General features: G+C 42.1%; 5 protein-coding genes and 1 pseudogene across 6 annotated transcripts; 5 read left to right on the top strand and 1 right to left on the bottom strand.

Moving 5' to 3' along the window:
* LOC129867862 (acidic fibroblast growth factor intracellular-binding protein B-like) overlaps positions 1-3,642 on the top strand; it is a 9,522-nt pseudogene extending 5,880 nt beyond the window's left edge.
* A 9,437-nt stretch (positions 3,643-13,079) lies between these two features.
* On the top strand, positions 13,080-18,502 carry LOC129868885 (neuronal PAS domain-containing protein 4A-like). The gene is made up of 8 exons (XM_055943208.1): positions 13,080-13,772; positions 14,223-14,374; positions 14,498-14,606; positions 14,707-14,998; positions 15,096-15,205; positions 15,639-15,774; positions 15,923-17,523; positions 17,727-18,502. The coding sequence occupies exons 1-8, from the start codon at positions 13,598-13,600 to the stop codon at positions 17,753-17,755; spliced, it is 2,604 nt and encodes an 867-aa protein (XP_055799183.1). The 5' UTR covers positions 13,080-13,597; the 3' UTR covers positions 17,756-18,502.
* Positions 18,503-20,581: 2,079 nt separating this feature from the next.
* On the top strand, positions 20,582-21,999 carry LOC129868884 (28S ribosomal protein S12, mitochondrial-like). The gene is made up of 3 exons (XM_055943206.1): positions 20,582-20,741; positions 20,856-20,906; positions 21,556-21,999. The coding sequence occupies exons 2-3, from the start codon at positions 20,858-20,860 to the stop codon at positions 21,939-21,941; spliced, it is 435 nt and encodes a 144-aa protein (XP_055799181.1). The 5' UTR covers positions 20,582-20,741; positions 20,856-20,857; the 3' UTR covers positions 21,942-21,999.
* Positions 22,000-22,458: 459 nt separating this feature from the next.
* Positions 22,459-38,076, top strand: LOC129868883 (chromosome-associated kinesin KIF4-like). Of its 2 annotated transcripts, none has more exons than XM_055943205.1 (30): positions 22,459-22,740; positions 23,172-23,295; positions 23,913-24,027; positions 24,157-24,347; positions 24,591-24,689; positions 26,731-26,897; positions 27,115-27,209; positions 27,745-27,864; positions 28,495-28,670; positions 28,781-28,842; positions 30,783-30,915; positions 31,064-31,122; positions 31,222-31,327; positions 31,946-32,068; positions 32,301-32,474; positions 32,648-32,751; positions 32,988-33,132; positions 33,305-33,415; positions 33,525-33,608; positions 33,754-33,867; positions 34,121-34,276; positions 34,446-34,543; positions 35,243-35,372; positions 35,535-35,819; positions 36,032-36,109; positions 36,326-36,424; positions 36,577-36,747; positions 36,865-36,990; positions 37,106-37,225; positions 37,484-38,076. In XM_055943205.1, exons 2-30 carry the CDS (start codon positions 23,173-23,175, stop codon positions 37,643-37,645), a joined length of 3,726 nt encoding a protein of 1,241 aa, XP_055799180.1. In that variant the 5' UTR covers positions 22,459-22,740; position 23,172; the 3' UTR covers positions 37,646-38,076. The 2 variants fall into 2 exon arrangements, with proteins under 2 accessions (XP_055799180.1, XP_055799179.1); XM_055943204.1 differs by having other exon boundaries at positions 37,103-37,225.
* Positions 38,077-43,400: 5,324 nt separating this feature from the next.
* LOC129868880 (nuclear protein AMMECR1-like) lies at positions 43,401-77,602 on the top strand. The gene is made up of 6 exons (XM_055943202.1): positions 43,401-45,372; positions 58,042-58,152; positions 71,185-71,299; positions 72,183-72,273; positions 72,400-72,496; positions 72,803-77,602. The coding sequence occupies exons 1-6, from the start codon at positions 44,927-44,929 to the stop codon at positions 72,915-72,917; spliced, it is 975 nt and encodes a 324-aa protein (XP_055799177.1). The 5' UTR covers positions 43,401-44,926; the 3' UTR covers positions 72,918-77,602.
* A 935-nt stretch (positions 77,603-78,537) lies between these two features.
* Positions 78,538-127,488, bottom strand: LOC129868881 (transmembrane protein 164-like). Its single transcript, XM_055943203.1, has 6 exons — positions 126,300-127,488; positions 103,523-103,572; positions 100,990-101,056; positions 88,362-88,440; positions 84,694-84,794; positions 78,538-81,820 (listed from the first exon to the last, which is right to left on the bottom strand). Exons 1-6 carry the CDS (start codon positions 126,735-126,737, stop codon positions 81,617-81,619), a joined length of 939 nt encoding a protein of 312 aa, XP_055799178.1. The 5' UTR covers positions 126,738-127,488; the 3' UTR covers positions 78,538-81,616.
* Between the last annotated feature and the right edge of the window lie 6,308 nt (positions 127,489-133,796).

Raw genomic sequence — 133,796 nt, 5'->3', positions numbered from 1 at the left:
AAGAGCGTCTGCTAAATGACTTAAATGTAAATAAGAATGCCAGGTGTTCTTCTCTGAACCAAAATTGCTTCCATAGAAAACCCTTGGGTTCCATATAAGGTTATATATGGACAAATTTCGGTTCTATATAGAATCTTAAGGAGCTTCATATATGAAGCAAGCACAGAACCCTTTTTGGTTTCATCCAGAACCTTTTTTTCTGAACTCTGCTGTCTTTTTTGTTCCTCATCAGCTTATAAGATGTGTACGTGGGAAACCAACTATTATGGATATGGATGTCTAGCAGCTTTGGTTGGACCGTCAAATTATTTAGGTTACATCCTATTGTCTCTCTCCCATCGCTGCCTTGCTAACCCTCACAGTGAGTGAGGCAGTTAAGGTGCAGATGGATGAGGGCCACCTCTGCCTTGCTTACCCTCACAGTGAGTGAGGCAGTTAAGGTGCAGATGGATGAGGGCCATCTCTGCCTTGCTTACCCTCACAGTGAGCGATGCAGTTAAGGTGCAGATGAATGAGGGCCATCTCTGCCTTGCTCACCCTCACAGTGAGCGATGCAGTTAAGGTGCAGATGAATGAGGGCCATCTCTGCCTTGCTTACCCTCACAGTGAGCGATGCAGTTAAGGTGCAGATGAATGAGTGCCATCTCTGCCATGCTTACCCTCACAGTGAGTGATGCAGTTAAGGTGCAGATGAATGAGGGCCATCTCTGCCTTGCTTACCCTCACAGTGAGTGATGCAGTTAAGGTGCGGATGGATGAGGGGACATTACTGGAGTGTGAAGTGAATGCTGAAGTTCTGACTAGCGTTACCATGGACCAGTTCAGAACCTTCCAGATGTGTGAAAGTCTCTTACATTTCCACACCAAACTGGGCTACTCTTCCAGATCCCTGCCCAGCACCAGAGAATACTAATTGAAAGGTGTATGTTCAATTCCATAAATCTTTATTGTTCCCGAAACCAAGAACAATGTGTGTGCAAACATAGAAATAGACAAAGGAACAAATACTGTGTGTGTTGGTGATGGAGGAGAGTTAACCAGTGTGTTTTCTGCAGGCACCATGAGTTTGACAATGTGTTTGCTAGGGAAGAATTTCTCTAAAAGTACCTGGACGACATCAGCTGTAAAACAGGGATCACACTGAAGAGCTGCAGGAGACCGGTGAGACTAACACAAACATCACCCTGAGAAGGGGCTGCATTAATATAGTGTGACTCCTGGCTGTATTAACACACAACTCCCAGCTTGAGAAGAACCTGTCATTGAAGAGCAGCTTAAATGCAGAAGAACAGGCCAGGACATCAGCTGGACAGCACTGCTCTGTAATTGAATTATCTGTCCAGTTTAAGCACTGTCATGGAGAGCGATTTGCCTGCCAGCCATGGGGCTTTTAGAGTGATGTCATGATTAGAAATGCTAAAGTAATTGGATATAGAGCATACCAACACGAAGCACATCTCTCTCTCTCCAGTTTGACAATTTCAACCGGGTGTTCAAAGTGGTGGAGGAGCTCAAGGGCACCCTAATGGAGAACATACAGCGGGACTTCTTGCTATCCAACACTGGCAAGGTGGATACAAGAATAGAGTGAAGGACAGAGGGAGGAATAATGAAGGACAAACAGGAAGAGTGTAGTGAAAGAGATCTGTCAACCATAAGTCTAGTATATATATTCACAGGGAATTGCATACCTGTGTATTCCCAGGTAAATGTTATTGTAACTTTGTTTATTGGCTATTTGACTATATGGCTTATAGAATGATGGATAATAAAATGATAATTGCCTGTGTTAGTTTCCTTAGGTTCAGGCCCTTTGGCATACTGTGCATCCCTCTCACTTGTCTCTATATACCTCCAGGGACTATGCTTCCATTGTGTTTGCAAACAGCCGTTTTGAGTCAGGGAAAAAGGAAGCTGCAGTACCTCTCCTTCCAGGACTTCGCCTTCTGTGAAGACCAGCTCATCAGTTACTGGACAATAGGAGCAGTGGGTAAGATGTGTCTCTGTTGATGTGACCAGTCATTGATGGCACCAAAGCAGGCACAATGCTGCTCAATTTAGTAGACAATGCAAAGAAGGCAGTCCCATGAAACATTGTTGGTATAGTATAAATCATTATTTGAACCCAAAACTTTTGTCACAAACAATGCAGCACATTTTCGGCTTTCTGGCACCAGATCCCATTAGTTTTCTTTCTCTCTCTCTCTCCAAAGATAGCTTGATGGAGGATATGGATGTTGACCTAGAGAAATAGTTTCTGCATGACCTGAAAGATCTAAAGATTCTGGTTAATGACAAAGACATAGACCAACATAAAAGGTTAGATGGGTGAACCATGTGTATGAAAGTGCTTGTGTGGGTTTATAGAAATGTTTCAGCCATTGATGTCTTTTCTGGTCTCCCTCTTGACTCTCTTCTCTCGTGTCTCTTAGCCTGGTGTGTGCTTCTCTGATGGGAAAAAGCAAAGTCTACAAGTTGGAGGCTAACTTCAAAGTGAGCAACTGATAAGTGCTTCACAGATTAAGATATGTACATATCAGAGTTGGAGTTGTTTTTAAGCAGAGGTTAAATACTATATTCAATAGTTAATTTCAACTCAAGTGTCTAAAAAATAATACATTAATAAGTTAAAGTTAAAGTTGAACTGAGACTTTACCAGTGTTGGGGAGTAGTGAACTACATGTAGTTCAACTACATGTAGTTCAACTAGTCATTAAACTACATTTTGCACTAACTTGGTGTAGTTTAATTAAATTCAAATCTAGGTAGTGTTTTCAGTCGTTTGTTTTTGCCATGTAGTGGTGTAGCTAACTACTGGAACTACACTTTCGTTGCAAAAATAAAATATGGCTGAAGTAGGCAAGAATTAGCTTTCTCTTTTGGCATCAGACCTGCGTAGTTCTCATCTGAAATGTATTTTTTGTGTTTTAATAGTTAATAGTTACACATTATATCTGACTACAGTGTGATCTGTTCTTACAATTTGTATTCTATGGCATTTCAGATTTATATGATTATTTTTCATGAACTAGTTTGGACAAACTACTTTTTCAAAGTAACTTTAGTTAACAAAATTATATTTTTCTTAAGGGTAGCTTTAGTGTAGCTTAACTGAAGCAAGGTTATTTAAGGACTGGGTTTGATTGAATCCAGGTATGTCCTTTCCCCGGAGTGCAGTGTTGGTTCTTAATGATATTGTTGCTGCCTAGCTGAGTGATGGATGTGGAATTTGGGCTGAAGACCCGGAATTTGAATCCCAGAGAGAGGAGTAGACAGAGGACATGGCAAAACAAGAGGGTGAAGAATGGTAGGGCTCAGAGCTGGGCAGCAGGCATGTGGTTTGGGGGGTAAGAATGGACTGTCCCTCCCATTTCCTTTCTCTATCCCAGCCCCCTTTTTTCCACAAACACTTTGTTTCATATATACACTTTCACACTGCTTTTCACACACACTTTTACACTACCACAAGCGCTGCTGCTCTTCCCCAGTGTGGCTGTAGGACAGAGACTATACTATAGCCCTGCATCTTGAGGAAGATTTTCTGTGAGCATCAACTGTGAAAGGGTGTCAAGGACGTGCAACATTATACAAGTGCACAGAACTGTGGACTAGAGGAAGAGTGCTCAGTGAGTGTGATTTAAAAAACAAATGTATTTACCTCATATTTTAGTCTTATTTGATTTTTAAACGTATTGTATGTATGTATGAATGTAGAATATAAAAACAAATGTGAAATACATGAAGTAGAAAGACAGTATTATAGGTAGTAACATATCATGCTGTTGTAGTATGTCATCTTCTGCCATTTTATTTTGGGCTTTGAGGAAAATAATTCCACTGTGTAATTTCTGCAAAAGTTTGGTTGGATTAATTGATCAATTGCTACATATAAACTCGTCTTAACCACTAAAATCCTCCTGAAAGATGAGGCATGTCTGTTTATTTTATCTGTCCGGCTTTAGGACCAAGAATGGCCACAAGAGGTTTACATTTCCACATTTGATTTTAATATTATCCACAAGTCTGTTTTACATTATTGCACAATGATGAGACCTAAGGAATCCAGTTATGCATAGCTTCAAGTGGTGTCTGTATACCTGCACCTGTGCCCTCCTCTGAGGCCTTTGAGGTCATATCTGTGGCACCATTAGACTGGGGTAGTGTGGAATTTTGGAAAGGAGTTCACAGCCCTCTTGGAGCCAGCCTCATTGCTTTAATCTCTCAGAGAATGGTGATGTAGTTATTTGCCAATATCTGTAAGTTTCTCTCTGGATATATTTGTTCCGTCTCATTATACTGAAAACAGAGGACTTCATGCTATGTGGCAAGTTATAAAATACACATTCAAACCATTATAATGGTGTGACAAATTTGATTTGATACGCTTATTTGGCCAGCACATACTGTACAGAAATCACGCATGAGACCATGTGGCAGTCGACTCTCTTCCAGTGTGACCATTAGTTTAACCGATTAAAAAGCATGGGCCTAAATCTATCTATTTTACATAATGCAGTTCTGTTCAGGTCATCTCATGGGAGAAGTGCAACACGGTAAGCAATTCACGCACTGTCTGAATTGGGATACATGCACATAGGACAAGTATTACTGTATGTGCTATTTATCAAGTCACATTTTATTGGTCACACACACGTGATTAGCAGATGTTATTGCGGGTGTATTCCATTTATTCCTGATTAATATTTGACCATGCTTGTCACTTATGAACATTTTGAACATCTTGGCCATGTTCTGTTATAATCTCCACCCGGCACAGCCAGAAGAGGACTGGCCACCCCTCATAGCCTGGTTTCTTCCTAGGTTTTGGCCTTTCTAGGGAGTTTTTCCTATCCACCGTGCTTCTACACCTGCATTGCTTGCTGTTTGGGGTTTTAGGCTGGGTTTCTGTACAGCACTTTGAGATATTAGCTGATGTACGAAGGGCTATATAAAATAAACTTGATTAAAATAAAATAAACTTGATTGTGTAGCGAAGTGCTTGTGCTTCTAGCTCCGACAGTGCAGTAATATCTAACAAATTACACAACATATACCCAGTACACACACATCTAAGTAGGAATAAATTAAGACTATATCCATATATGGACGAGCAATGTCAGAGCTGAACGGACTAAGATAGAGTAGAACAGTATAGAATACAGTATGTACATATGAGATGAGTAATGCCAGATATGTAAACATGATTAAAATGACTAGTGTTCCATTCCTTAAAGTGGCCAGGGATTTCTAGTCTATGCCTATAGGCAGCAGCCTCTAATGTGCTAGTGATGGCTGTTTAACAGCCTGATGGCCTTGAGATAGAAGCTGTTTTTCAGCCTCTCGGGCCCAGCTTTGATGCACCTATACTGACCTCGCCTACTGGATGATAGCGGGGTGAACAGGCAGTGGCTCGGGTGGTTGATGTCCTTGATGATCTTTTTGGCCTTCCTGTGACATCAGGTGCTGTAGGTGTCCTGGAGGGTGGGTAGTTTGCCCCTGGTAATGCGTTGGGCAGACCACACCACCCACTGGAGAGCCTTGCGGTTGAAGGCGGTAAAGTTTCCGTACCAGGCGGTGATACAGCCCGACAGGATGCTTTAAATTGTGCATCTGTAAAAGTTTGTGAGGGTTTTAGGTGACAAGCCAAATTTCTTTAGCCTCCTGAGGTTGAAGAGGCTCTGTTGCGCCGCCTTCACCACAATGTCTGTGTGGGTGGTCCATTTCAGTTTGTCAGTGATGTGTATGCCAAGGAACTTGAAGCTTTCCACCTTCTCCGCTGTGGTCCCATCGATGTAGGTAGGGGGGGTGCACCTTCTGCTGTTTCCTGAAGTTCACGATCATCTCCTTTGTTTTGTTGACGTTGCGTGAAAGGTTGTTTTCCAGGCACCACACTCCCATAGCCCTCACCTCCTCCCTGTAGGCTGTCTCATCGTTGGTAATCAAGCCTACTACTGTTGTCGTTTGCAAACTTGATGATTGAGTTGGAGGTGTGCTTGACCATGCAGTCATGGGTGAACAGGGAGTACGGGAGGGGGCTGAGCACGCACCTTTGTGGGGCCCCAGTGTTGAGGATCAGCAGAGTAGAGGTGATGTTTACTACCTTCACCACCTTGGGGCGGCCCGTCAGTAAGTCCAAGACCCAGTTGCACAGTGCAGGGTTCAGACCCAGGGCCTCAAGCTTACTGGTGAGCTTGGAGGGTACTATGGTGTTGAATGCTGAGCTATTGTCAATAAACAGCATTCTTACATAGCTGTTCCTCGTGTCCAGATGGGATAGGGCAGTGTGCAGAGTAATGGTGATTGCATCGTCTGTGGATCTATTGGGCGGTAAGCAAATTGAAGTGGGTCTAGGGTGGTAGGTAAAGTAGTGGTGATCTGCTCCTTGACTAGTCTCTCAAAGCACTTCATGATGACAGAGGTGAGTGTTACGGGGCGATAGTCATTAAGTTCAGTTACCTTCGCCTTTTTGGGTACAGGAACAATGGTGGCCATCTTGAAGCATGTGGGGACAGCAGACTGGGATAGGGAGAGATTGAATATGCCCGTAAACACACCAGCCAGCTGGTCTGCGCATGCTCTGAGGACGCTGCTAGGGATGCCGTCTGGGTCGGCAGCCTTAACTTCTCTCTCTCTTTCTGTCTCTCACAGGTTCTAGAATAGCACTCCGCTTCCTCTCTCCGTGTTGTTGGGGTTTGTCTGTACATTTATGTATGACTGACAGAGGGGTGTGTCCGCTACCTGTTCTCTGTTTGTTGGCTTGTGTCTGTAATAGTGAGTATGCAAGGAACATTTGTGTTATGTGTGTGAGTTTGTCTCCTCCACCGTACAAAGTCTCAATCACCTCCAGAAGGTGACGGCCTCACGGTAACGGCCTCTTGGTTGTTTTCACTACCCCTTCTGAAAGCCATCTCATGCCTCTCTCTCGATAACAATGCCCAGTCATTCCATATGTACCGGAGTCCCTCTTGTAATATTATGTGCATGCACTTTAGCATTGACACACTTTACTTCAGAGAAAGCATACAGTCAACACTGCAACCTCTCTCTCTCTCTCTCTCTATTAGGAGTGCACAGATGGTTATGAGTGGGCTGTTCAGAGTCAGCACTGTAAAGGTGGGTGGTTTATTTTTGTTGTAATGTTACAGCGAGGGGTGTGTATGAAAAAGTTCTGTCACTGTGCTTATGATCTCATGGTGTCACACTCCTGGCTTTTTCACCTATCTTCTGTCTCATTTATCTTTCGCATATCAATGAGTGTGAGACCAGAAGGCTGCCAGGGGGATATGAAGTGTTTTAACCACTATAGCGGCTACCTGTGTCTCCCACGCTCTGCCTCTGTCATCACCGCCCCTGAACCCTCCAGCCAGTCAGTGGCCACCCTGCCTGTGGAGTCCTACGAGGCCTTGCGATTGCATCATCTGTGGATCTGTTGGGGCGGTATGCAAATTGGAGTGGGTCCAGGGTGTCTGAGATGATGGTGTTGATGTGAGCTATGATCATCCTTTCAAAGCATTTCATGGCAACAGATGTGTACTACGGGCCGATAGTAATTTAGACAGGTTACCTTGGCGTTCTTGGGCACAGGTACTATGGTGGTCTGCTTGAAACATGTAGGTATTACAGACTGGGTCAGGGAGAGGTTGAAAATGTCAGTGAAGACACTTGTCAGCTGGTCAGCGCATGTTCTGAGTACATGCCCTAGTAGTCTGTCTGTCCCTGCAGCCTTGTGAATGTTAACCTGTTTAAAGGTATTACTCACATCAGCTACAGAGAGCATGATCACACAGTCATCTGGAACAGCTGGTGCTCTCACGCATGGTTCAGTGTTGCTTGCTTTGAAGCAAGTATAGATGGAATTTAGCTCGTCTAGAAAGCTTGTGTCACTGGGCAGCTCGCAGCTGGGTTTCCCTTTGTAATCCGTGATAGTTTGCAAGCCCTGCCACATCCGACGAGCATCAGAGACAGTATAGTAGTCATGTATTGATGGTTTGCCTGTTGGATAGTTCAACTGAGGGTGTAGCAGGATTTCTTATAAGCACGGGTTAGTGTCATGCTTCTTGAAAGTGGCAGCTCTAGCCTTTAGCTCAGTGTGGATGTTCCCTGTAATGCATGGCTTCTGGTTGGGATATGTACATACGGTCACTGTGGGGACGACGTCATCGATGCACTTATTATTGAAGCCGGGGAATGATGTGGTAAACTCCTCAATGCCATCGGATGAGTCCCGGAACATATTCCAGTCTGTACTAGCAAAACAGTCCTGTAGCTTAGCGTCTGCATCATCTGACCACTTCGGTATTGAGAGCGTCACTGTTACTGTTTGAGTTTTTGCATGTAAGCAGGAATGGGAGGATATGGTCAGATTTGCCAAATAGAGGGTGAGGGAGAACTTTGTATGTGTCTGTGTGTGCAGTAAATGCGATCTAGAGTTTTTCTCAGCTTCTAGTTGCACAGGTAACATGCCGGTAGAAATGTGAATATCTAGATTGTCTACATGTTTGCATGTTACACAAAAATACCTATCTAAGCCTTACATCTAGTACTGCCTACTACAGTAGTAGGGGAACAAATATGACTGGTTTTGAAGACAGAATGCTGAGTTTAAATGATTCAGTCCTGCACATACATACACTACTACTACACCTCCCACTATCCTTTTCACAGGAAACGAACAACATCAGTGCGATGATGGTCCAGGCCCGTGCTGTGACCGGCCCCGAAGAGTACAACCTGGAGCTGGTGTCTGTCAACCCCCTCATGATCTATCAGACCAGCTCTGCCCTACGACTGTCTGCCTTTGTAGGATCATCTGAGGAGACAGATGGAGCAAAGAGAAGGAAATGGAAATAGAGAGTTGGAGACAGATGTGAGATGAGAATAACTGTTAAGAACATGAGACAGGAACATTACATGTTACTACTATAAATGTATCTTAAAGCAATCTGCCCGGGGCAAAGCATGTTGTAAAACTATTCTTCCATAATTCTGTGAGTCATCACAAACACACATGCTCATGCACATGCATGCAGACCAGTGGTGGCTGGTGACGCTTTAAATCGGAGGACGGGCTCATTTGTAATGGCTGGAATGGAATAAATGGAACATATCAAACACGTTTAATACTGATCGATTTATTCCGTGCCAGATATTACTATAAGTTGTCCTCCCTTCACCAGCCTCCTCTGACACACGCACGCATGGTACACTGGCACACACTGGAATCTAGCCTCTGCAGTGTGCATCATATTTTCAATAGTTTCTTGCTGCACAAAAGACTAGCCAAGAGGGTCCATTATCTTGTTACCAAGGCAACTGATAAAAACATCCATTCAAAGCTACCATTTCAACCCATGTCATACTGTATGTTATTTTTCTCTCCATCAGGGTCGTTCTCTTGCTCTCCTCTCATCCTAACTGTTCTCCAGATAGTTCACTCTTAACTGTAAAGAATTAATATTGCGTGTTCCTATTCTGTAGTTTTTTTTTTTTTTTTTTACAACTTATGGTTGTTTTGTCATGTTACTAAAATGAAAAGAGATGAAACCAACATTTGGATGAATGATGTTCCTTTTAGTTGCCGTTCCTCTTCCACCTCCCTGCTCATGCACACGCTTAACCTTTCTCTTACCTCCTCTTCTGCTTAATTAAGGCCCAATAATAGGTTCTCTTGCTGACCATCTTTTTTCTCTCTTTCATTCACTCTGTCACGTTTGCTTATTTCCTTTTCAGTACAAACACAGATAAATGCACTCTTTCAAAACAAGGGACACTGCTAATTACACTACAGTATGTGCAGTTACAATAGATTAGCATCTTACTTTAAATTGCCAAATGACCCTACAGGTTTAAACGTCACCCTAGCTACATATTTAAACATATTTTAAATGAATAGCCTACAGCCTAACTTAAAAGTGGCTAACAATTGGTTTAGTCAACAAAGTCTCCTTGTTATTTCAACTTTCTTTATCGATGTAATTATGTTGCATCGATGTGGCTAGTTGGTTGAATTTGCGTGAGGTCATCAACATGCACAGTCTTTGTCTCATTTTAACCCAGATGTCAACCAAAAATCAACAATCGGGTTCAAATGAGCAATTCAGTCACAAATCAACCAAATGGTTGATCTGACGTCTTGGTGAGTCATGTAGCTGTGTAAGGGTTCAAATGAATCTAAAAGTGGTTGACATTATAGCCCTGACTTATGTGAATCATCTGCTGTAGAATTGACTCTTACCTAAGACATGAATCACAGTCATCTGTAACCTACAAAATTCTTTGGAGAAATGTATGTTATTGTCGTGTCATCATATTCATGTTCAAAAGGTTGACATTATGTAAATGTTCCACCTTAGAATTGACCCTTACCTAAGACATAATTCACAGTTCTCATCTGTTACCTAAATAATTATTCTGACAAATGTATGTTATTCTCCTAATGATCAGGTTCTTTTTCACACAAACTGTTTTTTTCCCCAGCTTTGCCCCACACACACATGGCCATTGGACTGAAATAGCAGTATGTTGCCACATAAATGTACATTTAGCAGACAGCCTTATCCAGAGTGACAAGGGTTAAGTGCCTTGCTCAAAAATAGATTTTTCACCTAGTCGGCTTTGGGACCTTTGGGTTACTGGCCCAGCGCTCTTAAATGCTAGGCTACCTGCCACCCACATAGTGGCAGAAACATAGAAAGCTGAATCTGATTCCCTTGAGTAAAAAAAGGAATAGTTTGAGTATTTCAGAAGAAATCCTGGTTCACTCTAACCTTACATAAGAATGAGCAGCAAAAATGGTGTTTTCATGTTTCAAGTTTCATTAGTTGTGTGTGTATAGGATACATATGGTATCCATCGTCCAGCGAAAATGGTTACTTGCAGGTTCTTTCTCGACAATGCAACAACAATAAGAAATGATAAAAGATAAGAATATGAGAATGCGCATGTGAGATAATGTGTGAGTATGTTTTGGTATGTTTGTACCAGAGTGTTGGGCATTCCTTTGTGGCATCGCCAGTGTAGGAGCTGAGAGCCAGGGAGTCCAGGCACAGACGGTATGTAGGTGGCCAGGAGAAGCAGATGGGTGTGGGTGGTGGGTAGTACAGGGGGTCATGTTGTCAGGGCACACCTGGGATTTGTAGGATTTCATCACAGGGTGTCATGCCATGGGTGACAGGGGTCACACAGCAGACTCAGTCTGAGGTAGAGGGAGAGTCTGAATGTACATTAAGATTTAGTCTGAACGTGAATTAGCCTACCAGAAAGCACTTAAAAGGTTTAATTAATCTTGTTGACTCTGAACAATGACTAATTTGTATATGGAGCATAATAATAACATATTTACAAGAAATGGCTAAATCCTCACAACATATTCCAGTGATATACTGTAGCTTCACCGCCATTGTCTTTTATTAACATCTGCCGACGTGAAATGGTTTCTAGGCTTGTTTATTCCTGTGAATAAATATATTTTTTATATTCCCTGTCCAGAGAGGAGGAAATTGAGCTGGGTCAGGTGGAGAGTAATTTTCTCTCCACCCCTCATGAGTCCCTACTCATCATCATTCCATTAAGAGAAGGGCTTTGACATAACTTAACAAATGCATGAAAGCAGATATGAATAATCTTTCTATTCACATGTAAAAAGTGTAGGACAGTGTGTATGAGTGAAAAACTGATTGTATGTTTATTTTCCTTTAGCTTGTACATAAAACATGTAATATCATTAGATAAAATGTAATCACATTATTACTAGAGCCAAATGTGCCATCTTTACCTTACAAAACTCTACAGAGGAGTTTTATATCATTTCTCTATACTGGAAAGATCATACTGTGCTCATCCTAAACTGAACTTATGATGAAGAGATGACAGTGGTCCGTGTAATCATATCGCTCTACATTAATTTGCATTCGATTTTCAAAAATCGAATTTGACATCTCTGACAACATATTTGCTTGTATCTGTAATCCGCCTCTAAATAATAAAGTGTGGTTATCACCTACCGGCTTAAATGGTGTCTTTGAGAATAATTCCTTTCCTTACATCTCTATTTGTGGACCAATGTGGTTACTAAGTAACCACAGTGTTGTTGCCATGGGCACATAGATGGAGACAAGCAAGTGACAAGTACCTTGTGCTTGATGAATGAATTAATACAGAAAGAGATGGAAATAAATGCTGAGTTAAAGAAATAAAAACTTGCCAATACATCTACAGATGCTATAACATGTGGAAATGTCTCTATATACAAAATAGCAAAAATAGCAATTCAAGAGTTGGGTGAATCAAAGCCCCTCAGTGAATAATAGCTGTGCCATAACTCAACACCATTGTGATTTCAACAGATGGCCACACCACCCATGATAAAAACATCAACATCCACAGGGAGCTCAGGATGTCAAACAGTGGTTCCTTCTGTGTCCCATGGGCCCGGACCAAACGGAAGCCAAGAAAATCTCTATCTGACGTTATCTGATTATTCATGTTTTTATCATTTCAGGAGAATCCAGTTGGTCAGTACATGACTCAACACAGTACAGTACACTTTGGTGTTGAGTCAGCTGTATTGTACATCAGTAAAGAAAAAGTGTGTGTGGCTGTAGTCTTATTGGTGGTTGTAGTTAAACAGTATACTACATTTCTAAATAGAGCATACTGTTTGACTTCAACACCTGATATATATTATCTTCACTCTAACGTACTGTAACTCCAACTCGATTAACAAATATCATCTTGACCCTTTGCAATTTAGCTGTAATTTGGGCTGACCTCAACCTCAGTATGAAAAGTGAGGGAGCTAAAAACCGAGTATCATTACAATCAAAACGTTCTATTCAAATCCATTTTCTAAAAATAAACTGAACAACCAAGGCAAGAATAAAGCAAGGAACATGTACAAGGCTGAATTCTCACCAGAGAGAGAAGGGAGGAGTGTGTAGGCGTTTGCTTAGTTCACCTGGAAACAACATTGTGCTTTTGTCAACACTCCCTCACTCACTCTCTCAGTCTCTAACTTTCACTCACTCACTCACTCACTCACTCACTCACTCACTCACTCACTCACGGTACACATACAGTGCACGCATGCTGTTAGGTTAAGTACCTGCAGAAAAACATGCTGAAACATACGGATGGATGTTTTCTATGACACTTGATAGAGCAAGAGAGAGAGAGAGAGAGCGAGAGAGAGAGACAGAGAGCATGCAGTCCTCGATGCTAATCAACCCCTCCCCATCTCCTTTCAAATTATATTCATACTTATGGTTGCTCAACCACCTCTCCACCCCACCATCAGCCTATATAAAGAATATCCTCGCTCATGGACTTTATTATCACGACACAACTAGTCAACATAGACAGTAACCCTAACAGCCGTCTGCCCCCGGGGAGAGCAACCGGATAATAAAAACGGACAGAGACTAATTACAATTAATTGACAATGCAAACGCAGCTTTTAAACTAGTCATTGTCATTTTAACAATTCAATTGTCAAGTTCTAACGTTCTAATGAAGATGAAGTGAAGAGGCAGAACAACATCCCGTCTCTACAAACCTTCCAAACTCTGAACAGACACCTGTTTCAGACAGGCACGCGACAATGTATCGGTCCACAAAAGGAGCATCGAAGGCTCGGAGGGACCAAATCAACGCAGAGATTCGGAACCTACAGGAACTGTTGCCCATCTCCGATACTGACAAAGCTCGACTCTCCTACCTACACATCATGTCACTTGCCTGCATGTACACCAGAAAGTCTGTATTCTTCGTTCAAGGTGGGTTCAACCTTTTTGTTCTTTGAAATATGTTCACATTAAGTGTGATTAGGCTAATAGGGAAAGCTTGCTTTTGCTCTTGTGGTTTTTGTCACCAGGTGCACTTCAGTTTAACGTGCATGGTCGACAACTACTGCCGCATATAATGCACTGTAATTCAGAAGTTGATCTATTAATCTATTATTTGGCTATAGTTCCATTTTTTACATAATGGCCTTACAAGTCTTTTGCTGTCCGAAGTGTTGAAAATGTTTGGCGCTGTCCGTGGTAGTCTTGAGGCTGGGAGTAAAGAGTGCGTGTGACTCCAACCAGTTTGAAGCATAATATTTTAGCATGAACACGATCCCAAGTGAATAAAATGCAAATAGTAGAATGTCTTATGTGCTTCTTTGTGTTAGTGACGATATTCACAACTAACGTTAGACCTCTTCTTTTCGCTGCCAAAACCAGACGCTCTTCAAGACGAAACCATGGACTTCATGTCTTTTCACGAGCTCTCGGGGCTGATGCACGAATTGTCAAGTTTCATGGTACTCCTAACAAGCGACGGAAAACTTCTGTATCTATCAGACAACGTCGCAGACCACCTCGGGCATTGTATGGTGAGTAGCCTAAGCTACAAACTGGTGGCTGTTGTTACTTTGACATACCATACACTGAAAGTATTTCTACATAGGCCTATGAAAGTCCCATTCAGTATCACTCAACTTGTTTTTCTCATTCAGGTGGACCTGGTTGCCCAGAGTGACAGTGTGTATGATATCATCAATCCTATGGACCACTACGTCATGAGGAGCAACATTGCAGGTCTACCAATGACCACTACTGATACAGGTAGACATACCATCATTACTCAAATGTTTACCCATTCTTATAATTACAACAGATTACATCAATCTACATCAATTTACATCTCTATTTTATCCTCCTCTAGACAGGTTATTTCGATGTCGCTTCAATACTACAAAGTTCATCCGGCGGCAAGGTGCAGGGAACAAGTTGATGCTGGTCAGAGCTCGCTGTCTCACCCCACCTTGCCCTGTCTCTAATTACTGGACCTCCAACCCAGTATGGGTGTGTTTCTGTACCCCTCTGAAGATAAAAACGTCTAACCTCACAATCGCCAAGAGTGGCCCCCTCACCCCACCCCCTGAGCACGCCTTCCTGCTTGCTTGTTTCCACTCTCAACACAACAGGGACATGAGGCTTTGGGACGCGCAGGACAGGTAAGAATTAGCCTGGTTCATTCTAACACTTTGAATTGTGTATGGGCATGAGAACATGGGGTATGTTATCAACTCTGTCATCCCCCTTTCCCTCCAGTGTGAGTGTGTACCTGGGCTATGATGTGGAATCTCTACGCACTCGCTCCTGGTACAGCCTGATTCATCCCAGGGACCTCTCCCATGCCTCTGAACAGCACCATATCCTATGTGAGTGCACCCACAATAACACAACTACCCAACCAGACTACAGCACCACAGCCACTTAACATACACTCCAACACAACCAGTATTACAAACCACAGGAGGTTGGTGGCACCTTCATTGGGGAGGACGGGCTCGTGGTAATGGCTGGAGCGGAATCAGTGGAGTGGTGTTCTCTGGCCAAGATGCCAGGACAGAACAATCAATCATTCAAACAGCATCATCAAGAGAACCAGCTTCCATGTTGTAGTTGGTTGTATCAGCTATAAAAAATAGAGTTGAACACTATATTTAACATCGTGTTTGATGCCATTCCGTTCGCTCCGTTCCAGACATTATCATGAGCCGTCCTCCACTCAGCAGCCTCCACTGGTACAAACACATGAGGAAGACAGACCAGTAAACAGATGTGAACATGGGAATGTTTCTGTCTCTGCAGTAAATGAAGGAGGGGAGCGGCAGGTGGAGATGGTATTGCAGGTGGAAACAGCAGACCACTCCTGGGTCTGGCTCTATATGGTCCTCCAGCTGAACAATGGAGAACACCCCATCAGCTGCCACAACTACATCATCAGGTACCACAGCTACACTTGTCATATGCCATTTGTGTAATCTCCAACCTTTAACAATAGATGCAATACAATATATACTATCCAATATATACTTTACAATATATACTATACAATATCTGATTGTCTCGTTTCCTCTTTCTCTCTCTCTCAGTGAGTCAGAGGCGTGGTCAATACGCCAGCAGCTGTGTTTGGAGCAGAACCAGTTCCCTGGGTATTTGGGTTCTGCTCAGAGCCTGTCTAGTCCAGACCAGGTCTTCAGCAGCAGTGGCCTGTCTGCACATTCTTTAGACTTCAGCACTGCCACGTCTGGTGTGAGCGCTTGTGAGGAGCCCATGCAGCCAGTTGGTTATGGTCCTCGGTCCAGCCTGTCATCTCTGGATGAGGAGAACTTCCCCCAGACACATGGAGAACAACACCAGTGGAAACCAAAGTCCAGCCATTTTTCTGTTGGGCCAACCACTGTGTACCCTCCTGTCTCACTGACTGACCCTGAGTCTGATATTCTGTCTCAGAGAATAACCTCTCAATCTCTAACCAATATTTCAGACCCTCTCCCCTCCTCCCTCACCGAGCCCCTTGCCCCTCTTACTATGCCCCACCCTCAACAGATGGGGGAGTTTGCATGCACTCCCCCGTATACCCCTAATCTTGAAAGTGGCAGTTTTCCTTTTGGGGAGCAACTGCAACTCAGTTTAGTTCACATCAATGCAGCTGTGTCATGCCCAATGGCCCATGAAATGATTACCTCAGCACTCAGAGCACCAGCCTTCTCCCAGGCCTTCTCCTCTGATCATCCTGAGCTGTTTTTCCCAGGAGAGCCTCATAGAAAGCTACCCCCCACCACTGATAGTTTTGGGGGAGATGAATGCTCCATCATGAGCCTGCCACAGATTATGGGGCCTTTGTATGTGGATGTTTCCCACAGGCCCTACCGTGGCCCACCGAATGAGCTCCTACTTACCCCAGAGGCATCACCCACACACCTGCCCTGCTCCTTCCTCTCCATAGACAGAGAGCAGGAGAGGGAGAATGAAGAAATTTCTCTCTTGGCTAGATATATTAGCTCTTTAGCTGAGGGATTTTGCTGTGACCCGCTTCTACCCGGAGTGACCCCATCCACCTTGACTTCACCCAACGTTCAGGCCACATCCCAGAGTTCCTCTCCTCCTTGTGGAGATGAGTGCCAGCCCTGGAGGGGGCTAGACCCGCCCCTTAGCCGAGAGGATATCTCTCTGTATGAGGAGAGCATGTTACTTGAGAGCCTAATTGAGGAGCTCTCATCGTTCCCTTTGTCCCGCTCTTCATGCTCCTCTTCTCCCTCTTCCTCCTCTTTTAACTCCTCCCCCCCTTGCTCGCCACTCACTCCAGTGGGCAGGTATAACCCCAGCCTCATCGAGGGTGAATCTTCAATCGGTGTAAACCATTTCTGTAGCATGCAGTCAACGCAGTGTAACTGCATGGCAGTGGGTGGAGCTATGATGGTCATCAGGGTGATGGATATGGAGGTGTCAGAGGAGCCTCCATCGTCACTACCATCATCAGCCATCGTTCTCACAGCCTTCCAGGAGGGTGCCTCTGCCTTGGTCCATCCGGCCCCCACCATTGGTTTGCCCGATGCCCAGTCCTTTTTGGAGGAACTGGGTAACATGGGACCTCTGTTTGATGCAGATGCCTCTTTCACCCCGTATTGGGGTAACAACCTGAGTTGTATCAACTCCCACTCAACCATGCATTCACAAAGTTTTCACCAAGGTAAGGTGCCATTTTTGTCATGCTCATGTGTTAATATAAGATAGCAGGCTATATTACTGGCACATACATTTGTTTTCATTGTCTCATCAGATATTTCAATGTTACAGTATAAGATGCATGAGACTACTAAGAATTCAGTGTGAATAATACTGGTTGCTGAACTATATTAACTAACGCTTCTCTGTTGTTTTCTTTCATTTCAGATGGAAGCCTGCGTGACCCTGCGTTTTAAAATAAGTCCGTGACTTACTTCATTCAGTATGGCATATTGTCATATTTTAAGATGCAGCTTTTCCTGTAAAAGCTGAATGTGCAAAATGTATTAAAAAAATATTCAGAAAGGTGAAAATGTAAATTCTCCTATCCATATTTCGGATACTTAAAATCCACTATTGTATAATACTGTTTTCTGATGATTCAGTTGAACATGCATTACTTTGAATTGATTTTATTGCTAAGTAACCTCATAAGAGGTAATTTAAAGTGCCATATTAAAATTCACTCATAGTGAGGAAGAAGGCTTTTTTGAGCACACAAAATCACATGGCACAAATGTATCATACCACAACAATTTTGTTTGGTTTTATCTATAAAGATGCAGTGCTTGTTTATACACTGATCTACATGTTGGTTGACTAGGGTCTTATTTTGTTGAAAGAATGCGTTTAAGTTTGAATATCATGATGGGTTGTCTTTCAGCATATGTGCTCTTCGCATACTGTGTTTGACTGATCTATATATATATATTTTTTATATGACTAAAAGTGGAGTGAAAAGTGTGTATTACCAGTGTACCGATAATATATGCTGTACATTCATATATTATATCACTTCCTGATGTATTTATTTTATCAGAAAATGTACATCTAGTACATTAGCTAGTATATTTAATATATAAGTGATGGACATTATGTGTTGTTTATAGTTGCCAATGTATTTGGATACCAATCAAAAGCAAATTAAAATCTATATTTATTAAGTCTTTGTGTCTTACTGAGGAATTAGACACTGTATTTCTGTAAATAACCCATCTGCCAGACTTTCCTCTATTCGCCATTCTCTGGTCTCTATTGTGTGATGAGAGTCAGGGACACTTCTGACGTACATTGTGACGCCTGTCACACAATCTTGACTATGGGGAACAATCAGCATCCCATACTGTGCAACAGGCTTGAATGGGCCTGCATTTACACACACACACACACACACACACACACACACACACACACACACACACACACACACACACACACACACACACACACACACACACAGACACACACAGACACAGACACACACAGACACACACAGACACACACAGACAGACAGAAATCAGTGTGCTACCTAAAACAGCCACATCATATTTAGCTTACGTTGATTGGACTAAATCCTTTTTGATATCTTTTAGTTGTCACTGTATTAAACTAAGCAGAGGTGATTAAATGTTGACGTTTAAATGTTGCTGGAATAGTGGAGGCAGCTCCTGTTTTCTTTGCTACTTGCGGTAACTCTCTGAGGTTCTAAATCAATAGTTTTTTAGTAGTCTGAAAATGTTGTAAACATTAACTTGCTTGACCATGCTGTAGGTCATATAACTGTTTATTACATGCAATGTTTTGTGGGCTTCACCGGACAGATGTTGCTCTCCGGTTTTGTGATGAAACAAAGCTGTGGTTGAATCTATTCTGCCACCATGTCTTCTTATTGTCTCAGCCTTAGGCCTATATATCACGGTGTCAAGGCATATGAACTAACAGGTTATAGAGCAAAATACAATTATCACAACACACACACTGACCAAAAGTACGTGGACACCTTCTTTTTTTTATTTTTATTTTTTTACCTTTATTTAACTAGGCAAGTCAGTTAAGAACAAATTCTTATTTTCAATGACGGCCTAGGAACAGTGGGTTAACTGCCAGTTCAGGGGCAGAACGACAGATTTGTACCTTGTCAGCTCGGGGATTTGAACTTGCAACCTTCCGGTTACTAGTCCAACGCTCTAACCACTAGGCTACCCTGCCGCCCCATTCCAAAATCATGGGCATTAACATGGAGAAGGTGCCCCCTTTCCTGTTATAACAACGTCCACTCTTCTGGGGAGGCAGATGCACCCTTTAATATATTAACTAGAATGATATTAAATTACCCTCATTCTCAAATACCGTCCACCCTCCTGGCCCTTTGCACCCACTGGGTCTTGTAGCGCTGCTGAGTTCTATGAAAGAGGTTCATACTTCTAATGCTCTCTCATTCTATCCTTCCTGCCCTCCCATCCTTGTGAAAATTGAAGAGGGACGAAAATAGACTGAACCTAAATGAGAGAAAAACAGGAGAGCGATAAAAGGATAGGAAGACATACAAGGAGGACGGACTTGCATTTTTTTCCCTCCCTCGCCCTCACTTGTTATCTCTCTACCTCTCCCTTCCCTCCCACTCATCCATTCAAGCCATTCGCTTTTTCCTTTCATCTTCCCTCTTTCACACATCTGTGTTCTCTTGTTCATTCAGTCGTACCTCTTTCATGGAAACCATCTCCTTATGAGTAATTTACATCATACTCATCTATCCCCCTGTTCTCTTCTCTCTCGCTTTGCATCCGCTTGCTACTTCATCTGCTCTACACAGAACCACATACATACACATTCACACACAAACAACGCCGCCCCTCTCTTTCTGGTAGATGGATGTGAAGAAATGATATCCACCTGGCAAAAAAACGTTTACAATAGGCTACCTGTGGTGGTTCTCAACTGTTAGATTATTTTCTTCCTGTCAATTATAAACATGGGCAAAGAATTATATCAAATATAAGGAACTAGTGAGATGCATGATCTATCATCTTTGGTTTACCTTCCAGCTGCAGCACACCCCTATTTCAGGGATTCTAAAATATAGAATACCTTGGGGCTTGTTTAGAAAATGTTCGACATCAGATCCAAAATCATAGTCTTATCCTCTGGCCAACTCATGTGCATGGTGTTTTTTTTCTTCTTCGAGTAACCAGCCAGTAGGTGACAGTAGTGCTCTTACAAAAATCTGTAACGGAAGCCGTCGCACTCAATACGGAAGAAAATGTTTAAAAAAAAAAATACTTCTTGCGGTCATACGCGTGAGAGCAGTTACGATTTCTTATTTTCCCTATTATAATTATATATATATATTTTAAAGACACACGTCGGTGGTTTGACCTTGGACAGGAACAGAAAAATCAATAAGTACGATTTGAAAATACTGTAGAGCATGGCTTTGGACTAAAGGGTAGGGTTAGCTGCAAGGTTAACAATGTGACAGACAGGTTCCCCTAAATCCTATATTTGCCTCTTTTGCAGGGATGGCGTCATTGGGGAGTCTGAGACCAATGTTGACATCACTTCTGCAAGGTAACTTCATCATGCCTGCCTATTTTGCACACGCACTGAAAAATGTAGGCACGCACGACTAGGTTAGTTTGGATAAAAGCGTCAGTTTAATGGCACATAATACAATGTCATATTACACACGTTTGTTTTACTATCGTGGGGACCAGACGACTGATTCCCATTCAAAGTCATATTTCCTTAACCTCAAACTCTAAACCCTAAAAAAAAAAAAATTCTTGTGGGGACTGGTGAAATGCCCACACTTGTTTGAATCTGTCTTGTTTCACTATCCTTGTGAGGACTTCTGGTCCCCACAAGGATAGTAAAACCAAAAACACACGCAAACACGAGGCTTGATATCCATGCTCTTGACTTCAGACCTGCAGAGGTAGGGAATCTTACCTTGTGAGGGCCAGTGTGTGGAAGCACAGCTGATTAGACTAAAAAGTATTTGATTGAAGACCAGATTATAAGCTTCTAAATTGAATGGTACTGCTTTTGCTGCATCAAAATTATGCACACTCACTGCTCCTTTGCAAAGAAGATTGACTATCCCTACTTCAGAATATCCTCAGCATCTTGTTTAGGCATACATGAGCTGTTATGTTTACAGTTTACTCTCAACATTAGAAGTTGGAGCAGATCTCTTACTCACTCTGTGTCCTATTAGTGTCTCAGTCTGTCTCCCAATGGTCCGGACCTGTCCTCTCCAGAACTATGGCTACTCTGAATCAGATGCATCGCCGGGGAAAGCCGTCCCCCCCTCCCCCGAGTGTCAGCGCCATGTTCGGCCGCCCCCAGCTGAAGGCAGTGATCCTGAAGACAATGATCCGGAAACCCAAGAAGCCAAACTCGGCCAACCGTAAATGTGCCAGAGTCCGCCTGAGTAACGGCAAGGAGGCAGTGGTCTTCATCCCTGGGGAGGGACACAACCTTCAAGAGCACAATGTAGTGCTGGTGCAGGGGGGCAGGACACAGGACCTGCCAGGAGTCAAGCTGACTGTGGTCAGGGGAAAATATGACTGCGCTCATGTTGTGAAGAAGAAAAATAACTGAGAGGGATAGGGAATGTTTTTTGTTGTATATTTGTAATAAATGTCTTAGTTCAAAGTTGGCTTAGACCCAGTGATTGATCTCTTGTGATTTATCCCATGTGTCAGTAATTCCCTTTTCACTTTTGCCTAATTAAATAAATATTAAATTGCAGACTTCAGCAATAGACCCCTATGCTATATCCAGAGACGAGCACATTGAGCAAATCTCTTTTGAACCTTTATTTAACTAGGCAAGTCTGTTAAGAACAAATTCTTATTTACAATGATAGCCTACCCCCTGGCCAAACCATCCCCTAACCCGGACGATGCTGGGCCGATTGTGTGCCGTCCTGTTACAGGATATGAAATACAATTCTAATATTTTTTTATATCTTGACATTACTGCATTATATATGAAATAAATACCTGTAATTTTAACAGTTTAGATTTATAGCATATGTAAGACTTTTATTTTGAAACATGAAACAGGCACATGACAACAGCACTCGCGACGCAAACGCGTGTTTGTGGAGGCGGAGCTGAATATTTGAAAGTGGCGGGCAAGACGAGACGATCTATGACAAACACCGACTGAAGTTCCTTTGACGAAAAAAAACGTTGAGTCAACTACATTTATTACGACAACTGATGCGTGGTTACATGCGGTTCTTATTCTATCCTCTGAAAAAATATCTAGTTTTAAGAAACATTTAACTAACGTTAGTGGTGACTAGTTACCAAGCTAGAGGCAAACTCATTTTAGCGAACGTTTGCTAGTTCATTGCAGGGGTGAAGACCAACGTCTCGCCAGCCCAAAAAAGGTAAGTGACCGTCCATAGAACGTGTTTGGCATGGTAGTGTAGTGGTATGATCAATGATGGTTCACCTATGGCTAACTAGTTAGGTAACCAAATACAAGTTAGCTAGCTACGTGCTGGCTAGAATCCACCGTCCGTACTATCAGCAAAAATGGTGGTGGATAAATTAAAGAGTTCACTCACGCCGTTTACCATTGAACACAACTAGTAAGTTCCGGTCTACTTAACGGGGTGGGTCGGTCTACCAGCAAGGGCGTGTCTATTTCCTGTTTTGTTTGATATCAGGTGTTTTTCAATTAATTACAATGAGGCAAAAGTAGCTTTCAGAAAATACAATTTTCCGATCTGCACCCTTTCAAGATGTCCTTGTTTTTGATATTGGCCACACTGTCCGTCACATAATCCTTTTATGCGTCTATCACCTGATTTCGCAGCATGGCAAAAGAGGATGATAAGTCCATCCCCGTGCGGGTTGCCCTGCGGTGTCGACCTTTGGTTACTAAAGAAATCAACGAGGGTTGCCAGACCTGTCTCACCTTCGTGCCAGGGGATCCACAGGTCAACAATCGATTCTACAAGACATAACACATCACTTGGCATCGCTTCGTCCCGCAACGAGACATTGTTTACAGATTGCTTGTTGCGGAGCTTCCGTAGCCTGGCTTCATTAATCAACCAAACCTGAACTATTTGGTTTTTACCAAAATAATGTTTCCCGTTGATACATTTCCAATATCTCTAGGAACAATACCTACGATTCGTCTTGTTGAATGTGTCCTTCACTGTCGAATAAGTGCTTAAAACACGTTTTTATCCAGGGTCTTCCATTTTCAGCCTGTAGAGATTATACACGGTAGTTGACTCTCGCGTGACTTCAATGGCAGCCCACAGGCGGTCAATGGCACACCCTGGATAAAAACATGTTTTAAACACTTATTTGATAACAAAAGACACATACAACCTGAACAAAGTAAGTATTGTTCCTACATATTTGGATATACTTCTGTTTACGGGAAACGTATTTTGGTGAAACCAACTAGTTTAGGTGTGGTTGATCGAGGACGCCAGGCTATGGAAGCTTCTGCAACTAGCCATCTGCAACACTTAGCCTGATGTTTTATGGATTCAATTCCATAAGAACAATTGTAGTTTATTATAGTTCTTCTCTCTTGCAGGTGATTGTTGGCATTGAAAAGGCGTTCACGTACGATTATGTTTTTGATCCTACAACTGAACAAGAGGAAGTCTTCAACAGTGCTGTTTCACCGTTGTTGTGTGGTCTTTTCAAAGGTACAGGGGGAATTTTTTTTAAACTTTCACACAGGATTGCCTATAGAACCAGTACTGGTTCTATGGGTATGGGCAAAATGGAATGGAATCAATAAGCTGAATGTATAATGTTTCTACTCTTCTTTTCAGGCTATCATGCTACTGTGCTTGCGTATGGACAGACGGGTTCAGGGAAGACCTTTTCTATGGGAGGAACTTATACGTCGGCCCAAGAGAATGAGCCCACCGTCGGAGTCATCCCCAGGGTGGTCAGAATGATCTTTCAGGAAAGGGAGAAGCATACAGATTGTGAATTCTCTCTGGCAGTGTCTTACCTGGAGGTGTGTGGGAACCTCTGTGCAGTTTTCATCATGATTGTCACAACACAATGCATGTTTGTACTGTGATAATGGACAAACCATTCATTGTTACCGGTACATTCTTCTTCTCAGAAACTCAAAACAGGGAGTCATGATGCTTAAAAAGACAGGATTCGGATTATTGATGAAATACATTTCTTTGTGTCTGGAGGTATCCTGGGCATGTTTTTCTGTAACATTTTGTCTTAATTTTGTGTGCCATAGATATACAATGAAGACATCCTGGACTTGCTCTGTCCATCGGTATCCAAAGATAAACCATCAACCATCAACATTCGGGAGGATCCCAAGGAAGGCATAAAGGTGTGTGTCTTTTACAGTTGAAAATGTTGCTAAATATGTTTGAAACAAGTCAAGTGTACTTGTTTAAAAGGACTGTTTGGGGGAATGTACTAGAGGTCGACCGATTATGATTTTAACGGCGATACCGATTATTAGAGGACCAAAAAAAGCCGATACTGATTAATCGGCCAAATAGAAAAAAATATTTACATTTCTTAAAACATATTTGTAATAATTACAACAATACTGAATGAACACTTTTTTATTTTATTTTAACTTAATACATAAATAAAAATCTATTTGGTCTCAAATAAATAATGAAACATGTTCAATTTGGTTTAAATAATGCATAAACACAGTGTTGGAGAAGAAAGTAAAAGTGCAATATGTGCCATGTAAAAAAGCTAAAGTTTAAGTTTCTTGACCATGAATGCCTGATTCGCGCAGTCTCCATTGAACAGTTGATGTTGAGATGTGTCTGTTAAACTCTCTGAAGCATTTATTTGGGCTGCAATCTGAGGTTCCGTTAACTCTGAACTTATCCTCTGCAGCAGAGGTAACTCTGGATCTTCCTTTCCTGTAGCGGTCCTCATGAGAGCCAGTTTCATCATAGCTCTTGATGGTTTTGCGACTGCACTTGAAGAAACTTTCAAAGTTCTTAATTTTACAAATTGACTGACCTTCATGTCTTAGGGCTAGGCGTCCCGCTTGCAACTTCTGGTGAAACTGGAGGGTGATAAATTCAAATAAATAATCATAAAAAAGTATGGATAAACATTTAGGTACATATAAGTGTCTTATATCGGTTTAAAGCTTAAATTCTTGTTAATCTAACTGCACTGTCCGGTTTACAGTGTGTGATTGTTTGAATACGGCGCCCCACGTCTAAATATTTTCCCACCCGCACAGGTTTCATAAATTCACAAATAGCGATTTAAATATTCACTTACTTTTTGAAAATCTTCCTCTGATTTGTCATCCAAAGGGTCCCAGCTATAACATGTAGTGTTGTTTTGTTAGATAAAATCCTTCTTTATATCCCAAGAAGTCAGTTTAGTTGGCGCCATCGATTTGAGTAATCCACTCCTTCTATCATCAGAGAAAGGAATCTGAAAATATACTCCTAAACTTTGTTTTAACAAGTCAAAATACGTTTCTATTCACTCCTCAGATACCATAATATTTCCTGTCTTCATGGCGCGGGCAAACACAAATTTCCCTTTACTAAAACTGATATTTCTTATTTGTTTTTGAAGTTACAAGCCTGAAACCTTGAACATAGACTGCTGACACCCTGTGGAAGCCATAGGAATTGCATCCAGGGAGCTAATTTTCAATATGACCGTATACATGCCATTTTAAGAGGATTGTCTCTCTCAAAAAAAAATCAGGTTTGGTTTTTCTTTGGATTTTCTCCTACCATATCTATTGTGTTATATTCTCCTACATTATTTTAACATTTCTATAAACTTCAAAGTGTTTTATTTCAAATGGTACCAATTATTTGCATATCCTGTCTTCAGGGCCTGAGCAACAGGCAGTTTTACTTTGGGCACGTCATTCAGGCGGAAATTGAGAAAAACGGGTTAAATGATGGGCTGTAATTTCTCTTTGCTTATTTGAGCTGTTCTTACCATAATATGGATTGGTCTTTTACCAAATAGGGCTATCTTCTGTATACCCCCTCACCCTACCTTGTCACAACACAACTGATTGACTCAAACGCATTAAGAAGGAAAGAAATTCCACAATTTAACTTAACAAGGCACGCCTGTTAATTGAAATGCATTCCAGGTGACTACCTCATGAAGCTGGTTGAGAGAATCCCAAAAGTGTGCAAATCTGTCATCAAAGGCAAAGGGTGGCTACTTTGAAGGATCTCAAATATATTTTGATTTCACACTGGCTTACTACATGATCCCATAGGTGTTATAATCATAGTTTTGACGTCTTCACTATTTTTCTACAATGTAGAAAATAGTACAAATAAAAATCCTCGAATGAGTAGGTGTGTCCAATCTTTTGGCTGTACTGTATGTTTAACCCATTCTCCCTATCTTAGATCGTGGGCCTGACTGAGAGGGAGGTGTTCTCTGCCAATGAGATGGTGGGCTGCTTGGAGCTGGGGAACTCAGCCCGTACTGTGGGCTCCACTGCCATGAATGCTGCCTCGTCTCGCTCCCATGCCATCTTCACCATCACCCTGGAGCAGCGCAGAGGGGCAGACAAGTCAGTCTTCTCTCTAGCTTTCTCCCATAGATCTCTCACTTTCTAATTTTCATCCCAAGGAAACGTTGCAGTTCATGAATGTATCCGACACGCAAAGTGCTGCATTAACATTTTTTATATGCAAATCTCTGTTGATATAGTTAATTCAACTAATTTGTTTGTTGTAAGTTGATTTGTCCTCATTTCTTCCATTCTGTTTCTAAATGTGTGTTTGTAGATCTGACAATGTGGTGTCAAAGCTACACCTGGTGGATCTGGCTGGCTCTGAGAGACAAAAGAAAACCAAAGCTGAGGGCGATCGTCTGAAGGAAGGTGAGTCAGCTACCAGAAGCTAACACTTTGGAAAACAGTAGTAAGCTGTGTGCTTTGAAGCCAATTAATGCTTGATTGGAAAATGTGGTCGGAGGCTTCATATGGAGGGTGTGACGCAATTGCGGAGCCTCCGGAGGCATGCAGAGACCAAATCAAGCTCTACTGCATCGCCGTGGGCCTCAAATTTTGTAACAATGTGGATGGCTCCGTATAGCTCCACATTGACATGATTGGTTGACAGTAGGTGGGGGGTGGTACATCCTGTATAAATACAAGCTCACTTCCTTAACAACTTCCTTCACAATCTCTGCTCCACTAAGCGCAAGAAGTATGAAAGCGGAGGCTGCATCACAGTAAATGCTGTACGGCCATTTCAGACATCGGATTAACCATGCTATGCCATTTCAGTATTGTTACGGCCCATTATTAGCACAATCTACATGTTTTAAATGACAGTCCCAGTTCTAATTCATTGTGTGGGTAGTTTGGTATCAGAACCTTATTTGACTCTCTGCTGTCTTCCTGTCTGCTCCAGGCATCAGCATCAACCGAGGCCTGCTCTCCCTGGGCAACGTGATCAGCGCCCTGGGTGACGAGAGCAAGAAAGGCACCTTTGTCCCCTACAGAGACTCCAAACTAACCCGCCTGCTGCAGGGTGAGAGCTCGATGGGATGGATGGGTTCAGGGGGATGTGGTAGTTGAGCAGTCTAAATCCGGGCATTGCCGCCCATGTATCTTCCTGGGTCTATTGGTATCAATTCAGGATTTGCTTTAAAGCACAATGAACATAAAAAAGATGTGGTAGTCGGATGACTGAGAACAGTCGAGATGCATACGTTGTATACCCTAAGGCAGGCAACTAGATTCAGCCACAGGCTGATTTTTGTTGGAGCGGATGTTCGGGGGGCCGGAAAATAATTTGTACAATGCAAATTGACCCAAAAGGGGATTGTGTTTTCTAATACAATCATTTATACCTTGATTACATTAAGACACGATCACATGTTTTTTTGTTGTTGTTGTTGTGGGAATACTTGGGAACATATTGTCTAAATTAAACAAAATTTTGCTGAATTCCTGGTGATTTTAGTCAACAACAAAAAAATACCCAAAACTAAAACTCACTTGCTGGACTCCTGTTGCCGACTCCTGCCCTAAGGCATTCAACGCAACACAAAGACGTATTCATCAAAAACCTGAATGTTTCTTAGATTTAGAGACTTAATAGCTGTACTCTATGTTTAAAAGTGGGCATTAAAGAATCAATTCCTGCTTTCTCCAACAGATTCTTTGGGAGGTAACAGCCACACCTTGATGATAGCGTGTGTCAGCCCTGCAGACTCCAACATTGAGGAGACCATCAACACGTTGCGTTATGCTGACAGAGCTCGCAAGATAAAAAACAAGCCTGTGGTCAACGTGGACCCTCGAGCTGCTGAAATGAAACGTCTGAAGCAGCAGGTAGGTAGTGACCACTGACCACCGTACTAAGTGACCCTACAATTCGACCCTATATTTACATGATTCAAGTGTCCATTGTTTTGATGGAATATTTCGTCTTTTGGACACAGGTCCAGGAGCTACAGGTGATGCTTCTGCATGCACGTGGGGGTGTGGCACCAGTGCTTTCTGGGTAATTACTACTAAATCATTTCCCCAACTGACATACAGTTGAAGTCGGTAGTTTACATACACTTAGGTTGGAGTCATTAAAACTTGTTTTTAAACCACTCCACAAATGTCTTGTTAACAAACTATAGTTTTGGCAAGTCGGTTAGGACATCTACATTGTGCATGACACAAGTCATTTTTCCAACAATTGTTTACAGACAGATTATTTCACTTATTATTCACTGTATCATAATTCCAGTGGGTCAGAAGTTTACGTACACTAAGTTGACTGCGCCTTTAAACAGCTTGGAAAATTCCAGAAAATGATGTCATGGCTTTAGAAGCTTCTGATAGGCTAATTGACATAATTTGAGTCAATTGTAGGTGTACCTGTGGATGTATTTCAAGGCCTACCTTCAAACTCAGTGCCTCTTTGCTTGACATCATGGGAAAATCAAAATAAATCAGCAAAGACCTCAGAAAAAAGATTGTAGACCTCCACAAGTCTGGTTCATCCTTGGGAGCAATTTCCAAACGCCTGAAGGTACCACGTTCATCTGTACAAACAATAGTATGCAAGTATAAACACCATGGGACCACGCAGCCGTCATACCGCTCAGAAAGGAGACGCGTTCTGTCTCTTCGAGATGAAAGTACTTTGGTGCGAAAAGTGTAAATCAATCCCAGAACAACAGCAATGGACCTTGTGGAGATGCTGGAGGCAACAGGTACAAAAGTATATATATCCATAGTAAAATGAGTCCGATATCGACATAACCTGAAAGGCCGCTCTGGAAGGAAGAAGCCACTGCTCCAAAACCGCCATTAAAAAGCCAGACTATGGTTTGCAACTGCACATGGGGACAAAGATTGTGCTTTTTGTAGAAATGTCCTCTGGTCTGATGAAACAAAAATGGAACTGTTTGGCCATAATGACCATCATTATGTTTGGAGGATAAAGGGGGAGGCTTGCAAGCCAAAGAACATCCCAAACGTGAAGCACGGGGGTGGCAGCATCATGTTGTGGGGGTGCTTTGCTGCCAGAGGGACTGATGCACTTCACAAAATAGATGGCTTCATGAGGAAGGAAAATAATGTGGATATATTTAAGCAACATCTCAAGACATCAGTCAGGAAGTTAAAGCTTGGTCGCAAATGGGTCTTCCAAATGGACAATGACCCCAAGCATACTTCCAAAGTTGTGGCAAAAAGGACAACAAAGTCAAGGTATTGGAGTGGCCATCACAAAGCCCTGACCTCAATCCTATAGAAAATTTGTGGGCAGAACTGAAAAGCGTGTGCAAGCAAGGAGGCTGACAAACCTGACTCGGTTACACTAGCTCTGTCAGGAGGAATGGGCCAAATTTCACCCAACTTATTGTTTGACCCAAGTTAAACAATTTAAAGGCAATGCTACCAAATACTAATTGAGTGTATGTAAACTTCTGACCCACTGGGAAAGTGATGAAATACATGAAAGCTGAAATAAATCATTCTCTACTATTATTCTGACCTTTCACATTCTTAAAATAAAAGTGATGATCCTAACTGACCTAAAACAAGGAATTTCTACTTGGATTAAATGTCAGGAATCGTGAAACTGATTTTAAATGTATTTGGCTAAGGTGTATGTAAACTTCCGACTTCAACTGTATGTCCTTAGTCCTCTATCAATCTATTCAGCCAAAGAGTCTTTAAACCTTTGATGACTGGCAGAATGAACATCCACGGGTCCTTGCTATCTGGGATCCTTGGGATATATCTACCCCATTTTGATAGTGAATTTTAAAACGGTTAAGGTTAGATGAGGGGTATGGTTAAGTTTAGGGTAAGGATGTCTCAGATAGCACTAACTGAACTTCAATTCTGGGAGCTTAAACAAGGTAATTTCCTTGTTAGAGAAATATAAAAATACTACCAAAAAGTATCTCACTGACTCCTTCCATCCCTTCTCTGAAAAAGGACTGAGCCAGCAGAGAATGTGTCCAAGATCCTGGAGAGGACCCGTGCCCTGCAGGTTGAGAACAACAAACTGAGCCGTGCGCTGAGTGAGGCAGCAGGCCAGACTGCCCTGATGTTTGAGAGGATCATCATGGTAAGGACCTGCACTGGTCTTGGACTAGGTCTGTCTTGTCACAGGCCATACCAACATCACACAGCAACGCTGATTGACCGTTTAGAAAATTTGGAGATATTACCATGATCGTCATATGTGCCATACTTTTTTGTCACTCCACACACAGACAGAGCAAGCAAATGAAAAACTGCAACACAAACTGCAGGAGTTGAAACAGCATGCAGCGTAAGTCTGAACTCTTATGTGTTACGCCCATTGTCTTCATTGTCCTTATGTCATTGGCACCAGAATTATCTGTGTTAAAACTTAATGCTTTTCTTTTAGGTGTAAAGTGGACCTGCAGAGGGTGATGGAGACTCTGGAGGACCAGGAGCTGAAGGAGAATGTGGAAGTGATCCAGAATCTGCAGAATGTCATCCTGCAGCTCCAGGTACTGCTAGACGAGGGAGCTCTAATAAACCACAAGGCTGGATCTACTGCTGCATGACTGACTGCATTCAGTCCCTTTTTATGTTTAGCGAGCAAAGCACATCAGACAATTGTCTGCATTCCATTGTAGCTAAGCTGTTGCTGTTCAATGCCATTACTTTATACACTATGAAAGTGACGCAGAATTTTCCTGGAAGTGGCCTGGTAGATAAAAAAAAAAGTCGGCTTTTTGAATAGTCTTCAATAGGCAAAGATGTTGCGCAATGGTCTTCAGTGCTAAAATGTCGTAAAAGGCATCTGGCAGAAGTAAATTCCCCACAAACATTAATATTATTTTACATTTCACAAATGTTTTGATTTTCTCGTCAAGCTCATTACAAATATCAGGAGACTGACCCCAGAAGTATGACATAGGGTAATGCCACTTTCACAGTGTATTGATCATGCTAATCATAAAGGTAATAGACACTTGATTTATTTTCACTTTAATTACACACATTGCATGTGTAACACCATTTGATGGCTGGATATTTTAGTTCCCTACACCATATTTCAGTTCATGAATAAGAAGCTGCTTTGTATCGTGTCTGGGTAATGAAGTCTGCTCTTGTTCCTCCAGGATGAGAGTGCTGGCCTTGCTGCCACCATTGAGGCGTTGGCTGCAGACTGTGGGGCTGAAGGAGATGACAGCCCTCATCTGTCTGGCAGCTGCAACGAAATCCCAACTGATGGTTCACCTTCTGTAAGTCTCTGGTCGTCTAATGCAGAACCCTGTTTGTGCTGCAGATGCGCTTCTGCAAGGCTGTTGTTTCCTGAAGACACCCAGACGTGTTTTTGGGGTCGTTGCATTTTCACTGAGTCTTTTGAATTGTTGGACATGGTGTTTGTGGGTTTTGTACAATGGGTATGTTGTACAACACTGGTGTGTTTTTGTTATCATACAAGCATACATCCTCTTCCCCCACCCTCCACAGGCTGCTACTGACAAAGACTCTACAGAGGGCTTCACTACCCAGCATGCCTTGCGCCAGGCCCAAATGTCCAAAGAGCTGATTGAGCTCAACAACGTTCTGGCTCTAAAGGAGGAGTTTGTCCGGAAGATGTGCCAGAACGACAGCCACCTGGAGCCTATGCAGACTGAACACCAGGTAGGGCTGGAGATGAGACTGGAGAGAAAATATGGGTTGGCTGTAAGAGGTTGAGAGGGCTGCAACAGGGGAGGCAGCACCAGCACAGCACTGATTCTTATCCACTGGGAATGTTTTTGATTGGCTGCTTCAAACTGAACTGATGGAGCTCCTCATTGACTGTTCTCCTTCAGGATAACATCAAGAGTCTGCAGACATCAGTGGGCTCTCTGCAGAAGGAGAAGGAGGACCTCATCCTGGTTCTCCACTCTGCCAAGAAGGACGTTAATCAGGCTAAGTAAGGCACCTGGCCTCATTGGGGGGGTTCAAACGATGATATTACAGCATCTTTATGTTCAGGCTGTACATTGAATTGATATGATAGTTATCTGTTGTGAGAGTCTCTTTCATAAGAGCCATGAGCTTGGTGTGTATTCACAACTGTATGTTTAGTATAAACATTCCTCTGCATTTACAATGGAGTCATCAGTAATTTCCCTGTCTCTATTCTCTCCCTCTCCATCTGTCCACCAGGCTGAGCGAGCAGCGTAGGAAGCGTCTGCAGGAGCTGGAGGGTCAGATCACAGACATGAAGAAGAAGCTCCAGGAGCAGTCCAAGCTCCTCAAGCTCAAAGAGTCCTCTGTCCGCAGCGTGGCCAAGCTCAACCATGAGATCCAGGTATGACCGGGTGCTTGCCAGTGGCTGACCTAATCAGCAGGATTTCAGGACAATAAGAAGTTTTCAGTCGACGGTCATCGCAATCTAAAAAAGTTGAATTCAGGCCTTGCGATGGCAATCCAAGACTGGGTTGTTGATGGCGTCCCTGTTTGTCTGCTCTCTTTCCCTGTAGGCTATGAAGAGTCAGCGTGTACAGCTGATGAGGCAGATGAAGGAGGACTCTGAGAAGTTCAGAGTGTGGAAGAATAAGAAGGACAAGGAGGTGCTTCAGCTCAAGGAAAAGGTGTGTGTTGTGTGTCCATAATCCATACATAAGATACACTGTTCACCATATTAATTTCCATGTGGTTAAGATTGATTGTTGTTAAAAAAAAATCTCGCCTCTTTCTCAGGACCGTAAACGTCAGTTTCAGATGGTGAAGCTTGAGAGTGACTTCCAGAAGCAGGCTAATGTCCTGCGCCGTAAAACTGAGGAGGTGAGGTCTGGGTCTTGTGCACCGTGCTTCTGTTTTCGTCTGCAGACCTAATCGACCAGGAAAAAGTGTTTTGTGTCAATTCTTCAATGGTTGTTAGCTGGAAGTGAGGAGAGATATTTCAAATTCTGCGGGTGTTCACCTTCAGGCTGCAGCAGCCAATAAGCGTCTGAAGGATGCCCTACAGAAGAGGAGTGAGGTGGCCGAGAAACGAAAGGACGTCCATTACAGAGGGCAGGAGGGAGCAGCCGGGAGAGTGAAGGTCTGGTCACCTTTGTTTGATTCTGTATGCGTCGGTGTACTCTGAGTTCTTTGATAAACTGTTTTGAGTGTGAGGTCCTGGTTTGCAAGAAAGGAAACGATTACCATAATGTGTTAAATTAATCTGCGTTGTGTGGTCTGAGTGGTTGTGTGGTTTCAATGAGTGTTGTTGCTGTGTATGCATGTATCAATGACCGAGTGAGTAATGTATGCTGTGACCTGAATTTGACGTACGTGCGTGTGTGTGAGAGCAGACCTGGCTCCTGAACGAAGTGGAGGTGCTGGTGAGCACAGGGGAGGCGCGGCGCCACCTGCAGGACCTGCTGGAGGACAGGAAGATCCTGGCAGAGGAGATCTCCCAGCTCAAACAGCAGATGGAGGCCGGGGAGCGGCCCGCTGCCAAAGTCAGGGTGAGTGAAGTTGCTCTCCTAAAGAGATCAATGAGAATCTAAACTTTTACTAAATGAGGATTCAGTGGAATTTCAACCGCTAGGCTACATGAAGAAATTATGCCTCTTTGTTTCTCTACAGAAGTTAAACTGTTGTTATTGTGTGTTCTCTCTCCCAACACTTTCACAGCGTCGGACCCTCATCATCTCCGAGCTGGAGAGTCAGGGAGAGCTGGAGGCATCTCTCAGTAAACAGGTGGACAACCTGGAGACAGAGATAAACCTCAGGTGAGTCTGTACCCATTACCTCCCACAGCTGAGGGATTCCTTCAGTTCCACTCACATTGACCTCCCCTTACTGCTAATGCATTTGTGTTTTTCATACAAAAGGGTACCCAGATCATTTGTCTTTTAGTTGCATTGCTAAGCATTTTTGTACTGTCATTGGGTATTCCCGACCCTTTTCTCCTTTGTTTGCCTGGAGAAATGTTGTCATAGTAAGGCATTGCTCCAAAGCTTTTCACACCTTCCAAAGCCTACGCCTTCCCATCTGTTCATTGTTAGTTCCTGTTGATAGGATATTGTGACTGCTGCCAGAAGCAAGTCTTTAAGAACTCGGTTCTTTTAATGAGGACAGAGGAGTAATGATATGTGATTGGCATAAAATGTGATCAAGTATTTACATTTGGTCAAGTGAATCACATCCATGTGCATTTATAGACACACATTCACATCAATCAAATGTATTTATAAAGCCCCTCTTACATCAGCTGATGTCACAAAGTGCTGTAGAGAAACCCAGCCTAAAACCCCAAACAGTAAGCAATGCAGATGTAGAAGCACGGTGGCTCGGGAAAAACTCCCTAGAAAGTCAGAAACCTAGAGAGGAACCAGCCTCTAAGGAGTGGCCAGTCCTCTTCTGGCTGTGCCGGGTGGAGATTATAACAGTACATGGCCACATGTGCTCTTCCATGGATTTCCACCTAGGAGTGCCCAGATAGCTGACCTACAACAGAAGGTTCTGGACGCAGACAACGAGGGGCGGTTGAAGCAACGCTGGGACAACATCACTACTATAGTGGAGGCCAAGTGTGCCCTCAAGGTCCTCATGTCAGAGGTGAGACACATTTGCATATCATTGAACTGCATGCTTTTTAGTCTCACAAATCAAATTGGAAATGTCTTGAAAAGCATGTTATTCTCTGCCTATTAGCCTATCTCGTAAGCTAATGTTTACTGACAAAATGCATGACCACCAAAAATGTTACCGCCTCCACAGTTGGTGTCTGCCAAAACGGCCAGTTCTAAGCTGGAGAGTGACCTGAATCAGGAGAAGGGCAACATGCTGGACCTGCAGAAGACTATGTATGATGAGAGGAAAGTGATGTCCACCATGGACATGGAGAACCAGCACCACCTGGTGGAGCTGGAGCAGATGCACCAGGAGAAGGTCCTGTACCTCCTGGGTCAGCTGCAGAGCAAAGAGAGACAGTCTGTGGAGGAAAAGCAGGAGGAGGAGACTTCCAAACGGGAGAGGGAGCTTCTGCAGCGCCTCAAGTTCCAGGTCTGTCACACTGTCCTCTCAGCTACTGTGCACACTGACATGTTATAGGAATGGTCATACAGTCAGTAAGGTCACATGCACTTGTTTCTACTATTAATCCTCATTGTCCATGTAGGTTGACTGCACTCAAAGTTCAGCTCATAGTGTTGAGGTTGAAGCCAAAACTGAATAAAGGTTCTAACCCCCTCCAAATATAATGCCCGTCTCTACAGGAGGATGAGATTGAAAAGATGCAGAAATTGAATGAGCAAAACCAAAGGCTGTTGGATGACAATGAACAATACAAACAGGTAAATACACAGCGGGGCATATACAAGGACAATATAACACTCAAAGCTATATACAAGAACAATGGTCTATAGTTACCATTATTATTATTCATTTAATTTGTAAATGGCTTTTCTCACACCCATTGCTCTAAAAGCACAGGTTATTACATTTTGAAACAATAAGGTCTACTATTTGTTGAAACTGTCCATATCAAGCAACGTTTGTTCTGTTCTCAGAAACTAACACTGCTCCAGCTGGCCAGTGGGAAAAAGATTAACGTCCTGCCAGCATCCACTCAGTCCCCAGACGACTCCTTTGAGTACATCCCGCCAAAGGTAAGCCACTGACATCCTTACCACTGTCTATTTCATATACAAATGTTAGAGGAAAGATTACCCCTATATGAGTCTAGGGGAAGCTGACACTGACCTAGGCCAGTGCTGGGCGGTTGCACCATCTCACTGGTGGTGTTCTTTACTTCCTGCAGCCTAAAGGTCACCGTTTCACTGCAGCCAAGGCTCCCCTGAATATGGCCATCGACATTGAGGAGCTGGAGTCTGTCTCCGAGTCAGAGGAGGAGGATGAGTGGTGCCCTGAGATGAATGAGAGAGGCCGTAACAGAAAGAACTCCAACATCAAGAAACCCAAGGCAACAGGGGTGAGAACTTAGTCTATATTAAATTATTTGGTGAGATGGGCAACACTGTCGTTTTAGAGATGGTCAGATCACTATTATCATGCATTTGCAGTGTTAAAAGTTTGCGTATTTGTTAAGTGTGCCTGTAAGGGTCGCTGTGGCAACAAGCTGTGCCGGTGCCGTAAGGGAAAGATGACATGTGGGGAGAACTGCCAATGTGACCATGAGAAGTGTCGTAACATCGGCAACCAGAGGTCCAGTACAGTAAGTTGAAAAATACTCGATGTTGTATTCTACATAGGCTCTCTACATTCAATAGAATGTTTCATTGTTGGTGCATATATTTTTCAGAATCATTTCCCTCTCTTCCTAAAAGCAGGACTCTAGCGAAGTCACAGATGATGGGTCCAAAGATTCAGTTTCTATTCTTCAAGACCCCACAGCCATTAGCTCTGGGGATACCACGTTCTTTAAACCACCCTGTGCCACTCCCACCAAGGTAGGCTTCACTATACCATCAACAATGGGCTCAATGGTTGTAACATCATACCCTTAACAGACTCATCACACTCTCTTCCAGAAGGGTACTGTTTAAGCGTCAAGGTGCCTTGGGTAGTGTTATGGTTGAGTTGGTAATGAATCTGGTGTGGTGATATTATTTTACACTGAGCTGCACCTAAAGTGGGTATTGGGTATTTCAGATCATGTCCTTATTTAGAGTGCTGAAAATAGATTTTTCCTTGCTTTATTCTTATAGCTTGTGAGGAAGACTTCTGTCTCTGCTGAGGAGGAGGATGAGGAAGAAGATGAGGATGAAGAGAGGAACACAGCCAGCTTCTTGAAGAAGAAGAAACGAGCCCTTACTAGCTTCCAGAACAGCTTTTTCTCTGGATGTACGCCCATCAGAGAAGAGTCTTGAGGTGGGCAAAGGATAATATAGTATAGACAAATCATGCAAGAACTTAGCCCCTGCTATAGGATAGTCCTTTCATCTGTTTTTGTCAGTGTTTTGTTTTTCTTTTTTTTTCAATGTCTTAAATGTCCACTCCTACATTCCTTGTAATAAAGTGTAGCAATTGATTCTAAATTAGACATCACTCTTTTGTCTGTTTGAATATGAGGTCACTGGAAAATTCACTTACTCTGAACTGACTAAAATGTATTAATTGTGAGGGCTGAAATGCACTAACAAGCTGATTTAATTCGATGTTGATCATACAAGGGAATTATTTTGTCACTTGAAATGTAAATGTTTAATAGGTTGTATGTAACGGATTTTCTATCAATAGAAATGTATCATGTTTTAATACTCATTTTTATTGTTATCCATAATAAATTAATAATTCATGATTATTTGTCCTATAGTTAATAAATCTCATTCTTTAATCAGTTGTCTAACAAAAGACCTCTGTCCAAGCCAATTATCACCCTTTCAGTATGAAGGATTCTGGATCAGCGTTGTCATTAGCGTTATCATTTGAAGACTATTGCAGTGTTTTCACTCGGCTCCCAACCTTTTTAATGCTACAGTCCGTAGTCAACATGACATCTACTCTGAACTGCTGCCATTTTAAGACTCAGTCAAAGCAATGTGGTTGTATAGAGGGGCAGCTATGGTCCAAATTCAAAATGGCGTCTGAGAGCACATTAAAACCAAATATCTTACGCTGAAATAGATAATGGCCCAGGGTGATTCAGATGATGGCAGTCTGGAAACATTTTAAAGCGACAACAAAAATAACTGCCCTGGTTATACACAGCCCAAATACTCTTACATTTTATTTGGCTGTATTTTGCATTGAGTTTCCTTCTGGTCATGCAATATTGCAGTGTGTTATCTGACTGTTTATGCCTACCTAGCCATATGTTCTATCTGATAGGTGACAGAAGGCAATTTATAGTGAGGTTTGTGTTGCATCTGTACATGGCTCTTGGTTGAGCGAATGAGGGGGAGGTGATTTTATTATGCAGTCAGTGTTTGTAGAAAATTCAAACGAGTTCTAAGTTCAGGTGTAATTACTTCCCTGACCTGAATATATGAATGCCGATGAGGCTGTGCAGCCAGTCAACCAATGGATTTATCTGGAGATGGCAGGAAGGCATTCCTCTACTGAAGGTTGCCAACAGTGCGAACTGCTGAGGCACATAATTTAGCATCAGACGGTGTCCTTAGAATACTATTGGTTGGTAGTGTCCTATCTGACTGTGCCAAGCATGCTTGAATTGTGATCTAAATATTTTTAGACGTGCTATTTTATCATGTTTTGTATACACATCAGTATTAATGGAGCTCAATTCAAATATGGAGGTAGTTGTCACCATGATCAGTCTGAATTGGTTGACAGGGTGCCTCTGAGGCTGCGTTTACACGGGCAGCCCAATTCTGATCTTTTTCCAATAATTGGTCTTTACACCAATCAGATCAGCTCTTTTGCCAATAATGGGGCAGCATGTGTAAATGCTGCCAGAGGTTGCCAGATATGGAAATGTTGTAGCCTACTTGTTGCTGCGTAAAACGCTTTAATTTAGTCAGGTGTGTGGGGGGGGGGGATTTGAATCTAATGACCCGACTGTCTGGGTCTCTATTGTTATTGAGGACCATGCCCCTCTGCCTTTGAAGAGATTAGATGTATGACTCATATCTGTGGAGGCATATGCCTAATGTAGGAAATTAGTTTCAAATTAAGAGTACCTGGAGGCCTGTTGCTCACATCTTCTAGACAGAATCTAGACAACTAACGTTTCTTGCTGCCTTGTCTTAACCTTTAATGTCAGAAATGTTCACCATTACAACCATATTTGAGGCTGTTACATAGATCACAAGTGCATATTGTAATGTTATTGGAAGTCATTTCTATGAACAACAGCTTACTTTATCCATACTTCTACAAGTGTGGATTAACTCTTTTTCGTATGACAAGTAATGCAGAACAAAATTGTTTACTGTCAGGTAATCCTCTTTCCAATTTGAGGACAATACATGAAATCTGAATGCTATCTGGCATGTTCACAATCTGGTGTTTATCAAACTACCTCTGTGCAGCTGTCCAACTGTTTAAAGATGCCTCAGGCAGGCACCAGAGAATCAACTGTACCTTCCTGGAATGTGGAGAATGCTGCCATTTCAACTGCACGCAAGAGACCGACAATGCCTACAGGAGAATACTTTTAACTGTTTAAATACCATAAAAAAAAAAAACCTATGTCTCCTGGGACAATCATTGTTTTTCGTGATGAAATGCATCACATTAAATCAATATCTGAGAGATGGACAATTTTGGCCACCCTCTAAATCAGTGGTATGGGTCACCAAATGAATTTATATATGGGGGAGATTTTGTTTTGAATGCAGCCTAGTACTGGTGCAATTCACCTATCTTCCACATAGGGAAGAAATTCTAGGTGTAGTACAGATTATTTTATGGGACAATATAAGGTGCCTTCGGAAAATATTCAGACCCCTTGACTTTTTCCATATTTTGTTACGTTACAGCCTTATTCTAAATTATTTATTTTTTTAATCCTCAAATCGATAATACTCCATAATGACAAAGCAAAAACAGGTTTTTAGAAAAGTTTGCAAATGTATTAAAAATAACAAACATACTATATCTACTTAAGTGTTCAGACCCTTTAACTCGAAATTGAGCTCAGGTGCATCCTGTTTCCATTGATCATCCTTGAGATGTTGCTACAACTTGATTGGAGTCCACCTGTGGTAAATTAAATTGACTGGACATGATTTGGAAAGGCACACACCTGCCTATATAAGGACCCACAGTTGACAGTGCATGTCAGCAAAAACCAAGCCTTAAGGTCGAAGGAATTGTCCGTAGAGCTCCGAGACAGGACTTTGGGGAAGGGTACCAAAAAATGTCTGCAGCATTGAAGGTCCTCAAGAACACAGTGGCCTCCATCATTCTTAAATGGAAGAAGTTTGGAACAACCAAAACTTCCTAGAGCTGGCCACCCATCCAAACTGAGCAATCGGGGGAGAAGGACCTTAGTCAGGTTAGTGACCAAGAACCCAATGGTTACTCTGACAGAGCTCCAGAGTTCCTCTTTGGAGATGGTTGTCCTTCTGGAAGGTTCTGCCATCTCTGCAGCACTTCACCAATCAGGCCTTTATGGTAGTGGCCAGACCGAAGCCACTCAGTAAAAGACACATGACAGCCCGCTTGGTGTTTGCCAAAGGGCACCTAAAGATTCTACCACCATGAGAAACAAGATTCTCTGGTCTGATGAAACCAAGATTGAACTATTTGGCCTGAATGCCAAGTGTCACATCTGGAGGAAACCTGGCACCATCTTTACGGTGAAGCATGGTGGTGGCAGCATGCTGTGGGGATGTTTTTCAGTGGCAGGATCGAGGGAAAGATGAACGGAACAGAGTACAGAGAGATCCTTGATGAAAACCTGCTCCAGAGCGCTCAAGACATCATAGTGCGGCGAAGGTTCACCTTCCAAATGTGTATATGCAGTTGAAGTCGGAAGTTTACATACACCTTAGCCAAATACATTTAAACTCCGTTTTTCACGATTCCTGACATTTAATCCAAGTAAAAATTCCTTGTTTTAGATCAGTTAGGATCATCACTTTTATTTTAAGAATGTGAAAGGTCAGAATAATAGTAGAGAATTATTCATTTCAGCTTTCATTTATTTCATCACATTCCCAGTGGGTCAGAAGTTTACATACACTCAATTAGTATTTGGTAGCATTGCCTTTAAATTGTTTAACTTGGGTCAAACGTGTCGGGTAGCCTTCCACATGCTTCCCACAATAAGTTGGGTGAATTTTGGCCCATTCCTCCTGACAGCTAGTGTAACTGAGTCGGGTTTGTAGGCCTCCTTACTTGCACACGCTTTTTTAGTTCTGCCCACAACTTTTCTATGGGATTGAGGTCAGGGCTTTGTGATAGCCACTCCAATACCTTGACTTTGTTGTCCTTAAGCCATTTTGCCACAACTTTGGAAGTATGCCTGGGGTTATTGTCCATTTGGAAGACCCATTTGCGACCAAGCTTTAACTTCCTGACGGATGTCTTGAGATGTTGCTTCAATATATCCACGTAATTTTCCTCATGATGCCATCTATTTTTGGAAGTGCACCAGTCCCTCCTGCAGCAAAGCACCCCCACAACATGACGATGCCACCCCGGTGCTTCACGTTTGGGATGGTGTTCTTCGGCTTACAACCTCCCCCTTTTAAGATGTTCTTTGGGAGGTGGACCATTCTTGATACAGACGGGAAACTGTTGGGTGTGAAAAACCCAGCAGTGTTGCAGTACTTGACACAAACCGGTGCGCCTGGTATGTACTACCATACCCAGTTCAAAGGCAGTTAAATCTTTTGTCTTGCCCATTCACGCTCTGAATGAAACACATACACAATCCATGTCTCGATTGTATCAAGGCTTCAAATCCTTCTTAACCTGTCTCCTCCCCTTCTTCTCCATTGATTTTAGATTTAACAAATAACATCAATAAGGGATCATAGCTTTCACATGGATTCACCTGGTCAGTCTGTCATGGAAAGACATGTTTTGTAAACTCAGTGTATACTTCATTGAGTACAATTCTACTCCAATCATCTTGCTAATTCATCACTTGTGCATGTAGAAACATTTCATTGGGCTATCACACTGTCATATCAGGATTCTAATCTGACTACAGATGAGACAAACTTCCAAAAATACCAATAACTTCTCAATCAATGATTTGTTCTGGGACCAGGGGGTGGCCAGCTCATTGTGGCAAGTATAGTTTGCTGCTCTCGCAAATAACTATTTGCAATATACAGTAGTTCAAATGAAGATGGGCAATACGGTGCAAAAGGATTGGGGGCTTCAAGCTGATAATTAATTCAGCCTAGCAGTTTAGAGGGCTCTGCATGTGTTCTCTCCAAACCTGCTGCGTCTTTATCTGCTGAGCGCTGAGAAACCTCGCTGTCATCCTCCATTTTAAGGACTGACTCAAGCAGCTAGCCATCTGCAGTGAAGTATACCTATACTTTTAGGGCAAGCATGTCACTGTCTGACCTTGGTATCACTATCACTTACATTATGATAGAAGGGGTTTTGGGTGTTGTGATCTTACTGTTGTCATCTGTTGAGTAAATTATAAGGACACTTTCCCAATATAAAACTGATCCGTCCCTGTCCCGCTGACTCTAGTTCGTAACGACGACACGACTTCAGGTTTAAGGGAGGTGATGTCATTGCATGACGGGCTAGAACTCATTAGATAACTAGTTCACACCTGCTGCAACCCCAACAACTGGCAGAACCGAAAGTATGATTTTCAGCATAACACCGGCACCACTGTAACGCTGGTTCATTTATAGCCTAAAACCAGGCAGGTATGTCTATGTACCACTTTACGTTACACTAAGTATTACACTGTACCTGCCTATAACACCAATGAAATAAAGAGGAACTCTGACATTGTGATTGGTTACTTAAACAGCATGGAGGGGTTCAAGCAATATTTGGTGTAGCCTACATTGGTATTTTTATATGTCACTTTTCACGCAACTTCGATACAAAGTGATTTTCGTAGCAGATTAGGATATAATTTTCGCTAAACCTTTTCCTAACCTTAACCTCAGTATCCTATCCAACCTGCCACGTTAATTATTCTAACCTGCTGCATAAATTCTCCGAACCCTCTACGAAAAAGACACTTCGATATCGAAGTGGCATGAAAAGAGTGTTTCCCATTTTGATATGGTATTGTGAGAGCAATCGAATCAAATTTCCAAGTCTGCTATTCCAAAATCCCTGGCGCGGCAAGTCGATTCTGGAGGGTAGCAGAGACATTAACTGCAGCTGATGTGACTTCATGGCAGGCGAGAATGGCTGACAGAACATTATCCGACTACAACGACATTTATTTGAAGGGATGCATGTTTTCTTTCTCTTAGAGAAGACGCATACAAATTGTCTAACGAAGCATAAATGGTAAAATATATATCCTTACGCAGTTGAGGCCGAGCTGATTAGAAGCTGAGGTGGATAGCCCACGCAGCAATTTTTTTGCGTAATTCGCAGCAAGAATTCAGATTTGACAGACAGAAGATACTGTGAGACTATACGCATTATGCGTAGGAAACGATTTCAAAACATTTCCTGGATTTTATTTCGGCGTTGAGAATACGAAAGATATTTTTTACTAACCCGTGTTCTATCGCTGTGAATATCAGTGACTACAGATGATCACATTCCCCCCCCGAACATCACAGAAGCTATCAGGCTAATGGTAGCCGCTGTGAGGAGCTAGAGTAACCAAACCCCGGGGATTTCAGAGTTGGAATAGAATGCTGCTCTATCAACATGTATTACATTCAACGGATGACAAGGTCCAAAACAAATCTACAGCAAACTTTCAGCGCTGATATGACGCTGGGGTTTAAATAAGATTTTTGAAACTGTCCGAGAACTGACACAAAATACAGGTGCAAACTGATCAGCTGGTTTGTTGAAATTACTTGGTCAGCGCTGACGCTGTCTGATGATGGATCAAACTGCATAGCCAAATGCCATTTTACTTTGCGTCGACTTGACGTTTGGAGCTGCAACACATTGGGTCAGTTGTCTAACAAGAAGTTCGGATGAAAGTAAACATCTGGTGCAATGTTAAACTACATGGTGCGAAGCGTAATGTACTATTCGTGCTAAAGCGTATGGGTCCTGCGTACTCAAGCTCCCGACTCCCACACAAAAAGGATTCTCTGTGTTGCTGGGGGTGCAGTGCAGTAGCTGTCACAGCTCCACATCTGGCTACTGGCTGTCTAGTTAACTAGCTAATTAGCTAGCTAACTGTCTCAAACTCTGTGGTCTCTCTGTTGGGTAGCTAGTGAATTAGTTCCTGTATCATTCGAGAGAAAGATTGCTTTGTGAAATCACTTCGGTGGTTATCGTGTTCCGAAGAGGCCTGCCTGTATTTTGGACAATATCTGAGATCAATCGAAACGTTTGAATTGGTCCAGTGCTGTTTTCTAAAGGAAAACACTTACGGATTTTGCGTAAGGCACGTGTTTTTTAAAGGCAGAGTTAGGGTGACATTGCGGTCTCTTTATATCGAATATAACGTCGCCCGACAAAAAGGGAAAGTGGGACATTGTCCATCATACGTATTAACGCAGTGGGATTTTTACGTCTGGTCCGCGTTTCCACCCACCCCTCCCGCGTTGACGGTGATGGGTCGGAAGCGGTGTGTCGGTGCAGATTGTTCCAAGATGGCGGCTGGGTGCTGCGGGGTGAAGAAGCAGAAGCTGTCGGGATCCCCCGGGTCGGGGGGTCCTGGCGGGGTGGGTGCGGGTAACGGGGTGGTAGGGACTGGACATTGTGGCTCGGACTTGGGGATTGGTTCCTCCTCGACTGTGGTGGCAGGGAGCATGAATCGAGTGAACGGCCTGGGGGGTCCTGGGGGTAGTAGTAGTAGCACCAACGCATTGTCCCCAGCCCCAGGAGGCTACAACTCAACTGGCATCTCCCCGAATCTTAGCCCGGGATGTGGTTCGGGAAGTGGAGGCAGGAAGATGGTTGTTTCAGCGGAGATGTGCTGCTTCTGTTTCGACGTGCTTTATTGCCATCTGTATGGATACCAACCTCCCCGAACACCCAGGTTTACAAACGATCCCTAGTAAGTTATATTATTATGTTGTTAGCCAGCTAGCTTGGTAGTTAACTACCGGTGCTATTGTGAACATTATCATCGACTGTCTAGTTAAGATAACTAGTAGTATCTAATGTTCTTAGCTAGCCAGCCAGTTACATACGATAACGAAACAATTACAATGTGGTAGTTTAATAACACAGTCTGTTATTTGAATTATGCAACGTTGGGAAGTTAATATATTGCTGCTGCTACTTGGATAAATAAGTTATTTTCACTAGGTGGTGTGGTGCTCATGGATGCTAGCTAACGTCTGCTAGCTAGCTAGCTCAACAAAGAAAAAAAGTAGCTAGTTAGCATTAATGGCTAAGTTAGCTTGGTAGCCAGGAAGGGCGAGCGTTGCAACTTCCCAGTTGAGAAAGTTTGGAACACCCCACACAGCGCGTGGTGTTTTTGTCATTGTATCTATTCTAGATTCTATTCCGTCATCTAACATAGAGATCTAGAACGTTGATAGCGAATGTGTTTGTTAGCTATATGGCTAGCGCGCTAGTTGCCGCTGTCTGAGCAGCCAGCATTCAGGTTAGCGAGCTAGCATACCTCAGCCAGGGAAACTTTAAAGGGGACATCTGCAGTTGCTAAGTAAATTTTTGGACTAATAAATGAATTATGCACCCATTGATTCCTGAAGAATATAACTTAGAAATACCGTATGAGCTTAGATCAACTGTCATACCCCACCAGAACCCAAAATATAAGTTTGTTTTACGGCAATGTTTGTAAACAAAGTAAATCTAAACTAACACTGCATGGCCACAAAACATGCTTAAAACTATACATTTGTTATCAATGATGGTCAGACCTTTTATCAATAGCTGTCTATGAATTTGAGTGGTTACATTTCTCCAGCCCCATCACTCATCTTTTATTAACCCTATCAGTACCGAGACCCCAGCAAATATTTGATTTTCATTTATCTGTATGTCCAGCCCATGTTTACATTTTTCTTCCTTCAGGACAACAAGTATAACACACAAATAGTTGCATTCTTGAGTTTTAGTGAGAAATGTCAATAAAAAAATATGTTCCAGAAAACCTGATTTAAAATGTATTTATAAGAATGCTGTAAGTACAGAAATAGTTTGCTCACCGGGAAATTAATACCCAACTAGTCAGTGACAACTGTGTGGAGTTTGCGACAGCAACTATGTTGGTTTATAGAGCTCGCCAGCTTGCAGTCATAAAACCCGGAAATGAGTTACCTCTGGTTCGTTCGGCCATCCCTATGGGGAAAAAATGAATGGCGAAAGAATAGGGTTTTGTAATAAACACCGAAAATAAGGTTTGAGGTTAACACAGGCTTAGGAGATCTCATACGTATTGCTCTATGAGATAATAGCACTTTTTCCTGGGATTTCCTTTGATCTTCTATGTAGAATAACCCCTAACCTTCTAACGACTGTTGTGTAGCTCGTAGAGCAAAACATTTGTGTTTTTGTTGCAGTCTCTGCTTTTCATAGATCTTTTTTAATAGTTTATAGTAAACATCATTCGGACTTTACAGACATTTTTGTAAAAAGACCCGGCCCAGGGCCCCTTTCGGGATCTGCCCTTTTCTCACAAACACAGCGCTAGCTCAGCTCCCGTTAATCACACAGGCTGATGGTTGGTATCTATGGATGCAGAAGAAATTGACTAATTCAATGTTACCCATAAGTCTTGAGCTTAAACACACAATGTTTGAAAGGGGTTGGACTTCCAACACTTTACAGTGGGACTCATTGGGTTAAATGAAACGGGTTGGAAGTATGGTTGGTTTGTTATCGTTTAAACTGCAGGTTTACTCTTTAAGAAGTTGGCTTGCTAGCTAGTTCAACCGGACACTAGCTATGGTAGTTCGCTTAAAGCGAGTAACCAAGCCAGTAACTCATGCCAACAGATATTTTATTTTGTTAGATTGGGCATTCCGTTACTTTATTTGTCAAACCGCTGACACTGAACCCTGGAGCAAGCTGTTGTATTCTCACGCAAAACATAATTATTTTATAAAAGGTATTTTTCCACATATGTGTTAAGTTAAAGCCTCTAAGTACAAATTGACTGTAGGTAGATTTGGCAACCCCAGAGATTTTATTCAAAACTCAAAGAAAATGTGAACCATGTGCACTAGGGCTGGGAATTGCCTGGGACCTCAAGATATCACAATACCTAGGTGCTGATAGGATGTGTATTGCAAATTTTTTATTTTTTTATTTTATTGTGTTGATAAATTTGATTTTATAGTGAAATTTAATCAATACTGTACATTGCTATACTGTACATTGCTTGTTTACAAAGACATAACACAAACAATGGATTAATAGCCTACAACCTTTGTTTTGGGTTATGATAGTGCAATACAGTTGTCCTAAACTCAAGGCATAAGGTAGGCTAGCTATTAAAAATATTGCCTAGTCAGACCATTATTACTGTTCCAGCTGGCCGATAAGCATTTTATTAGGTAGGTAATATTAAGTGTAGCACAGAGAATTTTCGACCAACCTTTTTACTTGGCGATACTTCCTCAATTACTGACTTGGAAGACAAAATACGTCTTATGCTATATTTTACCATGACTTATGCCATCTGAGTGACGAACAAATACAATAGGGGCCCCCTGGAGGTCAGGGCCTCTATGCCTTGGGTGCTCGGTCAGTAATTCAGCAATGATTACTACAAGGTTTAGATAGTCTAGCCAGCTAATTTACGTAGCGATCTTTAAAATGACATGGGCTAATTAATTGACTGTCAGTGACTGACATAACAAGAGGAGAACTGCTGATGCACAACCACATTTCGAAATTACAGGGTTGGTGCGCCAAAATTGTTTTTGTGGTGTGGGGGACCCTTGGTGTTCCTGGCACCAGTTTAGCCTACACACTTAGTTAGGCCTACGTAATTGGGGCGGCAGATAGCCTAGCAGTTAGGAGCGTTGGGCCAGTAACAGTAAAAGGTCGCTGGTTAGAATCCCCGTGCTGGAAAGGTGGAAAAATCTTCCTTTCTGCCCTTGAACAAGAACGTCAACGCCCAACAACAACTTCTCCCCAGGCGCTGATGATGTCGATTTAAGGCAGCCCCCTGCATCTCTCTGATTTGAGGGGTTGGGTTAAATGCGGAAGACACTTTTTGGTTGAATGTATTTAGTCGTTGATTTAGGTTTCCCCTTTCCCTTCCATTGTCATCAGTTATTACTGGCAACCTAATAGCCAGTGTGGCTTTAGGGGGCTGTTTTCATGGTGGCCTTGCTCACAGTAAACATTGAGATGCTATTTCTATTGCGATGTGAATGTACTTTTCTCCTCTAAGGCTGTTCAAATGGTAATTGGCCATTACAGATAGATAACTCAGAGGTATTCTCTGCATACTAGTGTGCAAAACCATATTTTAGCAGTTAAGTAATTTTCAAACCAAATATGTCTGAGCTGCCTTTTTGCAGTTTAAATGTGTTGGGATGAATACATTCTGTTGTGGTAATATATGAATAAAGGATAGAATATTGTGGTCGCGTCACCACCCCAAATAATACCTTAGTCATTTGTGATAATTTTGTATCTTTTGACATATTGTTTCTTATATGTCCTGCTAGTCAAAAAACAGGTTTGACCACTTTCGCACAAAACCCCAAATGGCCCCAAAATCATTGATGCATTTCAGCATTGTTGCTACCATATACATTTCACGGTGATTCTGTCTACACTCTATTAACTAGAATGCTAGCGCTGCTGTGCCTTCATTTGAAAGTAAAATGAACATGCTGTCCATTATCCTATGTATTTCTAGATGTTTGAAACTTCATAAATGGGAGGCCTGGAGACAAACTATCGATGCCATTTAATTCAACATTGTTTTCTTCTTTATAGTACATCCATACATCAACATGCAGCTCAAAACATTGTTATGCGTCAAGTCTTTTTGAGATATTTTTGTTAGGCGCACAGCATTTGCCATAATATCTCATACAGTGCCTTCAGAAAGTATTCAGACCCCTGGACTTTTCCCACATTTTGTTACGTTACAGCCTTATTCGAAAATTGATTAAATAGTTTCCCCTCATCACTCTACACACAATACTTTCCAAATGCACTCTAGATACAGGTTTGTGCATCCTACCTTTTATCAGCATTCCTTTTGGAAGTTGCCTGACGTTTCTATAGGTATGTAAGGGAAAGAGTGCATATAACATATTTATCTCTCCTCTCCCTCTCACACAAATGCATACGCCAGATCACATGAAAGTATATGCTTCCCATTTTTGTAATGTTGGATAGAGGAGGAGTAGAGCAATTGGTTGACAGTTGGACATGTGATCTCATTTCTCAGTTTACACGCACAGGGATTTCTTGAATGAGAGTTTAATGTGTATGTGTGTGTGTACATACATACGTACATACATACATACATATTAGTGAGAGTATCCGGGTTGCTATTGGTCTATTGAATTGAAGGGTATTTTCCCTTGATTCTGAAGTCCAGTTTTCAGCTAGTGTGTAATGCTAACCAACATCTTGTGTATGTTGTCATACTCCGTATTCACCCAAGCACGATGCAGAAGAAGAATAGTCTGAATCAGTATGTTCTTTGAGTGTGACATGAAGCAGCTAGTGCTCAGGGCCATGGGGATAATGCACTGTAATCCGTTGATCTGTCTGATGCCCACTGTCTCTGGATTTAGAGGTCAAAGGAAAGTTCTGCCTGATGTCAGGAAATGGGACTGAAAATCCAAGCATGGAGTGGTAGATGGGAGGGGTTGGAGGAGGTTGGAAACCCAGCCTTTTATTTTCCTTCAAAGGGAAATTCCCCCGTGAAATGATCATTTTATATCCAGTTCCGCTGTTCTGGAAAGACTAAACAAAACCTGAACAAAAATACACTTGAGTATATAGCATTATGAACACCTGCTCTTCCCATGACAGACTGACCAGGTGAATCCAGGTTAAAGCTATGATCCTTTATTGATGTCACTTGTTAAATCCACTTCAATCAGTGTAGATGAAGGGGGGGAGACAGGTTAAAGAAGGATGTTTAAGCCTTGAGACAATTGAGGCATGGATTGTGTATGTGTGTCATTCAGACGGTGAATGGGCAAGACAAAATATTTAAGTGCCTTTGAACGGGCTATGGTAGTAGGTGCAGGCATACCGGTTTGTGTTAAGAACTACAATGCAGCTGGGTTTTTCACGCTCAACAATTTCCCGTTTGTATCAAAAATGGTCCACCACCCAAAGGACATCCAGCGAACTGTTGGAAGCATTGGAGTCGACATTGGCCAGCATCCCAGTGGAACGCTTTAAACAACTTGTAGAATCCGTGTGGCTGTTCTGGGGGCAAAAGGGGGTGGAACTCAATATCAGTAAGGTGTTCCTAATGTTTCGTCCACTCAGCTCATGTTGGGCTGTTTTTCTTCAGTAGAAGGCATCTCATATATTCATATATTTTTTTAAGGTTATATATTTTTAAATGTGAAATTGATCAACCTGAGGTGGTTGTTTGCAGGAGGCAACAGAATACACACGGTTCCAGCCCCTCCAATCGGTTCTGACATGAGTATGGTCCTAATATAGAGTGCTGTCTGCAGTCTCTGTCCATCTATGAAGACAATGAACTGAAAGCCCCGCTGTTTCTATCTATTTTAACGCAGTTGACATCTTTATGCTAATGTTCGTATTGAATAGCAAGGGCTTTCGCTGTGTTGAGATTGCACTCAGGTCCTCTCCAAATGTACCCCCACTTGCGTTAGCCCGTAAGTCCAAAACGGAGACGCGAGTAGTCTGATCCATCCAGGCGAGTGCGTTTACCACCAGGAGGATTCACCTGATCAGGTGGGCGGGACCAGCTCCAGGAGGAAGAGAGTTGTTGCTGTCCCGTGTGGCTCAGTTGGTAGAGCATGGCGCTTGCAACGCCAGGGTTGTGGGTTCGATTCCCACGGGGGGCCAGTACAAAAAAGTATGAATGTATGTACTTGTAAGTCGCTCTGGATAAGAGCGTCTGCTAAATGACTTAAATGTAAATGTAAATGTTGCTGTCTTCTGGGCATGGCCCATAACCATGGTTGTATAATAAAGCTGCTCTGCCGGGGCTTAAATGAACGTTAAATTTACCCTTGTACCTCAAGCCTCCAGCTTGGTTTATTCTAGACTACTAGAATGTGTTAGTTGTACTGGGCCTGGTTGTTTCTGCTTGATGAACTGATGTGAGGAATATGACACCAGTCCCTCCCATCCCCCATCTGATCTCTTCACACACTCCTGCCCACAACACCAGCTCCTCTTGTGACCCATACATTAGTAGCCAAGGGAGTGTAATATGTGCATGCATGTGACTTACAACTATTTTCTCAACTTGGTAGATACTGAGCCAATACAACAATATTGAATCTCCTGAATAGTCGCCCCCCCCCCCCCCCCCCCCCCCCCCCACACACACACACACAGTGTGAAAGCTGGCACTGGGCCTGGGATTGTAGTGTAATGTGCAATTGTGACTGATGTCATCAGGACTGATTAGTAGTCGGTCTGCAGTGTGAAGGTGGCTGTGTGAACTGGGCTCCAGATGTAGCAATGCGCATGAAAACGCCCCTGCAACTTTTTCTACTGTTTCCACTGTTTGGGATGGCACGGGCCTTCTTTTTATGGGCTGATTGGTACAGAGCAAAGGATTTGAATCAACTCTTAAAACAGGATGTGATGACATAAAACCTATATCTGAACTAATGTGTAGGCTTTCCCTGTGTTTGACTTACTGCTTTAAATTAAGACTGTGTGACTAACTGGGCACAGTTAAATATGCTTGACAAAGCTTTTTAAAAGCATCCTTTGTTTGATGTACTTTGCAGAGACATGGCGTGTCCTCAGAGTTTGACCTCTGCAGTGCAGGAAGTTGGTTCTCCGATTGGATTCCATCCCAATGTGTTTGTGTGCCCGAGTTGGCAATGGATGAATACCAAATGGGAAGTGATGGATCACCCTTTTACACGTCATTTAATTGAAACCATTGAGGATGTCTCCTCTTCACTCTTCAGACATAAAGAACAGTCGGGGTGGGGGTTGGTATGGTATGTGAGGATAGCGTTGGCTGTGGGTGTGTGGGGAATGGGTGATGAGTGGAACCGTCAAGGTCACAGTATGGCACATGATGCGATAGGACAACTCTTTAGTATGTGGCCGGCAGGCTGGAATTACTGTTCAGAATTGGCACACTGAACCGAGTGGGACATCTGGGAGAGTAGAGCGAGAGGAAAAAGCCTGAATAGCGCGATGAGCACCTTTTTATAGGTGCCCAGAGAATAGCGTTACAGCATCTGAATGTACATCTTCAGTGGACAGAAAGACCATCATGCTGCTCGGTTGATACCTGCCTGAACATTGAAGACGATTTTCTGGTTTCTAGCCTATTTAAACACAGGCCTACTTCGCAGTCTCCCTTTCATATCTGCCCTATTGTCCCTTTTTAAAACAATTTTCATCGCTCCACCATGGGGTTTTAGACAGATTTTCGTTTGCTTAGACCTCGTGGTGTGATTTGATTCATCAGCAGTTTATTAATAGAAATCAGTGTTTACTCGCACGAGTCTGGCTTTTTTTAACACGCTGAACCCATCAACCCTGGCTGCATGTCAAAAATGTACTCCGTCGACCCATCCCTCCAGAACACACACCATAGAAGAAGGTTTACTTAGCAGGCACAACTGACCGACCGCTCACTCATGAGACCCATCATTAATTCTTGTCAGGAAAATATCTGATAGACAAATGTTCTAACTGAAAAAATAATTTCAGTTTTGAAATGGAACTCCTGCTTTTGTCAGACCAGTGGAAGACTATTGATAAATATGTTCTTTCACCCCTCAGAGTGGTGCTTGGGGCAACAACTGAAGCTCTTGTTGGCTGTCCTTGCCTCTGCCTTCGTTTTCCCATTTGGCTCACACCACGGCCTCTCTCAGGCTGCTGCTCACCTTGTTTGCCAAGGGGTTCCTCGGCCAGATTAAAAGCGATTCATCTTGAGGGAGCTGCAGGCTAGCCTGACTGACTCACTGACTGGCTGTCTGGAGGAACTTGTCTCTCTGAAGTCATCCCATTACATCAGAGCTAAAGTTGTCTGTCTGCCTCTCCAGAGATCACTTCTTATTAGGATCGACTGACATCAATCTGTCTTTCGTTTCCCCCTCTCTCAAGCATGTTTATGCGACACATCCGTCTCTCACACACACTCACTCTGACAGATTTTTCTGTTGTGCAGTCTCTCGCTCTCTCTCCTACCTATCTCCAGTCTTCTTTCAGACTGAAGGTCACTGTGAAGTGGTTGTCCACTGTTCTGTTTTTTTCAGACACTTATCGAGTGCGGTCTGTGCAGTCCAGAGAGGAGTGGATTTAAATGTAGATTGGCTGCTCCTCAGTTTTGATTATTCGGATCCCCGTTAGCCGACGCCAATGGCGACAGCTAGTCCTCTCTCTAAACAAATCTTGCTGATAAAAAGGTTGATTAGTAAGCAACACCTCCTTTCCTCACTCTGTATAATTTTCTCTCCCAAGACCATCTTTCCTCCCTCCCCCATGCATTGCCCTGGCTTTTAAATATACACTATATATATATATATATATATATATATATACACACAAAAGTATGTGGACACCCTTTCAAATGAGTGGATTTGGCTTTTTCAGACACACCTGTTGCTGATAGGTGTATAAAATCGAGCACACAGCCATGCAATCTCCACAGACAATACATTGTCAGTAGAATGGCCTTACTGAAGAGCTCAGTGACTTTCAACGTGGCACCATCACAGGATGCCACCATTACAACAAGTCAGTTTGTCAAATTTCTGTCCTGCTAGAGCTGCCCCGGTCAACTGTAAGGGCTGTTATTGTGAAGTGGAAACGTGTAGAAGCAACAACAGCTCAGCTGTGAAGTGGTAAGCCACACAAGCTCACAGAACGGGACAGACGAGGGCTGAAGCGCATAGTGCGTAAAAATCATCTGTTCTCGTTCTCTGGAGTGATGAATCACGCTTCACCATCTGGCAGTCCAACGGAAGAATCTGGATTTGGCAAATGCAAGGAAAACGCTACCTGCCCCAATGCATAGTGTCAACTGTAAAGTTTGGTGGAAGAGGAATAATGGTCTGGGGTTGTTTTCCATGGTTCGGACTAGGCCCCTTAGTTCAATTTAAGTGAAATCTTAATGCTACGGCATACATTCTAGACGATTCTGTGGTTCCAACGACAATGCCCCTGTGCACAAAGCAAGGTCCATACAGATATGGTTTGTTGAGATCAGTGTGGAAGAACTTGACTGCTCTTGTGGCTAAATGAAAGCAAGTCCCTCAGCAATGTTTCAACATCTAGTAGAAAGCCTTCCTAGAATAGTGGGGGCTGTTATAGCAGTAAAGGGGGGACCAACTCCATATTAATGCCCATGATTTTGGAATGAGGTGTTTGACGAGCAGGTGTCCACATACTTCTGGTCATGTACATGAAGTCATGAACCTCAAAGGCGTTGATATTAAGAATAGTTCTAATTCATTTTTCTGGCCCTCTCTTTACAATGGTCATCATGAAATACATATCTACCTCTACAAGTTGCTGTGTTCAACAGCTGTATCTTCTTCTGGAGAACTAAGTTGATACTGTAGACTGGAGATGCCTATTTATACTCAGCTCTGATCATAGACATCTGCTTAGCTGTGAATGAGGCTGGAACCCTTTCATCGTCTTCCTATCTGCCCAGATTGTGACTTAGTAATGTCTGTACAAACATAGTGTATTAACCTAGGCAAGGGTCTGCCTTTTGTGTTGGGCTATATATTTCTTTTGATATGCTGTGTGTGTGTATATACTTAGCTAGCGACAGTAATCCTGGGGTTTATTGAGAAAAGGTCTTGTGATTTTAGGGCAAAGAGGTGGAGCTGCTGCCAGGCTTTTAGTGGATTAGTTGGACACCCTAATCTGCAGTATTTCCTGCATATGAGGATCTTGTGTTGATGTGTTAAACATGTATGTTTTAGTGTTTTGTTGGCAAGAGACTAACCATAGCAAGGCGATCAGTTTACAGGAAAGGCAAAGTAGTATATCGGTTGGTGCAAGGAAATGTTCTTGACTGCTGCCTCATTTGTCTGTCTGTCTCAAATGGATTTTGTCTCCCAATGGGCAGTCGAGCTCGAAATGTGGTGCTGACTAAGTCCAAATGGCCGTAATTAGAGGACAGAGTAAACTGTACAGGTTTTCACAGCCACAGAGCTGCTTTGAAGGAAAATTGTAACTTTTTTTATCCAGAGAACACCTGAATGTAAAACAGGGATGATCTCTCTAACAGCAAAATACACTGAACAAAAATGTAAATACAACACGTGTTGGTACCATGTTTCATGAGCTGAAATAAAATATCCCAGAAGTGTTCCATACACACAAAGCTTATTTCTCAAAAATGTGGTACACAAATGTGTTTATATCCCTGTTAGTGAGCATTTTTCCTTTGCCAAGAGAATCCATCCACCTGAAAGGTGTGGCATATCAAGAAGCTGATGAAACAGCATGATCAGTACACAGGTGCACCGTGTGATAGGGACAATAAAAGGCCACACTAAAATGTGCAATTTTGTCACACAACACAGTGCCACAGATGTCGCAAGTTGAGGGAGTGCGCAATTGGCATGCTGACTGCAGGAATGTCCACCAGAGCTGTTGCCCGAGAATTGAATGTTAATTTATTTTACCATAAGCCGCCTCCGTCATTTTAGAGAATTTGGCAGTACGTCCAACCGGCCTCAACCGCAGACCACGTGTATGGCTAGTGGTTTGCTGATGTCAACGTTGTGAACAGAGTGCTCCATGGTGGCGGTGGGGTTATGGTATGGACTGGCATTAGCTACGGACAACGAACACAATTGCATTTCATCTTTAGCAATTTGAATGCACATAGATATTGTAATGAGATCCTGAGGCCCATTGTTGTGCCATTCATCCGCCACCATCACCTCATGTTTCAGCATGATAATGCACGGCCCCGTGTCGCAAGGATCTGTATATAATTCCTGGAAGCTGAAAAAATTCCAGTTCTTCCATGGCCTGCATACTCACCAGACATGTCACCAATTGAACATGTTTGGGATGCTCAGGATCAACGTGTACAACAGCGTGTTCCAGTTTATGCAAATATCCAGCAACTTCGCATAGCCATTGAAGAGCAGCACCCTGCATACCACTACTGGCTTGCTTCTGAAGCTAAGCAGGGTTGGTCCTGGTCAGTCCCTGGATGGGAGACCAGATGCTGCTGGAAGTGGTGTTGGAGGGCCAGTAGGAGGCACTCTTTCCTCTGGTCTAAAAAATATCCCAATGCCCCAGGGCAGTGATTGGGGACACTGTCCTGTATAGGGTGCCGTCTTTCGGATGGGACGTTAAACGGGTGTCCTGACTCTCTGAGGTCATTAAAGATCCCATGGCACTTATCGTAAGAGTAGGGGTGTTAACCCCGGTGTCCTGGCTACATTCCCAATCTGGCCATCAAACCATCATGGTCACCTAATAATCCCCAGTTTACAATTGGCTCATTCATCCCCCTCCTCACCCCTGTAACTATTCCCCAGGTCGTTGCTGCAAATGAGAACGTGTTCTCAGTCAACTTACCTGGTAAAATAACGAAAAAAAAAAAAAAAAAAAAAAGAGGAGTGGGACAACATTCCACAGGCTGCAATCAACAGCCTTATCAACTCTTTGGAGGAGATGTGTCACGCTGCATGAGGCAAATAGAAATAGGCCATAGAAACCCATTTCATGAAGCTCCCGACGAACACTTCTTGTGCAGACGTTGCTTCCAGAGGTAGTGAGTGTTGCAACCGAGGACAAACGATTTTTACACACTTCAGCCCTCGGTGGTCCTGTTCTCTGAGCTTGTGTGGCCTACCACTTTGCGGCTGAGCTGTTGTTGCTCCTAGACGTTTCCACTTCATAGTAACAGCACGTACAATTGACCGGGCAGCTCTAGCAGGGCAGAAATTTGAACTGACTTATAAAGAAGGTGGCATCCTATGACAGTGCCACGTTGAAAGTCACTGAGCTCTTCATTACGGGTCATTCTACTGCCAGTGTTTGTCTATGGAGATTGCATGGCGGTGTGCTCGGTTGTATACACCGGTCAGCAACGGGTGTGGCTGAAAAAGCCGAATCCACTAATTTGAAGGGGTGTCCATATATTTTTGTATGTATAGTGTATCTGTGACCAACAGATGCATATTTGTTTTGCCGGTCATGGGAAATCCATAGATTACGGCCTAATACATTTATTTCAATTTATTTACATTTATTTTTGACTGATTTCCTTAATTTAACTAACTCAGTATAATCTTTGGATTTGTTCCATGTTGCATTTATTTTTGTTCAGTATATAACAGAATGTAGCCATCTTATTTTTAGTACTCGCTACACGTTGTCAATCAATATGTGTCAGTGAAATGTTAGGTGAGGAAAACCCTTTGTCGGTGTCCAATATCACCACTAGGAATGTGAGAAATCAATGTAAATATTGTCTCAATTGTTTTTCTCAACCCTAAGTGGGTCCTGAATCTTCAAATGAACACCCAATAGAGGGTAGGCCTAGTTTTTACATGATGTTCTAATGTGTTCAACTCTAAAGGTCCCAACATTGTCTTCCCTTCTCTTTCAGCCCGCTGTTCGTCACATGGAAAATAGGCAGAGACAAGCGGTTGAGGGGATGTATAGGTACATTTTCTGCCATGAACCTGCACTCAGGACTCAGGGAGTACACCCTTACCAGGTAAGCCTCTCTCTTGATCATCATGCCCAGAGGTCCAAGCCTGTACTGCTCTTTCCTTTAGGCTAAACCACTGCAGTCAGGCTTGTTCTCCAAACAAAAGTCTCCCTCAGTGGAAGATAAAAGTAGAGCAGCTGGTTCCGACCCGTCAAGCGCTATGAGGCGGAGGGTGGTGAGCAGTGACGGGGGAGACGAGTGTAGGCGCTAGCAGACGCACCTTGTCTGTGTTATCTCCCTGTAGTCTGCTGGGATATCTCCGGAGGGACTGGCTGACTGTCACACTTTTGCCTCATAGGCATGAACAACAACATAGAGGAAGGGAATGAGGGATGATGACAAATCCTTTTTGTGGTATTGAAGTAAAAAAATAAATATCTGGGTGTGAAGTGGATTTGTCTTTTGTGTTTGTTCTTATTATTCCGTCACTGAAAGACCCCCACCATCAGAGTAACAATTCTGCTTTGTTGGATTATGTAAGGAAAGGGCTCATTGATCGGGGACAAACGGCATACCAGCTGGACAGGAACAAATGACTGTTTGAATGGGCAGGGGAGGGGGTGCACGTAAGGCTGAGCTGTAGCTCTCTATTGCTTTCTCACACACATAGAGTGACATACACACTCACTCACAGACACACACTGACATCCGGAACTGGGCTCCTATTGGCTACAAGTTAAGACTCCTGCCAGCCTCCTATTGGCCAGCGCTGTTGCTAGGATGATTCCACACTGAGGCCTACAGAGGAGGTGATGCACTGCAACAGAGAGATCAATCTTTCTGCTGTTACAGCAAATGTCAAGTTGGACTCGACAAAATCAATTCATTTATTTGATCTGATAACATAGAAGCCCTTACAATAGCATTTCAGCAACAAAACAATTTTTTTTAGTTGACATGCAGAGTTTCCCGTAGCTTTTGTTTTTTAAGTTCATCGTAGGTAGTCAAGGTTCAAGGATAATGCTTTTTAAAGTTTCTTCTGTGGACTAAACTGTACCTAGGTACCACAAATTTCAGCCCTCCCGTTTTCTTTTTCGTTTTTAGAGGGGGAGAGCAGCGTGTTGTCAGGGGGAACCAGAAAACAGGGCGAAGCGTCCAGATGAGGATGCCAGTAAAGCTGAGGGTTTTCTTCACTCAGTATGAATGCCTTCACACGAATGTCATTAGTGAGGCTTGGGTTTCTTCTGGGGAAAAAGGGGGCCTTTTTATATTCAACTCTAACAGTAATGTTATAAATATTACTGTCTTCTTTGATCAAAAGAAGGATAATCCTTCATGTTTTACATGCAAAAGTAATTATGCTATGATTTTCTAGCTTGTTTGTCTGAAAATAGCTGTATCTGATCATGTATTTTGCTGAGCCGAACAGACAGGGCAGCTTTACTTTCTGTCTCAGAGCTCGTGCTAACTTAACCCATGGTCGTTTTTTGTTTTCAGACACTTTTCCCTCCAGCTGCATTCCAGGGAGATCTCATTATTATTCAAATTTGAAGATCTCACAATGCCATAATCTCACCAGGCAGAACAGAATGCATGCTTAGGAAGATGTTATTGTGTCAAACACACAGTTCGTTTCTGACTGTGCTTTTTCAATCCTCCCAACAAACAATTGTGGTTCGCCTCTGCTGCTGATACCTTTTTGAAACCAATGTTTTAAATAATGCTTTCAAAGAGGAGAATGTCCATGGCTGAGGGCGAGAATGATTATTATACAGTTGCCTGGAAGCCGCTATTGTACCAAGTAAGCCATGTCCTATAATTATCCAGTTAATGTTTCGGGAATTTAGGCTATACCTCAGCAATTCTACAGAACACCCCTCCCACTCTTACCATATACCAAACTGTAACAAGGAGCTTGAGTGTGTGTGTTTTCAGTTATGTGTACGTCAAAGGACATTTGGTGCTGAATAAATCATGCAACACATGCACATCCAGAGGAGGAACAGCCCCAGGGACTTCCAGGAAGGTTTTACCTCCCTGAGAGATGCTGCTCAGTGCTCAGCCTGGCTCTCAGACATGTATGTAACTCATTTACACTGTCATGGCCAGTTCAGATGCAGCTTTGCCTGTTTAAAGGGCCCCAACAGTCATTCTGATTGACATGTAAAATAGCCTTTTGTGTGACTAAAACATCACACACACAATTTGTCTGATTTAAAATGTTCAACATTTGAGAAAAAGTACTTATTCTCTCATGTCAAACTACCAGGAAGTCTGAAAGGACAGACTGGGCTAATGTGGCGGGGGAGCTCACCTTGACTTGGTTATTATCAAGCAACATGGACCCAGTGTTGCTGCGAGATTATCTCAAGGAAATCTGCTGATACACAAAGCAGCTCACATTGTTTTCGCAAATTATTAGTTTATCGTGTTTGGTTAACAGCATCAATATAGACAATGTTGACCATATAATTTAGCTAACTAGCCCAAACAGAATTGTCAGCAGTGTTTATCAAGCTTACTAGGTAGGTCATCTTGGACAATTTTACTTTCAAATCAAATTTTATTTGTCACATGCTTTGTGAAAGAAAGGGGTAGACTTAAAGTGAAATGCTTACTTCCCAACAATAAAAAAGAAAAAAAAGAAGTTGAAATGTAAAAAAATAAATAATCATAACACATAGAATAAATACACAATAAGTAATGATAACTTGGCTATATACGCAGGGGTACGAGGTAGAGGTAGATATGTACATATAGGTAGGGATAAAGTGACTAGGCACCGGGATAGATAATAATCAGTAACAGCAGCTTATGTGATGAGTCAAAAGACTTAGTGCAGATATTCCGGGTAGCTAATAGTTTGTAAATAACTGTCTTATAGCTTGGGGGTAGAAGCTGTTCAGGGTCCTGTTAGTTCTGGGAACCGCTTGCTGTACAGGTGAGCGTCTGGGTACATTTCCAGGATGAAGCTCCCGATCAACAGTTATTGTGCTGATGTTGCTTCCAGAGGCAGTTTGGAACTCGGTAGTGAGTGTTGCAACTGAGGACAGACGGTTTTACATGCTTCAGCACTTGTCAGTCCCGTTCTGTGCACTTGTGTGGCCTAGAAAATAAAGGAGAGCCGCACACTCTAGGAGCTCAGATGCAAAAATATTTAATTACCAACGTTTCGACAGGCAAGCTGTCTTCATCAGGGTACCCTGATGAAGACAGCTTGCCTGTCGAAACGTTGGTAATTAAATATTTTTGCATCTGAGCTCCTAGAGTGTGCGGCTCTCCTTTATTTTCTAGTTTTCTACTCCGCTAGCCAGCACCTCGCCTACATAGGTGTGCGTTTCTTTTTTCTTCTAGATTCTCACTTGTGTGGCCTACCAAATTTGACAAACTGACTTGTTGGAAAGGTGTCATCCTATGACAGTGCCACGTTGAAAGCTATTGAGCTCTTCAGTAAGGCCATTCTATTGCCAGTGTTTGTTTATGGAGATTGCATGGCTGTGTGCACGATTTTTATACACCTCTCAGCAACGAGTGTGGCTGAAATAGCCGAATCCACTCATTTGAAGGGGTGTCCACATACTTTCACATATACAGTACCAGTCAAAAGTTCAGACCCACCTACTCATTCAAGGGACAAGACACATTATTCAATTTCTGTTAGTCACATGTCTGTGGAACTTGTCCAGTTTATGTCTCAGTTGATGAATCTTATGTTCACACAAATATTTACACAATATATACAATATTTACGCAGTTGACAGTGAGAGGACATTTCTTTTTTTGCTGAGTTTATTTTCTGCATTGTAGAATAATAGTGAAGACATCAAAGCTATGAAATAACACACATGGAATCATGTAGTAACCAAGAAAGTGTTAAACAAATCAAAATATATTTGAGATTCTTCTTTGCACACGCAAAGCTGTCATCAATGAACAATCTAAAATAAACAAATCCAAATATATTTGTATAACACTTTTTTGGTTACTACATGATTCCATATGTGTTATTCCATAGTTTTGATATCTTCATTATTATTCTACAAAGTAGAAAATAGTACAAATAAAGAAAAACCCTTGAATGAGTAGGTTGGTCTTGACTTTTGACTTGTAGTGTGTGTGACAATCAATGATGTCAATCAATGATGCCGGGGCGGCAGGGTAGCCTAGTGGTTAGAGCGTTGGACTAGTAACCGAAAGGTTGCAAGTTCAAATCCCCGAGCTGACAAGGTACAAATCTGTCGTTCTGTCACTGTTCCTAGTCCGTCATTGAAAATAAGAATTTGTTCTTAACTGACTTGCCTAATTATTTAAAGGTAAAAAAAAATAAAAAAGAAGTTTGTATGATTCTCCCTTTTGGCATGTCTCTTGATGTAATGACACTACAACAGTGTCAGAGTATCGGGCAACTATCCCCCATGCTTTTGTTCCATGCTGGCTAAAGACCAAATAACTAGCTTACTGCAGGGGGGAGGGGAGAACCAGTAACTTTATGATCAAACTTTATCGTTGTACAAGCAACAGTAAAAGGAAATAAGGCGGTATCTAATTTTATGCAAAGTGTATTACATTTGGTTATTGTTTTAGTCATATTATATCTTAAACATCTTTGTCAGGGTTAGCGAGCGTTAACCATTCTGATGGCCTCGCTGGCCCACAGTGAGGGAGAGAGAGGATGCAGTTGATTACTGTGTTGTTTGTGTGTGTGTTTATACATCTGTGGCTGGGATGAGACAGAGGAGCAAACAATTCATTAAAGAATGCATTCATGTTATAGTGGCTGGGTACAAGCGGTTTCAATGTTTCTCTGTCTATGTGTGTTCCTCACGTGATCTGCTTTCGTGTCAAAAGGGCCTTGCTGCAAAGCTTCACCCACCCAATGATCTGTCATGCACCGTAGGAATGTCATACATTAGTGTGTGTTTGCTGTACTGTTTTATATATACTATGAAGTAACTGACCACGTTTGGGGGGGTCAAGCTCATCAATTCTCTCATCACTTCCGTCATTTATCTTTGGGACCATAGATCCATTCATTGTAGCAACCGGTATTAAACATATTAAAATATTTAGTTGATAGATGACAATCGGATCACTGTTTGGCATCCATCTGTTATTATACTGTGTTTTATGGATGAGCCTCAGCAGCGTAGGTCTGTAGAGAATAAACTGCTTAGTATCCTGCTCCACCTCTCACTGGTAGAGGATCTTACAAAGCATGTTGTGTCTCTGTAATGTGTTATGCGTGCTGTCCAGAGCAGCCATTTTGTAGAGAGTTAGATCATCGGTTTGTTTTAGTAGACGGCCCTCGTGCTCTGAAACTACCAGCCAGGCAGACTTATCACGTCCCTGTTGTACTCCCCTCTCTCTCTGCTAGTACTGGAACTGGTGATGACTGCACCAGCAAAGGAATGTGGACACATCAACTTAGTGGATGCAGTGTTGTTTGTATTCAGCTATAGGCCTAAATGTAACTTATAAACGTGAGTATGTGTGAAACACAGGCTTGGCTTAATACTATTTGGATAAAAGGGTCAGCTCAGGAAAACTACAGGTTTATTTGTTTAATGACTCATCTGATACTGAGGGTAAGCCTCACTACTCTCCTGTAGTTCCAGAGGTATGTGGGCAATGTTTGTGTGTGCATCCATATTGAGTCTACTGTCTGAGGAATATTTGCCAACCCTGCCCCTCTAATCAATCAGTTTGATCTGCTGCTCTGCCACCAGCAGCACGAAGCATTCCCCTCTCTCCCATGGAATCTTTCAAGGGAGCTGCAGAGAATGGATGCAACACGGGCATTAGAATAATTTCTCCAGCCATGGCTGTTGTTTAGCCACTGAGACTCTTAGAGTCGATGTCATAGCTGGTCAGGACATTATAGAATGTGGGTGGACTGTCTATAATCCTGTTTATCGTGACGAAAATGATAATGTTTTCCACCCACCTCGCCATTAACCATGTTGTTAACACAGGAAATGGAGGGGCCAGTGAAACACGAGAAAGGACAGATATTGGGAGGGCCTGACTCGTAGGGGATGTGTAATTTGTTGCCAAGGGCCTCTGGGTGATGAAGGATGACCAGCTGAATGCTCTTGAGTTTAGATTGTAGCCTCAAGTGTTTTAGTTGAGGCTTAGCTGTTTGTTCTGTAGTTGGGTGCTGTGTTGTCTTTCTCAATGGACGAAATGATACTCACATATACACAGAAATGTGTTCCCTGCACTCCGCCTTAGCTGACCCTGTAATCAAATCAAATTGTATTTGTCACATGCGCCGAATGCCACAGGTATTACCGTGAAATGCTTACTTACGAGCCCTTAACCAAGAATGCAGAGTTTTTAAAAAGTAAGAATTTGCTGAATAACCTAAAGGAAAAATTGTAATAAAATAGCGATAACAAGGCTATATACAAGTTAATGGGTACGAGCTTGTCGAGGTAATTGATTTAATATGTACATGTAGGTAGGGGTAAAGTGACAAGGCATAAATAGTAAACAGAGTAGCAGCAGTGGAGTGTCAGTGTGTGTTTGTGGTTAGAGTCCAGTGAGTGTACATCGAGCCTGTGCAAGAGTGTCAGTACCAAAACTAAGCTATGTATAAGAATAAAATAAGGGGGTCAATGCAAATAGTCCGTTTGGCCTTATGGCTTTGGGGTAGAAGCGCTATGGTGCCGCTTGTAGCAGAGAACAGTCTGACATCTTTAGGGCCTTCCTCTGACACCGCCTGGTATAGACGTCCTGGATGGCAGGAAGCTTGGCCCCAGTGAGGTACTGGGGTGTACGCACTACCCTCTGTATGCCGAGCAGTTGCCATACCAAGCGGGGATGCAACCAGTCAGTATTCTCTCGATGGTGCAGCTGTAAACGTTTTTGAGGAGCTGAGGTCCCTTGCCAAATCTCTTCAGCCTCCTGAGGGGGAATAGGCGTTGTCGTGCCCTCTTCAGCCTCCTGAGGGGGAATAGGCGTTGTCGTGCCCTCTTCACGACTGCTTGGGTGTGTTTGGACCATGATAGTTCCTTAGTGATGCGGACACCAAGGAACATGAAGCTCTCGACCTGCTCCATTACAGCCCTGTCGACGTGAATGGGGGTGCACTCGGCCTTCCTTTTCCTGTAGTCCACGATCAGCTCCTTTGTCTTGCTCACGTTGTGGAAGAGGATGACCTGGCACCACACTGCCAGGTATCTGACCTCCTCCCTTTTGGCTGTCTCGTCGAAGTTGATCAGGCCTACCACCGTTGTGTCGTCGGCAAACTTAATGATGGTGTTGGAGTCGTGCATGGCCACACAGTCATGGGTGAACAGGGAGTACAGGAAGAGACTAAGCACGCACCCCTGAGGGGCCCCTGCGTTGAGGGTCAGCGGGGCGAATGTATTGTTGCCAATCCTTACCACCTGGGGGAGTCCCGCCAGGAAGTCCAGGATCCAGTTGTGGAGGGAGATGTTCAGTTCCAGGGTCCTTAGCTTAGTGATGAGCTTGGAGGGCACTATGATGTTGAAAGCTGAGCTGTAGTCAATGAACAGAATTCTCACGTAGGTGTTCCTTTTGTCCAGATGGGAAAAGGCAGTGTTGGAGTGCAATAGAGATTGCGTCAATCCTTGGATATGTTGGGGCGGTATGCATATTGGAGTGCGTCCAGGGTTTCTGGGATGATGGTGTTGATGTGAGCCATGACCAGCCTTTCAAAGCATTTCATGGCTACAGATGTGAGTGCTACGGGCGGTAGTCATCTAGGAAGTTTACCATGGCGTTCTTGGGCACAGGGACTATGGTGTTCTCTTTGAAACATGTTGGGATTACAGACTGGGTCAGGGAGAGGTTAAAAATGTGAAGTGAAGACACTTGCCAGCTGGTCAGCGCATGTTCTGAATACGTGTCCTGGTAATCCGTCGGACCCTGCGGTCTTGTGAATATTAACTTGTTAAAAAAGTCTTACTGTCAGACAATGTGTGATCCTGCTACGGAGAGCACAGTTTCCCAGAACAGCTGGTGCTCTCATGCATAGTTCAGTGTTGCTTTGCCACTCGAATTGAGCATAGAAGGCATTTAGCTTGTGTGGTAGGCTTGCGTCACTGGGCAGCTCGGGGCTGGGTTTCCCTTTTGTAATCCGTGATACTTTGCAAGCTCTGCCACATCCGACTAGCGTCAATCGGTGTAGTAAGAGTCGATCTTAGTCCTGTATTGATGCTTTGCCTGTTTGATGGTTCGTCGGAGGGTGTAGCGGGATTTCTTACAAGCATCCGGATTAGTGTCCCATTCCTTGAAACTGCCAGCTCTAGTCTTTAGCTCATTGCGGATGTTGCCTGTAATCAATGGCTTCTGGTTGGGATATGTATGTACGGTCACTGTGGGGACTACGTCGTCGATGCACTTATTAATGAAGCCGGTGACGGATGTGGTAAACTCCTCAATGCTATCGGATGAATCCCGGAACATATTCCAGTCTGTGCTAGTGAAACAGTTCTGTAGCTTAGCATCCGATTCTTCGGACCACTTCCATATTGAGTGTGTCACTGGTGCTTCCTGTTTTGAGTATTTACTTGTAAGCAGGAATCAGGAGGATAGAATTATGGTCAGATTTGCCAAATGGAGGGTGAGGGAGAGCTTTGTACGTGTGTCTGGAGTAAAGGTGGTCCAGAGGTTTTTTTCTCTCTAGTTGCAAATGTGACATGCTGGTAGAAATCAAGGAAAACGAATTTAAATTTTCCTACATTGAAGTCCCACTCCTGTCTTGTCAGGTCCTCTCTGCTCATCATGCCATCAGCGTGCCCTTGGACCCTGAAAAGTCAATTACTCGGAGAGATCACTTGCTGTGTGATGTCAGCCACAGACAGTGAGCTGGCCTGTTTTATGTCTTCATTATGTTGCTTCTCTCCGGCGTCTCCCACTAGTAAGAGAAATATCCGGGCCGGTTTCTGCTGAGCTCAGCTTGTCACTCCCAATCCCGGACTGGAAGAAGCAGAGTCCTATTTAACACACTATGGAGGTAAAAGGGAGGCTGTTCAGTGTTTTAGTTTGTTGTTACCAAGTGAGTGTTAGTGAAAGCATGTAGAAGAGACAGACCCCTGACAGAATGCCATCACCTCATGGTTATTTCACACTTATGGTTGAATTAGGCAAAGGGTGTGGTATGTTATGGCACATGGACTGTAAGTACGAACTGACTCCATGAATCTGTCTTGTCTGCTGTCATGACACGGGCAGGAAGATGCTGTCTTCATGTGCAGGAACGGTTGCAACTTGCAGCAGTCTTTTGTTAGGGTGGAGTGGGGGAGAGGGAGGAAAAACTAGAATCCCAGGTGAGGGTGGAAATGAAGTCTGTGGGTCCAGTCAATATGGAGACGCACCTACCAACAAGTCTTTTATATTTTACATCCCCACAGATGGGCTGTTTCTGAAGCTGTGTTTTTTTTTTTTTTTTACTGCTGTACACACATTTTCTATACACATACTGTCTATACACACCATTATACACTGAGTGTACAAAACATTAAAGACACCTGCTATTTCCATGACATACTGACCAGGGGAATCCAGGTGAAGGCTATACTCACTTATTGATTTCAGGAGACAGGTTAAAGAAAGATTTTTAAGCCTTGAGACAATTGAGACATTGATTGTGTATATGTGCCATTCGGGTGGTGAAGGGGGAAAACAAAATATTTAAGTGCATTTGAACAGGGTATGGTACTGTAGTAGGTGCCAGGTGCACCGATTTGTGTCAAGAACTGCAACGCTGCTGGGTTTGTCACGCTCAAGTTTCCCGTATGTATCAAGAATGGTCCACCACCAAAAGGACATCCAGACAACTTGACACTGTGGGAAGCGTTGGAGTCAACATGAGCCAGCATCCCAGGGGAATGCGTTCAAAACCTTGCCCAAGAAATCAAGGCTGTTCTGAGGGCAAAAGGGGGGTGCAACTCAATGTTAGGAAGGTGTTCTTAATGTTTTGTACATAGTGTGTGTATATACAGTACCAGTCAAAAGCTTGGACACACCTACTCATTCAAGGGTTTATTTAATATATTCTACATTGTAAAATAATAGTAAAGAAATCAAAACTATGAAATAACACATGGAATCATGTAGTAACCAAAACAGTGTTAAACAAATCAAAATATATTTTAGATTCTTCAAAGTAGCCACCCTTTGTCTTGATGACAGCTTTGCACACTCTTGACATTCTCTCAACCATCTTCACCTGGTATGCTTTCCAACAGTTTTTGAAGGAGTTCCCACATTCTGAGCACTTGTTGGCTACTTTCACTTCACTCTGCAGTCCAACTCATCCCAAACCATCTCAATTGGGTTGAGGTCGGGTGATTTTGGAGGCCAGGTCATCTGATGCAGCACTCCATCACTCTTCTTCTTGGTCAAATAGCCCTTACACAGCCTGGAGATGTGTTGGGTCATTGTCCTGTTGAAAAATGATAGTCCCACTAAGCGCAAACCAGATGGGATGGCATATCGCTGCAGAACGCTGTGGTAGCCATGCTGGTTAAGGTGTGCCTTGATTTCTAAATAACTCACTGACAGTGTCACCAGCAAAGCACCATCACACCACCACCTCCATGCTTCACGGTGGGAACCACACATGCATAGTTCATCCGTTCATTTACTCTGTGTCTCACAATGACACGGCGGTAGGAACCAAAACTCTCAAATATGGACTCATCAGACATATTTCCACCAGTCTCATGTCCATTGCTTGTGTTTCTTGGCCCAGGAAAGTCTCTTTTTCTTATTGGTGTCCTTTTAGTAGTGGATTCTTTGCAGCAATTCGACCATGAAGGCCTGATTCACGCTGTCTCCTCTGAACAGTTGATGTTGAGATGTTATTTGGGTTGCAATTTCTGAAGCTGGTAGCTCTAATGAACTTATCCTCTGCAGCAGAAAACTCTGGGTCTTCCTTTCCTGTCGCGGTCCTCATGAGAGCCAGTTTCATCATAGTGCTTGATGGTTTTTGCGACTGCACTTGAAGGAACTTTCAAAATTCTTGTAATGTTTCATTTTGATTGATCTTTAGGTCTTAAAGTAATGGACTGTCGTTTCTCTTTGCTTATTTGAGCTGTTCTTGCCATAATATGTACTTGGTCTTTTACCAAATAGGGCTATATTCTCTATACCACCCCTACCTTGTCACAGCACCACTGATTGGCTCAAACGCATTAAGACAGAAAGAAATTCCACAAATTGACTTTTAACAAGGCACATCTATTCATTGAAATGCACTACCTCATGAAGCTGGTTGAGAGAATGGTAAAAGTGCAAAGCTGTCATCAAGGCAAAGGGTGGCTACTTTGAAGACTCTCATATATTTTCATTTGTTTAACAGTTTTTATTATTTTTGGTTACTACATGATTCATAGGGGCGGCAGGTAGCCTAGTGGTTAGAGCATTGGGCCAGTAACCAAAAGGTTGCTAGATCGAATCCCCGAGCTGACAAGGTCAAAATCTGTCGTTCTGCCCCTGAACATTGCAGGGGCATCTGATACAGCAACCTTTCTTATGTGTTATTTCATAGTTTTGTTGTCTTCACTATTATTTTACAAGTGGAAAATTGTAAAAATAAAGAAAAATCCTGGAATGAGGTGTGTTCAAACTTGTACAAACACACTATTTATATTGTGTGTGTATGAATGCACCTCTTCAAATTACTAGATTTGGCAATTTCAGCAACCCCCGTTGCTGATGGATGTAAAAAATGTAGCATACAGCGATGGAATCTCCATTGACAAACACTGGCAGTAGAATGGCCTTACTGAAGAGCTCAGTGACTTTCAACCTGGCACCGTCAAAGGATGCCACCTTTCCAACAAGTCACTTAGTCAAATATCTGTCCTGGTCAACTGTAAGTGCTGTTATTGTGAAGTGGAATCTTCTAGCAGCAAAAACGGCTCAGCCACAAAGTGGTAGGCCGCACAAGCTCACAGAATCGGACTGCCGAGTGTTGAAATGCGTAGCGCGTAAAAATCGTCTGTCCTCGGTTGCAACACCCACTACCGAGTTCCAAACTGACTCTGGAAGCAACGTCAGCACAATGACTATTCGTTGGGAGCTTCGTGAAATGGGTTTCCATGGCCGAGCACCCGTACACAAGCCTTAGATCGCCATGCCAAGCGCCGGCTGGAGAGGTGTAAAGCTCGCCACCATTGGACTCTGGAGCAGTGGAAACGCCTTCTCTGGCGTGACGAATCACGCTTCACCATCTGGCAGTTTTGACGAACGAATCTGGATTTGGCGGGTGCCAGGAGAACACTACCTGTGGCTGAATGGAGCAAATCCCCGCAGAAATGTTCCAACATCTAGTGGAAATCCTTCCCAGAAGTGTGGAGGCTGTTATAGCAGCAAAGGGGGAACCAACTCCATATTAATGCCCATCATTTTGCAATGAGATGATCAACAAGCATGTGTCCATATACTTTTGGTCGTGTGTGTAACCTGGGTGGTTCGAGCCCTGAATGCTGATTGGCTGAAAGCTATGGTATATCAGACCGTACGGGTATGACAAAACATTTATTTTTATTTTTACTGCTCTAATTATGTTGGTAACAAGTTTATAATAGCAATAAGGCACCTCGGGTTTGTGGTATATGGCTGCATTGCGTCGTGCCAAATAACAGCCCTTAGCCGTGGTATATTGGCCAAATACCACACCCACTCTGGCCTTATTGCTTAAATATATTCCGGACTCTGACATTGCTCGTTGTGATATTTATTTTATCTTTTTGGATTATGTGCGTATTATTACTGCACTGTTGGCGCTAGAAACACAAGCGTTTCGCTGCATCTGTGACCAATAAACATAGTTTATTTGATTTGAATTATGGAAGATGTCACTTAATGGCTAATGCCATCTGTCTTCTGAAAGGATAAAGAAATATGCTTGCATGGTTTCCTTATTTAAATGTTCTCTTACCAAAGAGATTTGATCTTTATTTTCATTATAACCATAATGCCCTCGGCTTAGTGTGAGATGAAATGCAAATATAACTTTGGGTAGACATTGTCCTTGATAATCTGTTGGTCTTCCAGTTGGAACTGGTTCAAAGTAATGATGCTTATTTTCGCCCTAATCGTCCCGTGCCTTTGTCTCCACAGTGCCCTTAAAGACAGCCGCTTTCCTCCCATGACGAGGGACGAGCTGCCACGCCTCTTCTGCTCAGTGTCTCTGCTCACCAACTTCGAGGACGTCGGTGATTACCTTGACTGGGAGGTAAGAGACTGAAACAAGACAGGTAGCTATTAATTCATCTTATGCAATACTCTTCAGTCATTGATTTTTAAATTGAAATGAAATAGCCTTCACATATGTGAATCCAGCAGTTTAGATTGCCTGTGCCTCGGAGAGCAGTACACTCCCCACACAGAGCACACTGTAAAAGACAATTTCCAGTGTGAAGTAGAGATGAGAATTGGATACGTCGAGGGCTCTGCTGCAGTGGCACCTTCATGTCCTGAATGAACTGGACCCCATTGCAGCCTTGAGATTCACACTGCAAGGATGATTTAGGCAGACAATCAGCATACACACACACACACACACACACACACACACACACACACACACACACACACACACACACACACACATACACATACACATACACATACACACAGACACAGGCAATATGTGGTGAGGACATAAGCAGTCACCTTGTTGACCCAGAGGGGCTATACTGCAGGTAGTGGGCCCCAGGGGGGTAGGGTGGAACAAGGGTTGTGACGTGGGTTGGTCCCGGTCTGGATTATAATGGGAACAATCCTCTGAGCTACCTTGACTGGATCGTGGCCCTGTGCCGAGTGTGCTCGTTTACAGGGACACATCCTGTCTCCTCCATCCATTCACTCTCCTATTACCATGGCCCTCCCCTTCATTCCTCACCCTAAACCTCCAATTCCCTCGCAGCCTCTCACCCCCCACCCCTTTCACACAATATAATCCAGTATGTTAGGCTTGGTGCAGCAAGACATATTTAAACACTCTAGTAGGTTGGACAGTGTGGCCGAAGACATGTAGTTCGATTAGATATTTCTCTCTGTTGGTCCTGTCATTAAAGTGATGTCTCTTCTCTCTCTCGCCTTTCTCTGATCTGTAGGTGGGTGTTCATGGCATTAGGATAGAGTTTTTCAATGAAAAAGGATCAAAGCGCACCGCCACCTACCTACCAGAGGTCGCAAAAGAGCAAGGTAAGTGGAATCCTGTGTCCACCTTTATGATCTCTGAATGACTGGAGGTCTTTGTTGTAGAGAGAAGTGGTATTCAAGGGGGACATAAAGGGGGATATTCAAGAGGAATCAACCTTCTCTGTGCAGGATGGGACCACATTCAGACCATAGATTCCTTACTACGAAAGGGAGGCTACAAAGCTCCCATCACAAATGACTTCAGGAAGACCATTAAGTTGACCAGGTAAGAGGCTGCTCTCCTTTCACACCGGATGCTGTCTGACTTCCACTGCTGGCTTGGGTTTTGCCTTAAGTGTAAATTCTGGAAGTGGAAGTGTTGCTCACTGCTGGGAATATGTGACTGGTGCATAATTACTGTAGGTGACCCTCCCAAAGCCCACCATGGTCCTGTTTGCCACTGTTCCTACAGGGAGATCAGTGACCGATTACTGCTAGAGCATAGCAGCATTAGGAAGTAGAGATTGTAGTGCCGCTGCCAGGTAAGTTGGGGTAACTGTGCCTTCTCTAACTTCTCTCTCCTCCTGCTCAGGTACCGTAGCGAGAAGATGACGATGAGCTATGCGGAGTACATCGCCCACCGCCAGCACCATCACTATCAGAACGGCACCGGGCATCCTCTACCCCCATACAACCATTATTCCTGACAGCGAGCCGCATGACCAATCACTGAACCTCTCTGCGGACCTTTTCCCAGGAGAGCCCGCCCCCTCCTGGTCTAGCTATCTCTACTACTGTACCATTTTATGATGATAGTTTCCGTTGCCATGCTGACGCTCTCTCAGACGTTGACGTGGCAACGGGTGGCAAAATAAGCATAAATTGATAATGACGAGAAAAAACTAAACTTTTTTTCCTTTTTATCCTCCTATTGATTTAGTTTTTGCAGCATATATATTCATATCTATAAACCCTTTCGTTCATATTTTTGACAAGTAAACGAATACTAGATTTTCTTAAACTTTGATTATTTTCAAAGAATCCTAATCAGGTTTTTGATTCTGTGGATGGAAGCAAGTCATATATGGTGGACTAGTCTTGCATAATGGTATATGCTCATATTTTGTGTAGGCTTTTCTACAGTGTTCCCTTCTATTAGGAAAATGTGTTTTTCTGTTGAATCCCTTCTTAGTAGCCTGATTGACATTGTGTGTATCATGTAGCAAGCCATCAGCAGTTCTGGAATGTTGCATCATTTCCTCAATTTTGCGATTCCTCTCAAAAAAGTATTGACTGTTAAGGTTGGTTTGGCCTTTGTAAACCGTTGTAGTGATGTAATTGAGTAGGTGTTGGGACTTGTATACCCAAGATTATACATTGTGGGGTTGTGATGCCACACAAACAATATTAGCTGGTCTTTATTGCGTTACCCTACAAACCTGGTTGCTTTTCTGTGTGTGGTTAGCTGTTTGTTAAGTGCACATCTGACAGGACATTGACAGTGCTAGATTAAATTAGGAATAGGATCTTGTCAAAATATTTCCCACGATGCTTGACAGAGCCTTTCATTTCCACCCGGTTGTTCATGGTGTTTTTGATAAACACTTCTAGACTTTATTATTATTATTATTTTTTTTAAATTGAACCTTTATTTAACTTGGCAAGTCAGTTAGGAACAAATTCTTATTTACAATGACGGCCTACACGGGCCAATTGTGCGCTGCCATATGGGGACTCCCAATCATGGCCGGTTGTGATACAGCCTGGATTCGAACCAGGGTGTCTAGTGACGCCTCAAGCACTGAGATGCAGTGGCTTAGACCGCTGCGCCACTCTGTAAGTTTAATTGAATTTGTCCGGCTACAGTTGTTATTTTCCCCCTCATTAAAACTTGAGAAATCTATGGAGGAAGCCATTTTAGCTTCAAATTAGGTTCTGTTCTTTGTCATTTTGAATCGGGCGAGGAATGGATGTGATCTACAGGGCTGGAGGGTGTGGTTGGGTTGGAGAGTTGACTGCAGAGTGCAGATAAATAATGATCCAAGTCATTGACCTCTGAGAAAAAGGCCTTCATCCTATTATTCCATGCCAGTTGGTTTGAGAGGAAAAACCAATGAATGAGACTTGAGTCTAGTGACGGGCGCATGCTAGAACTACTAAAAGCCATATTCTCTCTTTAATGCATGCTTTGTAAGAGTGGTCGGCTTTTTCTGTTTGCTTTTCTCCCCTCTAATAAGTAACTTCTCCGTGTTTACTTCCTCTACGAGTCAACTTTATTCTGGTGGCTTTGGTCCCAAAAGTTGTTTCCCCTCCGATTGTGCTCTGTGCTTGGTCCTGGTTAGGAATCTGGGCCTGTGAGACATTATCTGGCCTTCCTCTAGTTACTCTGTGGACGTGGGTTAGCATCAAGGTTTGAACTCCTTTGTCCTGTTTGTGGCCTCCTCACCTCCACTGGTTCGATACCATTTTCACTGAAGCTCGTGGCCACAATGACACTTAATTCTGCTTGATGTAATCAATGTTTACATCCACATATGTTACAAGCTTGATGACTGCCCGGTTGCCATAGATGTGCACTTTCATGTGCTCTCGTCAAACGTTAGGGGCTGCTGTGGAGGCTACTGGACTGAGTAGCTAGCTAACGTTAAACCCCTGGCTCAGATCGTCGTCGGTTGAGTTGTTCAAATCACCCCTCCGTTATTTCCTTTTCATGACATGCTGCTGTTGAGGTGCTTGCTGGTTTCAGGACAAGTTACTCTCCGTCTCTGTGCCACTAGAAACCATGCATAGAGTGTTGGTCTGTTGTCAGCTGGTTTGCAGCAGCCTTTGGCTGAGTTGGTGGGAACCGATGCAGAGGGAACAAGTAAAGGGTGGATCAAGCTGCATTTAATCAAACTCTACATAAAGAGCCAGGGCTTTTAAAAGAGCAGGGAATACATTTCCCTTCCCCCTTCAAGTATTCTTCATTGTCAGTCACATCCACGTCCAGTAGTTGGTATGTTTTAACAAGTGTCGTTGAGGGTTATCTCGTGACCTCTGTGTAGTGTACAGGATTTGATTTGTGTTTTTTGTGGTGACTGACAGTTTTGAGGGGTGCTTGTAAAAAAAAAAAAAAAAAAAAAAAAAAAAAAAACATTTTCGTAACAGCCTTTACCAACTGACAGTAGGGTAAATCATTTTATTTAATTTTTATATGCAAAATGTTAAGGGCTTTTGGCACTCCATCCACAGTAACCCAGATTTCAGTTGTGTTGCCTTAACAAATTATTAAATAAATGTGGACCGGTAAAATGGTGCCCTGAGTGTTCCTCTGTCCCGTACTGTACTGTCGTCTAACCCTGACCTCAACCTACAGGGCAGTGAAGGTGAACCGGATTCACCCATTCACCCTCGGATAGACACGTTATCCTAGTGGCAGGCAGATGGGAAACGTTTGTGGTCAGACAGGCTACTTCATTAATATAGCCTAGTGTAGAAGTGGTTCAGATGATGTGCAAATAAGCTAATCTCACCTGTTCACTGTGGTTCCCTGCTCAGAGATTGGATGGCCTTTCCATCATATCCTCTTGGGGTTAGGGAACTGATGCCTCAGACCATGCTGCTTAGTAATATTGACAGGATAAATTGGCCTACTTAAAGAGAGATTTTGGCCTTGTAGTTTGTCACCAAAACAGTTTTCAGAGAACTGTGGGAAAAGCTGTCCTTGCTGTTGAACAGTCAGGTACCCATTTTTTGGTCCATTAAATACAGCACAACCTGAACTTTTTCTGGTCATGCTGCAAAACCAAGTCCACCGCTGTCTTTTACATGCTTGCTGATTTATAGGTATACACACATGCAATCCATTCTGTTGCATGTGTGTATGTGTATAAAACATGCAGAATGGTTTAATCCATGACATGCTTGATCTACGACGTAGAGACTCATAACTCGTAAAAAAATAAATAAAATGGTGCTATTGGACCTCGTGTTGGGGCGGTCGCGGGTTTCGTGACTGGTCATGCGGAATCATCGATCAAATCCGACTTATTATCCTTGATATATGCAGATCTGTTCAACAGGTGTTTTTTCCCTACCAGTGTAAGTCAACACCCTGCAGGTTTGAAAGGACAAGAAGTCCCAACTAACCCCCCTCCTCCCTTCTCTACCCCCAACTCCCTGCCTCATGGCCTTGAGGTTGAAGGTGAAATCTGTCGTTCAGTAGATGGTGTCATCAGAAGGGAACATTCTCTCCTACGCTGGGACAGTAAAGAGTTGGAGTGAACAGGGCTGTCACCCCTGACACTCCATCGTAGGCCCTTTCCTTGCCCAGCCCACGACTGGATGTTCCAACAACACTTCATGTTTTACCTCTGTATTAAATTGTTGTTGCAGCTGTCCTGTACCCTATACTCATCCATGGGGTTGATTAACAGCTTAAAGGAAAGGTTCTGACTGAAGGCTCTCAACTCTTACGAACTGCCTCAAAGGAAGTCCAGCGTTTTTAGCCTTCTTGAATATTGTCATGCATGTACAGTAAGTCTCTATAACAGTGGATTCTTTAAGCTAAAGTCCATGTTGCGACTTGGCTGGACATGAGGGTGGGTTTAACTGGCAGGTTTAGTGACAGCCGGACGAGTGATTGCTGACTTCATCAGGATGCTCACATAATTATTGTATAATGTTTGACTGAGACCATTTGTTATCATTAATGTATATCAGAGGAGCCTGGTGGGAGGAGCTATTGGAAGATGGGCTCATTGCAATAAATGTAATGCTATCAAACATATAGAAAACACGTTTGACAATGAGCCCGTCCAATAGCTCCTCCCACCAGCCTCCTCTGAAGTATGTTACTTTCACATGGAAATGACTGAACATTGTCATTTTTTTAAACTTCAAGTCGAGATGCATGAATACCAGTCAAATGTGATTCTGGCTGCTCATTTGCAGCACACCTCTGCCCATTGTTCATACTGACACAACTAGGATAATGTTAAAGACAGAATGTCATTTGGTTCCATACCGGGGTTAGGGTTTAGTCCCAGCATTCCTTGTATGTATATGCATATATCTTTGTTGAATGCTTAATCTCATATTACCTTTTGTATGTTCGACCGAACCAAAGATGCCTCTGGCCACGTCCACATGCTGCTCTTCAGGCCTGGCTTCCTGTCCTTCCAAAAAACACCCCTGCAAGAGACAAAATAACTTTTTTTCTGTCTGTTTTTCTTTTTTTGTACAATTTCTAACTTTCTTTCGCAACTACTTATTCAATGAATTTTTGATTCTGTTTGAAGCCTTACCAGGCATCAAGGATAGTGAAATTACCTGGTTGCACAGTTTATTTTGTCATAGATTTTTTCATTATAATTTGTGCAACAAAAAATAAAACCCCATAGCGTGCCTCCTAGATTTATGGGTTTCGATGTGTTTTTTCCTAAAGACCAGCAGTTATACTTCATATATAAAAGATGAGTTTCTCATTTTTTTTATGCCATTAAAGATGAAAAAGCCTCTTTTCTTTACTCTGGACCCAGTAGCTGCACTGGAATACAATCGCACTGATATACAAATGAATACAACTTTTATAAGAAAATGTACTTTAAGAAAAAAAAACTTTTGTACATCAATTATTTTCAAAAACATATTTTGGATCTAGTTTCTAAATTAATTGTGGTTTTCTATGTTCAGAAAATTTCAGACACCAAGTTGAGACATGTTGCTGTGCAGAGTGACAGTCTCTGCTGTGGTGGGATGACGTAACCCCTCACACCCACCTTTTATTTCTTCTACTTTTAATTTTTGGTTCACTTTCTCAACTTTAGTAACTTGAAAATGTTGATGGAATAATATGAACTGGGAAATAAACTACTTACCTTTAGAACTAGATCCCCCTTCCCCATTGAATTGCTGTTAGTGTGATGAGACTTAATGGGCATTTATGATAGAATGGCAAAGAAAAAAATTACCCACCCCAAAAAAAGTGTGGGGGGAAAAAATCGTATATATTGATGGGTTATCAGTGGGTATGTGAGCAATGGCTGTGGATATAATGTAGTTAAACATTTATTACCTTTAAATCATTTATCCAATAAAAAATTTAAAACCAAGTGAAAATATACAAAATTGTGTGTGCATGTTTTGTGTAATGGGTGTTTTATTACAATCCAACATGGAGTTGGAGCTTGATTGAATGTTATACAATACACAAGGTTATATTTACAGCTTGGATAAGAATATTGGTGGTACACATTGGTAGAGATGTTCCCACTTACTATTTTGAGCACTATATAAATCCAATGAAATGTTATTTATTAGTTCCTGAGCTATTCACTGAGAAGACCATTTAAGGGCAGAAATCCCATTTATTGTCAATACAGCACATTGCACATCCACCCAGAAAAGTGTAAAAAAGTATACCATATCCCTTGTTTTTGTAATGTTTAAGGGAATACAACAATCCCTCATTACAAAATGGGATCAATCGAAGTGATAGGGAATAGGAAATTGTATTTAAAAACAGATACTTCCCTTAAAACAGGGGTTCCCAAAGAGCTATGCAGGTAATCAAACAGCTATTGTTTAATGTATGTGATTGGTTATATAGAATATGTCTATATTTGGGTAGATATATGGACTGAAATTGGGCTGCCCCTTAAAAGTAACCAACACTCAGAATGTAGATTGAAGTGTAATGTATAGAACAGGCATTTGATAGAGAACTGACGTTACACATACATTTCATCCGCAACCTTGATAGCAAACCACTGAATATGCCCCATGTTCAATAAAGGCTCTATTCAATCTGTATCACTGAAGTCAACATATGTAGCGTTTACCGCTAACTCAGGAACATTGCCTTTACATTTCAATCACGCTGTAATGCCGAACTTCTGCAATACGGATTTAATAGAGCCCTAAATCTTTTTAATGAATCATCTCTGAAGGCCATCTCTACCTTTCAGATCCCCTCTCAACAGGCACAGGTCATCGCTCCTCTCACCCTTTTGACAACTGTGCTGTATCCAAATACAGTGCATTCAGAAAGTATCCAGACACCTTGACTTTTTCCACATTTTGTTATGTTACAGCCTTATTTTAAAATGGATTAAATAAAACAAATCCTCAGCAATCTATACAAAATACCCCATAAAGACAAAGCAAAGATGTTTGCACATTTAAAATAAAAAACAGAACTTATTTACATAAGGATTCAGACCTTTTGCTATGAGACTCTAAATTGAGCTCAGGTGCATCCTGTTTCCATTGCTCATCCTTGAGATGTTTCTTCAACTTGGAGTCCACCTGTGGTAAATTCAATTGATTGGACATGATTTGGAAAGGCACACACCTGCCTATATAAAAAGGTCCCACATTGACTGCATGTCAGAGCAAAAACCAAGCCATGAGGTTGAAGGAATTGTCTGTAGAGCTCAGAGACAGGATTGTGGCAAGGCACAGATCTGGGTAAGAGTACCAAAACATTTCTGCAGCATTGAAGGTCCCCAAGAACACAGTGGCCTCCATCATTCTTAAATGGAAGAGATTTGGAACCACCAAGACCCTTCCTAGAGCTGGCCACCCGGCCAAACTGAGCAATCAGGGGAGAAGGGCCTTGGTCATGGAGGTGACCAAGAACCCAATGGTTACTCTGACAGAGCTCCAGAGTTCCTCTGTGGAGATGGTTGTCCTTCTGGAAGGCTCTCCCCTCTCTGCAGCACTCTACCAAATCAGGCTTTCACGGTAGAGTGGCCAGACGGAAGCCACTCCTCAGTAAAAGGCACATGACAGCCCGCTTGGAGTTTGCCAAAAGACACCTAAAGGACACTCAGACCATGAGAAACAACATTCTCTGGTCTGATGAAAACAAGATTGAACTCTTTGGCCTGAATGCCAAGCGTCACATCTGGGAGGAAACCTGGCACCATCCCTACAGTGAAGCATGGTAGTGGCAGCAGCATGCTGTGGGGATGTTTTTCAGCAGTAGGGTCTGGGAGACTAGCCAGGATCGAGGGAAAGATGAACGAAGCAAAGTACAGACAGATCCTTGATGACAACCTGCTCCAGAGCGCTCAGGGCCTCAGACTGGGGCGAAGGTTCACCTTCCAACAGGACAACAACCTTAAGCACACAGCCAAGACAACCCCAGCCAGAGCCCAGATTTTTACCCGACCAAACATCTCTGGAGAGATCTGAAAATAGCTCCCCAGCCAACTTGACAGAGCTTGAGAGGATCTGCAGAGAAGAATGGGGAAAAACTCCCCAAATACAGGTATGCCTAGCTTGTAGCGATATACCCATGAAGACTTGAGGCTGTAATTGCTGCCAAAGGTGCTTCAACAAAGTACTGAGTAAAGGGTTTGAATGTAAGGGGTCTGAATACTTTCAGAAGGCACTGTAGATATTTGGATACAGCACAGTTGTGTTATTTGTTTATTTCATACTTTTGCAAGAATTTCTAACAACCTGTTTTTGCTTGGTCATTGTGTATAGATGTATTAAATTGTTTTTTTCCATCAATTTTAGAATAAGGCTGTAAGCTAACAAAATTTGGGAAAAGTCAAGGGGTCTGAATACTTTACAAAGGCACTGTACATCAAGATACCTTCATGTAATTTCCCCTCATCCATAATGATCCGACAGGACAGACACTTGTCTGCATTGTCTGTAAAAAGGCCCCTTACATTCTATCTTTCACCTCTGCAGTAAAATCAGTGATGGAGAGATGGGCCAGATGCAGGAGCCCTCTCATTTATACCACTTGATCCAGCAAAGACGTGAGGAACAGGTTTCTCCTTGTCAGCAGAGGCTGTGACCACAGAGACAGCTGCTTCACAACTGTTACTCTTCTAACAAACAAAATATCACAAAGTGATGGCTTTTACAATGGATTAAACATGTCAAAGATATTATCTTAAATACAAACACAAAATGGCAAATTGACCCATACCTGGGCCAACTGCCATGGCAAGCACAAATTAAGAGTTTGAAGTGTACAGTAACCATGACAATTCCGTGATATGTGGGCTAGCCCCATTTTTTGGAACATAACTACAAAAGGCAACTTTAGAAAAAAAAAAAAAACTTTTAGAAACATGAGTAACTCAGGTTCAGGAAATTTGACCAAAACAAAAGAAAAAGCAAATTTCCCCTGGCCAGCTACACACCAATTACTACCAACTGCAGCAGTCTTCCCATCATGTGTGCATGCATACAATGCAAGCCATCCCTAACACAAAAATAATAACTTTGTTTAATTTACCCTGAAATGCCTAATTCTTTACAGTAAAAAAAAATAAAAAATAAAAATAAAAAAAGGTAAGTGGTACAAGATGCATTAAAAATGTTGATAGAAAATCCCAACGTAAGAACAGGCATTGGATTTAAAAAGGCTACGTCCGTGTGAGTCTGTCTGTCAGTCTGTTCAGTCGACCTTGCTGCGCAGTCTGGCGGTATCCAGCAGGTACCTGCAGGTGGGGCCGGTGTGGTAAGAGAAGAGGGTCAGGGCCTTCCCATGGACCAGGGTTAGCAGGGTCTGGTGACCCGCAGCCCAAACCCGGTACCAAGGCCCGTAAAATGGGTCAGACACCGCTGGACACAACATGTTATTCAGGTTGACCTCGGTCATCTGGGAAGATGGAGAGAAAAATACAGAAGTGAGAGACAAGCTAGCAGAAACACAGAGGCCTTGCTTGGTGTTTGTTTCATTCGTGACTTCAGTCAGTCTATACGAGAGAAGAGCAGTCAGCTGTGTCACGCAGCTCATTAGTCATGCTAGTGTGTCATGTACAGTGCCTTCAGAAATATGTACACCCCTTGACTTACTCCACTTTGTTGTGTGACAGACTGAATTCAAAATAGATTTCTAACCCATCTACACACAATACCCCATAATGACAAAAATGTTTTAAATGTACACAAGTATTCACACCTGAGTCAATACATGTTTGAATCACCTTTGACAGCGATTACAGCTGTGAGTCTTCTGGGTAAATCTAAGAGCTTTGCACACCTGGATTGTACAATATTTGCACATTCTTTTGAAAATTCTTCAAGCTCTTTGAAGTTGGTTGTTGATCATTGCTAGACAGCCATTTAAGCCTTGCCATAGATTTAAGCCAATTTAAATCAAAACTGTAACTAGAGCACTCAGGAACATTCAATGCCATCTTGGTAAGTAACTCCAGTATATTTGGCCTTGTGTTTTAGGTTATTGTCCTGCTGAAAGGTGCATTTGTCTCCCAGTGTCTGTTTGAAAGCAGACTGAACAAGGTTTTCCTCTAGGATTTTGTATGTGCTTAGCTCCATTCCGTTTATTTTCATCCTAAAATACTCCCTAGTCCTTGCCAATGACATGCATACCCATAACATGATGCAGCCACCACCATGACTGAAAATATGAAGAGCGGTACTCAGTGATGTGGCTCCTATCACAGAGTCACCATTGGCCTCATGTTGAAATCCCTGAGTGGTTTCCTTCCTCTTTGGCAACTGAGTTAGGAATGACGCCTGTATCTTTGTAGGGACTGGGTGTATTGATACACCATCCAAAGTGTAATTAATATTAACACCATTAATTTAATTAATTAATTAACACCATGCTCAAATGGATATTCAATGTATGTTTTGTTTTTGTACCCATCTATCAATAGGTGCCCTTCTTTGTGAGGCATTGGAAAACCTCAGGTCTTTGTGGTTGAATCTGTGCTTGAAATGCACTGCTCAACTTAGGCACCATACAGATTATTGTATGTGTGGGGTAAAGAGGTGAGGTAGTCATTCAAAAATGATGTTAAACAGTATTATTGCACACAGAGTAAGTCCATGCAACTTATTATGTGACTTGTTAAGCACATTTTTACTCCTGAACTTATTTAGACTTGCCATGACAACAGGGCTGAATAGTTATTGACTCAAGACATTTCAGCTTTTCATTCTTTATTAATTTGTAAAAATGTCTAAAAACATAATTCCACTTTCACATTATGGGGTATTGTGTTTAGGCCAGTGACAAATCTCAATTTAATCCATTTTAAATTCAGGCTGTGTAACATTTTTGTGAGGAAAAAGTCTGTGTAAATACTTTCTGAAGGCACTGTATCTTTACTCAAGTACATCACGCAAACTCTCCATCCAGATCCTGTATCCATCCAGCATCATGTTGAATCCTATTAAATCACATTCTATGTTTCATCTTACTTTACTGCCTGTGTCCTGTACAATGCTGTATCAATTCGGGATGCACATTTTGGTCGATTCTGCTACCGACTAACCGACCCTAGTTAACTTGTCAACAAACGGTATAAAAATGTCCAAAGAGTAAAATGACGTGACCAACAGAAAAGACTATGGATGTATACAAGGAATAGACATTTTTCCATCAAGAGCTTTAAGCTTTGTTTTGCCTTCAATAGACTGAACTGCTGTTTGTGGTGCACCAGCGGTTTGCGGATCTTGCATGTTAATGGTAACAATGGTAACGATAGCAAGCCTATCGTCTTACAGTCAAAAGGCTATTTATAGCCTGTTATTGAACATGAAACGGCTGTAACGAAGCAGCTAATAACACGTAATTTTCAAACATTTACGAAAATGTAATTAGAGGGAAACAGTTCTAAACAGCGCATCTTATTATTATCATTTTTTAATTGAACCTTTATTTAACTAATGCGAGCGGTTCCATATGTGACAGATAGAAAATAAATAACTAGGATGGTAATATGAATAGGATTGTGCCTTTCGCTTCTGGACAACGTTAGAAAGTTGATATGAAAACCAATAGAACAGAAGAGAAAAGCTGGTTAAATGGCATAAGGAAGTCTTTATAAAATAATTGCTTCCAAATTTCTATGGTTGGATTTTGGCTAGGTTACTTTGAAGCAAGGCAAGACATTCCTCATTATTTGAAGTAAATTAAAACGTTCAGGTTCCAAACAATTAGAATGCCAGAAGCTCCCATTGTAAAGTGGTGGGTGACGCGCTGATAGCCTGCCTACCGTTGACTATAGCCTATGCACTCAAATGGAGAATGGGAGGCGAGCTTTAATTACGAGTTGAGATTGAGAAATAGTAGCTCTTAAAATCGTGACCATCAAAATAGTTAACATGCGATTGCATTTAGAATTGTTATGTCTTGTGCAGAAGAGGTCTGTGGTACTTCAGACAAGTGATGGGTCAATTCAATCCTCAAACTAAACTCTGTATGCTGTGATGTGATAAAATACATGACGATTAACGACAATACACGCGTTAATTTAAATCACTCTTATGCAAATGTCCCTATTAAGGTAAACACGACCAGTCAAATCTACTTTCGGCAGCTACACATTTAATGGTTAACCTCCCTAGCGTCAATATATTATCTATGTCTGGAGGGTACAAATCTGGTCAACATCCTGTATTTCTGTGTCATGTGCCTCATGTTACTGGCCTCTCCTTTAAGAGCGAGGGGAGCCGTTTCACCGAGTGTCCAGTAGAGGGCTCCCTCAATTAGTCTCTTACCAGGCCCAGGCCCTGCAGGAACAGGAAGTGATAGAGGAACAAGATGCCAGTGGAGAGGATAGCCCACCACATGTCCCCTAAGGGCTCCGGCTTGTACACACCTGCAGTGGGAGAGAATAGACAATGTATGAACATTATACAAAAAACAGAGCTGAAGATCCAGTTATGGATCGCTTTCAGTTTATTGGCTGGGAGATTAATCACTATTGGTATTCTTACTCCCCCTTCAAAGAATGTTGCGGATCTTTTTCTTCAAGAGACCATGCTTTCCCACTTTGACCAAAACCAGTGCTGACTAGGGATGGTGGTGTCTAGCTTGTTTGCTGCTTCACAAGCATAAATCACATGGAGCCTTTGCATTCATGAGCTCTTCCTACCACTAGATCCCCATGTACCCCTCCTCTCTCTGAGCCTGTGGGTGTCCCTCCAACAGAGGATTGATTGAAAACAGGTCCATGTGTTGAGGCATTTTTCCACCCCTGTGCTCTAGTCGAGACAGAGTCAATGAAGTCCGGGCCAGAGAGAGACAGCCCAGAGCCAGGAACAGAGTGGAGGGGTGGAGAGGGGAGGGGGAGCTGAGGGAACAAGTCCTCTATTCATTGTTCCCTCGCTTGCTCTCAACCCAAAGCCCAGTGGACTAGATAGCACTCTGCCATCACAATGCACAGAGAGCCAGTACAGACACCCAGATACACAGAGATTCCTTATCACCAAGTCATCATGAGCTTGGCTAGGACTCTGAGCTCTCTCTTTGTCTCACTGCCATTTCACATCAGCCATTGGAGCAGAATGCATAGACATGGAGTTCCCCTCCCCGCTTTTGGGACTCGGGGCAGAGTGACTCACAAATTCCACTGTATAATTGACAGAGCGGTATCCTATCAAATACAGATGTTGCCACCAGGCAACATGAAGGCATAACTTACTGTGAACTCCTCTACAGTACAGCTATGGGCTTGGTTGTACTGTAGTTGTGTTTAGCTCACCTCCACCCAGCTCTTTGGAAAAACTTTTTTTTTTATACATCTAGTACACAATGAAACTGCTATGACAGCCCCTATTGTTTAGGGATATGAATCCTTCCTTATGTTCAAAGATGTGTTACACGTGTATGATACGGACTTGGTTGTTCCAAATTGGTGTGAATGTGTTAGGAGCCAGGGTGTTCGTGATCTTACCGATTTTCTTTCAAGCGGTCATAGCGGTTACATTTTAAGCAGTTTAGCTTCTTAACTGTATTGGAGAGAAATAGTAAATCACAGATCGAGAGCTCATTCAATTCTCTTTGTTCAAATTGTAGTCCAGACTTTTGTCGTCAGTTGGGGAGCTAATTTGAACAACATAGGCCACCATAGTCTTTTCTTCTGAATTGTTGTCAGGTAAATGATTACTCTTTTTCATAACCATATTATATGTTCTGCTTTGATGTCAAACATCTTTAAAAAAATATATGGAATGTCAACACTGGTGTTGAGGCCATGCACAGAACAGCTAGCTGGCAGGCAAATTCACTGTCATTTCAACCTCTCCTTGTTCCAGTCTAATCCCCACATGTTTTAAGATGACCACCATCATTCCTGTTCTCAAGAACTCTAAGGCTTCGTGCCACAATGACTACCGCCCTGTAGCACTCACATCTGTAATCATGAAGTGCTTTGAGAGGCTGGTTATGGCACACAACTCCATCATCCCAGACCCACTCCAGGGAGTAGTGCGTACGACCCAGTACATCACTGGGGCCAAGCTTCCTGCCATCCAGGATCTCTATACCAGGCGGTGTCAGAGGAAGGCCCAAAAAATTGTCAAAATACTCCAGCCACCCTAGTCCATAGACTGTTCTCTCTCCTACCGCACGGCAAGCGTTACCGGAGCGCCAAGTCTAGGTCCAAAAGGATTCTTAACAGCTTCCACCCCCAAGCCATAAGACTCCTGAACAGATAATCAAATGGTTACCCATACTATTTGCATTGCCCCCCCCCCCCCCCTTCTTTTACACTGCTGTTACTCTCGGTTTATTATCCATGCATAGTCACTTTACCTACATACACATATTACCTCGACTAACCGGTGCCCCCGCGCAATGACTCTGTACTGGTACCCCTGTATATAGCCTCATTACTGTTATTTTACAGCTGCTCTTTAATTATTTGTTACTTTTATTTTTGACTTCTATTTTTTTTTTTTTACTTAACACTTTTTCTTAACTGCATTGTTGGTTAAGGGCTTGTAAGTAAGCATTTCACTAAGGTATGCACATGTGACAAATACAATTTGATTTGAATACCACCCAAACAGATCCAGTTGCACTTCCACGGCACTCGCCCACATAGATAAGAGGAATACCTATGAGAGAATGCTGTTCATTGACTACAGCTTAGCGTTCAACACCATTGTCCCCTCCAAGCTCATCACCAAGCTTAAGACCCTGGAACTAAACACCTCCCTCTGCAACTGGATCCTGGACATCCTGACGGGCCGACCCCAGGTGGTGAAGGTAGGCAACAACACCTCCGCCACGCTGATCCTCAACACGTGGGGCACCACAGGGGTGTGTGCTTAGTCCCTTGTACTCCCCGTTCACCCACGATTGTGTGGCCACACATGACTCCAACATCAAGTTTGCTGACTACACAACGGTGATAGGCCTGATCACCAGCGACGATGACACAGCCTACAGAGAGGGAGGTCAGTGACCTGCCAGTGTGGTGTTGGAACAACAACCTCTCGCTCAGTAAGACCGAAGAGCTGACACACGCACGGTCGTGCGTCAAAAAAGTTCTACAGCTGTACCATTGAGAGCATCTTGACTGGCTGCATCACTGCTTGGTATGGCAATATCACCGCCCTCGATTACATGGTGCTACAGAGGGTGGTGCAGCCAGTCCAGTACATCAGTGGGGCTGAGCTCCCTGCCATCCAGGACCTCTATCAGGCGGTGTGAAAGGAATGTCGGGAAAATCTCCAGCCAGACTCCAGCCATAGACTGTTCTCTCAGCTTCAGCACAGCAAATGATACCGGTATATCAAGTCTGACACTAACAGGCTCCTTAACAGTTTCTATCCCCAAGCCATAAGACTGCTAAATGGCTAACTAAATAGCTACACAGACTGAGTTGACCCTTGTATTTAATTTTTGCACTGCACACTCACAGGGCCCTACACACGTACGCAACTGACACACACCGTCACTTCCTCATTAGTCACACACACTCACCATATCTATCTATCTCTATCATTCCAGTATCCCTGCACATTGTACCTATGGTACTGGAACTGACCCTGTATAAAGTATGCTTAATTACTTTCTCGTGTTCTATTTTTATTTGTGTGTTTTTGTTCTACCTTGTTAATATATAGTATTACATTGTTATTGATTACTGCATTGTTGGGTTTGCAAGAAAGGCATTTCAATGTACTTATGCATGTGACCATAAAACTTGAAACTGGTTGCAAGAATGGCATCTCTACACTAGATGGCAGTCTGTCAGTTTTCCCCAGGTCTCCGCCTCTGTCAGTGCAACAATCTCACAACTGGGAGAAGGGTTTCGATTGGTTGAGTTTAGGTAGCAGTGATGAATAACTTAAGATGCTTTAATTTCTAGTGAAGCACCCATGGAATGGAGACAAGAGCACAGAATTTCATAAGTGCAAAAGAAGATGGAACGTACCTCCTTTCCTGAAGAGGTATACCGGCACCAGGTAGAGCATGGAATGCTGAATGTAGTAGACCTCCTTCTCAAATGGAAGCTGAACACAGACAAACAGAACAGATGTGTTCAGCATCTACATGAACATCATCAGCTTCATTTCAGCATATACACATACATGAATGTTCGCCTTACTACATTGAATGTTAAACAATGTCCTGCTCCTGCAATTGACATTGTTTGGCTATGGAAATGTTTGGAAGCACAATTGGATCAAAACATGGCTGGTGTTTAGTCTGAATAAAAGTGGCATTCTGGTTTCAGTTAGGCAAATTTCCGTTTTAAAACAAACAAGAGAACCATTCCCATAGGCATCAGAGTGTAACAGCTCTGTAAAATGGCCAGCTAGCCTTAACAGTAAAAAGATATGTGAGTGAGATTGTGGCTGGAGAGGAAAGGTGGTGTCTGTGTGAAGCAGAGTAAACCCACAGGGTACACACTCTCTAGACCAGGGGTAATAATCCATGCTGCTGCAGGGCTGCATGGTCTTAGAGTTAATCACATTACAAAGCTATTCTTTACACTGAACGCAATCAATTCCTGTCCATATGGTGACTTCTCTTAATGCATTACCTCAAGGAGGAGATAAAGGAAACACTACATCAGCACTATTTAAAGTCGGGGAAACTTTACTATGATTTTTTTTTTGTAAACAAATAATTAAAAAGCACAGATTATTGTATGGAACAATATACAAAGGTTTTTGAGAAAGATAGAAAAAAAAAAAGAGTACACGTATTTATTGGTTTCTTTTCATTTTGATAAAAGATTAAAATGTAATGAATTGAAGGTTATTTGTTGATGTAAAAATCGAAATTTGTCATTAGATGTGGGGTGGGGTCAAGAGAAATTCTTGTGGAAAAAAAATGGGTTCCCTGCAAAAAAAAAAAAAAAAAAAGTTTGAATACCTTAGGTGCCTTAGGTGATCGGTTATGACCTTATAGATGACTGTGTCTGTAGCGTAGACACAGAACTCTCCTCCAGCCTGCACAGACAGACGGGTGTGTGTGTGGAGCCTCAGTGTTGGTCAGGGGTTCCTGAGAGTTGCCGGTCACGTGCTGCTGTGGTTACTGGGCCAACAACACAAACCCTGCCTGCCTGCCAGACAGCAATAAAAGGAGGTAGGAATTGGTGGCCACAGACCAAGAGCAGGTCAAGGGAACTCAAGTGTACTAAACAAGGCCAAAGTCACATAATGAGGCCTTAGTTACGTACGTAGCCTTTGTCTTTAGTGTTCAATTCCCCCTCCTATACATGAATTACAGTTGACAGCATGGCTGGCATTCTTGCCTTGAGACTTTCAAAGGGTGCCTTTACTTTCTAATAAGACAAATCTTCTGAATAAACTAAAACTCGGTCCAAACTGGACGCCACAGATTAACAACAAACTACATTTCATTCGGGTATTGTGAACTGGACTAGCAGAATGTGTTGTACGGTCTGGTTATATACCACCATGTTTGCTTTGTTTAACTATTAATAACTTGTTAGAAATAAAGTATACAGTGCCTTCAGAAAGTATTCACACCACTTGATTTTTCCCACATTTTGTTGTGTTATAGAATGAATTTAAAATTGATTAAATTGAGATTGTCACTGGCCTACACACACATACAACCCCATAATATCAAAAGTGGAATTAAGTTTAGAAACTTTTACAAATGTATTAAAAATGAAATGCTGAAATGTCTCGAGTCAGTAAGTATTCAACCCTGTCGTTATGGCATGCCTAAATAAATTCAGGAGTACAAATTTACTTAAGTCACTTAATAAGTAGTGTGGCGACCCTCCCACTGTCTGCCGAATTCTCTCTTCGCTCTTGTTTTCCTTATTAGGATCAGCGAAATGGGACACACCTTTCCCTCATTCATTGAGGAGACTCTCCACACAGACATACTGTTGGATTTTGGTTATGGCATTTTTGTAGCTGTTTTGTGTGTTTGCTTTGGCACCTCTCATTATCACATCAATGCACGTAACCACTGACTACACACCCCATTGTTACTTGTTTATAGTTAACTTTAGTTAATAAATACATTTGTTATTCGTTTATCTCCACGTTGTCTCCTTTTTGTTACGGGCTACAAGCCGGTTTGTGACAGTAGCATGGACTCACTGTGTGCAATAGTGTTTAACACATTTTTATTGACTACCTATTCTCTGTACCCCACACATACAGAAAACTTGAAGGTCCCTTAGTCGAGCAGTGAACTTCAAAACAGATTCAACCACAAAGACCAGGGAGGTTTTCAATGCCTCGCAAAGAAGAGTACCTATTGGAAGATGGGTAAACAAATAAATAAAAAAAGCAGACATTGAATATCCCTTTCATTATAGTGAAGTTAATAAATATACTTTGGATTGTGTATCAGTACACCGGGTCACTACAAAGATGCAGGTGTCCTTCCTAACTCAGTTGCTGGAGAGGAAGGAAACCGCTCAGGGATTTCCCCATGAGGCCAATGGTGACTTTCAAACAGTTACAGTTTAATGGCTGTGACAGGAAGAAACAGGATGGATCAACATTGTAGTTACTCCACAATACTAACCTAAACAGAGTAAAAAAGAAGCCTGTACAGAATAAAAAAATATTCCAAAACATGCATCCTGTTTGCAATAAGGCACTATCCTGAGTGGCGCAGTGGTCTAAGGCGCTGCATCTCAGTGCTAGAGGCATCACTACAGACTCTGGTTTGATTCTAGGCTGTATCACAACCGGCCGTGATTGGGAGTCCCATAGGGCAGCGCACATTTGGCCCAACGTCGTTAGGGCTTAAAGAAGAATTTGTTCTTAACTGACTTACATTTTTTTATTTAACTAGGAAAGTAAAATTGCTAAACATTTGGCAAAGAAATTAACTTTATGTCATGAATACAAAGTGTTATGTTTGGGGCAAATCCAACAACACATAACTGAGTACCACGCTTCATATTTTCAAGCATGGTGGAGGCTGCATCATGTTGTTGGTATGCTCGTCATCGGCAAGGACTAGGACATTTTTTAATGATAAAAAGAAACGGAATAGAGCTAAGCACATACAAAATCCTAGAGGAAAACCTTCTTCAGTCTGCTTTCAAACAGACACTGGGAGACATTCACCTTTCAGCAGGACAATAACCTAAAAACACAAGGCCAAATATACTGGAGTTACTTAGCAAGACGGCATTGGATGTTCCTGAGTGCCCTAGTTACAGTTTTGATTTAAATCGGCTTGAAAATGGCTGTCTAGCAACGTTCAACAACCAACTTGACAGAGCTTGAAGAATTTTCAAAAGAATGTGCAAATATAGTACAATCCAGGTGTGCAAAGCTCTTAAGAGACTTACCCAAAAAGACTCAATGCTGTAATCAAATTTATTTATAAAGCCTTTCTTACATCAGCTGATATCTCAAAGTGCTGTACAGAAACCCAGTCTAAAACCCCAAACAGCAAGCAATGCATGCGTAGAAGCACAGTGGCTAGGAAAAACTCCCTAGAAAGGCTGGAACCTAGGAAAAAAACAAGAGAGGAACAACCATATGAAGGGTGGCCAGTCCTCTTCTGGCTGTGCCGGGTGGAAATTATAACAGAACATGGCCAAGATGTTCAAATGTTCATAGATGACCAGCAGGGTCAAATAATAATAATAATCATTGCCAAGGTGATTCTAATTCTAACATGTATTGACTCAGGAGTGTGAACAGTGGTGTAAAGTACTTAAGTAGTTTTTTTGGGGGGTATCTGTACTTTACAATTTGACAAATTTTACTTCACTACATTCCTAAAGAAAATGTACTTTTCACCCCAGACATTTTCCCTGACACCCAAAAGTACTCGCTACATTTTGAATGCTTAGCAGGACAGGAAAATGTGGTCTAATTCACACACTTATAAGGAGAACATCCCTGGTCATCTCTACTGCCTCTGATCTGGCAGACTCACTAAACACATGCTTCATTTGTAAATAATGTCAGAATGTTGGAGTGTGCCCCTGGCTATCTGTAAATAGAAACAAACCTAGAAAATGGTGCCGTCTGCTTTGCTTAATATAAGGAATTTGATGATTGATTTATACTTGTACTTTTAATACTTAATTAACTATATTTTGGCGATTACATTTACTTTTGATACTTAAGTATATTTTAAACCCAAATACTTTTACTCAAGTAGTATTTCACTGGGTGACTTGTACTGAGTCATTTTCTATTAAGGTATCTTTACTTTTACTCAAGTATGAAAATTGGGTACTTTTTCCACCACTGGGTGTGAATACTTTAGATTGTGCTTCATTTTCAATAAATGTGAGGAAGGGTACAAAAACATTCCTGCAGCAATTAAGGTCCTCAAGAACACAGTGGCCATCATTATTGAAATGGAAGCGGTTTGGAACCACCAAGACTCTCCCTACAGCTGGCTACCCAGCCAAACTGAGCAATCCTAGGAAGAAGAGCCTTGGTCAGGGAGGTGACCAAGAACCCAATGGAACCTGATAGAGCTCCAGAGCTCCTCTGTGGAGATGGGAGAACCTTCCAGATGGACAACCACCTCTGCAGCACTCCTCCAAATCTGGCCTTTATGGTAGAGTGGCCAGATGGAAGCCACTCCTCAGTAAAAGGCACATGACAGGCCGCTTGGACTTTGTCAAAAGGCATCTAAAGGACACTCAGACCATGAGAAACAAGATTCTCTGGTCTGATGAAACCAAGATTGAACTCTTTGTCCTGAATGCCAAGCGTCAGGTCTGCAGGAAACCTGGCACCATCCCTATGGTGAAGCATGGTGGTGGCAGCATCATGCTGTGGGGATGTTTTTCAGCGACAGGGACTGAGAAACTAGTCAGGATCGAGGGAAAGATGAACGGAGCAAAGTACAGAGAGATCCTTGATGATCTGCTCCAGAGCGCTCAGGACCTCAGACTGGGGCGAAGGTTTACCTTCCAAAAGGACAACAACCCTAAGCTCACAGCCAAGACGGTGAAGACCAAGACAACGCACAAGTAGCTTTGGGACAAGTCTCTGAATGTTCTTGAGTGGCCCAACCAGAGCCCGGACTTGAACCCGATCAAACATCTCTGGAGAGACCTGAAAATAGATGTTCAGCGACACTCCCCATCCAACCTGACAGTGAATCTGCAGAGAAGAATGGGAGAAACTCCCCAAATACAGATGTGCCAAGCTTGTAGTGTCCTACCCAAGAAGACTCAAGGCTGTAATCGCTGCCAAAGGTGCTTCAACAAAGCACTGAGTAAAGGGTCGGAATCGTTTTTTCCTCTCATTAATTTCATCCATTTTAGAATAGTAATAATGTCACAAAATGTGGCAAAAGTAAAGACATCTGAATACTTTCTGAAGGCACTGTAAATCCTTATGGACACGATGACTGATGACACTAAAACAAACCCCAGAACGTCTAGATATGTGTGAGTGAGACCATGCCCCATATAGTCCATGGGGAGGAGAGAGAGACCATGGGTGATTCTCAATATGCATACTACAGTGCTCCACACTCTAGCGCCGAGTGCATTCTCCGAGGACGTTCTTGTGAGGATGAGAGTGTGGAGAACGCATCAAACTTTAAATTTGAGAAGCATGCCCACTCCTCCTACCGTATTACCTCACGCTGCACCTCCCATTCACTGTACCTTCTTCCAGCCAGGACAATGGCAAGAGACAAACCAAGGTATACACAAAGCAAAAGTTATTTCCGAATGATCAGCTAGCCTTTGCCTTGATGACAGCTTTGCACACTTTTGGCATTCTCTCAACCAGCTTCACCTGGAATGCTTTCCCAACAGTCTTGAAGGAGTTCCCACAAGCTGAGCGCTAGTTGGCTTCTTTTCCTTCCCTCTGCGGTCCAACTCATCCATCTCAATTGGGTTGAGGTCGGGTGATTGTGGAGCCCAGGTCATATGATGCAGCACTCCGTCACTCTCCTTCTTGGTCAAATAGCCCTTACACAGCCTGGAGGTGTGTTGGGTCATTGTCCTGTTGAAAAACAAATGATAGTGGGACTAAGCACAAACCAGATGGGATGGCGTATCGCTGCAGAATGCAATGGTAGCCATGCTGGTTAAGTGTGCCTTGAATTCTAAATAAATCACTGACAGTGTCACCAGCAAAGCACCCCCACACGTCCTCCTCCAAGCTTCGTGGTGGGAACCGCACTTGCGGATATCATCCGTTCACCTACTCTGCGTCTCACAAAGACACGGCGGTTTGAACGAAAAATCACACATTTGGATTCATCAGACCAAAAGGACATATTTCCACCTGTCTAATGTCCATTGCTTGTGTTCCTTGGCCCAAGCAAGTCTCTTCTTATTGGTGTTCTTTAGTAGTGGTTTCTTTGCAGCAATTCAACCATGAACGCCTGATTCACGCAATCTCCTCTGAACAGTTGATGTTGAGATGTGTCTGTTATTTGAACTCTGTGAAGCATTTATTTGGACTGCAGTCTGAGGTGCGGTTAACTCTAATGAACTTATCCTCTGCAGCAGAGGTAACTCTGAGTCTTCCATTCCGGTGTCTGTCCTCATGAGATCCAGTTTCATCATCGCACTTGATGGTTTTTGCGACTGCACTTGAAACTTTCAAAGTTCTTGAAATATTCTGGATTGACTGACCAGGTCCTAAAGTAATAATGGACTGTCGTTGGCCTTTGCTTATTTGAGCTGCTAAGGAAAGAAATTCAACAAATTTACATTTAACAAGACAGACCTGTTAATTGAAATGCATTCCAGGTGACTACCTCATTAAGCTGGTTGAGAGAATGCCAAGTGTGGAAAGCTGTCAAAGCAAAGGGTGGCTACTTTGAAGAACCTCAAATATAAAATATATTGTGATTTGTTTAACACTGTTTTGGCTACTACATGATTCCATATGTGTTATTTCATAGTTTTGATGTCTTCACTATTATTCTACAATGTAGAAAATAGTCAAAATAAAGAAAAACCCTGGAATGAGTAGGTGTCCAAACTTTTGACTGGTACTGTATTTCTCTGCACACTTTCCGTTGAAGCAATGCATGCTTCAACATATATGTACAAATGGAGTACGCATTTGAGAAGAGCCCTCCGTGCTCCGTTTTGCACGGTAGTATGTATTTTGAGAAACACCCAGTGTGTACCTCACTGTGAGGACACTCCCACTCTGTCTGCTGTCTCTTTGCTCGTTTTCCTTAATAGGATGTTGGTGGGCGGAGCCGGGAGGGTTGTCAGCGAAATTGGACACACCTGGGCTTGGGTGTGTCCCTCTGGATAAATACACCACTTCCCCATTCATTGAGGAGACTCTCTCCATGCAGACACTGTTAGAGTTTGGTTGTGTAATTTTTGTGGCAGTTTGGTTTGTTTGCTTTGGCACCTTTCAACACCCCTCATTATCACATTTATGCACGCAACCACTCACTTACACTACTGATTACACACGCCATTGTTAATTGTATTTAGTTTACTTCAGTTAATAAATATATTATGTTATTCCTTATCTCCACGTTGTCTCCCTTTTTGTTACGAACTTCGAGCCGGTTCGTGACACTCACCAAAATTGGACAGGAACCAAGCGACCGAGTAATGAATCTGAGACACCTTCATAACCATCTGACCTGATGGTATTCTAAATCAATAGCATCATGTACAAGTTCAAATCCTCAAACCTACAGGAACTGATCACAACACCACTAAAAACAAATGATAATAATACAGAAAAGGCAGAATTCTTGAGGAAGACTAAATAATCCTTGCATACTGTGTTGTTAGAGCCTGTTCGGGGGCTGGGGCAGCCAACACCATTGAATTTAGTCTTGTGCAAGAGAAACCAAAGCCCTTTTGAGTCGCCAATGGATAAATGTAACAAAATAGGTCTATTAAGGGAACTAGAACAGGCCTAATAAAATCTGGGCTTGGTTTCCATTGCTGATGTGTGAGTAGTAGCAAGAGAGACAATTCCAGAGCAGTGAAGGGAAAGTGAAATGCAGCAATGAGAAAAGCCTGAGGACAGAGCGAAGAGGAAGTGGGGGTTGAGGCAGTTTAACAGCTATTCAGTCAGCAGTAGCCAAGTACAGATACTGTAGGGCTCTGCTTTCACTTTGTCACATTCAATCACATAGTCTGGAAGGCTCATAAAAATGATCTTCTACGTCACCAGGGTTACATTGGGTTGAGACAAGTTGATATTTGCTGAGATGCTTTACAGGGTCTGCAATTGTCAACTAGACAGTTACTTTTGGTTGTCCTCTGGACAAAAGGACCGTTGTTAAATTCCTATCCCACAAGTCAAGAAGATCCAGCATATTCTTTGATCTTAAAATGCTTCTTTCAAATAAATATGGCGCTTTAACCATAAGCAATGCAAGATGTGTTTTTCTGTGTATGTATGCATGCACGCACACAGTACAAAAAGAAACGCAACATTTCAAAGATTTTACTGAGTTACAGTTCATAAAAGGAAATCAGTCAATTTAAATAAATGAATTAGGCCCTTATCTATGGATTTCACATGAATGGGAATACAGATATGCATCTGTTGGTCACAGATCTCGTCATGGTACCTCTGTGCATTCAAATTGCCATCGATAAAATGCAATTGTGTTCGTTGTCAGTAGCTTATGCCTGCCCATACCATAACCCCACCGCAGTCGTGTAAAGTACTTAAGTAAAAAATACTTGAAAGTAGTAAACTGGTGAGGAACCAAAAAGGTGACACTTTTTTTTTTGCATTGAAACATGCAAAATAATCCCTTCTAGGGGGAAATGCAGGTTTTAACTAATTAAACTAAAGAATATGATCAGTCTCTGTGTGTAAAATAAGTGATTAATGTGAACCTAATTCACAGCTATAAAACATAAAGAAAGCAATCAAATGTTAATTGTTTTCTAGACTTTACTGCAAATGACACTAAAGTCTTGAGAAAGAACAACACACTAATATTGCAGTTAGCCAAGACAGCCTTTATAATAGAACGCTTGTGACCACACACATCTAAATATTGCACCTGGGGAAAAAACATCTTAAAGTAGAAATAGAATGAAACAAACAGGCATTCCATTTTTGCTCTATTATAGTGGCCACTATAATAGACGTCGATCAAGTGCACAAGGCTACATGTGTGCAAAATAACGTTCACTGAGTAAAACATTAAATAATCCCCCCTCACTCACAAGTGTTACTGTCAAGTTCAAGACAACAAGAACACTATATTTGGGCTACACATTATTACATTGTACACGTTCTTCCTGTGGACATCTGTTTTACTCTACAATGTGTCAGCAGAGCATGATACCCTTTGCTGGCATAATTGAGCTCTTTCAGGCAGAGACTACACCTGGCATACCCCTTTTTATACACTGTATTGAAGAAGTGAGAAAGAGGGCAAGTGTGTGGTGTTCCTTCCACCCCTATAGTGGCATCCAGCTTAAGCCAGGCCCAGCTCCAGCTACACTTGATCCCTGAATCCACTTGTTTTAACAAGCAACGCCTCACTTTCACCTAATTCTCTCATTCCGAAAATTAACCACATACTGTAGAGGGAAAACATTAGTTCACAGATAGTAGTTAGTTCGTTAACATTTCACACAGATTGCCAGGGTCCAGTAAGCAACTAATGTGTTATAACTTAAGGAACGTCAAGGAGTCGTATAACATTACCAGTTAATACTATAGAGGATTGGTTAAGTTACTAAATGTTAACTCATCTGATGTAACATTAACTAGCTAACTTTAGCTGTCTGACTTTATTAGCCAACTAATTTTCACACTATAAACTCAATTATTTGATCAGTTAAGTTGGCTAATGTTGCTCAACATTTCTCTGGCTAGCTAACGGATAATTCGATCCAGCTAGCAAGATACTGAACCATGCTAACAATCCTTGTTCCACCACACTTTCTCCCTCACTTCAAACTTTCCAAATGCCAGTTGTTTTTTCGGTTACAGTTCATGAAGTACGCTTCATCACCTTCTCACCCCAGTCTACGTTGTCAGGCTTCTCACCTACCTCTTCGTTCAGGTGACATTCTGTTTAAGTTAATTGGCAAACTGCCTTTCCACTCTCCACTGTCTTTCCAGAGCGCGCGCTGATGCTGTAACTAGCAAATTGGTTGTCTTTTCTCTTTTCAGTCATGTGCTGCATTCTGTTGTGTGAACGATTGGGTTTGAGCCTTGGATACAGACAGTGTTGCTCCAAACGCATATCACTTGTTCGCATACAGCGAGTAGTCATCCATTGGAGCGTGCCCCTAACTATCCGTAAAAAAATAAAAAGGTGCCGCCTGCTTTGCTGAATATAAGGAACTTGAAATGATTTATACTTTAACTTTATCTTTTGATACGTAAGTATATTTTAGCAATTACATTTACTTTTGATATTTAAGTATATTTAAAACCAAATACTTTTACTCAAGTAGTCTTTTACTAGGTGACTCACTTTTAATTGAGTCATTTTCTATTAAGGTATCTTTACTTTTACTCAAGTATGACAATTGTGTACTTTTTCTACCACTGCCCCAGCGGCACAACTCTGACATCAGCAAACCGCTCGCCCATACAACATACACGTGGGTCTGCGGTTGTGAGGCCGGTTGGACGTACTGCTAAATTCTTTAAAACGATGTTGGAGGCAGCTTATGGTAGAGAAATGAAATAATCTTCCAACGGCTTTGGTGGACATTCCTGCAATTCTATATTTTGTTCAGTGTGATATGCATCATGAAATCTTTGAAACTATGAAGGAGTGACAGTCTAACTGAGTGACTGCAAAGCACACTATTACAGTGATTTTAACTTCTTGTCAATATGGAGACGTTGTTTCCACTTTGGAAAAAATCGTTCCCAAATTAAAACTGCCTCGTACTCTATTCTAGATCGTACAATATGCATATTATTATTACTATTGGATAGAAAACACTCAAGTTTCTAAAACTGTTTGAATTATATCTATGAGTAAAACAGAACTTATTTTGCAGCAAACTTCCAGATAGGAAGTGAAAAATCTGAAAACGATGCTCTGTTCCAGGGCCTGCCTTGAATTGCCTTATATTTATGGGTATGCATGCACTGCATACGCCTTCCACTAGATGTCAACAGGCAGTGGAAGGTGGAATGGGGTGTCTAGCTTGATCTGAGGTCGAACAAGAGTTCTTGGAATGACGTGTCCAGAATTTCCTTTCTCTACCTAGGCGCGGGAAGCACCTCCCTATTGTCTTATGATAAGCGTTCGGTATACACGGCTAATATCTCCGGCTTTGTTTTTATTTGATACATATTAGAAAAACATCATAAAGTAGGTTTTCAACCGAGTTTCATCAGTTTATTCAACGTTTAAAATGGGACTTTGAGTTTTCCGTTCTCTGCGTCGAGAGAAATTGGGAACGTCATCAACATTGGCTAGCCTTGTGGAGCGAATTCGACAGGAGAGAAGGACATTCTAAATGCAAACAACAATTTATTCTGGACAAAGGACTCCTTGTACAAGATTCTGATGGAAGCTCAGCAAAAGTAAGAACAATTTATGATGTTATTTCGTATTTCTGTGGAAAATGTTTAGTCCTATTATTCGCGTTTTTGCGGGCGCTGTCTCGCTATAACGTAAGCTGTTTGTTATGGTAAAGTTATTTTTTTTAAAATCTAACACCGCGGTTGCATTAAGAACTAGTGTATCTTTCATTTGCTGTCCAACATGTATTTTTTAGTAAAGTTTATGATGAGTTCTTTGGTCAGATTAGGTGAGTGTCCAAAATAGCTCCGGACAATTTGGTGAATCGAAGCTACATATTCACAATGTATAACCACGGTTTGCAGCTCTAAATATACACATTTTCGATCAATCCATAAGTGTATTGTATAACCTGATGTTATAAGACTGTCATCTGATGAAGTTGGTCAAGGTTAGTGATTAATTTTATATATTTTGCTGGTTTTTGCGATCGCTACCTTTTGCTGCTAATAAATGCATTTGTGTGTTTGGCTATTGTGGTAAGCTAATATAATGCTATATTGTGTTTTCGCTGTACACTTAAAAATCGGAAATATTGGCTAGATTCACAAGATGTTTATCTTTCATTTGCTGTACACCATGTATTTTTCATAAATGTTTTATGATGAGTATTTAGGTATTTCACGTTAATCTCTAATTATTCTGGCTGCTTTGGTGATATTTTTGATGGTAGCTGCAATGTAAAACTATGATTTATACCTCAAATATGCACATTTTCGAACAAAACATAAATTTATTGTATAACATGTTAAGACTGTCATCTGATGAAGTTGTTTCTTGGTTAGTGACTAATTATATCTCTATTTGGTCGGTTTTGTGATAGCTACCTATGCGGTAGAAAAATTGTGAAAATATGCAGTTGAGTCTTTTGCTATTGTGGTTAGCTAATAGAAAGCGTTTGCTGTAAAACATTCTAAAAATCGGAAATGATGGCTGGATTCACAAGATGTTTATCTTTCATTTGCTGTATTGGACTTGTGATTTCATGAAAATTATATTATATGATATCCCTGTCGCGTTAGGCTAGGCTATGCTAGTTAGCTTTTTTGATGAGGATGCTCCCGGATCCGGGATGATAGCAATGAAAGGTTAACTGATGCTAGATGATGGTTACTTACCAGTCTAGTGTTGACCACAGGGAAGACGAGGGCCAGTAAAGCACCGTTCAGCATATGGACCTGAAGCCTGTTGACAGAAAGAGCACACATCAGAAAATGTTTTGCATGTCAGCAAAAGTCTAAGATACATAACATTTAAAATACAGCTGGTCTGATGCAAAAAGCAGCATCATATGATGCTAAATACATTATACTGGCTGTATTTCTGTATTTTTAAAGTTAGCTATTTAGAAAACCTAATTGCTGACATCCAAAACATGTTGGGACTAAATCAACAATGGACTAAAGAAACAAATACCAAAAGATGGTTTGAAAAACTCCACTCCAAGTTTGCTTAAGTTTGATGAAGATTGATGCATATGGCTTGCAGCCATACCATACCATCTGCACTTGTCAGCGTCACAGTGCTAATAGAAACATGTGCTACACCGGTTTAACACCGGACTGGCGGTTTAATGCAATGACCTTGCATTTGATTGCTGACCATCTTCAGCACGACATATGTGACATGCCATATTCCTGAAGATTGTGTTACATCACATTCCCTTTCCTCATGGAACTGTAATTAGCCTACATGCCAAATCAAATTGTATTTATTTATTTTTCTTCACCTTTATTTAACCCTGTAGGCCAGTGGAGAACAAGTTCTCATTTACAACTGCGATTTGTCACATGCGCCGAATACCACAGGTTTAGACCTTACCGTGAAATGCTTACTTACAAGCCCCTAGCCAACAACGCAATTTTAAGAAAGTAGAAAATATTAACGAAATAAACTTAAGTAAAAAATAAAAAACGAACACAATAAAATAACAATAACTTGTGTAACTGGAGTCGTACAATTTTTTGGGCCTTCCTTTGACACTGCCTAGTATATATGTCCTGAATGTCAGGAAGCTTGGCCCCAGTGATGTACTAAGCAATACTCCCTACTCTCTGTAGCGCCTTACGGTCAGATGCCGAGCAGTTCCCATTCCAGGCGGTGATGCAACCAGTCAGGATGCTCGATGGTGCAGCTGTATAACTTTGAGGATCTGGAGACCCATGCCAAATCTTTTCAGTCTCCTGAGGGGGAAAAGGCATTGTCGTGCCCTCTTCACGACCTTCTTGATGTGTTTGGACCATGGATAGTTCGTTGGTGATGTGATCACCAAGGAACTTGAAAACTCTCAACACGCTCCACTACAGCCCCGTCGATGTGAATGGGGGCCATGTTCAGCCCTCCTTTTCCTATAGTTCATGATCATCTTTTGTTCTATGCAGACTCGTTCAGCTACATTTCAATTATCTTCTGACTGCGTGGCAGAAGGACAAAGCAGGGCCCTGATTGAAACAGGGAGGGTTGTGGAGGTCACCATGGCTGAGCTCCAGCCCCAGTCTTCCTAATGAGAGTAGAGGCCAGAACAGGGCCCAGGTGTCCTGCAGTGATCCCCACTGTGGGTTTCCTCCCCCTGCTATAAGACCCTAACAGAGCATGACATTTGAAACCAGTGCCATGCAAATGTAGTTTCATCATCTGGACGTCAGGCTGAGGTTCCTTCTCAGGATATTTGATAATCATAGCTGAGGTGTGTAATGTTGCAAATAAGTGTTTTATTTTGCACAGAACATAAGTGGACTCTCATTATTGAAGCTCATGTTGAAAAAAAAAGCTGCCATCATAGGAATCTCATGTTACAGTGTTTTGGCTTCCCCCTCTATGTTAGCTAGGCTAGGGGTTAGGTTTTTGGGTTCAGGGAAGAGTTAGCTGACATGAAAATTAATTAATTACATACTATGCTGTTACCTAAATAATTGTCCTTTGTTATATGCTAGTATGTTTTACTGACACAAACTTGTCTTGTGTGACGTAGTAAAAAATCTGAGCGTACAGATTTATGAGTCGTTTGGGTGCCACCGCAATATGTGACGACCTGTGTTTACAATTGGCAGGAATTTAGCTACAGTATGTGGGAATTGCAGGGAGGAACAGAGAATGGTGGCGATATCAGCTATCTAAATTACTTTCTACAACTCCGTTCCCCGGCCCCGTTTCTGCACATCTGCTAACTGTCACAGATAAGAGGATGTACTTTCTATAAAAAGGAGAGAGACAGCTCTGTCCGTTGGCCTCCAAACTATTTGAGTGATTGATGAATTGCAACATTTTTGCAAATCTTATAATAAAGTTGCTGTTTGAACAATCTACAATCTCTCCCCTTTTGGTTAGAATTTCCACCACACATGCTACGTAGTTGCAAAGTAGCTAAAAAGTACTGAGTAGTTGCAAAATAGAAAGTAGTTGAAAAGTTGCTAATTAGCTAAAATTGTCCGTGATGAGATTCGAACACGCAACCTTTGGGTTGCTAGACATTCACGTTATACACACACCCGTACTGAAGTAATCTTCACTCTTACGTAACCATACCAAGCATAACATACTAATGTAGGTGTCTCAGATTAGAAGTAACATAGTAAACGTTAGTCTGTAAGACTAGTTAAGGTGGGGTTGAGATTTCATGACAGTGGGAGTGTGTAGAATGGAGGTACTCACCTAAAGATGACCATGGCTGTTTTACATGGCGGACAGGCCAGCAGGAAGATCTGTGAAAAAATAACGCTCGTCAATGTTTTACTGATCTGGTGTTAAAAACTCCAAACCTTGTCATCTACATGTTGCTGTAGAGCATACTGGATATGCTGTTATGTTACATGAGTTATAAAAGCTGCTTCCAAAATGGTCATAGAATGACTTCAGTGACACCCAACATCTACAGGGGGAAGAAAAAAATATATATATATATAATCTGAGCTGTTCTTGCCATAATATGTACTTGGTCTTTTACCAAATAGGGCTATCTTCAGTATACCACCCCTACCTTGTCACAACAACTGATTGGCTCAAACGCATTAAGGAAAGAATTTCCACAAATTAATGTTTAACAAGGCACACCTGTTAATTGAGATGCATTCCAGGTGACTACCTCATGAAGTGCTGGATGAGAGAATGCCAAGAGTGTGCAAAGCTGTCAAGAAGGCAAAGGGTGGCTACTTTGAAGAATCTCAAATATAAAAAACATTTTGATTTGTTTAACACTTTTTTGGTTACTGCATGATTTCATATGTGTAATATCATAGTTTTGATGTCTTCAATATTATTCTACAATGTAGAAAATAGTATATATATAAAAAAAAGAGAGAAAAACCCTGGAATGAGTAGGTGTCCAAACCTTAGACTGGTACTATATATATACCAGTCTAAGGTTTGGACAGCCTCATCCGTTTGTGACAGGTGTATAAAATTGAGCACACAGACATGTAATCTCCATAGACAAACATTGGTAGTAGAATGGCCTTACTGAAGAGCTCAATGACTTTTAACATGGCACTGTCATATGATGCTACTTTTCCAACAAGTCAGTTTGTCAAATTTCTGTCCTGCTAGAGCTTCCCCAATCAACTGTAAGGGCTGTTATTGTGAAGTGGAAATGTCTAGGAGTAACCACGGCTTAGCCGTGAAGTGGTTGACCACACAAGCGCACAGAGCAGGACCGCTGAAGCACGCAGCACGTAAAACTCATCTGTCCTAAGTTGCAATACTCACTACAGAGTTCCAAACTGCCTCTGGAAACAACGTCAGCACAATAACTGTTCATCCGAAGCTTAATAAAATGGGTTTCCATGGACGAGCAGCCGCACACAAGCTTAAGACCACCATGTGCAATGTGAAGCGTCGGCTGGAGTGGTGTGAAGCTCGCCGCCATTGTCATAAATCACGCTTCACCATCTGGCAGTCCGACGGATGAATCTGGGTTTGGCGGATGCCAGGAGAATGCTACCTGCCTCATACATAGTGCCAACTGTAATGTTTGGTGGAGGAGGAATAATTGTCTGGGGCTGTTTTTCATGGTTCGGGCTGGACCCCTTAACACAACAGCATAAAATTACATTCTAGACGATTCTGTGCTTCCAACTGCCCCCATGCACAAAGCGAGGTCCATACAGAAATAGTTTGTTGAGATCAGTATGAAAGAAAATGACTGGCCTGCACAGAGCCCTGAGCTCAACCCTATTGAACACCTTTGGGATGAATTGGAACGCCAACTGCGAGCCAGGAAGCGAGTCCCCGCAGCAATGTTCCAACATCTAAAGGAAAGCCTTCCCAGAAGAGTGCAGGCTGTTATCGCAGCAAAGGGGGTACCAATTCCATATTAACACCCATGCTTTTGAAATTAGATGTTTGACGAGCAGGTGTCTACATACTTTTGGTCATGTAGTGTGTGTACTGGCTTCCTTCATGAGATGCTTTTTGTCCAACTCTAATCATTACAATATCAAATAAGTCAGGGAAGTTCTTACGTGACTTATAGTCAAAAAAACATGAACACAGACTTCCAAGCAAAAGATACTTCAACCATTTACGTCACAGTAACTCGGCATTAAGATTGTTTTTGCACCCATTCAAACATGAGTCATTTAACCTGTAACCCGAGACTATAGAATTACACGTAGAACTGACTTATACGACCTCTGTCTGAGATCTGCAGTACTGTCCTGTCTCAATCTGTTGATCGCAGGTTGACTGAGGAAGACGAGGAGCCTATTGAAGGCCAGGCTGCCACTAGTGAACTAGTCCTACATGGAGAGGAAAGACCCTGCATATTGTAACCCTAGTTTTGTTTTATTTTCCTCCAGTGAAACGAAGTGGGCAGATGAGGACCATCTGTCCTTAAACACATTTGCTGACAGAGCCAGAGTAGGAGCAGGCTAATAACAGCCTGTGGGCTGAGGAGGAGGAGGAGCAGGAGGATCTCTCCCAGCCAGTTTGTCAGCAGGAATACGATCCCACGTGACATGAGACACAAGTTGAACAGGACCTGATTTGGAATGTTAAGTAATGGGATGACATCAGCACCTCCTTCCACTCTGCTCCATTCTAATGTGTTGTAAGTAGGCTGAGACAACCACAAGAAAAACAGCATCTATCCACCGCCTCCCACTAGGGCTGGGCGGTATCCTGTATTTTACAATATACTGATATTGATGCACGAACCGGTTCTGGTTTTTACGTTACATTCTATAACGTTATTTTGAATAATAATACCAGTGATGATGTAGACATAAATCAGTAGGTTGTTTGTGCAACAGTATCTTCTAAATGAAAGAGGAATACGTGAAGCATGAATATATTAGCTACATGAAGTAGCTAAGAGAAGACATTCAATGTAGCCAAAGATGATAGGGTCCCCTAAAAAACACAACACCTTGGTTCCTACCCTGTCACAACAAAAACTATTGCCATTTTCATGCATTGTCATGTCAAATATCACCTTATTCAAAGTGCCCACTATTATATCCTAACTATAGAATTAGAATAATCATTATATGTACATGATTCCAACAGTTCAACCAAGTGTTGAGCTCTAAATCGCAAGTCAAATCCCAATTGCAAAATTTTGTTAAAAATAAGGCCTAGTTTGCTGGCCCATATCATGCAGCCCCGCATGGCATAAAATACCAACAAATACCGTCAAAATGTTTTAAAATACTGTGATATGATATTTCCGCCATATCGCCCAGCCCTAGCTCCCATGTGTAATGGCTGCAGAATTGATTTTAATTGCTTCACCTCAGAGTGAGAATGATAGATAAAGTGAACACTTAAACCCTTCTAAACTGCAATTCACTGCATAGGCTACTAACTCAAAGTAGATGCCCTCTAAAATATTTTTCACTCCCTGAAGCATTTCAAAAACACAACCAGACAAACACTTCCTGTGGCAGAGAGGTGGACACTGGGCAGGCAACTCTGTGGCTGGAGCAGGATGAGTGTGTAAAGCGGCCTATCCTTCCTGAGGGACAAAACTTCTTCCTGTCTGACTGTGGAGCAGTGAGGAGCATGGGAGCACAGGGTTCAGGGGGCGAGCTCTGGCCTTGACAGAACAAGATAACCATGAGAATGACACATCTGCCTGAATGACACAATGTCCTCTGAGCATTACAAAAACAGAAACACTACTAGCAGTCTAGCACAACACTCACTAATATGAAGTAGGGTTTAATATTTTCCCGGTATTTTACAAATGTTCCAAGCCGATAATAAATCATTTCTCCCCTAGATAACCCGGTATTTCAGGCAAAAAAACAGAAGTGTCATTCAAAAGCATATAAATAGGCCTATGTCTGGATTTGATTAGAGCTTTGATCAAAAATTCAAGTCACAATGTTACAAGTATAGGCTAACAAAAAATATAATAAGGCCTATTTGTGTAATTAGTAGGCTGATGCATATACACACACCTTTCCTAATATTTCCCCTAATGTTATTAGACTACCTCCTCTATTGTTGCTTCATTCCTTCCTCGCTTTCAACAGTTAAATTAAATACGTTTAGTTGTCCTTGTCTTGATCATTCTCATGACATCGTTGAATAATATAAAACTAGAATTAGATGCAGAAGGCTTTCACTTCTCTTCACGAAGATTGAATGGTTACGGGTCTGAATAAATACCTGCTATAGCCTACCACCATCGCACGTTCGCTCTTCTTTCAAACTAGATGTGAGTTTTATTGGCTGCTGTATTTAACATTCAGGCAAACAAAAGCTTGAGTCTCTCTTCGAATAGTCTATAAGTAATGCAAAAAAATAATGTCCAGCAAGCTATTCTAGTCTAGCTTTTCCGGCATGGGACTCCAAGAGCTAAGGATCAGTTTGTAAGGAGAGAGGCCAGCGGCGCAAAGGCGCGTGCATATTGAGCAAGAGAAAGAGGCTTTAAGTTAAAAGCTTATTATGCATAACCAATCATTAATTAGCTAAATATAACACTAAAACTGCATTGAATGTATTACCTGAAAGAGGTAGGCTAGGACGTAAACTACTGTTCAAAAGGTTGGGGTCACTTAGAAATTCCTGTTTTTGAAAGAAAATAAAATTGTTTGTCCATTAAAATAACATCAAATTGATCAGAAATACAGTGTAGACATTGTTAATATTGTAAATGACTATTGCAGCTGGAAATGGCAGATTTTTTATGGAATATCTACATAGGCGTACAAGGGCCCATTATCAGCAACCATCACTCCTGTGTTGCAATGGCACGTTGTGTTAGCTAATCCAAGTTTATCATTTTAAAAAGGCTAATTGATCATTAGAAAACCCTTTTGCAAATATGTTAGTACAGCTGAAAACTGTTGTTCTGATTAAAGAAGCAATAAAACGGGCCTTCTTTAGAATAGTTGAGTATCTGGAGCATCAGCATTTGTGGGTTTGATTACAGGCTCAAAATGGCCTGAAACAAATATCTTTCTTCTGAACCTCGTCAGTCTATTCTTGTTTTGAGAAATGAAGGCTATTCCATGCGAGAAATTGCCAAGAAACTGAAGATCTCGTACAACGTTGTATACTACTCCCTTCACAGAACAGTGCAAATTGTCTCTAACCAGAATAGGAGTGGGAAGCCCCGGTGCACAACTGAGCAAGAGGACAAGTACATTAGTGTCTAGCTTGAGAAACAGATGCCTCACAAGTCCTCAACTGGCAGCTTCATTAAATAGTACCCGCAAAACCCCAGTCTCAACGTCAAACATTGAAGAGGCGACTCCGGGATGCAGGCCTTCTAGGCAGTTGCAAAGAAAAAGCCATCTCAGACTGGCCAATAAATATAAAGAATTAAGATGGGAAAAAGAACACAGACATTGGAAGATTGGGAAAAAAAGTGTTATGGACAGACAAATCTAAGTTTGAGGTGTTCGGATCACAAAGAACATTTGTGAGACGCAGAAAAAAAGATGCTGGAGGAGTGCTTTACGCCATCTGTCAAGCATGGTGGAGGGAATGTGATGGTCTGGGGGTGCTTTAGTGGTGGTAAAGTGGAAGACTTGTACAGGGTAAAAGGGATCTGAAGAAGGAAGGCTATCATTCCAGTTTGCAACGCCATGCCATACCCTGTGGACGGCGCTTAATTGGAGCCAATTTCCTCCCACAACAGGACAATGACCCGAAGCACAGCTCCAAATTATGCAAGAACTATTTAGGGAAGAAGCAGTCAGCTGGTATTCTGTCTATAACGGAGCGGCCAACACAGTCACCGGATCTCAAACCTATTGAGCTGTTGTGGGAGCAGCTTGACCGTATGGTACGTAAGAAGTGCCCATCAAGCCAATCCAACTTGTGGGAGGTGCTTCAGGAAGCATGGGGTGAAATCTCTTCAGATTACCTCAACAAATTGATAACTAGAATGCCAAAGTTCTGCAAGGCTGTAATTGCTGCAAATGGAGGATTCTTTGACAAAAGCAAAGTTTGAAGGACATTATTTACAACCTGGTCAACAACTTGACTATATTTCCTAGTCATTTCATGCATGCATGTATGTGTATATACATGCACATGTATATACATAGAGAACTTGATTATCTATTTTGGATGCAATTTGAATGGAGTTGATGTGGAGAGAAAGACAGAATTTGCAAGTGCACAGATTTAAAGCAATACTATTCGAGTGATAGGCTGTTTTAAAACTCTGCAGCTGCAATAAAAAATGTGTTGTATTCACTATTTAAAAAATAAGGTGACCTCAAAGCCAGATGGAGATGGGTAAATTAGACACGCATTCAGTCTTTATATTAATGTAGCACAGACAATGCTGCAGAAAATGTAGGCCTACCTGTCACAAGAAAAAAAGTTTCCATGAGATAGATGACAGGTCTACATCATTGTGGACTGCGCTCCATACTGAGATGGGCCGTCTTTCCCCACACTGAGCGATGATGATTCATCATGCAGAGGTCATAGTGAAGCCACATTTAGACATAGCATATAATTTAACAGTTCCCTTTCAAGCCATGCTGTTCAGTCATTTATCCCGGGAAAAGGGAGAAGTTTTGGGCGGTAAATTGCCATTAAACCCTAATATGAAGGCACGCTCACACAAGTGCAATGACAAATATTTGCAAACTGGTAATATAATATTCATATGACCTTTTCTTTTAGGCTCCATCATTGAGCTTTTTTTGTAATTTAAATTAGAGAACGACCGATATTGGCATTTTCTAGTTTTTAGGCCCTACTCTATTAGCTTCGCAAATAGTCCCTCTACATAGCAAAACTGATGCTATGCCAGCCGCCACTCGCCGCCTGAGCCACGAGCACTGCACAATGCAGAGGAATGTTTAGCTGGGAAAAATCACAAGCTAGGTCATTCTCCAACATAAAAGTGCCGTATTGAGAAATTTATGAATTTACAGTGACCAAAAATCAATCTCCTGTTGCAACTATTAGTTTAATTAACTAATATTAAGGCTTGTGAAGACGTGCCCGACATGCATGCATTAAGCTAGCTAAGCAGATAGCTATGTGACCTGTTTGCAAAGATTCCGATAACCAACCCTTTCATCTGTGGTGTTAGCTAGCTAGCTGTATTAGCTACTATGCTAGCTGGCAGGCTATATAAACATGGTGCTAAGATATCAGATAGGAGCTAACAGCTAACGTAGATAGCTAACATTAGCAGGTTATCATTTTGAAAATGCACCATTTTCAGCAATGAGCCATCTGACTTGCGGTGTAACCACCGAGTTTCTAAACCTCTTTGGTGTAACGTAAGCTATGTACTGATCTGATCAGCTGCAACCGTGTCCATACAGTAAATTGACAGTTGATAGTCGGGTTCGATGATTGTCGTAACAAGGAAAGGAGGAAGCGTTTTAAAATGCCTAAATAAAATGGTTGGCAATAGGTTTAGCTACCTAAAAATCTACCTGCATGTTTATAGACCAAGAAAGCTGTAGAGCAGCGTGTGTGTGTGCATTCTTACTTCTCAAACTACGGGCAGATTTGAGTCAGACAGAATGTGCATTGTCGCTTCATTTTTTTTCCTACTCTTGCTGTCGTTGTTATATTACACACATTCATGGCTTGGTAGCATATGTCATCGCCATTCAGCTAGTTATCGTAGTAGCAATAAACCGCAGCTAGCAAGTAATATGAGCCACGGAGAGACATTTGAAAGGGAGTGGAGTTACAGCCTCGCTCTATCCAATCGTAGCAGTTGGATCAAGTTACAACCTGCCAATTTCTTGACAGATAGCTGAACTAGCCAACGGAGTAGTTATGAATTTTGTCCTGGCAGCTGAGTTGTTTAGAGATGCGTCCTGACAGCTGAAAAAAAAAGACTATATATAGTAGTTTCATAAGCATCCGTCATCACAAATTACTTTAGGTTGGACCATATGCATTGAATATACAGTCGAAGTCGGAAGTTTAAAAACACTTAAGGTTGGAGTCATTAAAACTTGTTTTTCAACCAATCCACAAATTTCTTGTTAACAAACTATAGTTTTGGTAAGTCGGTTAGGACAACTACTTTGTGCATGACAAGTCATTTTTCCAACAATTGTTTGCAGACAGATAATTGACAATGAGTCAATTGGAGGTGTACCTGTGGAAGTATTTCAAGGCCTACCTTCAAACTCCGTGCCTCTTTGCATGACATCATGGGAAAATCAAAAGAAATCAGCCAAGACCTCAGGAAGAAAAATTGTCCACCTCCACAAGTCTGGTTCATCACTGGGAGCAAATTCCACACGCCTGAAGGTACCCCGTTCATCTGTACAAACAATTGTACGCAAGTATAAACACCATGGGACCATGCAGCCATCATACCGCTCAGGAAGCAGACGGGTTCTGTCTCCTAGAGATGAACATACTTGTGTGAAAAGTGCAAATCAATCCCAGAACAACAGCAAAGGACCTTGTGAAGATGCTGGAGGAAACAGGTACAAAAGTATCTATATCCACAGTAAAACAAGTCCTATATCGACATAACCTGAAAGGCCGCTCCGCAAGGAAGAAGACACTGCTCCAAAACTGCCATAAAAAAGCCAGACTACGGTTTGCAACTGCACATGGGGACAAAGATCGTACTTTTTGGAGAATTGTCCTCTGGTCTGATGAAACAAAAATTAGAACTGTTTGGCCATAATGACCATTGTTATGTTTGAAGGAAAAAGGGGGATGCTTGCAAGCCGAAGAACACCATCCCAAACGTGAAGCATGGCGGTGGCAGCATCATGTTGTGGGGGTGCTTTGATGCAGGAGGGACTGGTGAAGTTCACAAAATAGATGGCTTCATCAGAAGGAAAATTCTGTGGATATATTGAAGCAACATCAAGACATCAGTCAGGAAGTTAAAGCTTGGTCGCAAATGGGTCTTCCAAATGGACAATGACTCCAAGCATACTTCCAAAGTTGTGGCAAAATTACTTAAGGACAACAAAGTCAAGGAATTGGAGTGGCCATCACAAAGCCCTGACCTCAATCCTATTGAAAATTTTTGGGCAGAACTGAAAAAGCGTGTGCGAGCAAGGAGGCCTACAAACCTGACTCAGTTACACCAGCTCTGTCAGGAGGAATGGGCCAAAATTCACCCAACTTATTGTGGGAGCTTGAGGAAGGCTACCCGAAACATTTGACCCAAGTTAAACAATTGAAAGGCAATGCTACCATATATTAATTGAGTGTATGTAAACTTCTGACCCACTGGGAATGTGATGAAATAAATAAAAGCTTAAATAAATCATTCTCTCTACTATTATTTGATATTCTTAAAATAAAGTGGTGATCCTAACTGACCTAAGACATACATTTTTACTAGGATTAAATGTCAGGAACTGTGAAAAACTGAGTTTAAATGTATTTGGCTAGGGTGTATGTAAACGTACGACTAACAGTGTTATTTTATATTCTCAAACTAACAGCAGTGCCTAAATGATGTCCTTCTATACAGATGTGGCATGCTTCTATGCAAATATTGTTGCTCAGTAGGCTAATATCAAACCAAATGTTATTTGTCACATGCGCCAAATACAACAGGTCCTTAGCTTAGTGATGAGCTTTAGAGGGCAATATGGCATTGAACGCTGAGCTGTAGTCAATGAAGAGCATTCTCACGTAGGTGTTCCTTTTGTCCAGGTGGGAAAGGGCAGTGTAGAGTGCAATAGAGATTGCATCATCTGTGGATCTGTTGAGGCGGTATGCAAATTGGAGTGGGTCTAGGGTTTCTGGGATAATGGTGTTGATGTGAGCCATGACCAGCCTTGCAAAGCCCGTCATGGCTACAGATGTTAGTGCTACGGGGCGGTAGTCATTTAGGCAGGTTACCTTAGTGTTCTTGAGCACAGGGACTATGGTGGTCTGCTTGAAACATGTTGGTATTAATTTTTTATATCTTTATTTTCTTCACCTTTATTTAACCAGGTAGGCTAGTTGAGAACAAGTTCTCATTTACAACTGCGACCTGGCCAAGATAAAGCATAGTAGTGTGAACAGACAACACAGAGTTACACATGGAGTAAACAATAAACAAGTCAATAACACAGTAGGGGGGGAAAATGAGTCTATATACATTGTGTGCAAAAGGCATGAGGAGGTAGGCAATAGATAGGCCATAGGAGCGAATAATTACAATTTAGCAGATTAACACTGGAGTGATAAATCATCAGATTTAGACTTGCCAATTGGTCAGTGAATGCTCGGAGTACAGGTCCAGGTAATTTGTCTGGCCCTGCGGCCTTGTGAATGTTGACCTGTTTAAAAGAAGGTCTTACTCACGTCGGCTATGGAGAGCGTGATCACACAGTCGTCTGGAACAGCTGGTGCATGCTTCAGTGTTGCTTGCCTCGAAGCGCGCATAGAAGTCATTTAGCTCGACTGGTAGGCTCCTGACACTGGGCAGCTCGCAGCTGTACTTCCCTTTGTAGTCCGTAATAGTTTGCAAGCCCTTTCACATTTGACGAGCGTCGGAGCCGGTGTAGTAGGATTCAATCTTAGTCCTATATTGATGCTTTGCCTGTTTGATGGTTCATCTGAGGGCATAGCGGGATTTCCAATAAGCTTCCGGGTTAGAGTTCCTCTCCTTGAAAGCGGCAGCTCTACCCTTTAGCTCAGTGCGGATGTTGCCTGTAATCCATGGCTTCTAGTTGGGGTATGTACGTACGGTCACTGTGGGGAAGACTTCGTCGATGCAATTATTGATGAAGCCAGTGACTGTTGTGGTGTACTCCGCAATGCCATTGGAAGAATCCCGGAACATATTCAAGTCTCTGCTAGCAAAACAATCCTGTTGCTTAGCATCTGCGTCATCTGACCACTTCCGTATTGAGCGAGTCACTGGTACTTCCTGTTGTAGTTTTTGCTTGTAAGCAGGAAATCAGCAGGATAGAGTTATGGTTCGATTTGCCAAAAGGAGGACGAGGGAGAGCTTTGTACGTGTCTCTGTGTGTGGAGTAAAGGTGGTATAGAGTTGTTTCCCCCCCTCTGGTTGCACATGTGACATGCTGGTAGAAATTAGGTAAAACGGATTTAAGATTCCCAGCATTAATGTCCCCGGCCACTAGGAGCGGCATCTCTGGATGAGCATTTTCTTTGCTTATGGCCTTACACAGCTTGTTGAGTGCGGTCTTAGTGCCAGCATTGGTTTGTGGTGGTAAATAGACAGCTACGGAAAATATAAAAACTCTTGGTAAATAGTGTGGTCTACAGCTTATCATGAGATACTCTACCTCAGGCAAGCAAAACCCCAAGACTTAATATGACATTTCTTGCACCAGCTGTTATTGAGAAATAGACAGACCGCCACCTCTTGTCTAATTGGAGGCAGCTGTTCTATCTGCCGATGCACGGAAAACCCAGCCAGCTGTATGTTATCCATGTTGCCGTTCAGCCACAACTCGGTGAAACATAAGATATTAGTTTTGAATGTCCCATTGGTAGGATAGTCTTGAACGGAGCTCATCCATTTTGTTATCCAATGATTGCACGTTGGCTAATAGGACTGATAGTAGAGGCAGATTACCCACTCGCTGTCGGATCCTTACAAGGCACCCCGACATCTCTCGTCTCTTCTTCATGCGAATGACGGAGATTTGGGCCTTTTCCGGTGTCTGAAGAAAATTCTTTGCATCCGACTCGTTAAAGAAAACTCTTCATCCAGTACGAGGTGAGTAATGGCTGTCCTGATATCCAGAAACTCTTTTCGGTCATAAGAGACGCTGGTAGAAACTGGAAATTATGTACAAAATAAATTACAAATAACGCAAAAAAAATAAAAAAAATAAAAATAAAAAAAATAAAAAATCACACACACACAATAGGTTAGGAGCGTGTAAAACGGCAGCCATCTCCCTCAGGTGCCATATAAAGTCTCACATGGAAAGGCAAACAAATTTGTCCTCTGTAGCACCATTGACCAGCCAAAATAAACTTAATACATCAATGCATGCACACACTCCTATTGAATATGCATTCACTTGTATTGTGAGTAGGCCTATGCCATCTTAATTTACCAAGTTTATCAAGAGATTTAGCATTCAAATACAAGTATTACCATTATGTTGGTATGGTGCTACAGATGACAATCTGTTTTCCTTCCATGTGGGACTTATATTTGGCTACAGATCAACATTTGCATAGAAGCATCACCCCAGCATATCACGCATGTATGGAAGGACATAATATAGGCATTAGAGGTCGACCGATGAATCGGAATGGCCGATTAATTAGGGCCGATTTCAAGTTTTCATAATTGGTAATTGGCCATAATCGGTGTCCAAAAATGCCGATTACATTGCACTCAACGTAAGTTGCTAGCTAGCATTAAACTTATCTTAAAATAATCACTAGTTAACTACACGTGGTTGATGATATTACTAATTCATCTAGCTTGTCCTGCGTTGCATATAATCGTTGCGGTGCCTGTTAATTTATCATCGAATCACAGCCTACTTCGCCAAACGGGTGATTTAACAAGCGCATTCACGAAAAAAGCACTGTCGTTGCACCAATGTACTTAACCATAAACATCAATGCCTTTCTTAAAATCAATACACAAGTATATATTTTTAAACCTGTATATTTAGTTAATATTGCCTGCTAACATGAATTTATTTTAACTGGGGGAATTGTGTCACTTCTCTTGCGTTCTGTGCAAGCAGTCAGGGTATATGCAGCAGTTTGGGCTGCCTGGCTCGTTGTGAACTGTGTGAAGACCATTTCTTCCTAACAAAGACCCTAATTAATTTGCCAGAACTGTACATAGTTATGACATAACACTGAAGGTTGTGCAATGTAACAGCAATATTTAGACTTAGGGATGCCACCTGTTAGATAAAATACAGAACGGTTCCATATTTCACTGAAAGAATAAATTTTGTTTTCGAAATGATAGTTTCCGGATTTGACCATATGAAATGACCTAAGGCTCATATTTCTGTGTGTTATTATATTATAATTAAGTCATTTGCCAGCAGCTCTTGACTGTGCTTCAAGCATTGTGCTTCCTGACGGGCCGCCCCCAGGTGGTGAGGGTAGGTAGCAACAGATCTGCCACGCTGATCCTCAACACTAGAGCTCCCCAGGGGTGCGTGCTCAGTCCCCTCCTGTACTCCCTGTTCACCCACGACTGCATGGCCAGGCACGACTCCAACACCATCATTAAGTTTGCAGACGACAACAGTGGTAGGCCTGATCCCCAACAACGACGAGACAGCCTATAGGGAGGAAGTCAGAGACCTGGCCGGGTGGTGGCAGAATAACAACCTATCCCTCATTGTAACCAAGACTAAGGAGATGATTGTGGACTACAGGAAAAGGACTGAGCACGCCCCCATTCTCATCGACGGGGCTGTAGTGGAGCAGATTGAGAGCTTCAAGTTCCTTGGTGTCCACATCAACAACAAACTAAAATGGTCCAAACACACCAAGACAGTCGTGAAGAGGGCACGACAAAGCCTATTCCCCCTCAGGAAACGAAAAAGATTTGGCATGTGTCCTGAGATCCTCAAAAGGTTCTACAGCTGCAACATCGAGAGCATCCTGACTGGTACGGCAATTGCTCGGCCTCTGACGCAAGGCACTACAGAGGGTAGTGCGTACGGCCCAGTACATCACTGGGGCTAAGCTGCCTGCCATCCAGGACCTCTACACCAGGCAGTGTCAGAGGAAGGCTCTAAAAATTGTCAAAGACCCCAGCCACCCCAGACAGACTGTTCTCTCTCCTACTGCATGGCAAGCGGTACCAGAGTGCCAAGTCAAAAAGGACAAAAAGGATTCTCAACAGTTTTTACCCTCAAGCCATAAGACTCCTGAACAGGTAATCAAATGGCTACCCGGACTATTTGCATTGTGTACCACCCACCAACCTCTCTTTTACGCTACTGCTACTCTCTGTTCATCATATATGCATAGTCACTTTAACCATATCTACATGTACATACTACCTCAATCAGCCTGACTAACCGGTGTCTGTATGTAGCCTCGCTACTTTTATAGCCTCGCTACTGTATTCTAGCCTGTCTTTATACTGTTGTTTTATTTCTTTACCTACCTATTGTTCACCTAATACCTTTTTTGCACTATTGGTTAGAGCCTGTAAGTAAGCATTTCACTGTTGTATTCGGCGCACGTGACAAATAAACATTGATTTATGACTTCAAGCCTATCAACTCCCGAGATTAGGCTGGCAATACTATAGTGCCTATAAGAAGATCCAATAGTCAAAGGTATATGAAATACAAATGGTAGAGAGAGAAATAGTCCTATAATTCCTATTATAACTACAACCTAAAACTTCTTTACTGGGAATATTGAAGACTCATGTTAAAATGAACCACCAGCTTTCATATGTTCTCATGTTCTGAGCAAGGAACTTAAACGGTAGCTTTTTTACATGGCAAATATTGCACTTTGTTTTTGCATTATTTAAACCAAATTGAACATGTTTCATTATATATTTGAGACTAAATTAATTTCATTGATGTATTATATTAAGTTCAAATAAAAGTGTTCATTCAATATTGTTGTAATTGTCATTATTACAAATATATATATAAAAATCGACATCGGCTTTTTTTGGTCCTCCAATAAATCAGTATCGGTGTTGAAAAATCATAAATCGGTTGACCTTTAATAGGCACTGCTGTTAGTTTGAGAATATAAAATAACATATTCAATCCAAATGGCCCAACGGTCATGATTTGTGATCAAGGATGCTTATGAATTATTATTATTTTCTCCAGCTGTCAGGACGCATCTCGAAACAACTCAGCTGCCAGGACAAAATTCTAAATGACTCAGTTGGCTAGTTCAGCTATCTGTCAAGAAATGGGAGGGATGTAACACTGAGCACTGATGGAGGGATTGTGCGTTCCTGGTGTAATTCGGGCAGTTGTTGTTGCCATTCTGTACCTGTTGGTGTGATGTTCGGATGTACCGATCCTGTGCAGGTGTTGTTACACGTGGTCTGCCACTGCGAGGATGATCAGCTGTCCGTCCTGTCTCCCTGAAGTGCTGTCTTAGGCGTCTCACAGTACAGATATGGCAATTTATTGCCCTGGCCACATCTGCAGTCCTCAAGCCTCCTTGCAGCATGCCAAAGGCACGTTCACGCATATTTGCAGGGACCCTGGGCATCTTTCTTTTGGTGTTTTTCAGAGTCAGTAGAAAGGTCTCTTCAGTGTCCTAAGTTTTCTTAACTGTGACCTTAATTGCCTACCATCTGTAAGCTGGTATTGTCTTAACGACCGTTCCACAGGTGCATGTTCATTAATTGTTTATGGTTCATTGAACAAGCATGGGAGGCAGTGTTTAAACCCTTTACAATGAAGATCTGTGAAGTTATTTGGGTCCTGAAAAAGGGACATTTTGCTGAGTTTATATCCAGTCCCCCCATTTGAAGATAGTGCCCGCTCTAGCCGTAAACGAGATTTGCAGCAAAACATTTGAATGACCCCCCTTTCTTGATGCCGGAGAGAAAAATAGAATTGAAAAAAAAAAAAAAAAAAAATCCTGCAATTCTACACATTTTGCCACTGCTCAGAGAGAAAATGTGGCAGTTTAAAAGCTAATTTCCAGCCATTTTAAAAGTTTTACTACGAGTTATGCCATGTTAATATGACATCCACGTGAGAATAACTAACCAAATCAATGGCGACCCCCTGGGGGTCAGGGCCCTGGGCATGTGCCCTGCGAGCCCAGACAGCATTCGGCCATGATTACTACAAGAGTATGTGGACACCTGCTCGTCAAACATCTCATTCCAAAATCATGGGCATTAAAATAGAGTTGGTCCCCCCTCTGCTGCCATAGCAGCCTTCACTCTTCTGGGAAGGCTTTCCACTAATGTTGGAACATTGCTGCGGCTTCCATTCAGCCACAGGAGCACGAGTGAGGTTGGGCACTGATGTTGGGCAATTAGATCTGGCTCGCAGTTGGCGCTGCAATTCATCCCAAAGGTGTTTGATGGGGTTGCGGTCAGGGCTGTCAAGTTCTTCCGCACCGGTCAACAAACCTTTTCTGTATGGACTTTGTGCACGGGGGCATTGTTATACTGAAATAGGAAAGGACCTTTCCCAAACTGTTGCCACAAAGTTGGAAGCTTAGAATCATCTAGAATGTCATTGCATGCTGTTGCGTTAAGACTTCCCTTCACCTACCACTTTGCGGCTGAGCTGTTGTTGCTCCTATACATTTCCACTTCACAATAACATCACTTACAGTTGACTGGGGCAGCTGTAGCAGGGCAGAAATTTGACAAACTGACTTGTTGGAAAGGTAGCATCCTATGACGGTGCCATGTCGAAAGTCATTGAGCTTTTCGGTCAAGGCCATTCTACTGCCATTGTTTGTCTATGGAGATTGCATGGCTGTGTGCTCAATATTATACACCTGTCAGCAATGGCTGAGGCTGAAATAGCCAAATCCACTAATTTGAATGTGTGTCCACATAATTGTGTGTATATACTGTATCTGACGGCAAACATTTAGTAATAAATTTCCTACAAGTGTAACGTTCTGATGTTCGTCGCACAACAGACTTGCTGATAGATATAGAACGCTATGGACTTACCAGTGCCCGCTTTCTCCCGTTGTGCTATTTACAAACACAGACACGTGACTGGCACAACCGTTCCGGGGATCTACACGGTAAGCTTCATAATGTAAAATACTGTGACAGGTGAAATGAAGAACGCAATCAGATTTTTCTCCTAGCGTATTGCACAAGTTGACTGAATGTAGTATCTTAAATGTTCTACAAATATTAAAATGTATTGACAAATTTCAAAGAAATAGTTTTGGCGGTATTGAAAAACCACCCTGTGGCTTTTTCCAAATAGCCTGGTACACCGCCCAATCCTAGACTTTGCCATACAAATTGGCAGGTTCTCACTGATATGGTATCTACAGCAGCGGTGTGTGTAAAATCACCAGGGATGCCAAGACAAAAAAAAGAGAGGCATATTACAACCCGTGTTGTGATAGTTGTATTGTTTGCTCTATAACCTGTTAGTTCATATGTCTTGCCACTGTGATATATTAGGCCTAAGGCCAAGACAAGTCATCAGTGGCAAATAAATTCAACCACACCTTTGTTTCATTACAAAACCGTAGAGCAACATCTGTCCAGTGAAGTCCACAAACAGTTAACGTAATTTCCGGACTATAAGCCGCTACTTTTTTCCCACGCTATGAACCTTGCGCTTTATACAATGACGCGGCTAATTTATGGATTTTTCCCGCTTTCACAAATTCATGCCGCCAAAAAACTGAGCACCGTCACATAATGTGACGTAAATCGAGCGCGCTCAAACTTTCCATCATTCTGATTACGGTAGTCATTTTGTCACCCTCATCATGGCAAAGACACGGAGAAATGCATATGATGCAGCTTTCAATTTGAAGGCGATCGATCTGGCTGTTGGAAAAGGAAATAGTGCTGCTGCACGGGAGCCTTAATGAGTCGATGATAAGACGTTGGAAACAGCAGCGTGAGAAACTGACTTAGTGCAAAAAGACAACAAAAGTTTTCAGAGGAAAGAAAAGCAGATGGCCCGAACTAGAAAATGAGGCTTGGATGAGTTTGCCTCCGGATGAAAGTGAGGAGAGCGCAATGAAAACGATCCAACATCGGATGAAGCAATTCTGAGGCTATTCAACTCCGACACCAAAGGAGATGACTTCAGTGGTTTCAGTGCACAGGAGGAAGATAGTGACCAAGGACTTTCTTGGTAGGCTATTGTTTACTGCTATTTAAAAAAAAAAAAATGTTACAAGCCTGTTTCGTTTAAAGGCTGTGTAAAGTTCATTTGTTTCAATGTACCGGTAGGCACCTGCGGCTTATAGACACGTGCGGCTTATTTATGTACAAAAAAAAATAAAAAATAAAATTCAGTGGGTGCGGCTTATATTCAGGTGCGCTTAATAGTCCAGCAATTACGGTACATGGCCTACAGCATGGCAAAGCAATGTAAATGTGTCCGACAATTTCGGACTACTAAACGATTGATTTAGAACCACAGTTACCGCAAGTCGCAAAGAAAAACAGGAGCGGCCTCCACTATTCCAACACCATTTCAACATCTACTCACCTATGCTAAGTCTAATACAGTGACAACTAAAAGAGACCAAAAATGATTTAGTCCAGTCAAGCTAAATATATTATGGCTGTCCATGGTACTGATTTCTGTGTGCAAGTAGAAAAAAAACATGTTGACTCAACCTACTTGTAGAGGAGTAATGCCATCCTCTTTCATGTTGCCTAAACTGTCATACAGTACACACTTTTCGTTTATGTTGTCCTAGTCTACCTGGCTAAAATGCTTGCTCGCTAGCCTAACTTACTTTCAAGGACAACAATGCGCCAGGCTAGGTATTTAACATTAGACTTCTACATTTTCATTTTATTGAACTAGGCAGGCAAGTCAGTTAAGAACAAATTCTTATTTCCAATGACATCTAGCTCCATATTGAATTTCCATCCTCTCAGGCCAGGGGCACAATGTATGAATTAATGGTTGGATCAGAATCACTGTTATAATCATTAGCCAGTACGAAGAATTAAGTAAAACCAAAAGTCCAAATCCCTATCTTCATCCATGGCTAATTTAGGAAAAGGACAATTTTAGCTAGCTAGCCACTGGAGGACAACACAATGAGATGCAACAATCCAAGTTTTTTCCCCGTCAATGACATTTGGCTTCTGATGTGATCGGTCTGATGCTTTCTTGACACTTTTTTTTGGTGCGCCAGGACCATTCACAGCTGAGCTCACTCAGTTGCTTTCTCTGGTGACATCCATGAATACACACCACTGGGTATCTAACAACAAAAGCAATTTTTCGCCAAGGCATGGACGGCTTGGCACATTTGTATTTGCATGTCCAGGCAGGTAACTGAATGTGCAGCACCAAGGGAAGGATCCATTCCAGAATCCGGAGTGCTAAGCCCTGCGGTCATATATTTCCTGTTCTCTGCTGGGTGCTATAGCATAGTGAGCCATGTTGTCATCTGCTTAGTTGTGTTGTTCAGTACAATAGACCCTTATGAATACCACAGCTGGCCCATTCTCCCCCAACACCAATTAAAGAAGCATACATTCTTCTAACCCAGGATAATCAATCTCCAGAGACTGGTTCAGCTCATATTCAATCCAACATCCTGGGACATACACATGGGACAATTCTCTTTCCAGGGATATCATTATGGGTGCTATTTAATGTGATAATGACAGAACAAAGCATTAGTTATTTGAGTGCACGGCTGCACGCTGTGCTTTGGTTCCAGTGAGATGACGGTGTGTAACAATGGGAAGCCTGAGATGAAAATGCAGAATGCAATCCAAACAGATCAATGTCCAGGTGGCAGACTTACAAGATCTAGACGCCTCTAGGTTACAGCTCAGCTGTGAATGGTCCTGGCGCACCAAAAAAAGTGTCAAGAAAGCATCAGACCGATCACATCAGAAGCTAAACGTCACTCAGTTGCCCTGGGTGTAGGTACCTAACCCCATAGACCTCTGGCACTCACCTCTGCATAGCTCATAAGTGACGGCTTTTATTTAACTAGGCAAGTCAGGGTGTGTGTGTATATCTAGCTACCTAGTTTAAATATTAAACAATACTGCCACAACAGTATAAGATTTGATTAATACTCGATTGAGCCTTCATCATCATCAATATTCGGTCTGGTTGCTGATACCCGCAGCAGAGAGGCAGAAAGACAGTGAGGAGCGGTTACATCAACAACCCTCCGACCCAACTCTATCCCATCTTCAGTCTGGAGTTGCACATGTGTTAGGGCAGCAGCAACACAGGTAGTCTAGCTAACCACCTTATTAGGGCTGGGCAGTATACCCTATTTTACTATACACCGGTATAGATGCATGGACTGGTTTGGGTTTTTACTTCACCTTCTATAGCGATTTTTCAATGTTTGGTTTGTTAAGTGTGATACGCATACCACACCAAGCCCTGCCCTGTCACTCAAGGAGAGCAGTTGCTTAACCATGGAGTCACACATTTTCTTGCCATTTACTAGTCTGCATGGTCAAATGGATGCAAAAAGATGTTGGTGAAAACGATACTGCTTTCCACAAGCATTCCACAATTACACTACTAGTTTGTGTTCCTTACTCTCTTCTAGTTTGCCTTAGCCACTAATGCTAATCACTAGTTAGCTAACTTGCTAAATGTACTAAGAGTCAGAGCAAACTTAGATAGCTAATACAGCCCGGTACCAGTAATATTGTAGGCCTAGATAATCATATTGTTTGTGCAACGGTATCTTATATCAGAGAGAAATAGGTGAAACATGAATAGCTTAGCTAGCTTGCTAGCTACATGAGGTAAGAAAACATGGAACGTAACATCTAATTAGGGTCCCCTGGAAACATTGACCAACACTTTGGTTCCTACCCTGTCAATAATTCCTCCCTGGCTTATTCATTTGTTATGTCAAACAACAATGCATTCAAGGTGCTGTCCACTATATGTGACTTGTTTCAGGAAACTAGGCGTATGTCGCGTGTCACTACTTCACAGGAGAGCCATTTGAAAGTAAACTTTTTTTTGACAGAAATGCCTTCTGGAACATGTGAACTTTCATGTGCCTTAATAACAAACTTGTATGCCATCTGTAAATATGAATAGAATTATGAGCCTAGTTGGTTTAGCCACAGAAAAAGAAAGCAACCTTCCCTCTAGCCATGATTTGCTGAAATAATAAGTGGGCTGGACATGCCATGAGATGAGTTTGGATTGTCTGCCATGTAGCACACTTCTGTCTATTGCGCTGGTCAGGTAGGTAATCCTGTCTAACTTATTTATTTTAAAAAAATATATATATATACACACACACACACAGTGGGGCAAAAAAGTATTTAGTCAGCCACCAATTGTGCAAGTTCTCCCACTTAAAAATATGAGGTCTGTAATTTTCATCATAGGTACACTTCAACTATGACAGACAAAATGAGAAGAAAAAAAATCCAGAAAATCACATTGTAGGATTTTTTATGAATTTATTTGCAAATTATGGTGGAAAATAAGTATTTGGTCACCTACAAACAAGCAAGATTTCTGGCTCTCACAGACCTGTAACTTCTTCTTTAAGAGGCTCCTCTGTCCTCCAAGTTACCTGTATTAATGGCACCCTGTCTTAAAGGGGAAGTGTTGTATTGGAGACATGCTTCAATAAGCTAAGTAACCAATAGGCAGACGGTAGCATAGTTTGTCTGATTCTCTGTGATAATGGTATGTGAATAATAATTATTGTATTTTGTTAAGTGGTTTCTTGAGTCAAACAACATTTTCAGTCACCACCGTGTCTGAAGGACAAGTGAATAAACAGCTTAATGTCAATGCCGACATGTTTTTTCTCTCCAAAATTCTCATGGAATGTAGGCCTACATTTAACACCACACATTGGCTGCTACTGTAGGCTGAATGATAGAATAGCCATGTAAAAATGTAATGGGATGATTTTTCCCCGATTGTTTTTTTAATGGAAGGCAACATTTTTATCAAATAGCCACAGTAGCCTACTTGGTCACTGTTATAACTAACTTAAAGCGGGTGCAGCCTCAGTGTTCACAGTAAACGTCCACTAGAAGTTGCAGAGAACTTTCACAACGTTCCAGTTTGCACTCAGCAGACCTGAGATTTGCATTTTTTTTGAAGGGACATCGGTTAGGGGTTATGGTTAGAGTTAGGGGAAGGGTTAGCTAACATGCTAAGTAGTTGCAAAGTAGCAAAATTGCTAAAGTTGTCAGTTATGAGATTCGAACACGCAACCATTGGGTTGCTAGATGTTTGCATTATACACCCACCCATCCACCCTCCTTTTGTTTTTCACTTTAAGTAACCATACCAAACATAAAATATCATACTAATTTGGGTGTCTTGGATTTACATTTACTATTTTACGTCTAGTCTATGAGACAAGGATGTTTACGTTTAGAGACTTGGGCTCCAGTGCCCAATAAACCGACTTTCTTTATGACTGCAGTATCGTCCTAACATGCCCTTTTTCTGATCAATGATCTGAAACTGGTAACATTGCATATTACATGATTCAACATGATCCTTTCAGTTAATTTGAGTGGGATTAAATCAGACAATTACAGTGCAGTGCACCCCCTTGGGGAGAGGGATACTCATGCATGACATTACAACAGATGAGCCCTATCTCCTCAACATCCTCTGTGTTGGGTGCTCTCCAAATGTTGTTGGCTGTGGTTCAATACACACACACACACACACACACACACACCTTATAGTCAGACTGAGGCTGACTGAACAAACCGCTAGTCATGATATCCTCAAATAATTTCTCCATTTCTATTACTTTTCTTCACCATGTGTCTCTAGTTGTCCCCTCTTTGCCATCAAGACTCCCTTAAAGTTTAGTCTACATCAATATAACTCAAGAAATAGGGAGTGAGGTTAGTGAATCGGTTTACCATGTCAGATTGTGCTTGAAGTTTTCATCGGTTAAGGAATATTTCATCCTAGTAAGGCATTCCTTTGATTTGACAATTTCCTCCATCATTAATGCTTATTACGCAAGTAAAACACAGGGTTGTTGTAATTAAACTTCATAATGTATTGCCATATCCACATGAAAGATATTCATAAATCTACATACAATTAGCTAGTTCAAATTGAAGTGGGTGAGTGTTCTCCAGTCCAGATTGTGAGTTATGTATGCAAAACCTAGAAGTTGAGTGAAAACATGGTAGAACATTTCTACTTAATGTTAGACATGATGGAAAGGCTAAACTGTTTTACAGATAGGCAGATAAAATGCTTATTTAGTGGATCATGTGCTGAAACAGACACAATGGGCATAATCTTTGTACACAGCATCGGTCTCTACACAGAAATTCACAATGCACATTCAACACTAAAACAGTAGTGCTGGTAGGCCAATCTTAAATTCAACGTCTGCTAAATGACTTAAATGTCAAATGTAAGTTACAATTTAAACTTGAGAGATATCTTACCTGCACCATGGTCATAACATGACAAGGATTCAGTAGGTATATCACTGTCTTGGTGGCGAATTTGAATCCGACCTCTACTCCAAACGTCATACACAGAGCAACCAGCAACAGGTTCTTGCCGAAACTGTCCTGTTTCGTCCTTGGCCCATCTTTCGCAATCTCTTTGAGTTCTTTACAAATGTTGATTTTTCTCAGCGCGACGACAACTTCCACGATGGAAATAAGAACCATGACAAAACTCTCGCTGATACGTTGTTGCGGTGCAAGAAAGGCGGCACATTCTGGGCCCCCGTTGCCTTCAAACTTTGGGTCCACGCCGCCATACAACCAGTCTAAAAGACTGTAAATGTTATATCTAGACATATTCCTCTTCTCGTGTTGGAAAAGGTAGGAACAAGACGGAATAAAAGACAGTACACTGACTTCTTGTCGAAACATGAACTGCGGTATTTCACCTCGGCAGTGATCGCTATAAAGCTGAGGCAGAAATGTATCCACCAAAGCTGCCACCGCCTCCTATTCTTGACAAGTAGTAATAGTAGCAACAAATCAGCTAGCTTGCGTGGACGGGCACTCGGTGGCCAACAGTGCGAGACCAAATTCCAGAGTCTCTAGCAAACTATAGCTGCTTCTCATTGACATGGAAACGTGGACATTCAAATGACAGCTGTGATTACAGTAACTAACAGCATGTCATGGCCATGTCACCAATTTGCAGTGGAAAATAGCTAACTGCAAGCAATTGCTAAGGTTAGCTAGCAGGTGGCAGCAGCATCCGTTTGCCAAATAACGTTATGTTGGCTAACCGGTAGGAAGAAAATAGTCAAAAATTCTCTAAAACGTCCAGCTGTAGTTCTTCCGTTGCTATATCTCACCAAGAGAGGTACTTTTCAGCACCCAGTTGCACGATGTGTCACAAACCAGCAGAACTGCAAATATTTTACATCGATCCAGCACAAGTGTGGAAGTAGCTACTGACTGTTAGCTAGCTACTGTATCTAACTAAATGGTTACATTACAACTAAATGTCATTTAACGTGCATCGCAAGATACAGTTCTTGCTGCAACGATATTTTATATTAAATAATGTTATAGCTTTGGTCACGAAACCAGTATAGCTCTTTACATCCAGTTAGTCGTAAACCATTTCAATTTGTCTCTACACTAAAATACTTCCTGGATTGGATAGCTGCATTTAACTCCGCCTTCTTCCCAAGGAACGTTCAGTTAACCCCTTGATGCTACACCCTAATGTGTACACACACTGTTACAGCCGATTTGGACATATTTGTATGAAAGACAGAACATACAGAGCTCCATGTACATTTGTGTAAATATATTAAATATTGATGTATATAATGAAATATTAGGTACGTACCTTTATGATTTATATTTACCTGATTGAGATATATTCGTTTGTTGTTAGTGTAACTTAGTTCCCCCCCTCCCTTTGCCCATTCATTGTACAGTGTTAAGTGTGTTAGGAGGCTGGAAGTTGGGCCTTCGGGGGGAGGAGTCCTAGCTAGACGCGGGAGCGGTGTAGTTTTTTGACCATACAGACAGGTCATATTATGTATTTTCCATGTCAAGTAATCTATGCTTTAAGTTGATTGGAGAATCATTGTTTTGTTAGATATAAGAATAATAAACATTTTTGTTGCACCATATCCCTGGATCTCATTGAATGTTTGGCCGTTTGGAAACCTTGAGTGTGGACTGTATGCGTCCGAAACAACCCCGCTTCAGGCTTGGGCAGTGGCTATGGTAAAGAGGAAAGGAAGCCACTACACATACTGTATGCCTATAAATGTACAATATGCTTTATCTGATGTGTAAAAATATATATAAAAAAACATTCAATAAGAATAACAACAGTGTTCCAGATTTATGGAACAGTTTCCCCTGTCAGATAAGAGAGAGGCAAACACCATTGAGGTTTTAAAATTTTAATTTGAGATAGAATCCAATGTATTAAGCTGTTCAAATAAAGTTTATAATTATTATTTCAGTCGACAATTTAGCTTGGGTGTAGCCAACTGTCTTTCGCAGTATCCTCATGTAACGGATGTGAAATGGCTAGCTAGTTAGCGGTGGTGCGCGCTAGTAGCCTTTCAATCGATGACGTCACGTGCTCTGAGACCTTGGCCTTTGTGGAGCGATGGGTGACTGTTGTTGATGTGTGCAGAGGGTCTCTGGTTCGCGCCCGGGTCGGGGCGAGGGACGGACTAAAGTTATCACTGTTACACTCAGCAATCGGCCTATTCGATTATGCTGAGTCTTTCCCTTTCACACACAAATGGACTGGGACCCAGTAGAATCTTACTACTACTACCAGTCTCTCAATTCTCCATAATAACATTAATTCCTCCAATAGTAGGTCACTCCTATTAGATTTGCCAGCTGATACACTATTCAATACAGACAGTGAATTTGAGCATGCTTTAATTCTGACAGGTTGAACGTCCTCAATCCAGAGTCACTTTACCTCTACCTACATGTACATATTACCTCAATTACCTCGACTAACCGGTGCCCCTGCACATTAACTCTGTACCAGAACCCCCCTCGCTACTGTTATATTATTGTTGCTCCTTCATTATTTTTATTTTTATTTGAGAGCAACTACTATCACCAACAGTTCAACTGAGTATACTGACAGTTAATTTGTTAGTCTTCTATATATCTCCACATCAAATTCAGGAATGTAAATCCTTGCTCTGGTGTGAGAAACTGTAAAAATGCTTTAAAACTTCTTCCAATGTAATTGTCAACCAGTTTCCCTATGTCACTGACTTCTGACAAATCTTTTATTTTCTTTACCAAGGTTAGTGTAACAACAGGATCTGGGACTAACCATGGAGGAACATCCCTTATCACCACAGAAGGGCCAACCTCCAATTCCCTCAAACCACTACAATCAGCAAGCTTTCCAACTGTACAACCAAAACCACTGCCTAGTCTAATAGTATATTCTCTACAGTCATCTAGAACTGTAGCAGTGGGATGATCAACCTCACAGCCTTTCAGCCTAACCCAATAAGCTAATGAAAATGTATTACGCTTTATATCCAAAGTAATCTCACCTACCTCTACTAATAAGGCAACTGCTCGGCATCCGACCGTAAGGCGCTACAGTGGGTAGTGCGTATGGCCCAGTACATCACCGTGGCCAAGCTTCCTGCCATCTAGGATCTCTATACTAGGCGATGTCAGAGGAAGGCCCCCAAAAAAATTCAAAGACTCCAGTCACCTAAGACATAGACTGTTCTTTTTGCTACTGCATGGCAAGTGGTACCGGAGCGCCAAGTCTAGGTCCAAAAGGCTCCTTAACAGCTTCTATCTCCAAACCATACGTCTGCTGTACAATTAATCGAATGGCCACCCAGACTAATTGCATTTACCCCCCCCCCCCACCCTTTGTTTTTACACTGCTGCTACTTGCTGTTTATTATTAATGCATGGTCACTTTACCCCTACCTACATGTACAAATTATATCGACTAACCTGTACCCCCGCACATTGACGCGATACCAGTACCCCCTGTATATAGCCTCGATATTGTTATTTTATTGTGTTACTTTTGACAATTTTTTACTTAAGTTTATTTGTTCAATCTTTCTTGAAATGCACTGTTGGTTAAGGGCTTATAAGTAGTCATTTCATGGTAAGGTCTACACCTGTTGTATTTGGCGCATGTGACAAATACAATTTGATTTGATACAGATGTTGATTTAAATGAACCAATACATATCCTTAAAGCTATATACTCGATTCTGTCCAGCCTCTGAAGCCAAGTCTTCGTCGCTGTTCCAAAAACTATACACCCGTAATCAATTGTCGCCCTGATCAGAGCTCTATAAATATCCATCAACGATTGTCTGTCAGCACCCCATTCATAACCAGAGACCGAGCGCATAAGATTCACCACCTTCTTACACTTTGTTTCAACATTTATGGCATGATCTGTCCATGTATATCGCTCATTGAACCAAAGACCCAAATATTTGTACTTAAAAACCCTCCCCATAGACTGTCCATAATGAAACAACTGTATATTATCAGCAACTTTCTTCTTTGAGAAGAACATACAGCAAGACTTTGCCACTGACAATTTAAAACCCCAGTCAATCGGCCATCTTTCAACATCCTCTATAGCTTGTTGAATAAATTTGGTCACCTGAGAGACTTTCCTTCCCCTCTTCCAAATAGCTACATCATCAGCATATAGGGAAGCCCCAGTGCCCCTACCTACATTCAAAAATACATTGTTAATCATAATATTGAAGAAAATAGGACTGATAGCCCTGCCTTGGGGAATACCATTGTCAATCCCATAGGCATCAGAGAAAATGGATCCCATTTTAACTTGAAAAGCTTCTACACCTGCATTGCTTGCTGTTTGAGGTTTTAGGCTGGGTTTCTGTACAGCACTTTGAGATATCAGTTGATGTAAGAAGGGCTATATAAATACATTTGATTTGATTTGATTTTGATTTGATTAAATAAGAAGTCCAAAATCCAGTTATATAATCTCCCACCAATACCAAGTCTTTCTATCTTAATCAGTAGGCTTTCTCTCCACATAGTGTCATGTGCCTTTTCAAAGTCAAAAAATACATTAATCATTACTTCTTTCATGACCAGAGTTTTTTCAGCTTCATTGCTCACCTTTACTAATGCATCCAAAGTAGATCTATCTACCTTTACAGAATCCACTTTTACATTGACTCAATAAACCTCTATGTTCCAGGAAATAGGACAATCTGTTAACTATCATCTTTTCCATCAGTTTACACAAGTTAGAGGTCAGCGCTTTTGGTCTGTAACTATCAGCACATGAAGGGTCCTTACCAGGCTTTACAAATGGTAGTATTATGGCGCGTTTCCAACCAGAAGGTCATTTTTATAAAAAAAAAATATATTTTCTATTGAACCTTTATTTAACTAGGCAAGTCAGTTAAGAACAAATTCTTATTTACAATGCCGGTCTACATCGACCAAACACGGACGATGCTGGGCCAATTGTGTGCTGCACAATACAACAGGTGTAGAAATTACCATGAAATGCTTCCTTAACCAACAATGCAGTTCAAGAAATAGAGTTGACAAAATATTTACTAAATAAACTAAAGTAAAAAAACTCTAATCAATCATAAAGTAACAAGAAAATGTACATAACAATAACGAGGCTATATACAGGGGGTACCGGTACCGAGTCAATGTTCGGAGGTACAGGTTAGTCATGTTAATTTGTAAAGGGACTATGCATAGATAATAAACAGCAAGTAGCAGCAGTGTAAAAACTAAGGGGGGGTTTGGACCTAGACTTGACGCTCCGGTACCGCTTGCTGTGCGGTAGCAGAGAGAACAGTCTATGACTTGGGTGACTGGAGTCTTTGACCATTTTTTGTTCATAGGTCCTGGATGTCAGGAAGCTTGTCCCCAGTGATGTATTGGGCCGTACTCACTACCCTCTGTAGCGCCTTGCGGTCAGATGCCGAGCAGTTGCCATACCAGGCGGTAATGCAACCGGTCAGGATGCTCTCGATGGTGGAGTTGTAGAACTTTTTGAGGATCTAGGGACCTATGCCAAATCTTTTCAGTCTCCCGTGGGGGAAAAGGTGTTGTTGTGCCCTCTTGACAACTGTCTTGGTGTGTTTGGACCATGATAGATTGTTGGCGATGTGGACACCAAGGAACTTGATGTACACATTAACATGAGCATGTAAAATCTCACACTTGCATTGCCTTATATACTTTGTCCATGTAACCCCACTTTGTACCCATGCAAAAGTCTTCCAACAAATCTGCTTTTTCTTTATCAGTTATGGTAATTTATTACCCACAAACCCAGGCGAGATTAATCAAACCCCCTCATTATTAGTGTGTGCACGCCCTCTAGTGGTTTTAATTTTTCTTCACAGCTGAAGTGACCCAGGAAATTTCATAGGAGGACATATCATCTGATATCACTCCATGTCTGCACTCCCCTCCCTGAAGCTTGTGCTTTCCCACCTGCCCATGGAGAGAACCTATAGGAGATGGATAATCCATACAATGGACTTGTAGGGTTCATGCAGCAATGGCAGTGGCATATTTTTTGACAAGAATAAAAAAGATTGCTCAGAACTTGTGTATAATTTGCACTGAAAGTAAGTAGCTAGGATTAGAGAATACAACCACGATGGAAAGGTAAATGTGCCACCCTGTCTTGACTTAATCTGTGCTTTGGTTTTACCAACAAAAGCCAGATGTTTTAGTCTGATCTAATACTGGCTCCCTCCCAGTGAACATCAAAGACAATGTATATGCAGACAGAAAAAAGCCCCACCCACCTTCTGGGGTGGGCGGTAGTGATGAGCAGTTACTTGCTGTACTTTGGGCTTCAAAACACTAAAAAGTTTCCCCTCTATGGATGCTGGTGTCAGTATGATTCACCAAAATGTTTATGCAAATGAAAAACTTCTAATGGAGTGCACAGCGAAAATAATGAAATTCTGATTTCTTGAAAAGATTATGAGATCACAGGCAGCACTAAGAGGTCAACTTCACCCCCACCCATCACACTCTCGCTGTTCTAAAAAGGTTTTTATTTCAACACATACAATCCATACTTGGAAATGTCCAGTAATATTAAAGGCATAAACATTTGTAATAAGTGTCTTTATTTTTTATTTTGTATTATTAAACTTTTCATCTACTTACTACTTTGTAGCTACTTTGCAACTACTTAGCATGTTAGCTAACCCTTTCCCTAACCCCTAACCTTAACCCTTAGCCCTGGGGTTCTGAAACTTTTTGGGCCACGGACCCCTTTTGTGATAGCAAATTCATCAGTGACCCACTCATAATCAGAACACAACGCGAGTGAGATAATAAATTGCATACAAGGAGTTTTACCATGACTTCGTGTGCAAGGCCGGAAATAACAAATCTCGGTTTCTTGGAAGGAACATTTTAAAGTTTCAGCTCTTGGCATTGGAGAGAAAAAAAACAGTTTAAGCTAATTTCCTGCAATTCTAACTTTGGTAAAAAAGTTAATATTAAGATATCCTTCCCATCAATACTGTCCCAGCATCAACCGTTAGTGCCAGTTCTATGACTGTCTGGCAAATGTGTTACGAGCCTGTCATCTTGTGGTCATCACACAACACCTGTACTGAACTTTCAAGAATAAAGTCATAACAAGTCTGATAATTCTCTGAACTTTTCAGAAAAAGTTGTGATCATAATAACTTTATTTGTTTTTAACAGATCCTTCTGAAAGTCTGTAAACATGTAAATGTTAATATGAAATGTATTCATGAAATGAAAATGCTCATTTGTGCTGTTTTTTGTTCTTAAAGGAATGTACATAGCCCTGGTCATATGGCCTAATCCTTGTTTATTCTTTTCATGGCCATGATACTGTAGTAGCAAGAGAGAGGACAAAGAACAACACAACTAAAACTTTCACTAACATGATCCATTATCTGTAACAAAGAACATAGTCACTAC

The sequence above is a fragment of the Salvelinus fontinalis genome, chromosome 13 (genome assembly GCF_029448725.1).
Source record: "Salvelinus fontinalis isolate EN_2023a chromosome 13, ASM2944872v1, whole genome shotgun sequence".
NCBI lineage: Eukaryota > Metazoa > Chordata > Actinopteri > Salmoniformes > Salmonidae > Salvelinus > Salvelinus fontinalis.
This window is presented reverse-complemented; position numbering and strand designations above follow the sequence as displayed.

Excerpts from the sequence above, each read along its gene's own strand:
- LOC129868885 (XM_055943208.1), top strand. The coding sequence starts at position 13,598 with ATGTATCGGTCCACAAAAGGAGCATCGAAGGCTCGGAGGGACCAAATC. Across the intron at positions 15,206-15,638 it reads TGAACAGCACCATATCCTAT|TAAATGAAGGAGGGGAGCGG; the intron begins GTGAGTGCACCC and ends CTGTCTCTGCAG. Across the intron at positions 15,775-15,922 it reads TGCCACAACTACATCATCAG|TGAGTCAGAGGCGTGGTCAA; the intron begins GTACCACAGCTA and ends TCTCTCTCTCAG.
- LOC129868884 (XM_055943206.1), top strand. The coding sequence starts at position 20,858 with ATGGCGTCATTGGGGAGTCTGAGACCAATGTTGACATCACTTCTGCAA. Across the intron at positions 20,907-21,555 it reads GTTGACATCACTTCTGCAAG|TGTCTCAGTCTGTCTCCCAA; the intron begins GTAACTTCATCA and ends GTGTCCTATTAG.
- LOC129868883 (XM_055943204.1), top strand. The coding sequence starts at position 23,173 with ATGGCAAAAGAGGATGATAAGTCCATCCCCGTGCGGGTTGCCCTGCGG. Across the intron at positions 30,916-31,063 it reads TGTTTGAGAGGATCATCATG|ACAGAGCAAGCAAATGAAAA; the intron begins GTAAGGACCTGC and ends CTCCACACACAG. Across the intron at positions 37,226-37,483 it reads CCTGTGCCACTCCCACCAAG|CTTGTGAGGAAGACTTCTGT; the intron begins GTAGGCTTCACT and ends TTATTCTTATAG.
- LOC129868880 (XM_055943202.1), top strand. The coding sequence starts at position 44,927 with ATGGGTCGGAAGCGGTGTGTCGGTGCAGATTGTTCCAAGATGGCGGCT. Across the intron at positions 71,300-72,182 it reads GTGATTACCTTGACTGGGAG|GTGGGTGTTCATGGCATTAG; the intron begins GTAAGAGACTGA and ends TCTGATCTGTAG. Across the intron at positions 72,274-72,399 it reads AGAGGTCGCAAAAGAGCAAG|GATGGGACCACATTCAGACC; the intron begins GTAAGTGGAATC and ends TTCTCTGTGCAG.
- LOC129868881 (XM_055943203.1), bottom strand. The coding sequence starts at position 126,737 with ATGTTTCGACAAGAAGTCAGTGTACTGTCTTTTATTCCGTCTTGTTCC. Across the intron at positions 103,573-126,299 it reads ATGTTATGACCATGGTGCAG|ATCTTCCTGCTGGCCTGTCC; the intron begins GTAAGATATCTC and ends ATTTTTTCACAG. Across the intron at positions 101,057-103,522 it reads ACAGCCATGGTCATCTTTAG|GCTTCAGGTCCATATGCTGA; the intron begins GTGAGTACCTCC and ends TTCTGTCAACAG.